Source organism: Phaenicophaeus curvirostris, chromosome 10 (assembly GCF_032191515.1).
Source record: "Phaenicophaeus curvirostris isolate KB17595 chromosome 10, BPBGC_Pcur_1.0, whole genome shotgun sequence".
NCBI lineage: Eukaryota > Metazoa > Chordata > Aves > Cuculiformes > Cuculidae > Phaenicophaeus > Phaenicophaeus curvirostris.
Genome location: NC_091401.1, coordinates 11411097 through 11555275, shown reverse-complemented (window position 1 = coordinate 11555275; position 144179 = coordinate 11411097). Strand labels below are relative to the sequence as shown.

Sequence of the window (144179 nt, the reverse complement as noted above, 5' to 3'; positions counted from 1 at the left end):
CCAGCCTAATCTCTCTTGTACCTGATTTTGTGAATACAGCTAATAATACCAAGAAAAACGAAAGGAGATTAGAGAAGATCCACGATAAAAATTCTTCATGTCAAGATGCTAGATTTTGCGTACAAGACATTATTCAATTTTACATTATCTAGTATGCCTTGCACCCAAGATGCAATACTTTCCAAGTACAGCAGTTTCATTGCTTATCACTTGCTAAGACCTTACCAGATACAGCAATCACTGAAGCAAAATTAGGCTAAGTGTAGCATATAAATGTGTTATTGCCTCAGGAGTTTTCAGGAAGGTTGATTAGATCCTTGGCATCCAGGCTTCATCAACAGCAAAAGAATCTGTTAAGCAAGAAGTACAGAGAGTACAATACAGTTTTTAAAACAGTGGGTCACGTTCACTTTAAAACTTTATTACAGGAAAACCGTCAGCAATTATTAATAAGCCTCAAACTTGGGGCTTTTTGTCGAAAACAGAATTTCTGAAGACAGTCAAACACTGCTTTTATTGGTTAGTCTAATATTCTCTTTCCTGTGAAGGGAAAAGGCTGCTTGACAATTTGTAGTTCTGTTTCAAATGCACCTAAACTACCATGATAAAAGAGAAAAAATACAAAGGGTCCATGTGCTATTCCCATTAATATTGCCTTCTTCAGTAAACAGTGGAGCTGCTATGGTGTTACAATAGACATGTAAAGTATTTTGAAGTATCAAGGCAGAATTGCTTTGAGCAGTTTCCAGTGCTCTGAAAGATCCAAAGACAAAATGGGCTCACTATATTACATTTCTCACAGCCTTCATCTTTTCTTCTTCAGCTTTTCTTTTGTAATGCTATTTCTTCATCTCGCCTCTTTTAATACAATAGCTTGTAAGTATTTTCCAATGATACTTTGGTATTTGAGGACGAATTGCCAGATTCCTTTTCCTCTTCAGTACATCCTAAGCAGTGACTCAGATTTTCAAGGAGGCAAGCTTGTTGGATGGGAAGCCTCCAGCCATCCAAACTGCTGTGTGATGAGCACTGCTGAGATTGTGGCAACGTTTGACATTGAGTAGCATTTGATAAAAGAGTAGCTCTTCAGAAGTCTTACCCTCATAATACTGAAAATTATTTTTAAATCTAAACAACTGTGAACAGACTGAATTATTTGCCCTGGCTAGTTCATTATAAACTGTTGTTGGCTTGCCTTATTTCCCCACAAGGGTATTTAGTTTATCAGTGTAATTTTATGTCAATAGAAGTCTAAAGAAATAGATCTAAAGATATAGATACAGATAAATAATCAGGGATCAGTTTAAAAGATATATCCAGAAGACGAAGCTTCAAAAGATGCTGTTAACTAGATTGCGCTGTGGTAAGGACATTCAGTAAACAGATTATCTCTAATAAGCTTATCCTATATTAAACCACTAATGAGTTGATGCTGTGATAAGTCAGTTCTCAAAGGCAATGAATTATAGACACAATGATAGGAAGGGAGAAGAGCAAGCTTTCCCTTCTCCCACTGTGCTGCTCAGTGGCTCCCCACACACACTCTAACTGCCAGTGAACAAAGATGTGTAGGTTGGCATACCAGATAAGTTATTCTGGTAAAGGCTGATCAAATTAAACATTAGAGAGCTGTTAGGACAAACAAAAGACACGCTGCTCTTAAAACCACCTGTAGAGTTTCCAGCACTTTCAGAGCACGGGAAGAGCAAACCCAGTGAAAACTTTGCCTCAGGACAGGAGTGTTTTCCTGTCAGTATTTCACTGAAACAGTCATGGAACAGTTTCACCAAAAAACTCTCAGGTGTCAATAATTGTATAATGACAACTGTAATAACGGCAAAACTCATCCAAGAATTGCAGTATGTTTTCCATTTCACAAAAATGCTAACATCTAGAGATGATTGATTGACTGATCAGGAGTGAGGGGGCAAAAATGACAGGAACAGATGCTGCCAAAAAGACTGATCCAGTCAAATTTATGGCATTTACAACAATTTCTTTGAACTAAGAGATGCATTAAGGCTTGCATAAGCCATGAAGCAGCTTCTAAGTTTCATAATGGAAGTAGTCGCACTATTTCTGGGGCTTCCAAGCATTCAGTTCACAGAGAAGCCCCATGACATACAGCATCCAATTTCTAAATACAGAAAGCAACATCCAATTTGTTAAAAATGTTTCTACGAGTGCAATAACAAAGTCAGATTTGATACAACATCATTTGCTGCAAGCTATGAGGAAATCATTCCATCATTTCCAGCACACGCCAAGGCATGCTTGATTTATTTAAAGGTCAGGGAACAAAAAAATTCTCAAATCAGTGAAAAATGTGAAATAATCAGGAGGGCGTCTAGCTAATACAAGAAAGATTACAAATGCTGAAAGAGCAGTAGGCAGGCACAATAAAGAAAGGAGGCTGGTGAACAGAAAGATTTGCGAAAGCTGAGGCAATTACCAATTAAGAAGTAAATTCTTGAGTCATGTTACAAATCAGCATGTCCTACCAAATCTAAGTAGGAATGTGCCAATTAGTGGAGCAAACATTCCAGTTCTGAGAATATCTGGCTATATTGGAGTATCTTGGAAGCCTAAACCCAAGGTTCAAGCTGTGGACTCGGATGATGATACCAGGGTTCCAGACAGTTTTCAAGGTACCTTTTCAGAGTCTGATTTGGCACACCACTTTAATGATGGTTGAGAGACTGGCTGTCATACAGAGTGGTGAAAAACAGCTTGGTGTTTCCATGAATTTTCATTATGTACTTTTTCATCTTCCAGAAAAACACAAACTATGTAACCTTGTTGTCGTGGATAATGCATTAATTATACAGTTCTACAATTAGCAGCTTCAAGTTAAAAATAAACAAAAAAGTTCACAGGTTTGCAGGCTGTCACAAGTAAAATCCACAAAGTGTTTCTTTCTGTTTATTTAATCTGCTTGTGAAGTTGCTGTGGAAAGAGAAAAATAATGATGCATAGAAAAAAAATCCTCCTGAGAATCCAGTCATTGATTAAAAAAATGTTAATTAAGAATTCATGCCTTCAGAATGATATCTAATTTGGCATACAGGGAAAAAAGCATCTAAGAGAGAATTAAAGGCAAGTCCCATGATAAAGATGCTTTGGTTTGGATTAAACTGCGAAAAGCCTCAGTCTTTAAACACTGTAAAAAAAAAACCATACCTACACATACCAGAGGGAGCATTAGCATTGTAGGGAAATAATTCTGTACAGTGTGATAGCTTATAATTGCAAAGACAGTGGAAATAAAAAGTTTAATAAATCACTTTTCTTCACACGTTTTTGTCTGTCAGAAGTCTCTCTTTTTAAGCACAGATAAACCTTGTCTGCTGACCATTAACTACTGCAAAAATAACGACTGTTGTATATTGAATACTTCTTTTGAGGCCTCTGGGAAAGCAAACAGAGATGCTAACATTGTTAATAAAGCCTGAGAGCAGCCAAACCCAGACCTTTGAATCCAAATAACCATAAACTTTGACTCAGAAAAAGAATAAAAAAAGTGATTTATTTCCAGAGCTAGAAACTTCCCTTAGAGGGCTGAGCCCAAACCAGATCCAATTGTCTTTCCTTTTACTGACACTGACACCAGATTCTGCTGTAGGAGCAGGGCCCCTCTGCAAGAAGTGATGTTCCAGAACTTGGGCAAGTCACTTGGGCAAGTCTTTGAGGATTTGATTTCTCAAACTCATACAGTGACTCAGCAGTCTGTAGGTAGAGATGTTTCTCATAACGGCATTTAAGGAAATGAGAAGAAAACTGTTATGATAAAGAGCACCTTTAAGTCAGATGCAAAGAAATAAATCATCTTCAGTATAAAAGAATGTAGCAGAAATACTCTTAAATTAACTTCATTAGGGAAAAAAAGTGGAAAACTCCAAAATCCAAATGCCAAATTATAAGCTTTTGGGAGCTGTTTCTTATATGCATCTACATTCTTTCACAGTATTTTGGATATACACAGGACATTTCAGTTTAAGTTCAGCCACTATAAAATCCTTTGGTACTGTCACATTGCTAATGATTTTCCAAGCATCTGAACAGAAAATATTTGACTTACTTCTTTCAGATTAAAATTGACCCTTCTTTCTCACTGAAAATTATGAAACAGAGGCCAAAGTTCCCAGAATCTGCTACTAATGAGCTGTGGACACAAAAAAATCCATTTTGAACATATGAAAACACTAGGGAAGAAGAGGAATCACACTCATAAAAACCCTAAATATGTTAAACTTTCAAAAAATGATGAGAAACAAAAAACATCAGTAAGGAAGTTAGGAAGCTCAAAGTATGAAATTGAGATCCTTCCTCATTTTCTCCTCAGTTAAGGTCTCCAGTTCTCTGAAGAATATTTTATAATGCTATTAGTGCTATATAATTTCTTTTAATGCTCCTCATCGTATGTCTTACCTCATCTATATTGCTATACCAGCAGAGAGACAACTGTAGGTTGCAATATTCCCTGCAGACCTTAGCATTGGATACTTTCAAGCAAGTAATTATTTCTTCATGGTTTAAATATATACAAAGAAAACAATCTTAAACCCCCTTATTAACTCTGCATTAGTTCTTTTTTTTTAATTCATTCAGATATCTAAGAAGAGCATATGGGATAAACAGATTCAAATGTATGCAAATGTACATCTACATATTTACACAAATACAGCTGAGGTTGAGTAGATGTGATCCAGCAGGATGGATAGGAAACAAAATATAGCTGCCAGCTTCCCCTGCAGTAATAGTTCCCAGTGGCACAGGAAAAACAAGAACTAGTGCCACCTTCTCCAAATTGTGAGCAGCATTTCTGGTGAAATGACCCTGAAAACTGGCCTTTTTCAGTGCCAGGACACCCACTGTACTGATATCAATATCAAGCTGCCTTTTTAATGCCTCACTTTTCTGACCCATCTCACCTTATCTAATGGAGATAATAGCTGAAGAGAGGGAGGGCAGCCTATGGGTGCCAGGGCCCAGGAAGGGGCGGCAGCAGCCCCAGGGTGCCGCTGGTCCTCCGTGCTTCCACAGCCCAAAAGGAGGCAGTCCCAAGGTGGTTACACAGAGGCTGCTGACCTGCTTTGAAACGTGTTTTCTCGTCAGAGTCAAAGTCTTCCACAATTATACAAACAAAGAAAGAAAAAGTACATAAGGATTTATTTGCGATGATATGCTATTTAAGGAATTCTTTTCTTTTATAAAAAAAAATAAATTTTAAATTTTTAAGTGGTGTGTTTTTTTCATTGTTACAGTATTTCTCATTAAGCTTATTCTTAGGTTGCCTCCCCATAACCAAGGGGACAAGGGACTACACCAGCAAAGAGCACAATAAGGAATCACAAAGGTTTGATCGTGGCTTTAATGATATCTGCTGGCATAGGAATAATACAGTCCAGAAATTACTCTGATACTTATTGGAAAACACTGCTACTCTTACTCCTCTGTGAAAATCCCACATGGATCAGCCTAAGGTTTATTTGCTGACACCTGTCACATCATCAGTAGCTTTGTTTTGGTTTGGTTTGCATCTCCTTTCTTTACTGCTGCTTTTTAGATGGGTCATCTAGAGGTTCCCTTTTTTACCACTCTTATTATGCTTCTAAAGTCATTCTGAAATCAGTCATTCTAGAGTCAAAATGATTCAGACATGGTATTTTTTGTATTCTATATTGATTAATTAATTGCATTGCCTCTAACTTCTGTTGCTCTATGGAGTGTGCCATACAGCATAGCTCATCTCAGATTTGAATGAGAAAAAATCTTCTCATAGGACTGCTCTGTGACTGTTGAGACTGATGTACCAATAATCAAAACACAGGAAATGCCAACCCAATTGCTGCTTTATACTTTGAAAATGAAACTCCATAATTAAAAGGAGGCTAAATATTTGCATCTCCTGTTTTCATCATTCCCCTGCTTGCCTTCTCTTAAACCTCAGCGAACTGTCACAAGCAGAAACAGCAGTGGCATTAATTCTGTGAACATGAACACACTGAGTCAGCAAAATGTAGTGCAAAACCTCTTTCTTCTCCATCTAGTTTAGAATCAAACAAAAGGGAAGGAGGTACGTGTGCTTTTCAAATGTGCTTGCTTATCTAATGTCATACCAGCAACACATCTGTTAGCAGTAAACAAAACTCTGAAAGAAAGCTACTAAAGAGCAAAGGAAGTAAGTGCTTAGGTAATGCTTAGCCAGATAAGAGGTAGAAGCATGAGGCAGAGAGATGCCATTCCCCTTTTTCCCAGCAACAGATCCTCCTCTTTCTTCTCTTTGCTAGCCAAGATCTCACACTGCTGCTGCTGAGTCTCCCTCCATACACAGGAAGATGGTTCTTTCAGATGAAAGAAGGCCACTGTATGTGGCTTGTCAAAAGTCTTGAGCACCTACAGGGCACTGAAGGACTCTCCCTAAGCAGTCTGTCCACAGTGCCAGGGCTGGCTAACAGGACTCAGCCATGCTTAATGCATTTGAACAACACAACCACTCATTCCAGGCTTGGCACAGCATGACCAACGCAGCCACCTGGTCAAAAGTCCTCAGATTCAGACTCTGGGATCAATAAGGCAATGCTGCTTCTCAAAAGGGCAGCACCAGCAGAAACAGCCCGTTTTCTTTTCTGGGTTAACCATGGCTTTAGACAACATCATTTGGCTTCAAGGATAGTAGACTGTCTAGGTACACGGTGAATTCTGCAATCCATTCTTGCCTTTGGGAAGAGCAGAGTCATCAGTCAGCAGACAAAACCAAAAAGAATGTTTCAGAAAAAGGACACCACAAGACTGTCTGCTGAAACTGGGAAAGCTGTAAGTTAATTTCTTAAAGTGCTTTTTTCCAAAGAACCTGACAGCTTTGCTCTGTCTTCAACACACCTTCTAGCAGGCAAACTCAGTGGCAAAGAGAAGCTGCCATTAATCATATGACCCCTGAGCTTTGCTGCACCATAAGAGGCAACACCAAGTGATTTTCAAACCTCTGAAAGAAAATCTGGTCAGGAGTGTCCTTCCCTCACCAGACCCAACACAAAGTCCTGCAATAAAACATTAAGGAAATGAAATTCAATGGAAAAATGAAATAAAATGCTCCAGTTGCAATGAAAAATTGAAAGCAAACTGTGAAAGTCAGAAAATACAATAGACCAGACTTATTTTTCAAAATCTTCCAAAACTGTTTTGCCAAAAGGTTTGGTAAAAAGTTCTTGATGCCAACAAACCTGTAATTTTTTGCGGGGAGGGAAGGGGGCAAGAGAATGATCAAAAGCATTCCAGGCAGTTTATAATCTGAAAAAACAAAGGTACTTCAAAAAATATTATGCTCAGTAAGAACTTCTCATGACCACCAAAGCACTGGAGAGTCAGTTTTACACCAGAAATGTAGTTTCGGTTCACATGGAAGATTAATATCTATTATTACTCTTAGTTTGATTAAAACATTTTCCCATATTTTCTAATTCTTTTAACAGTCCCATAGCACATGTCCTTGGGCTCATCAGAGCACTAGCATGTGCTGCTATTGCAATGACAGTTTATAGCACTCTGTTTAGGCTGCAAATACAATTTTGTTGCTGTTGCATGATCTGTATTTTAAGACTACAGGTTTCTAGGTAATGGCAGACATTTAGTCACATGTTAAATCAGACAGTAGCACGCTCCCATCTGTACCACAGAAGTCTCTAATCTTTGTTGAGTAAGTAACATTTTTATCTGACAAATATTTTTAGAACACAGCAGCTAAGCTACCATTTATTACCACTCCCAAGAGAGATTTGACCTTAGGACCTCATGAAGTCCTCCAGCAGGTACTCTTTCCACAGATCATGCTTCAGTCATGAACAGTGTTACAGAACTGGCTTTTCTAAAAAAAATTTGCTTTCCATGTTTCCAGAATCATAGGAATGCTGTCAGAAAATACATCTGTTAATTTTAAATCAGGGTATTCAAGATGTTTTTAATTTTTTGTCACTATATATTATACACTATATATATATATGTTTTCATTGAGTTCAAAGCACAAGTGTATGCCATAGATTCCAAGGAATCAAAAAGCAAATATTAAAGTCAAGTGTACTACTGATGGAGCAAGAGGAGTAGGAATCAGGAATACATCAGCCTTGATCTCTAGTGGGGGTTTTACCACTGCAATATCACTGACCTTGATGACAGGAAAGAGCAGCACTGAGGTGTTACTACATGCACAACAGTCTCAGATTAGACTTACTGTGGGACATAAGTTACTTATAAGGAAAATCTGACACTTAACCTCTCTCCCTCAGTTTTCTCAGCTGTAAATCGGCATTAAAAGTATTGAATTTCTTAACTACCTCCTGAGTGTGTTCAGCAACATTAAAAAAATTAAAAGGCCATGAGATCTAGCAAAGAAAGAATACCTAATGCCTCTCTCACTGATAGAAAATCCTACCCAGTTCTGACCTTGATGCTTCTGGCCCCTCAGTTATTCTTTCAGTCCCTCCAGATTCCATTTTAGAACAATTTATACTTCAACTGGACATTACAGACTTATTATTGTCATTCAGTGATAATAATCTCTTGTACTGGTGTTCAACTGTTTGTGTGGCATTTTCTGAAATAATAGATAACTGCTTTTCAGATTTCAGCTGCCTGGGTTGTGCTTTTCTTAAGCCAGAACTTGTAGTTCTTGGGAAGAACTCCCACTGGAAGATTTTGCATTTCCTACGTATGCAAGCTGGCCAATATTAACTCCAGTGCTGGCAGTTAATAGTGCAGACTCTGCTAGGCCTAAACTCTTCTTCATTGAGCAATCTAAGGTTCTACTGGTTACAACAGTGAGTTCAGTTGTGCAATTTCCAGTGCTTCCCAAGTCCATCTGGGCCATAATTATATTGTGAACTGTCTCTTTTCTGGTTTTTTTGCCATATACAGTTAGAGTGTTAGCAAGAACAAGTTGGTGCAGATAATCCATCTTGTGAAAACAGCAATAAAATTATGACTCAAACATTAACCCTCACTTTTCTTTTTGTTCTTGTAAAGAAAAAAAAGCTTCAGACAGAGATGGGCAGTTAGATCATTATTAAACAAAAGCAACTAGTCCATATACTTCTTGTTCATGTACCAATTTTTTCTTGTTTTGGAGGGAGGGAGAAGAGGTCATTATTTTTACATTGCATATAACATTCCCTGAACAAAGGTAGAAGATTGAGAGTCATTTTTCATTCCTGATAAATTGAAAAGGCAGTACAGCAGCTGACTGACTAGCTCAACAAGCCTGTTTTCCAGAGATACAATTAAACGGTGTTGAAAAATCACATCAGCAGGAATTACTAGGTGCTTTGGACTGTCAGGTTCTTGAGTTTGATCCAAAGGCCATGGCAGGTAATGCAAAGACTGTCCTTCGTTTCCATAACGTTTATACTGGACTCCTCCTGAAGAGTATGAACAAGGATTTGAGAACCCAAATTGAAATATCCCCTCCTCTCTAGGTCTTGGACTATATCTTGCCCTTAATTTATTTTTCTTTGCTTACAGAGCTCGTGTGAAAACCTTATGGCATGTCTACACTATACAATGCAGAAATCTCTGCACCAGCTGGTGTGAGTACCCAGCATAGCACCATGCTGAGCCATTAGCTTTGGTCTTGGGAGTAGTATAGATATATTAGCATGGCATTACGCCCGGGCTAATGAGCTCAGGCTAGCTCTGCATTATACTGCTTTGATCCAGAGCTAGCTCCTTTGCAGCTCTATACAGCCCAACACTGCAAAGAGTAAACTTACATCTGCACCACTGAATGTTATCTGTTCCTTATATCACAATCCTATTGCTGCAGATCTGCTGCTGTTTGAATGAAATTTCTTTGTCTGAATTCTAAATACTCCAGTATGCAAAAAATGTCTGTTCCTAAACTGATCTTTATTTATCTATCCACACATTGCAACCGGCAAATAAACAGAGCACCTGCACCTCACTACATTTCCTATTCTATACTGAATACATCATGTTCTTATTTCATGCCTGAAATACAGAGTTCTGAATTAATCCCAGTAATAATCAGTTAGCTCTTGTGCCCTTAGATTTTTGTGGAGAGGAAAAAATTCTGCATTTTAGTTTCATCACACAAGTCAGACATTTGTTTCTCAAAACAAAATTTGTATATTCTCTCTATCTTGGCAGAAGCACATATCTTGAATAGAAGGGAGCTGATCACTGAAACAGAAAACATTTCATTGGTAGGACAGGTTGACTGACACCCACTGCAATTAACTGAAATATTTCAGTTTTATGTATTTCTGTGTCACTGGCAACAGTGATTATTAGGAGGACATGCACATATATGCACATAACTGTTACTTAGCAGTTATGCCAAGTCACCACTTTTAAGAGATTTCTTTCTTCCTACTTACCTCTTCCAAAAGACCAAACATGTGTCTTCAATGCCTGAAAGGATATCTATCTTACCAAGGGTTTAAGCACATGAATAGCTAGGCAAAGCTTCTGACACAGCAGAAAGCATTTGCACACACCTAAGACAAAGTCTAAAATCTGAAATGCAGCGACCACAATAGAAAACACTGAATGAAGCAAACTTGTAATTACCAACAGGAGCAACATCCTTTCCTCATCAATCCTCAGGCATGCTTCTATTAAGCCATAAAGGGTTAGACAATTCTGGAGGGATAGTGTTTCAGGGTTTTTTTGTTTAACGCTTTGGAGCTAAATCATGCTTTCCTCTCCCAGGGGTGCACAAGACAAAGAAGAGGCCAGATGGAGCCCTCTTCCCCTCCCTACCATACCTGGGCAGGAGCCAGCCTCAGTACTGTGCCCAGGGGAGCATGTGGAGTGCTGGCAGAGTGGCCGGCAGCCCTGGGGAGTGCTCTCAGGCAAGGCTGGGGGGCTGTCGTCAGCTCTCTCTTACCCACAGACAGAAACAGCGGCAGAAGCAAACATTCCCTCTATTGTACCACCACATGTTAGGGCACCTCCACCCTTACTGCAACACTTAATACATTCAAGAGCCATAACTCATCCCCTCTGAAGCACTGACACCTTTCCATACTGCACGCAGACATTATCTAGCTAGATATCTGGAGCCAGTCCTGCCTCTAAGCACAAACACCAAGCCATAGCAGTGCCACAGGAGATGTGCCAAAGGAGGACAATATGCCTGAGCTCCCAAAGCCACAACGGCTGCTGCCTGCCCTGCTACCCAGGAATAGGGTTTGCAGGTTCCCAGCAGGACCCTTCAGAAGGTGCAGCCAGCAGCTGGAAGGACTTCAGAGGCATACCCTGTGAGGGTATGGACAGCATTTGCAAGGAAAACACATGAGATAAGCTTCCAGGGTGGCAAAACATCTCCCTGGAGCTGTAATAAACACAGCAAATTAAGCCAAGAGGACTTTATTGTGATCCACGATGCAGCTGCACAAGCAGCAGCACACTGCAGGGCTGACAGGAGAAAGAGGAACACAGTGCAATACTCCACTGGTACAACACCCCACTTCCCCACCACAACTTGACTCCAGTGTCAAAGGTGCACTGTAAACTTTAGTGGCTCCCAGAGTTATCCTGCATCCATAATCGTGATAGAGTCCATGGAAGGGAACATACATGGAAGGGATTAACACAGGTAACGGGGACAATTCAGATTAATGAGGAAACCACCCTGGAGCAGAGCAACAAGAGCCGCCCTTGGCAGGAGAGCACAAGACATCACACTGCCCAGAATGAACAGGAACAGCAGTCATAACATGCCACTTCAAGGAGATACATGTGTTCCCCACACACAGCAAGCCAGCCCCACTGTGTGCAGGAGTGAGATCTGGGAACTCATGGGGCCCTTCCACATCGTTAAAAGCAGTGTGGTCTAGGTACAAATGCGATCAGCACTCATGGGAGAAAGCTTTCTTACAACAATCAGCAGTGACTTGATTGCAGCAAGAAGAAACCAAAATATGGATAAAAATAAAGAAAAAGCTAGAAATGTTTGCAATATCTTATGTCATTGATTAGACTTTCTCATTTTATTTTGGTCTTGTGGCACGTAATGGCAAGACAACTTTAAGCTAAAAAGAGAATCTCAGAGTTAGTGCTGTCTGTAAGAGAAGAAAGGTGCCCTGTCAGTCTGTACTCATTTTAGCATTGATTTCACTAACCATGTTAGTAAAGTACTGAGGCCAAGTTACTTGGTGCCACTAGTCTCTTCTGTTGCAGAAGACGTTCAGCTGCTCTCCAGATTCTCTCTCTTTCTCAGGGGTGTACTCCTTCTTGTGTGAAACAATACTATATGAGCCACTGCATTGTGCACCAGCAAGCACCAGTACCTCATGTCATAGCTGTAAAATTCCCACCCACTCCACCTGAGCTGCAGCACCAGCAGCATGGGGGGCAGCCACGCCAGGGCTTGAATAAAGACCCTGTTCTACTGTGTCTAGCTTCTCATTTCTCTAGAGAGAAGTGATCCACTTTCAAGGACAACTATACCAAATGGACAAAACACATCACAGGAGGACCTGGGAGGGAGCCACAGATCTCCAGCTTGACATGAGCTGGAAAGAATTCTGAGGTCTGGACAGCAAATTGCTCAGTGCACTTCACATGTGCTCAAGTATTTTCTTCACACTGTCACAGCATGAATTCCACCTACATGGAACTCATGACAGGTTTTGCATAGGCATACTAAAGCCCCCCCTTTCCTCTCTATTTCCAAATACTCATTCATCTTTACCAAAAGTTTAACATCTCTGTAGCCTCTATATTCTGCAACAGACATTAAGGACAGGAGCCAAGGACACTGCACAGCATCTCTCTGGTGTGTTATCTATACAACAACACACACTTAACTCCAAGAGTAAGGCTGCAGATCTGCTACAGGTGCGCAGATGCCACTGCTGTCAGGCAGAGCCTCTGGTGCTCTGCACCTTTCTCTGGACCTGTGCTCACTGAAAGTAGTCTGACAGTCAGACAACCCATCAGCATTTTGGAGGGCTGCCCCGTGCCACTGGCTATCCCAGTCTGCAGGAAAGGAGCCTTTGATGTGCAACTGACAGTGGAGAAACCAATCTCAGATAAACAGCACATTGCAGCACAGACCTCTGTCCACTCTACCAAATTAAATGCTATCTTCACATGCACAAAACAAGAACATGTTCAGCTCTTAAGAGGTATCCCACCCAGCATTTGCTGAGAAGGGCTTTGTCCATTGCTGTGATTAATTGTTAAAATTCAAAACAAATCTGTTTTCTTGCTTTTGGCAGCATCATCATCCCTATTTCCTGCCCCGCCTTCCCAAAGACCCTAAGTAGCAAAGGTATTTCACAGGCAAACATTTCTTTTTTGAAAAGAAGAGTTCATCTTACTTTAGAACGCAGCATCTATGCCAAGACTTCACACTGTGCTGAATGCATTACAACATCTACCAAAAGTGCAAAATACATTTTAAAACTGGTCAGGCAATGCACTGCATAGCTGTGGCTTCCGAACACTTGCCAGTGTTAGTTAGAGGCTTTTTTTTCCCTGTGTATCTTATGGTCACATTGAAAAAGATACATGTAAAGTGTTCTTGTGATCTACTATATCAAAGCACGTAGATTTGGAAATGCTTATATTCACTGAAGCACACTACATCCAGAACTAACCTTATATTTCCCTTACCCATAATGTGTTGTTATTCCTTTTCAACATGAAATAACATATAAAGAAATCATCTTTGGCAGTTCCAAACACTAAGGTCTAGAACACAAGAATCTGGTTATATGGAGGAATAGAATGCTGTGATAAGCAGAGCAAAATATATTAACATTTATTTCATTTTAAAACCAGGAGAAGTTTCACAATGAGCAGGATAAGGAATCACAATAAGCGAAGTCTAGCCTCGGACGAGTCAAAATAATGTGAGCAGCTTTGTTGCTAGAATTATCTGTGAGTACTTGTTTGCAGATAGTACTGCGAGCACCAACCAGACAGAGGATTCGGGAATCAGATCCAGATCTCATAAGAAATCACAATCTGAACCTTTCCTGAATCTCAGCATTAATACTGGTTTGAGTTTGAAAACAATTTGGGATTATTTTTTTCCCACTACATTTTAGTTATGGGCACTTGTGGTGAAAAAGAACAGAGGGAAAAGCCAGCAAAACAGCAGGCAGCCTTTGTGAAAGAGACTGAAACAGGATCAGGGTTCTCCCTAAGGAGAGAAAAATAGCTGCAGACAAGTCGAGAAAGAGAGAAATCCAGACGAAAGCAGAAGGCAGCTTAAAAGATTTTTAAAAGCCCAGCAGCAAGTACTACTGGAACACTGATTTCATTAGGCAGATCAAAGACAACAGATCAGAGGGTGTGAAACCAGAGCTGGTTGGTCATTTTCTGACAAAGTTCTTTTTCAAAAGAAAATGTCAATTAGTTGAAACCAAAGCCTTTGGCAGGAATATACAGACTAAGTTAGTCTGGAACATTGTCTTGGGTACAAGATGGATTTTGTGATCAGAGAAATCATGGCCCAAGAGTAGCCAACAAATCTATCAGTAGGCCAGTGCCCTAGAATAGCATTCAAATCCCTACACCAAAGGTGAGGAAATCGTGAAGCTGTGACCCTTGATGGAAAGTCTACCCGATTTCACACAGCAGCCTATAGGTGTACCAGCCCAGGAGAGATTCATTCTGGTGAACCTGCACCCAAATTAAGAAACCCTATTACTCTTCTGATATACCTGGATTATTTTCACACAACAACTCACACCAGCCCTGTCTTGTGTTTCTGCACCTACCTTCCTGCAGGAACTACCTTGAGTGTGTCTGTACCCCACGTTACAGCCAAGCCACTGGCATTCTCACAGGTGAGACTTCTGTCTAGAAAAATACATACATCTTGATATCACTAACTGTTTTGTTCAGATTTTGTCATATCATTTTGAGAATGTTATTAAAATGCAAATTACATTCATACATTCTCTTATCTAAAAAAAAAATACAATTCATATAAACAAAAGTTACAAAACCGAAAAAAATATTTTCTCATGAACAAAACAAGAAAACCAAAGTGAGAGTTTACTTAATTTCCTCATTCAACATTTTGTTCAAAGCTATGTGAGATCCGACACACAAAACCCCTGAGATTGTGCCTGTAACTCTTTTTATTTAACAAATTAAGAAAACCAGCTATGATCACCTTCAACATAGTTTACTTCTGAACTGACACACAGCTTCATATGACGCTGCCAACATTCAAAACAATTCCACAGGTCTTTTTCTGAAGGGCTGTTCAGGATCTCCATCACTTTCGCTTTCACATCTTCCACCAACAAAAAATGGGTTCCTTTGAGCACCAACCTGATCCTTAGGATCTCTTTGCCATCAGCCTCAGTCAATAATTGAAAATTTTCCACCACAGATTTCTTCAGTTTCACAAGAAACTTGATGTTCAATCACTGTTCGGTCTACACACTGATATTTTCCAACTTGGTAAGAAAACATCTTAAGGGTTAGTCTTGTTTTTTTTATGCCAGACCACATATATTCTCTTGAATGCTTTGTAGTTTTACTAACACACTGTTCCCAAACAGAAATATGTTCCACCTGAGCTCTATAAGTTAGAACGCAGCCTGTGGTCATACCACAGATGTGTTTTTATCTTCTCTGCAGAATTTTATTTTCTCTGTTTTCTAGTTTCTATTTATCTTTCCTTCCAGTTGTCCAGAGAACTCTACTAACAAACCTTAAGAAGTTCCCCTAAACAGGAGACAGATGCAATTCATAGCAAAGATGAGATTGCCTGTTAATTCAGTACCAAAAATGGCTCCTGGGTGCATGCAAACACCTCAGGAAAGACTCAGAAAGTGTGTAGAGAAAAAACACCTGCAGGTTTCTTCCATTTGTTACTCAAAACTGCTTGGCTTCCATGATTCTTCAACTGGTAAAACTCCTGAGGAATTACATGACCGGAGCTGATCCCCTTTGGGGATCAAAATCTTGGAACAATGACTGCATTAACCAGTTTCTTCTGTATTGAAACTAGAACAGCTACCGATTTTGATAACAGTCATTACTCAATCCTGCAAGTTAGCATGATAGTTATTTACAGCAGAATTCACAGTTTGACCATTAGTCAGATGTTAAATTATGCCTTATCATAAAATAAGTTTTAGATCTGCTTCTTGAAAAAATATGATCAAACTTACAAAAAGTGAAATTAAGTGGGAAGTTCTATTGCAAAATTACTGCAGAAAAAAAAAAGGAAGAAAAACCCATGGTGTAATTTTGATGAAAATAAAATTCAGATGGAATGAGATAATGTGCAAATCATTTGGTGAAAAATACATCTCCAAATATGATTTAAGAGACATTTCACTGCCATGATTACACATCTAATTTCCAAACCCATGAAATTTTCCATTATTGTAATGGCTTTGATTGGCTGTGATTCTGTCAGCAAAACTACTACTGTATTGTTATAGTGATAAATTTTGCTGCAAGAAAGGGCTATTATATAAGAATGACTCTTTCAGATATTTAGAGAGAGGTTTTATTTATTTATTTTAAGAGGTTATAATGAGAGAAGATGGTTTGAAAACAAAGAAAGAAAGAAAATTGGGGCCAATCAATATAATGCTCTCAATTAGCCTGAGTTTTTCATACTTAAAAATGTTTCAGGGCTTCAGAAAAACACAGAAGGAATCTACAGCTTTTACTGTTTGTTTTTTTTAAATATGTATGGTTTTGTCTCTCTGTTTTGACTATTCACTGATACCTTCCTTCCTTTCTGCCTCCTCTCTTCTGTCCCCTGTTTTTGGTCACCTGCTAGTTTAGAAATGAAACTATATTTTCAGGTTATCTTTCTTTTTCCTTTCTTTCCATTGCTATTCAGATAGGACAACAATTGCCCAGAAACAAACTATAAATATATAAATATTTAGCTAGGTAGCTACTCATCCGTGTATACAGATAAAGATTACACAAATGCATGTATCTGAATCAAAATTAATGACAAAGGCTAGGATATACAAAACAATCCCACCACAATAAGCCTCAGAAAGAACATCCAATAAATGCAATACTACAGATGAAGTGCAATAAAAAATTAATGCAGAGACTCATTTTCATTTAAATTTCACAAGTGTTGTGGGAAATAGCTTTCATCACCACTCCTGAAACCTGAGAGCAAAATCGCTGCTTTGTGCTGGGATGTTCAAGTCTAAATTTGTAAAATAAATCTTCTTTAGTCCTTTGGGGGTAAACTAGATTAGTAGACAAAAGCAGCAGAAGTAAAAATATAGCTATACACACATCCAGGAACAAATAATGGCAACAAACAGGGAGGTGCACAGTTGCAAATAATAGCCTGATAAGACTGTATATTTTTTCTTTTAGGATACGATTTTAAAGGTACAGAATTAGAATCCCTTAGTGAAGAAGTTAATGGATGTGTGACAAACCCAGAGAACAGGCTTCACCATGTTAAGCACTCTATCAATCCACTTCTGTCAGTATTTTCTATTCATCATATTGTGAATACCTTTACCATCGAAAGGGAGACTCTGTAGCTGGCCCAGTGCAGCACTAACGTAGAGGCAGAAGTCAGGCATTAACCCACGACTATCAGTGCTCCTCTCCTTAAAAGGCCGAGAAAAGATAAAGGGAGACCGTCCTTACAGTTTCTACTGTGTTCTCCAGATTTCCAACCATGTTTTAAGGCGTAACTAAGAATAAAAACCATAGTATGTGTGATGAAAGTCACAGACTTGCTCCACAGACCTGTTTCTATACAAGTTTCCTTCTGAAAATTTCCTGTTGTGTGGTGGCAGGTTAAGGTGACAATTGATAAAGGATACTGCCAGAGAGACAGCTCAAGAGGTCCTCACCGCAAGCCAAGACCCTGTGCCTCAGCAATAAACCACCAGAAGCCCACAGTGTATCATAAAATTGTTTGGTTGGAAAAGACTTATAAGATCATTGAGTCCCAGCCATACCTGTCCACTACTAAACCATAACCCTGATCACCTCATGCACCTGCCTTTTAAACACCTCCAGGGATGGAGACTCAACTAGCTCCCTGGGCAGCTGTTCCAGTGCCTGAGAACCCTTTTGGTGAAGAAATTTTTCGTGATGTCTAATCTGAGGCCACTTGAGGCCATTTTCTCTCATCCTACCACTTGTTATGTAGGAGAAGAGACCAGCACCCACCTTGATACAACCTCCTTTCAGGTAGTTGTAGACAGTGATGAGGTCTCCCCTCAGCTTCCTTTTCTCCAGGCTAAACAACCCCAGTTCCCTCAGCTGCTGGTCACGGTTCATGGGTCCACTCACAGCCCCTTGGTGTACAAACACCCAGTAGACCCCAGGACATACAGTCAGGAATTCCTGGGGAACTCCGGCTGTTGCCATTTTTCCTAAGCTGCAAAGCTGTCACATTGTCACCAAATGGTCAGAAGTACTCTGTTTAGCAGCTCTGTCACTTTTCACACGGCTCTGGCTCCCAGAATTTGGCACGCTCATGTTTGTGTAAGGCTAGGTAAACCCACACCTCCAGAACCAAACTTTCTGTATTGAGTCCATCTGTTGTTGTCTCCTTCATTTATTGGCTGTTTGGTGCCCAGACAGACAGCTCGCAGTGCCTCTTAAAAGATGGTGCAGGCAAAACCACTATCTGCAGGGCCAGGACCAGATTTATTAACACTGTTACCATATGTCTCCCATCAGAGCACACAGCATGTATGTCAAGTCCAAGGAAGAGCTCTCATTAGACATTTCCAGGCACATCTTAGGTCATTTGGACACGCTTTTATGACTAACACCAGGTATTATGCACAGCTAGACTCTTGGCAAGAAAGCCCTTGCATTCACAAGTGGAAGAGTGTGGGAATTGTTTCGTTAATGGCCCCACATGGACACTTCTAACTACCTTAATAACAATGTGCTACCATTTTTTCATGTCACAGAGTCTTGAATTAATGAATATGCATCCCACCTGTACATTGCAGTCACTACTTGGCTGGCTGAAGAGCTCCTCACTGAACATCTCATATTACTACTACACAGAGAGCTGACTCAACATCCCTCTCAGTGCTGTGCTCAGCATATCAATATTGTGGGACCTCGAAGGATGATGGCATTCTGCACTGGAAGCTTTGAGAGTAAGTTTGTAAAATGATTCAGAACATGAGTAATTCCAAAAGAGCCTCTAGATTCATTCCCATCTGCCCTACTCCCACATCACACTCAATGTGTTTCTTCCCACTCACTAATAACAGCTCTTGCCTCCTACATGCTATCAACACCTGACTGTCTTTTCTCACTGCGAAACAGTAAGCTCTTATAATGCATTCAAAGCACAATTTTGTCTGACACATTTTTTTTAGCTAATTCTGTCAAGGCGGGTTTTTTTTCCCTCTGTTAGAGCGGTTTCATTTGTAAGAGCAAATAAGCCTGAAAGTCTCCTGCCACATCTGCTGTTACCCATTATTCCATATACAAGGCCAAAGCCTGCTAAAGGTTACACTTCACACAAAGGGATTGCCTTTTTCCATATACACTGAACCTGATGAGGAAACTGTGACCAGATAGGTACCTCTCCATTCAGCCCTTCTGTTCCTATTCGATATGCTGTGGCAAGCAACAAGCTGGGAATGGATTTCTAGCTGGGTGATTCTACCTACTTCTAACCTTGCAAACAAAGTCCACAGCTGTCAGGCAGGGTTTTTTTCCTCCTCTTGAAATGCTTCTATCGCTTCCCCTCATGTTCAAGATTTAGCCACCTTATAGTCCGACAGACCAGGTTTAAATGAAAAACAGAGATTGAGAGAACACAGTTAATGCTCTCCCTGACCATGCTTGATACAGGACATAGCCCTGCTCCCATAGGTAAAGATGTTTCCTTTCTCAAATAACATCTTCATGTTGATTGGGACTCCTGGCAAGCCACAAAGAATCTATCTATCTATCCAGAACACTTTAATGCTGTTTTAGGACCATAATGAATCAGAAAGGGAAGACAGAAAAGCCAGATTTGAAAAAATTCTGCAGATGGAATAAAAAGTTTCAAAAAGCTTCAGGCTGACTAACGCAAGCATGCTAGAAAAACTAAGAGAGAAATACAGGCCAGCACGAACTGTAACCTTAATATTACTGCAACTTTATCTGCATATTTTATCATAGTTTCCTAAAGAAATGAGGCTCACATAGTCACATAAAGTCAGCTTGTCTGTGTCTGAGATTATAAGTTTCCTCTCTCCAGAAACTTCTGAAGCCATTGGCCAATTTTAACCAACTTTGCCAGAAAAGCAAAGGCCCAAGAAATAAAGACCTCCTATTTCTAACGGGCAGATAAGTAACACTTTCAGAAGAGCAAGGCCTTTTCTTGTGCTCCCATTAGGAAGCAGACATGTCTTGAAAGTTTAGGAGGAGCTTTCTGTTACCTGTAGTGAATAGACAATATTGGTAGAATAGCTGCAAGAGGCACTCACATAACACATAGCACCTTAGCTATCTCCTCTCAATTAGAGGGAGACCAAAGTGAGGGACAAGATGAAGAGAGACATCCAGTCTGGTAAGTCCAGCAAAAAACTGCCACTTATGTCAGCTGGTTGGGCACAATGGGACCTCAGTAATAAAGTGAGCAACTCCATTCACTTTCCAAGTCATGTCAGAGCTGCAGGAGAGATGCTCTTGCATTAAGCTTTCCTAAAACTGCCTTCATCTGGCTCCATGCTAACCTACAGCACAAACTCACCAAGTGCACTTTTTGTGCGTGACATCTGTGCATGCAGGAGAGGGATGCTAGCACTCAGATATACACAGGTGTTCATGTTGTAAAGCATGTGTCCGAAAAGCTGAATGTACAAAAAAGAAGTGCCCTTTGTGCACTCTGCTGGGAGCTGGGGGCCACATTAGCAGCTGCACAATGCGGGGAGAGTAAGCAAGGAGATCAGATAGGTTAAACAGATGCAAAAGTATGTGGAATATCTCAGCTCCAAATTTTCTGGAGAACATAGCTTCTGATAAAGCACAGGACTTCAGAATTCTCCCTGTTTGAAATATGCAGGCTTTCCGCAATCAGGATTTTCCAGTTCTCCTATAATCAGTGTGCTGCATGCTCTCTTATGAGCCAGTCTTTTCCTGCTCAGTTAAATAGGCCCATTATTTATTATAAATTCCATGTGTTTGCAACCATGATCAGCTGATCTTATCCTTTGCATATAAATCTCTGCAGAGTTCTATCAGGTGTAAGAATTAATAGGCTCTACACTCATGTACACAAGGGAGAAGGAATACAGAGAAGATAAGCATCTTCCATCACCACGCTCCAGCCACACATACAAATACAGGCTCACACACCACAGTTATTCTATAAACAACAGCTGGGAGCCTTGAACGGGCATGACTGAATATTAGCATAAAGACAGTCATGATGTTTCTTAAGCTGATCCTTCAGGCTCAAGGAAATACAAAGCTCTTGGTGCTAGATATTGTACCAAAAGAGAAAATGAGAATGTCCCTGCTATAGACTCAGGGCTGCCACAACAACAGTGTTGTCCAGGAAGATTCCTTGAAATCTGTTTGATCCCAGAGGTAATTTTGGAAATTTGACTCCTCTGCTCCTTGACTTTTTCAGTGTCACTGCGATAGTAGGTCCTCACGCACTCATGTAGAAGCTGGGTCTGGACAAGACATTCCATTCAAAGTACTTCTGCAAAGGCCATGATTGCTGTCCGAGTTGCATAGCTTAGAAGGCTGATCACAACAGCAGGAAGCTCTATAAAGGCTGCAAAACACCATGCCTGCTAAACAAATGTTACTGGGTTAATCTCCAAACTCTTGTGGAAATATATCTTCCAGTACTTGAGTTATCTAGCATTAGGACGCTCAAATATTTCTATAGCGTGCTGCAGTCACATCTATAATGTCTCCCTCGCTTGTAATAAAAAGTCGCAGAACAGGCCAGTGATCATACCACAGTCAGTTTTTAATTCAAATAAACGAAGCTGAGTGATTGAAAGTATGTGCTACATTTATAATGAATACAAACAGTGAAGTATTCACCTCTTTCTCACTATATTGTGATTTCTTTCTCTGTTCATTTATATACTTCTCCTGAGCCCTCCCACACTGGATGCTTCAAGAATCCCTTTCTTGCTAATCCAGACATTCATTTACCAACACCCATTTCTGCGTCTCCCTGCTCCTCCATCCAGAAGTCTCTCTTCCCTCTGAGACAGAGCACTGCTCCTTTTGTATATTTTTTGATTTCCCTGTCCTACCAACTACACCAGGCACAAGAATGCTCCTTTGAGACTATGTACCTTTTGACTTTTGCTACCACATGAAGGAAAAATTTTCTCAATTCAGAACTTTCCTATCTAAAACAGCCCTGTATTAATCTGAACACAACTTTCTTCACCTGGGACGACAATTGCTAATTGGACTGATGTATCTCAGACAAGCTTTCAGGCTCACTTTCCCTGAAGGCCAGCCAGGCAGGTCAACACAGCTTTAGGACACAAGAGAGAGAGCAATTGCTAGTTGTGGTTCTCCACTAATGGTCCTCCCATCCTCCTAGCCAAGAGGCCTCCTCACTTATAACGGGGATATGACTTCAGTCAAAATTATGCAAGTCACTTGGGTTTTACAAAGAAAGCCAAAAAAATCCCATCTTCAGCACTTCAGCACAGCTTCCAGTGAAAAGGTACAATATCGGTTCAGCATGAGAACAGTGAGAAAAGCTCCTTTTTGGCAGTACAGAGGCGGAGAACAGCAACTCCCCAGGGCAAAGGCCTCCACATCTCTGTCATGTTCCCTCAGAGAAAATGTGCTGTAAACCGTAGCATCAGAACAGACGCAACCCACCCTTCCCGATCCTTCACTGTTTTGCCAGCTACCTCATTTCAGCATCATACTAGCTGTGTGCCAACAAGTGGGGTTGAATGTACACTTTGACCACTGAGAACTGTTATTCCACACAGACTTTACACCAACACAGACCTTGATAGAAGCTGCTACTGCAAACTGAAGATAGCACCTCAAGAGAAAAGATTATGAAAGGCTGAGCAATTTCTGGGTTTGTGAGGAACAAAAACCAAGTCTGATGAGATGGTTTTTGAAAAGATTTGTTATCTTTTCTGCACGCTTCAAGCAAACAGATGCACGGCTGTAGAGAAAACACCGGAAAACTGCTAGCCATGATCTCTTGCCCTTACCAAACAATAGAACAGCACAACACTGCACAATCTCTGTGTTTTCACATATATAATTTGTCAAATTAAGCTCCATTGAGATTTCTTTGTTTTTAAATAACAGAATTTCCTTTGCAAGTAACTCTAGAATAATCAGATTTCCATAGCTTCCAGAAAAATGGCAGTTCTTCTGTCAGTTTTTTTCCCTCTCCAAGAGAGTCTCTCTTCAGATCATCACGAGTGCTCCACGATTTTATCTTTTGGGACACTAATCTGTTCTGCTTCTAGGCAAGGATGAATCTGCTAAGGTGTTAGAAACAACCCAAGCCCCTAAATGCCTTGCAAGGCAGACAGGTATTTTTGAAACTGTTTAGAAAACTCTTCCATCCCGTACAAATTTCCCCAAGCAAATATTTATTTAACTTACTAAAGTATTAGAGATAATCACTATAATTTTCTTTAAAGACATAATTTTAATTTCCATTTAAAACCACTTTATTAGTTCACCATTTAAGACATACTCAACTGAAGCATCACATGAAATTGCTAGTGTAGATGTAAAAGTCTTCTTCTAAAAATTACCAGATAACACCGATTTACAATATCAATACATCAAATAAAGAGTAGAAGCTATTAGTTTTAAAGTCTTTTTGTGCGCTTTCTCAGCAACAAAATTTTTTTTACTCCTAAAATTAAAAAATGTCAAGCATTTACTCCTGGGTATAGAGGGTTTTGTTTTTATTTTTCACATATTTTGCATGTTTGAAAGAGATCTATCACATAGTATTTCAAAACATTAATCATATCTGTTCCACAAATATCAATAGCACTGCACAATAAAATTAACTTTTCCTCTGAATTGTATTCAGAAGTAGTACAAACCTAGTAGGAAATCTACTTCAGTATCTGAACCTGAGTGGCTCTTCCAACATTTCCTAGAACACCAAGAGTACGTACAACAGAAGTAGATGGCTATTATTCTTCAGGAGATATTCAAATATAAAAGACCTGACATGCTGTAACTGCACTAAGTCTGAAGGATTCAAAGAATAGAAAAGCAAGTGAGAACAAGTGAAGGCAACTGATTCCTATCACCAACCCAAGCAAAAGGCCAATTACACATACAGAATTCATTGTCCTATTCATAGACCTGTTCATTAGAGGAAAGAAAACAGAGTCGCAGAAACAAGCATTTTCCAAGGAATTTTTAAGTTATACAAAAGCCAATGATATGTGGTAGCAAGCAAAGGCTCTAAAGCTACAGGAGGAGCTGCTGCTGATTATACTAACAAAGAGTCAATTTAAAACGTGAGAACAGCAGACAAGTTATTTTTCCAAGATCTTTTACCTCAGTAACATAAGTAATATGGACATGAAGCACTCTGTCAGGAGATGTATTAGATCCAGTAAGGAATTTGTTAGTATTTTACATCTAAACCCTCAATTTGGAAGATTGCTCTCTTTGGCATCTACTGAAGTCATGAATACAATAAAGTTCAGAACTTTACTGAAAAATCAATTTACAAAATCACAACAAGAAAACTTATTATGTAGTTTAAAAAGGAGCAAAACATCTCTGCTGCAAGCATGTGATAAGTGGCATGGTATAAAAGTGGTTCTACTGAGATCGCCAAAGTAGCAATAAAACAGTTCAAGTCTCCTTTAACCTTCATCTCTCTCAAAAATAATATGAGCCATTTCTTAACACTTGCACTGAATATAAGTCAGAGCAACAAAACCTGGCCTTGGAGTAAACTGTCTTAGGAAACACTGGCCCCTTTTCCCAGAAAAGCATCATGATAGTTTAGTCTTTGCTCTTCAAATATTCTGTCTTTCAAAGCTAAAACAAGAAAGAGAAGCCTCAAACTGTCCATGAGGACCAGGTGATTTAAAAGACAATAAATATTCTATGACCCAATATTTGGTTGAAAAAAAAAACTTTAATAGAAAATGGTTAATCCCTTCATAATACTATGGAAACACTTAAATTCACTCAGAGCTTACAGCTGTGCAAAACCTGAGGAAAAACTGAACCAACTACACTCAGTGGAAATACCCAGTGAAAGTCCTGCAGTGCCTAGAGATGCTGTATATGCGGTATGAGCTAAAAACGCAGAATAATTCACTTTTTTAATGTTAAGCCTACATATACACCTTTGCCATGTGAGGTGATCAGCTGAACCGGAGCAAACGTGTATACATTCCAGGAAGATGGACTGGATGGTCTCACCTCCAGCATGTCTCAGTTGCAGCTTGGTGACGTGGAAACATTCCTCCCCTGACATTTCAACACAACTGTTGATAACACCACCTACATCCCACATAAGCTCCTTCAGAACTGTTGGAATAGCTGTCCGGAGAACAGGACAAAATCATCCCCAGCAGAAGCAGATGGAACTTTACTGAAATGGTGGCAAGCGCATCTTACACAGCGATCACAAAACTGATTTGCCTGAGGGATCATCCACTTGTTCACACAAAACCTACCATAAACATCTGAATAGATTGTAAAGATACCAAGCAAACTAGATTATTTCATTTTAGACATGCCCATATTCCCCTGCTTAATGTTGGCTCCTTTCTCGCAAATTTTCCAAATTTGGGCATTTTCTAATAACTGTAGAATATAAGCAGACCTTTCGGTAAGAAGTGTGTTCTTGAAATCCCAGCCTTAATATTTGAAATTATACAATGCTAAGGCCTCAGTCCTACAAAGGACTTATGCTGTACCCTCCAGGAATTGTACTGCTTCTTAAGGAGTCCTTACTATGTCTGCATTGTTTAAAATACCTTTCCTCATATTCCAGTTTCTTTACCATGCTACTGCAGTCTCTACATTTCAAGAGAAAACAGTTTTCTATATTCCTTTTCCAGTGGCATGGATCCTATAACAATTAGCAGTTTCTGCTTGTCTGTGCTCTGCCTCAAATTTTTCTCCCCTTTCAGTTGCTACTTATAAAGTTGATACCTGTCAAATACTTTAATCAGTTACTTAAATATATATTAAGTACTGAATTTTATGGACAATTTTTTGAGGAAAAAATTGTTGCATTCTAATACATTTCATTTGATGCAAAGCAAGAGTACTTTAATAAATAATTCATATTAACAGAACACAAAATTTATTGGCCTAATACTTGGAGAAACACGAATACAATAAGCTAGGATGTACATGCACATGTATGTATTCACCTGCATTGTATTTTCAGATTCCCATTATTACAACGTTCCTTATCATCTCTGATCTGTGAAAGTTCCTGCCTGTATCAGGATAGACGAGAAACTTCTTGCTAATGTATGTCTCAGTAAATTAGATAACGAAAAGCGGAAGAGAGCATACCATATACTCCTCACTCTGCAATTTGGTCCATTATGCAAATATAAGTAACAACAAAAAGTAAAGATTTATGAAAAATTATCTTCTGCAGTTCTGTTTCTTTTAACGTACCCTGAAAAAATTGGGATCTGTGGAGGAAGAACTGCAGGAGTGGGTCTACATTTGATATATATGTCCAAGCAAAACCTGCAAGTTTTGTATACGGTTACAGTTCCAAAGCACCGACCAGGAGGGAAGGCTGAAATACAGGCAGCCCACAAACACTGCTAGCACAAGCAAGGATACTTGCAACTCACAAACTACCTAAGTATTATATAGCATTTAAAAATCATAGTGATAAATTCATTATTTGTGGAAGTATAAATCAGTTCCTGGGCACCACTAGAATTCTGATACTGGGCAACAAGATAAGTAGGGTCCACAGACAGAACAAGCGTGCAGGAAACAGCACTGGTGAACACAGGCCTAGAAACAGGCTTTGCAAATGGTGCTTTAAAATCCTCAAGATACTGCTGAGATGTGAAGCACATGCACTCTCCTCCCTACCCCCAAACCATAAAACGCATCACTAGGCTCATTCCTAGTACTCATTTGGCCAGTGACCACAGTGAGAAGAACATTAAGTCCGTGTTGAAAACGCAGATTTGCCACAGAAACTCTATAAAAAGTAAATTAAATTGGAAAAAAAAAAAAAGAAAAATCTGTAAAAAGCAAATGTTTCTTTCATCTGTTCCTGTCTTCCTTATTATCTCAGTGTTGGATGTAGAAGAGTAAATAAATCTCAGTTTATATCTGTGACATAATTCCCAGCTGTGGTTTCCTCAAATCCTTCCAAAGCAGCTTTTTGGCAACTTAAAATGATTTGGCACCATCATAGTCACAGAAAATATATTTTATTCCTGAAAGGATTATTCAAAGTTTAACTGGCTGTAAGAGTGCCACATCCGCTGAGACTCTTCAAAACTGAACCCTGAGAGAACTGGTTCTCTACCGCCTGATGTGCACCCCTCGCACATATTACCAATATTTCCTCCAGCCTTCTCAGTTTGGAAGCTGTCAGATTTTTTTCTTTTCCTCCACCCTACAAAGCAATTCTCTCAGTGAGAGAGAGAATTGGAAACCAATAACTTGTCCAAGTCTCTTGATGAAATGATGGGAAGGTATGGGACTTCTGCAATGGTACAGGCTTTGCACAGACAAAAACCAAAGGTACAGCGATAGGTATTGCAGCAGTTTTCACGGCTCGGAGACTTGTTCATGGGAATCGTGCTGAAACTCCATTTTTAAGTCTCAGTTAGGCTCAACAGCCATAATTCAGCTCTGAGTCTGGGTCTTCCTACACTGAACCCAAACCATTGCTATGGGGTGAAAGCCTTAAGCAGCTTTTCCATTGAGACTGTAACACAAAAGTGTTTCCATTTCAGTATCTCCTGAATAAGGACCATTTATTTCTACAGTGTGCCTCCAGCATTTCCCACATATTTACCAGCTGAAGAGAGAGCAATTCTCAACCCCATCCTGAATTTATCATCACAACACCTGCTCTCTGTCAAAGCTCACTGAGGACCCCAAACAAACCATCCTCAATGGGCCTCCAACCACTTTGCAATTTTGTGTTGCTTTTCAGCATGCCAGGCATATCCCAAACAGTCTAACCCACAACCAGATACACAATACACAGGGGAAGACACCCACAGACTTTAAATACAAACAAACAAACAAACAAACAAACAAATAAATCAGAATTACTAGCATTTGGTGTCTGGTTGTATTGCAGTATTTAGGCCAGGACCTTACAAAAAAGCCTGAGAACGCATTCACAATGTAGGAACCCATTCCCAACCTAGAGTTTATTTCTGCCAACAGGTTGAGTTGAGGGCAGGAGGAGGAATAAATCTAAAAAACACTTCCTCTCCCCCTCCTCCACAAATGCATTATTCATAAAAGCAGGGGATTTTTTTTTATTACCTGGGGATTTCTTTTTTATTATGATGTTCAAAGGATTGTTTCAGTAAGCACTCACTCCTCTGCAGGCAAATATGCAGGGTTTTTTACACTGCAGTATAAATTACAGTGAATATCTAAATAATACCAGCAAAACCTCAACAAAATCAAATAGCCAAAAACATTAGGGACAAATTGCCCTTGCACAATTTATTCCATTGTTTGGTGGAATTCCACAGAGAGTCTGAGGCCCCTGGTATACTGGATATAAATTGATTTATTCTTACTATCACAGAGGAAGTCCATAAACTACTCCTTTGCATAAGTCATACCTACATTAAAAAAAGCCCTAACAGCCTACAAAAAATGGCTCTTTTTCCTTAGCCCCTGAAAGGATCGACTTCAACAAAATGTTGAGGGGCATTAAGATATACATGGCTATTCCCACAAATCTGATTGGTGAAGACAAGGAATAACCATAGTTTAAAACACAGAGAGAGAAGGAAAACAATGCTTTGTTTTACTCTCAATAGAACATATTTCTGATGCTACCTCTGCTTGTTATAATCACATCTCTGGTGTGAATCACAAATACTCCAGTAATCTATCTTGTTCTGAACAGCCAAAATATTTATTTTTATTTGACCTCCTACTAGGTGGATTCATGGGAAAACAAATGGATTCTACTTGGGGCATGTCCATTTGTGCCTGTATCCCAGAAACCTGAAACCAGGCCAGCATTCTTCTGATTGAATAAAGCTGAGTTGTCTGGGTTAAATTTGTTGTCAATATGTGTTGCTTATACAGTGAAATAGTTTCTTGTTAAGCAAGACAGAGATTTACTGTAGGCAAGATACAGACTTCAAATGCATCGGTATGGAAGGAAAGGGTAAAAATATATTAATTGTTCAAGAAACACCAGATAAAAGTACTGTATACCTTAGCAGGGAGCTCTTTTTCTATGAATAATCATGGTCTTGAGTCAACAGACTTTGCCTACTTAAGCTATCTCTCACATCAGAATCCAATTATAGCAAATCCTACAGAAAACAGGTTTGGCACACTTTAATATTTTAGTATTGATCTAATTTAGCTCTGGTTTCAATTACAATGGGGAGCATTTTATCATGTTTGTTGGACTTTAAATTGCTTTTTTCCTTATTGTCTCTGATCTCCCTATCTGGGTATTTTTGCCACGCTTATTGCTGCAGATTTAGAGGTTTCACCCATTTTACTATGGACTTCTTTACAGGAACGAAATCAAATCCAGCTTCTCTAACTAAAAAGGAGTGAACTCAATACATTTAAAAACTGGGCTGGGGTTTCTGTAGCAACCGTTCCAGAGTGATGCAACTGAATTTGACATCAAAGAACAAACGTATCAAGTCATCCTGACAACTGAAATACTTGCTGTAAGAAGAATGCATACATATATCTGGAACAAAGACAGATTATCCTAAGTAAAATGAGCATTTTATTTAGTAATATATGTATACCGTATCATCCTACTTGAGGCATCTTTTCTCACATCAACATGTGTAACTGCCACAACAATTAGCTGAAGTTGTCCACAGAAACTGAGAAGAGAATAGACCTCTTTATTTAGTTTTCACATGTATGGAAGAATTATCTCATTTTCCATTTAATGACATACAGAAGATATATGGAAGTAATTTTCCTTCTTCCTGCTGAATTTGGAAACTCTGCAGCATTGTTTCTTACATTCATTGATGGGAATGTCATCTCCACAACCCAAAATAGTTATATATCTTTATAAACTATATCTAAGAAAGTACGGTTAACAATATGCACCTTTCAGCTACAAAACCTAAAAGCCTAACAGAAAAATTTTGCAGCACTGCGCTCTCCCAAAATACAAATCTCATTTGTTGATAATCTGGAATGTTTGCTGAATTAAAGGGGGATTATGAAATCATAGCAGTGATTAGAATCACACACTGCTGAAGGCAGATAGCTGGAGTGTTGAAATTTCAAAAAAGGAAACTGTCAAATACTAGGAAGCAATTTGCAATGATCCATAGCTTTGTGAATAAAATCACAAAACTTGTGCTCTGTTAAGCTCCAAGAAGTGATAAAATTTGAATTCAGAGCTTATAACTCCAAAACCAAGTCTATTTCATGGGCTGCCACAACTTCTAGGAAAAACTTAGTCTTCACAGAGATAATGGAATATTACAAGCTCACTGTAACCGAAACAGAGTCACTAGCATTACTTCAAATACGATAAGGTGTGACACACGGGGAAGACTGTTTTCTAAAACTCCGTGTTGGTATGCTAGATGTGAGACAGAGCTGTTCTGTCCAGAAGAGAAACATGCATGGCATCACTCTCCAGTCTGAACAGCAACAAAACCAGTGCAATTTTTTTTGCTCGAAGAAGCATTTACCTGCAACTTGCCCCTGATGCAGAAAAAGAAAAATGAACCTGAAAATTGCACCTTGTGCTCTTGGGACTATTTGTTGATGACTTCTCCAGGTAAATTTTCAAGTCCCTCCCCTGCCAATGCAGTCTTAAAACACAAAAGAGTATCATTCAGTTGCTGGTATTTAAAACCAATACTCATTTTGCAGACACTGGAAAGAGCACAAAGGTCTTGCACAAGCTCTTCATGCTAAAAGGATCAGCTGAATTTGGGGTGTACATAAAAAAAAAAAAGAGAAAAAAAGGCATTTAGAACATATTTAGAAAGAAATTCTGCTTAAAAGTTCTTTTCAAATGTCATTAAAATAAAAATAAAAAATAATTTATGTTGCAATATGCCATAGGTCTTGTCAGCTACATCAGCAAAATGGATGCTCTCTTGGACAAGCAGTGTACCTGCCCTTAAGGCCATGAGTCCTTCCAATACAAATTCCTGTAGCAAGATGTCAGGTAAGCATTAGCCCAAACAAAAAATTTTATTCTATTCACAATGGTCATTTTTGCACAATCCAATCCTAATGGGCTTCTGATGAGAAATATCACTTCAGGATTCAAAGTTACAGTTTTAGCATTGCTGCCTCCTGAACAAGGGAACACCTTTATCATTTGATCCCTGAACCAAAGAACTCAAGCTGCAACAACAACAGTAAAAGTGCCAGGACAGCATATGCAAAGCTTCACCCAACAAGCAACTGTTTCCCTAGAGCAAGATAGCAGGCACTAGCTACGGTGGGGAGAACTAGCAAGAGAAAACATGCTGCAGCCAAGGTTTCTGACTCCAGTTTACTATTATATACCAGCCTAGGCAGCTGCTTACTCTGCAGCTGCCTAACTTCTCCAGGCTGTACTGAGTCAAGGTGGGCACCTCTCCCTGTGACATTATCATGGGCTGATAAACCCCTCTGGAACCTGTCCTGGCCCACACGGAATTTCCCTGGCATCAGTAAGACATCGTAGCATGTCTCTGCCTGATTTGGCCTACAGGCTCAGATCTGCAAGGAAGCTCAGGACAGACCTATCTCAGCTCCTCCTAAAGTCCAGGATAAAAGTCTCAGTGAGTTCCCAGCATTCTCCTCATCAAACTCACATGCATTAAAATACTACTCATCTTGCCTATCTGAAGCTCTGAATTGCATGAACTCTGCCATCTGATGTATTGAGTCTTTTTGTGAAATATATTTGTTTTGAAAGGCAAGGGTCTAGACCAGGCCCAAATGACCCGGAAAAAAAGCCATAAATGTAAGGTGACTGTAATGAAAAATGCTCCGTAGAGTTGGGACACTAAAAGTTTAATTGAACTGGCTTCATCCAGGTGATCACAAAGCCCTCTAGTTCTCTGCCCTACATAGTTCCCTCCTACCACTGATTATCCCCTTCTGCCTTAACTTAACTAGCTACAACTTTTACTGCTAGTGCCTTAGCTGACTGCGATGCAGATAATCCTCCTCTCTCCTCCTGTCATCTAAAAGGTTGTATGTCCAGCTCGTGCAGGAAGAATTCCTGTGTCCAGATAGAAGAGTCAGCAGGCAAGAACACCAGACATTTGGGCTTCACAACAGTAAATTAAAGCCTTCATGCTCCCAGCTTGCTTGTCTTTAAAAAGAGGTAGAACATGACACTTCCTGAGTCCCCTGAAGTGTTCATATGAAGTGGCCAGAATTCTCAAGAGCCAGAAAAAAACCCTACACTGTGTCCTGGTTCGATTCCTGGACCAGTAGTTGGGCATTCCGGATGTGAAACATCAGATTCTTATATCCTGTCATCCATCCAGGATTTGCTGATCTCACTTTCCTCTAACTGTGTCAGGACAAGGCCACCGGGTGCTTTCTGTATGTTGAGAGTTGTCCTGTCACAGCCACACCAGGGACTACCCTCCAGCAGTGAACCAGGGCTATTAACGAGTGCAAACATGGCCTTGATAAGGTTGACTGATTTACATAAGGATGTCACGCTGATTTCTCTACCTTAATGGTGCTTTAACACTTCAGCAAGTGCTAGATACTGAAAGCCAGCATCCTTCAAGGTCTTGTGCAGCCTCAGAGCTGTGAAGGGGCATTCCCAGCACCTGGCTGGCTCCATTACAATTGGTGTGGCTGAACATGTACCAGGAAGGAGAGACTTGCCAAGCTTCACTTGTATTCACATTTATTGCTGCCGTGCCTCAGGTAATGCAAACAGCATGTAATTTGAGCATTTCTGTCCTTATTAGTTTATGTTCCATATGATTTCCTTCGCATTGCTGACATCTTGGGTAGCCTGAGGCCAGCTTCATGCACAGACTTTATACACATATAACTAACAGTGTGAGGTGAGTGGCTTTTTTATTTTAAAGCAATCCATTCAATACTGGCTCTCAGACAGACCCAGCTATGTGGGTGCCTTGTAGCACTGCAATGTATTCCTCTTCCCACGGAGGAAAACCACATCATCATCTTCACCGAGGTGCAGTTGCATGTGCTGGGGATGCACGGCTCCTGCGATATGGGCACTCTAAAAAACACACAGCTCTTGCATCGACAAATCCTTTTAAACCAAACTCCAGTAACCCCCATACCAAAATACGGCTGCGACACTTCCTTCTGTTTGCCGGGAGAAATCCTGTTGTGCCTTGAGGGGTGCAGGAAACAGCTTTCCCAAGTGGCTCTCTTGGAGCAACCCCAGGTCCCACCACCGCCCCCAGGCAGGCAGGGCACCCGCCACCTGGGCTCTCCTTGCTGGAGGCACACACGCCACCGGAACGGGAAGGCCCTCATCGCACTCAATTGTTTTCCTGTATGCTTTTATGAACAACAGCGAAAGGAAATATTACAGCCTGGCCAGTGGCCAGGGGCCTGCTCGGTGCTGCAGCGCAAGGCTCGGAGCAGCCAAGGCAAACACGCTCCCAGTGCAGCCACGATTTTCGCCTGTGTTTCAAATTAACCACTGCCTTTCACAGAGGGCTCTCCGGCCCCTGCTTCCAGACCAGGGGGACACAGCCCTTCTGTTTCCGACATGGCTGGTTACCTACAGCACCGCTGCTGGCACACCTCGGTCACCCAGGCACACACCACCCAGTTGCTCCGTGCCGCACTCCAGGGGGGGCACGCAGAGCCACAGCGACCAGCTGGGGCAGGGGCAGCCAGGAGAAACAATCTGCCCCTCAGAGATGACACAGGGCTCTCTGCCTGGACATGCATTGTTTCACTTTAAACAAATGCCCCTCTGTGGCCTGGGAGGTAGAAAAATCAGAGTGGTTTCCTCTCCCATCAGTGCTGTGGGGCTGTGGGAAGGAGCACACCCAGCCATGCCTGGGGAGCCACCATGAGCCCTGTTGCCCAGGTCTGGCAGGATCAGGTCCTGGGAAAGCCTGGCAGCAAGTTTGGCCTCCCACAGTCACCATTGGCTCTTGGCATCACGGGGAGAGGAGGATGAGGGCAAGCCAGAGGTCCCAGGGAGCCATAAAGAGTAAGGTTCCAGGCTGTCCCATCCAATTCACATCCTGGCCACCGGCTGCCTGCCCATGGACAAAGCTGGGCTAGGATTTCACCTTTTGAGATGGGCACGGAGGGAGCACATGTGAAAGTATTTAACTGTGTAGCTATTTGGTCACAGGAATTTACATGCTCAGCTGCTGAAGCAGGAGGTTGTATGGTTTACTGGAGATGTTTAATAGATTTGTAGCAATGGGTGGTGGGGCTTTTAAGGGCAGCAATCTGTTCAGCTGCAGACTGAGAAACACAGCGAGTTCGTATCTCTAAACCCATTAACTTCAGAGCAAGGGCAATGGGGTGAAATCCAGCACAAGGCACAGGCAGGATCAGCTGTGCTTTACTCTCAAATTCAGTCAGTGGTGGAATCAGAGTGGCATACAGGATCACAGCTGACATGCTGCTGGATTGGTTTTTCCCACCACCACTTTCCCAGCTCCACAGGAAAAGTTCGGCCACCACCATTTTACAAGCATCAATAACTTGCAAGAAATTTCCCAGGCTCTACTCGCAACATGTTTTGAGTTCGCAGGAGGCTCCATTACCTCCATTACACATTACTTTAAAAAGTAAAAATTAGGGGGATCAAGAAAAGAAAATAAATACTGCTGACCCAGCATTCCTGTCCTGGGGTGAAACACAGGCAAATCGGGCATTTCACAGAATCACAGAATCACAGAATCACCAGGTTGGAAGAGACCCACCGGATCATCGAGTCCAACCGTTCCCATCAAACACATTTCCTACAGTTCTTTGCAAACATTGCTTCTTTGGAGGCAGGATGGATGGATGGAGCAGTTGACTGGGGCTCAAGACACCTGGACTTCATTCCCAGCTATGCCACTTATCTGCTGAGTAATCTTGGGATATCACTGTAAAATGAATCTGAATTTCTGCAAATCTATGAATGAGAAGTGCTGCGGAGGAACTAGGTTTCTTTGCCATCTCCCTACAGCACTGACATGCAATCCTATGTCACAGCTGGCATTTCTGTCACAGCTTGCTTACAGTCCTAATCCTACAAAGAGTTCTCTGTGGAAGGGAGTTCTAATAGAGCAGTTCTGTTTGCAAGAAGTAAGTCCAAAAGAGATGTGTGAAGCCAGAAGCATACTTCTACCTGGATTTTTTATATAGATCCATGTTACAAACTAAAATCCAGAGGACCAAGATAGCATTCCAGTTTCAGACATGTATTCTGTGGCACTGACACTATCACCTGTATTTCCAAAGTCCCATTCACAACTGCAGCAATGGGGGAAAAAAAACAACAACAGTAGGTGATTACTAGATCTATTCAGTCAGAGAAAAGTACCAGTCAGATTCAATTTCTGTAGACCACCAGGATTTTATGTCATTGAGAACAGTATCCCTATGGCTCTAACACTGGTTTTCTCAATGTTCAGGTAAAAGGTTCACATGACCCAAAATAAGGAAGAAACTGTTCAGTCCTGCCATGTGTTATGTGCTACAGGACACCTGTTTTCAAGTAAATCTTTAGCTGAAGCCAGTGAATCTGTGTGCTTTATACTGTAGGGCTAAGGCCTACCTTTTAAAATCTTCAAGGGATACTTAACTGAGCTTTGTCATCAGGAGAGGATCAGTTTAATATCTGACTCTCCTAGGAGCCATGTACATGATTTATCTGTCTCAAGGCTTGAAATCCCATCCAGTCTAGGAAAAGGAGCCTTGGACAGCTCACAGGACATACATCTTGCCTTAAGCATTATAAAGTGCCCATTGAAGAGCTCCCTAAGTATTGAGCTTCAAAAACATCACTTAGAAAAACCCAAAATCACACTTATCTAACCCAGCAATATCAAATCTTTCACAATGTCTACCAGAGTGGAACAATCCCATGCTTTCATGACAAAACCTTTCTTGGCTCCTCTGAAACTATCTGAAGTTTTTCACAGGTTTAAAGCGTGCTTCTGGACAAGGTAGAAAAGTGATCAAAATAGCACTGAGGGGCTATGTATACAAATATATTGCATTGTAGATAATTTATCTACTTGCACAAAGCTATTCTTTACCTGAATATCACTGGATCTAACTAAATAATTTGCTGATTTTTTCCTGTGTCTGCAAATTGTCCACACATTGCAAAATTCTCAGATGTATCATGAAAGACTATATAGGTGTACGCCTCAAACAGCTAAAAGTCAAAATGAATGTCAGATATCTGTCTTCAGCTGCAACTCCTTCACTGCAAGAGAGGACAGGTGTACCACTCACATTTTGTTGGTAAGTTAAATGAGCCTTTAATTCAAGAGCAACATTTAAAGACGAATATTTCTCACAGAACACAAATTCTGAAATATATATATTCACTGGTAAAATTATGAATCACAATTACTTTTTTTATAAATGTCTGTCCTGATGGAATTTGAAGAAGCAAATCCAAAGAAGGTTCAACACTGTGGGAACAGAAACATGTTCCGTTCCTAATTTTGGCACTGTACAGGGCTTCACAAAGAATATATTCATGCATGCGAGGACGGGTACCTGGAACCTCTGAGATCTACAACTCTTAAAAGCTAAAACCAGCACCAAACACAAGGAACCCACCTTCAATATCCCCTAGAAGGGCTGCTCCTCTGCTGAGTTGTCAAAGTTTTCTGATGCAGAGCAGGCAACTATTGGCTACCCTGAAATCTGAAGCTCCAAGAGGCACTGAGATCATGTTCCCAAGACAGCCATACACCAGATGCAAAAAAACAAAGCTGCAGCAATTCAGAAAAAATGTATGTAATTCCAAACATTTCAGCCTTAACAGATCTGTGCTTGTAGACCTTGGCATCATTGGAACATTTCCACACAGTTCCACTCCCATTGGCTCCGTTCATCCCAAATCTCTGGACGGTACTACAACTCTGACACGCAGGTACACACAAGATAAAGAGCACATTGGAATGAGGCAGATGATCAGATCAGATCTGGATCTAGTTGTCATGTTCAATAGGTCTTGGCTGACATGTTGTACTGAGAAGTGGTTATAGGCACAGGCAGATGGAAAAGAGGAAGGGAGGATAAGGGAACTAACGGACTCCCTAGTAAATTCATCCACAGTGAGGTCATGAATAAATCACCAAGGCCATCCCTGATCATGGCATATCTAGAGACATCTAAAATAAGATGATATATATGGTGAGATATATATAGAAGTATGTAAAAGGCTAAGATAGAAGGAATTTATGTTTTATTTGGAGAGTAGTTCCTTCTAAAAACAAAATCAACAGGCAAAGGGCCCTGTGGGTCTGTTGATAAGCTATGCCTATAAAAATAAAAAGAAGCTGTGGAGGTTTCCAGCCCAGATTAAAAACATACATACCTAGAAGCATCAGTGTGCAGCCCCAACAGGGCATTTCAAGACTTCTCTTGACTCCCAGTAAGAAAATGAAGAACTGTTGATGAGAACTGATGATTTTTTTGTTGCACGTATCAATAATGGAGCAAACTATGTAATCTTTACTCAGGTGGGAGCACAGGCTTTAATTCTACATATCACAGTAGAATGTGGTGCAGTAAAACAAAATGCTCCTACTTTATTCTGAAATGAAAATCTGGACCTTATTTGAGAAAAGAGTAAAATATGATTAAAGAAATACATTTTAAAAGAGCATGTAGTAACCCTACCTCTTGCCTGCTGGATGAAAAAAAAATTTAAAATGGTGCATGTTACAATGAAGACAGTATTTTATCTAATAAGGAGCTTTGCTGTTAGCCCACAAATACACAGGATGTGAGGGAGAAACAAATTGTTTGGCTTTCCAAAACTGGTAGCAAGGAATAGAAGGAAGGACAATGGGTTGTTAAACAGTTCATTTGCTTCTGTCTTTGCAGGAAGGGAAGAATTGCCCACGTCAGGGATATTTCCTGGTATGGCACAGGGACTTCGATAGTCAGATGGTAACACATTTACCAGCTATCTAGTTTTCCCAGAAGTGTCTTGACCTGAGCTGACTCATCTGTGTCCCAGGAGGATGACTAATCATTCTGATTTATTATGCTGTGGCCTGCTAGCCATTTCTACTCTGTTTACATTGGTACCAGTACAATATTTCACACAGAGCAACATAGGTTCTGTACAGACATAGCTATTTAAACTAGATTCAAAACCAAGAAGAATTCATCACCAAGCATCTGCAAAGTTGCAACTACAAATAGACACTTTGGGCAACATTTGGATAAAAGCTGAAACTTTAAAGAGCAGGCAGAGTTACGGACATACTAATAAGATACTTAAGGCTGAAGTTAGTTGATAATTGCAGGCATCTTCCAATGAAATTACAAAATCCTGAGGACTGCACGTAACCTATAAAAAACCCACATAACTATTTTTTACAAGGAAGCAGTGGAGTGCCGTTATGGGAAACAATCTCAATCCTATTAAATTAATAGCTCTCGATGTTGAATATACTAGAAACCATGCTGTGGAATCCAAAAAAAAAAGCCTCTTGAAAAAGCCAGCTAATATTTTGGAGAGTGTGGGGCCACACATTTTCATCTGGGCCAAAATTTTCTTTTAAATGAAGCTCTACTTGAAAAACAACATACTTGGGGTGGGCATCACTCTCTGTTCGTTGTTTTCATGTGATACTGTTATCATCTGCAGACAACAGTCAAGGAAACTTCCATTCATGACAGTAAAGTAGACTAAGCAGAGGACTCAGCAAAGCATGAAAAAACAAGTATAGCATAGCTGATGAAGCAATCCAAAATCCACATGCTCAGATATACAGCAGTACCTCACTAACTACAACAATGTGGCTTTCCCACTGCTATTACACTTGGTATTCCATACTGATTGTATCTTACTGATTTCCCCTTAAATTGTGCTCATTTTGTTTTATTTTGCTTGTTTTGGAAGCTCAACTTGGGATCTGAGCATCACTCTAGCAAATGTCTTTCTCCATCTCAACCCATAATTATAATTTGTGGGACAAATAAAGGCACTGATTATTATATTTCTGCACCAGACTACCCTACTGCCAGGCTTTCTGCTCCAGAGTTTTGTCTAGAAATGGAATGGAGGAGATTATTTTTTTGCCCAGAAGTTCTCTCCTGTCCAGTCTCAATATGTGCACCAATTGTTCTTCTGAACTGACTCCAAGTCAAAGGTGTAAGAGTACAAGGCGTAGGACTGTATTCCACTTGCTCCTCGACCCACTAGGATTATGAAAAGTTGTGGGAAGTTGAACAGTGGGAAAGAGGCAAAGAAGCACAACTTAACCCAGTAGCAAAAATTCCTTCAAAGTAGTGGAAGATGCAACAAGTACCACAAACAGAGGGGCACAGCACAGGCAGATACTGACTCCTCTGGGTGGCTATCCGTGTCAAATAGAAGGGTCTGTGGAGCTAACTCGTCTGCTCCCTTTGAATGTATCAGTCAGAAGTTCTCTCAAAATCACCTGAGTAGGAGTTCTTAAAGTCTACTCTCTGAGTTTGTCCTAGGGAAAGAGAAAGTACTACTGGGGATAAAAAATCTTCCTCAGGAATCAGAAGAATAAAGAGTAATAGCACCAAATGCTTAAGATAATCTTAATCCAAGGATTTTTACTTTATTTTGTATTTGTTTGTTTCATGTCTGCAAGGAATTTCTTACCTTTTTTTTTTCTCCATTCATTTTTGTGTGCCTCTGCAGTTTCTGATTCTGCCAGCATAAGTCTAGGAAGGCTTATTTCCTCATCCTAACTCTTCCTTCTGGCAAAAACACAGGCAAGAATTTTCAAACACAACAAACTCAGAACAAGAGTGGGTTTTTTTCTTATATTGATCAACACTTTATGTTGTTCACACAATCATATTGTGTTTTACACAATATTTATTGATACTTGCATAGTCAAAATCCTCAGAAAAACACATAATATTTTCTTAGCACATCTCTTGTTTATAAATTAATATTTAAAGAGAATAATAAATTGCTCATTTAAAGAATGTACCCAAAATTTGTAACCCTACACTCATTTCTGAGATAACTGGATTGCTCATAATGGCTTTCATGTGAAAAAAAATATTGATGCAAACAAACATCTGCCAGCTGTGTATGAGAAACATTCCTTTTATTACACTGAACTTTGTATTATTAGTGATGTTTCTAATAGGTGTCTTCAGACGCTGATAAAAAGTATTTTGTATTTTCTCAACTCACTCTCATGAAATGGTCTTTTCAAGTGGATCTGTCATTGTGGTTTCCTGGATTTCTTCAGACTTGTTGGAAAGCTTGTAAATTCCCATGGCTGATAGTAAGCTAAGGAAGGAAATAAAAAAGAGTAAATACCACTCAATTGGTATAAGCCCTTTTCTGCTCTTTTTTGGCTGAAAGTGCATTTTAGGAGATTATCATCGGCTTTTACACAATGCGAACTTCAAAACAGTTCCAGCTGGGAATCCATCCGTATATCCATTTTGCACCCTCCATTAAACTCTCTTCCACCACATTGGTCTTCACTAAAGGTACATACTGGTAGACTAATGTTTGGCTGAATTAAGTGGGTCTGGGCTGCTGGTTTGTTTCACAGGAGTACTTCACAATATCAACACAATAAATGGATGAAGCAACAGGAATAATATTTTCACTACACAGAGGAATGACTACAGATTGGAAGTAACAGAGCACTGAACACTTGTTCAAGTTATATCTTTTCTTGTAAGCAGATCATGTACTAAAATTGCTTGTGCTGCTTACTATTTGTATTGCTGCAGATGAGATCAGAATGTAATCCAGCACAATTGCAGAGAGCATGAAATACACAACAAGAACTGTTATTTACTGAGTCCTGCTTTACTTTTCAAAAAACTGGAGGGTGTGTATAACAGTGGAAGGATCACATCCTCTGAAGAGGAGATCCCAGATTTTGCTGCGGTTGTTCCAAAAGAAGATGCAGGAAGAAATTCTGACTGGCATAATGCAGTTAGAGGAATATTGACACTGAGTTGACCCGGTAGCAGCACTCAGAGCTGATGAAGAGATTTAAATGGTGCTTTCTGGTGAGGAGTGCAAAAGTCAGAAGTCATAACCCAAAATAATTGTGTATACCGGAAATTCAAACTATTTCACTCAGGGTCAGAATAATGAACTCATGGAATTAGTTGCCAAGTAAGAACATGGAAAGAAGCACAGCAGTCTAAGTGGCTTGGAGACGTCTTGGCACTTTTATGAAGAGAGAAGGGATTAAAGACACAGTGAGAAAACAGAAAATGGGGGGTTAAGAGAAACTCAAGGGGGAACAAGCCTGGGATGTCAAGTGGCATTTTCCTCTCCAGACATTTCCTTTATGTCATCCTTCGCAAAGTCATCATGTCAGATTGAACAAACAACCACTAATGCTTAGATGAGGAATGGACTTCTGCAGGACTGAAACAGGGATGAAGCAGCACCGTCTTCTCCTCTGCTCCATAAGAAAACTAACTGCTAACAAACAAGAGTAGACTTCTTTATCTATATACAATGTCATGCATTTGACCCGCTCAATCTAATGTAGCACATAAGGTTTTCTCATATCAGCCTCTTACTGCAACCTTATCTTTCCCACTCAAATCACAATACCACAACTGACCAGATAAAATAATTAAACTGAAATAGCTTAAAGTCAGAACACAACACAGCTGTCTAATGTACACTTCAGTGGTGACACACTTCCTAAAGACCAGTACTATTTCTATACTACCTAGGACATTTGTAGGCCTGTGCAACGGCAGGAAGCAGCAGAGCTGCCACATCACTGTTTTAACTGATGAAGAATAAAGGCACTATTTCAGATTTTTTTTACTCTGCTCTCTTTTTAGAACAAAACTTGTTCTCATTGAAGAGTTAGCTTCAGATATAAAACCATTGCAACCGGAGCCTACATAACTATATAAAAAAGATGTGTAAACAAGATGCACTTTTAACATCAGGTTTTAAAGCAAGACTGCAGTAAAAGTTCTTACTACTTGACTCTTCCAGAAATTGTTCCTACAAGTGAATTAATTCTCTTACATTTTAGCTGCTTTCCTTTGCCTCTTGTATGAGTTGACACAAACTGCAATAAATAAGGCACATGAAGACTTCTCTAATCAGCTTTGTACTCATCTGTCCCCAGAATGCATAGGACACTCAACTGCTCTATAGCATTAGCTCACTCCATTGTGCTGTGTGCCAGCTTGTTGAGTTGGGCTCAAATTCCTTAGTCTCCAATGTACCTGCAAAAACAAGATCCAAAAAGGAGAGGACTTAGATTATGTCAGGGGTGACACATCATAGAATTATGAGTACACTGATAAAACTATCTTGGCACCTGACTATTCTCAACAGCATAAACCAAATTACATTTTCCATAGACAAGTCTACCTGCATACATATCATCATATAATCACCCAGTCAAGGTGGGGGGGGATCCTTTCGCTGATATTCTGTGAAATACACAGTTGTGTCTCAGCAGACTCAATGCTTAACTGGATTGTCTCCAAATCTTGCCAGCTGACAGGCTTTCTCACAGGCAGAGGCACTGAGTAGTTCTTGTACCTTTCTAATGCTGAGGAAAATCCCTGAGTGTGCCTGGTCCATGGCAACAGCGTGCCAGGCCAGATGGACAGAGATTCTTCAAGCAAGGCAGGAGCTCAAGTGGGGGCTGATTCAGATTAGGAATGAGTCAAAGCAAAAAAGCATGGGACAGGCTTTCATTCAGGCTACGGAATTTGTCCTGAGCTAAGAAAGAAAAACGCCAATAGTTTTCTGAATCACAGGCGGTCTAACCGCAGCAAATCGTTGAAATTTTGGAGCATCACAACCATTTTACCAGGGACCAGACGCTTTTTGACAAAAGGCATAAGAAAGATTGTGTCTTATGATTTTTGCATAGAAATCAGCTTTGTGAGCTCAGATCCTGGGATGCAGCATTAAAGAACAAACCTCTGCCTTTATCCACAGAGACAGCAATTTCCCCAGCTCTTCAGCTTTTGGTTACCACTTGATGTTAAAATCTTTGCAGACTGTCTTATTAAAACAGACAAAAGTTTGTTTGGTTTTCCTCTCTCATCTCCTTAAAAACAGTATAGAATCACACTTTCCTCAAAATGTCTCTGAGCTGCCCTAGAATTTCAGGTAACCTACACGTGTTTCTACTCATTGTCAGGCTGACACCCCTACCTATCTCCCCTGAGACCCATAGTACTATTTTAATGCCTTCTAAACCTATCTATGTTTCATATAAGAGGGAAACGCAATATCTTGGGACTGATAAAAAGATAATTCAAATTATGATTGTAACCATTTACCCCAAGTAAATCATAAAACCATTTCCTCCAATTTGAATTTTGTTTTGTTAAGCCTAATTTGGTTTCTAATATAATCTACAATTCATTACTTTCAATATTCTGAAATGTTAGAGCATTGAAGCTCCCCCTTAATTGAAAAGAACAATTAATTATAGCTTAGTATTGAATAAGAAGCTCTGAATTAGTAATATTTTGTATTCTGAGAGATAATGGTTATAGAGATACAAAAACATTCATAGAAGTAGATGCAGAGAATTCATCTATCTAGAATTGTACAATCCTGATTCTAAAAGAAATTTATACATACAAACCCAGGCAGGGATTCCAGAAGTTGAAGAAGGCAAAGTAAGATTTTTGTCTCCTTCCCCACATCCCGCCATTGGTGTGATTAGGTGCAGCACATTGATCACAGACCCCACATATCCCACAGATAGCTGACAGCTATAAGGCTATAAGTACAACATGTGGGATGCAGAGTATTGCTCTATCCTCACCTTCCATGCACACAGTCTGCCCAGCACCCAGGGCACACGCTTGTGCTTGGGCAGCCACATGGGTAGTGTCTGCATAGGGCTCACCGCAGCACAAGCAGACAGAAATAGAGGATTTTAAGCACTTGCTCTAATTTGTGACTTACTGTTGCACAGGCTCGCTCCGACCCATTCCATTTTGTCATTTTGGTCCAAAATTTTGCCTGATCTGTAGAGGTTTGTCTTTAATGGAAGAATCTCCACGAGCCTTTGTCAACCAACAAGATCAGTGCCCAAACAAAACAAGTTACTACCCTCTCTGAACCCTCCCATACGATTGCTATGTTAAAGCAATTTGTAACAAAGGATTTGAAACTCATTATTCAATAATGGGTGTCATTCAGATTTCAAATTCTATCTGGTTCTGTTAATTACATGTCAACGATTTTTTTTTCTCCTTTTCCAATGGAAAAATAAGGTGCTGCCACTGGCAGCCTGTCTAAAAGGTTCAAATGTCAGGGCAGTAATTATAAATGGAATGGATTTGACTGAACCGATGAGAGAATAAAAATAGCTATTTGAGACTCCCTGACAAGTTGCTGTGACAGGAAAAAGCTTAGAACTGCTTTCACCTACCTGCCTGTGGGTGACTTTGGCTCAGTGCTGAATGGTACAGCACAGTATGTGACACCAGAAGAATAAAATATGTGGCCTAAAACCTCAGTGGCTCTTCCTACAGCCAGGACTAATGCGTCTTGCTTTACTTCTTAGGTGAGAGACTGACAAGGGAGTATCATGGTCTCACCTTGGCCAAGCACTGAACACAGTGCACAAAGGGGCTGAACGCGGTGGGCCACGATACTCCCATAGTAGGAAGGAAGCTCAGAAATGGCAGTTCTGCAATTGCAAGGTAAGAACTGTAGTTTAGATATAGTCACTGCAATAAAGCATGGAGGACAGGACAGGGCTCAGGTCAAGCATTGAGAAAGTTGTCCACACAACAGCAACTCAGGCTTCTGACAACTGAGTCATTTGTCTGACTTCAATACCTCACTGATGCTTTAATACACATCCTATATTTATTTTCTACATGGCTTTTAACAGCTCTTTCTTGTCTGGGTTATATAAATATAAATTTCAAACACAGGAATGATTCTGTACTGGATAGTTAACGCTCCTTCTAACTATCAATAAAAGTCAGAAGGTGACACTGCTTATCCCTCCTGAAGGCTCAGGGACACATCAGGAAAGCAAGTAACATAGCAAAAAACTAAAAGATAACACACAAAAAAATGAGACGAAAGAAACTTTAAATGCTGGAAATATGAAGAGACCAAAGAGAAGGCTTTAATTTGCTGGATGTTATTCAGCCCAAGCAAATCTGAAAATTTATGAGGACAACATGACACCTGACTTGCCTCCAAAGAGAACACAGTTTGCAATGTCAGGTGGCTACTTCTGTTGAGCAGGGGGAAGACTTGAGGAAGCTCTCTCCTCGGCTCCTCTGGTACAGTGTCGCAAACAACCTCTGAAGACTTCCTAGCAGAAACCTCAATTCAGGTACAGCAGAGGGACCAGAATGAATAGGATCACATGGTCAAAGGCTATTTTGCATCTTTGAATTTAACTTTGCCTACTGTAGAACAAGAAGAGCCATTCTGACATTCACTGTAAAGCACTTAAAGAGCTAGAAAGTAGAAATGGCAAATACGAATTTGCCATCATTATTCAATGAGGATTCAAGGAAACAGTGATATCAGGATTGTAGAGATAAATGAGATAACTAAAATTCTCCTATGCCAGGAGAGGGATATCTGAAATAAGGGGTTCTCTATTCTCTCCTTCCTCCCTCAGGGACAATGGCATCAGGAGGTAGGAAAGTTGCTGATTCCTCCTTGGACCTGCATATCTTCACCACAGCAACTGGTAACTAAATATTCTTGAATTAAAAACATACTAGAGCAGGTATGTCTCAATAAACACAATATATTCATGCTGTTTGGCCATTTTGTTAGCCACTTCATATTTCCTTAACACCACCACTCACAGGCTGTCCGAGACCTTTAAATAAGCAGCAGTGAAAAGCACCAAAAATATAAAAATAGGACATTTAAAATAGTTTAACAGTTTCCTGGGAAAAGTACCTATCTGACCAGCTCATGTATCCACAACTGTCGCATCCATAAAGAAGGTCCTTTAAAGATTGAAAAGACCGTGTCCTGTCTTCCTCCATTATGCATTTTACAGACCTCTTATGGCTGTCTTCCTCTTTTTATATATATCTGCTTTCTGTCTACTATTCTCAAAAATTCTTCTCCCATCAATGTTTTCAGTTCTCCTGCTACCTTTCAAGACTTTTGCTCTAGCCAAGTTGTCATGTAACCTGGCTTCTCTGAAGGCATTGCCTGCAGCTAATTCTGTGCGGAAAAGACACCAGCCTGGGAAAGCAGCAGGGAAGGTTCAATTAAAGGCAGTACAGAAGACGTGCTTCATGTGCAACCTCTCTCCTGCTCTCCAATGACATATCAGCCTCCTTGATCATTCCTACAGATAGCAGCAAAACCAAAAAATGACACAAGAGAAAATGGCTTGTCAAAATAGATGATGACCTGTGCCACCAATTTTCTTCTTAAAGGGATGTTTTTGTTTCTTAGTGGCACTATTTTCCCACTAGGGATGTATCAAGGCTCAAAATTCTCAATCTGTTTCTGTCATCACACAAGAGAAGGCTCTTTCAACTTATATTTCTGTGGTGGGATGCAAGATTAAGCACAAAATTAATGACCAAAATTTTTTTGCCCCCTGAAAGGACAAAATCTGCTGTTGAATATTTCCAAGATCTTTGATTCACACCTCTTCCTCTCAAAATGTGTTTTCACCCATCTCATCTGAGCATCTTCAGGATTTTCCAGGTTCTTGCTCTCTCTGCTCTTCTTTTTTTCCAAGACATGATCATAGTACACAAGGAGAACAGCATAAAACTGTAGCATAAAGAAGAAAGCCCTGGAAAACTGGTATGTTTAACACCTTTCAACCAATCTGAAGAGCTTGAGAAGATGAGAGAAAATTCTCTGTCATTGCATATTGTTGCAGTAAAAGGAAAATCACCTAATAACAGCTGACCTTTAGGCTTACTTGCTTTTGTAACAGGCTTATGCCACTACTAACTCAACGTGGTCTGAATTAAATTCTAGGTAAAATGGTCAGAATCCTTCTGCATCCTTACATGGTCTTACTCTCCCAAAGGGGACAGCCTCTGCACAGATTCTCTGTACTTGGCTCTGCACACAGCGTCCTAAGAAAGTCATTTTAGAAGCAGTGTTCTAGATTTCTTAAACAAGCAGTATACACTGGAATAGTCACTGCCAAGGATTAAAATAACGCCTAAGTGATTTTTTCCAGGCACTCAACAATACAGTATACTTTTCATCCAACAGCCTTTTATGTGACACTTTTATATAAAAATGTTTACAGGAAATAGCAAACTTTCCTTTTGTTCTTCAGGCTGCATGGACCCCCACAAAATGCAAATCCTGAGTGAAGTCATCAAACTACCTGACACTTAAAAATGAGCACATTTAAGTATCCTGCTCAAGATCAAATAGCGGCTCCCACCAGCTAAACGGATATTTCAAACACTGGATAACTGATTTTCTTCCTGGCCTCCAACTCCCACTTTTAATGGGGAGTTACATTGTGAATTTTTATTAGCTAAGACTGTGGGCATTACAGGGTCAAACAAAGTTGGTTTCCATTTGCACTTGCACAGTGTGATGTCTAGGTCTTCACTTTTCTGCAGAGTTTTAAAACTTGAAATGAGGACTGGGGACTGTCAAGGAGACAAAACATGTCAAGACACAGCACCACAGCACAGCAGAGTCTATCCGCTTTCTACCAGACTTGTGAGGAAGGCTGGTGACAGCCACTGGAAAGCACCAGCCAAAACACCAGAATCCACTTCTTCAAGGGCTTTTCCAAAGAAATGATAATGCTTCAAATCACTAGAGAACTCTGAGGATTCTTTCCTCCAAAGAGTTTAATAATGATGTAAAAACATCTATTGAATTTAGTTTCCCCTTTCTCCCATCATCCCTCCAAAGTTCTAGGTGGGGTATTTTTCCACAAAATTGAAACCCCAAAAGCTGGAAAGTCTCAAAATCAATTTGCAAGTGACTTCTTCACCTGCAGCACATAGAGAAAGAGGCACACTGAGGTTCCCAGTGCTGAGTCTAGTTGATATTGGCTGTCCTACAGATGCTTAGACCCTCCTGTGCTGGGCAAACGACAACATAAGGCCTCCAGCTGAGTAGCAGTGACCCATAAGAAAGCAGTAAAGCTTTCCTAAAAAGCAGCCTTCCTAAGAAGAACCTGTCATTTTTCTCTTTCATTCTTGGTAGAAAGCTGTCAGGTCTGTACTTCCCCTTCCTCTGTCCTTCCTTACACAGGAGGACTTTTAATCAAGTGATTCTATCATAGTCAAGGCTCCTCTCATGAAAGAAAAACGTGCACCCTTTCAGCTCACTAATTGCAAGAACAAAGAACGAGAGCAATATGGGATATGCTATGGTACTTGGCCAATGGATGGGAAGACTGTGCGCCCTCAGGCTACGCTGGCTGCACAAGTTGTGCTGTGAGGGTGCATTTTCCCTCATGGCTCCACTGCCAGCAGCCACAACGCTGCTTGTGGGGTGGTGTGTGTACTGGCTGTGTGACATGATGCCAGCTAAAAAATTTCAGGATGGGAACAATCTGTTGGGACAGGAATTTCTTACACATCCTTTGCTAGTGGAGAAAATCCATCAACAAGCTACACGTTGAGCACAAAGAAGCTGCAGGTTCTCTTCACGTCTGCTCTCTCACTGCCAACTGTGGGAAGCCGCTACTAAAGAAAAGGGGCTTAATATTTTGCCATGTTCTTTGTTCTTTCTCACCCTAAGGCCTTATCCCAGCTAACAGGGAAGTAAATTGGCAGTTAAGGAATGCTGGCAGTTAGCAGTCCTGTTGCTGTAGGGTTGCTTTGTTTCTCCTTGTAAATAGTCAGTATATTTTACATCTTCCATCAAGCTGCAGACAGGTGTGAAAGCTACACTTCCAGCCTTGCTGCTGCAAGGGGAGATGCCAGGTGCCTGTGTAGAGGTGACTTTCCAGAAGGGATGCTGAGGTGCCTGCTCTTGTGCCTCCCTGAGCACATTCAGGGAAAATACAAAGTTTCCAGGCAGATGGGACAGAGTCTGGCTCTTTACACAACAAATCCAATTGACCAGCCATATGAAGTATTGGACATTTTAAATTTTCAGAATTTATCCAAAGATACCGTTAATTTGAAATATCTTGTTCCAAACGTTCCTCAGGTCAGAAGCTAGTTGAGCCAAGATCCAGCCCAGATTCTCACTTCAAGGCTGATGATCCTAAAAACTGAAGTCCAAAAAAAATTAAAAAATAACAGCAATAAAATTTTCTACAAACCAGACATTCTGTTTTCCACCCTCCTTGGAATGTGTTTCATCGAATGCAACAATGACAATCTTGGCAAAGATACCAGAATTTTATCACTTACTTTTTCCTGAGGAGTCCTGCAATATTTATTACCTGCATAGGATGAGCATAATGGAATTCATTCTAATGTTTCATCCAGAAGAGAGTTCATGAGAAAGTAATACCATGGGTTTTTTTACAAGTAGAACCAAGAGAAATATGATTGAGACTTGGCCAATTCACCTTTTTAAAAAGCTTATCCATTTGTAGACATTGTAAACTTCAGTTCCTCATACTCAGGACGTGCACCTGACCACACAACCATACAGTACTTTGAAGTAAGGGTGAGCCTGCAGTCAGACAGACAAATTGCTTCAGCTCACATCTCTCTCTGACATTTTTGTCTTTCTTCAAGAACCAAGTTGGATAAAAGCAAATCTCTTGAGGGGAAAAATATGTTTCCACTTAGTGAGGAACCATCACTTTATCCACCCTCAGACTGAGAAACAAGCAGCATTTAGCTTTAGGATAAGGAAAGGAACGCACAAAAGTTGAACTAGCTGATGAGCAGCAGTGCTACGAGAAGGCAGGAAGTGTACCAAAGTGTAAAAAAATTACCTCTGCAGCCCCCATGAGGTGTAGTGCATGGGGTTTTCAAAGAAAGCACATCTTGGGGGTGCAACAGGAAAATCATAATTCCTTTTGAAATAATTCCCAGGAAAACTGACAGCACTTTTAGAGCCAAAAGTCCCACTGGGGGAAGAAGCAGCACCGTAAGTTACAGGAGAGAAGCCAGGTAATAGAGGAAGAGACCCAGTAGAGCTGTCGGGATTCAAGAATGCACTATCATATATAGTCACATATAGTCAGTCACCTGCCCTTTCAAAATCATTCCCCATTACGAGCTATAAATAGACTTCTGCAATGTAGGAGGGGAAGGGGCAGTCAGAAAAGGAGGAATTACCGTCCCCCTAGCCTGTGCTAGCTGTGTCTGCAGGCACAAGCAGGCCACAATGTCTGTGAAGCAATAAGATACATGACAAGCTGATGAAACGGCAGAGCTTAAAAATAACATTGCTGACTGGAAAATGTCAGTGTCCACTATGCAGGACACACTCTTGGGGCTAACTGCAAAAGGTTTCTGAAGTTCTCTGTGGAGGGTGTTTAGATATTGAAAGATGGATAGAAACAACACATCACGTAGGGAAAAGAAAAGACAATTCTCAGATTTCTTTAGTCCTCTTGAGGGTACTCTGAAACTGCCTGCAACACCAGAGCTGCAAAGGCAGGAAATGTGGAGGTCTCCAACATGTGCATTTCTACAGATAATTAAAGTGTTTTAACTATACAACAAAGTAGCTCAGGAGAGCCAAAATGTTCAGGATTAAAATTGTTCCAGAAATTGGGCATGGAAATGGCTGAAGAAAAAGCCACATCTACGCAATCCAAAATAAGTTGTAATAAAATAGTTTAGGACATATCTTGTTACTTTGTATGCATTGAATAATGGGTAATTTCACAACTTGCAATGCCTGTACTTAAGCAAAGCTTTTACAAACCAAATTCATTAAGTTCTGCTCAAGGGACTCTCTTGCAACACTGTGGAACATGCAATATCCACAGGTATTGCAACATCTAATTGCAAAATAAAGGCTGATTTCCTACAAACCTCCTCATGCCCTCCTTTCAGCCAACAATGACAGTGTTACACGGGGATACTTTTCTTTTGGGTTAGTAACTTGAATCAGCCCAATCACCATCCGACATGGACCAAACATCCAACTCAAGGGAAATAGCAGAATTGCAGGGTCAGGAGCTACAGGCGAGAGGAGGAGGTAAGACTTCTCCTGCCAGTAATACTGAGCACTGCAATGCTGCTCACAAATTGCTCAGCTGTCCTTTTAGTTAAAGGAGAGAGTTCTGCAAGTCAGTACTGTGCCCCAGGAAGGCAGTGCTGCACTCACCGCACAGGTTGTGGCCACAATTGGAAAGATCAGGGAAAGACAAACTTCTCGTGAACATACATTGGCCCAGAAAAAAACAGTTATCTGTGAGTGACAAGCTAACAAAGGGAGCTTGTAAATACACAAGCTTGGAAATCGAGTGCAGTTATTCATGGCCACTGACTAAAGAACAGAAGGTATCTTGAAACAACTTACATAATGCCAGGTTTGCTGGTACCTCTCCTCTTTCCTCCTTGTTCTTAGCTGCTCCCTATGCTCTGATTGTCTTTTCAATGCACAGTTCCTATTTTTTCATTATATACTCGAGCCAACTTCTACCTCTTCCTCCAGCTTCCACATCAGAATGATTGGGAATGAAGCATCACTATGCCTTGTTCTAGAGAGACAATGCAGTCTGAATTTATGTACAAAGTGAACTTAGCCTCTCGTGATCACAGGATGAAAGCGGTATCTTCCAGAAGAGTTGAGAGTGGGACCCAGCTGAAAGTCAAAGGGCTCTGGAGGACCCTCCAAGTCTATGGGTCAGTGATACAGCCAGGCTGACCTGCTGGTTGGCAGCTGCAGATGGAGGACTCCAGCTGCCCTATGTTGTTATTCTCCTCTCCCCTGTGCCTCCAGCTCCAGGCGCGACCTGTGCAGGCCAGCCCCTTCTGTGGCAGGAGCCCTAGTGATTATCTAGTTCAGTTCACTGGCATGGCAGACAACTTAACTTCAGTTATTAGCTCTTACAAACTAACTTAGGTGAGCAAGCCATGGTAGTGTACCAGAGCTCATGCAGGGAAAGCAGCAGGAGAATGCAGCAGGGGACAGAAAGCTGGAAGGAGCAGGATTGTTCCCTCTCACTTGGTAAACTGAGCAACATCATCAAACTGTACATGACTTGTGCTGGTAGAGCACATACTGAGTGTCTCTTTATAGCTCTGCCGAATTCAGTCATTGAGCACTCAGGCACTCTCAAATAAGAGTGAGAGGAAAAGGTTACCTGATCAATCGAGTATTTCCTTCAGCTGCAGTTCTTTTTCCTACAGGAAGCCTTGGTTTGTATAAGCCACTCAAGAAGCAAACATCAAAGGACTCCTCTATCACTTAGTCAGGGTAATAGACTGTACTTGAACTCTACTCAGTGAAGTGAAACTTCTTAAGCTGAGAGCTGAAGTTAAATTTGTTATTCCTGGCAAAGTGCCCAAGAGGAAATGGATCTAGAGCAGGAGTTTGTTTGTTAGATAGCAGAGAGGGATTGACACTTCAATAATAAACCACAAAAGCAGGGAGTCTAGAAAGAGCTGCTGAAACTGCCGATTGTTCTAAAATCTACTCTTAATGCTGTATTGGTTACAAGACCTCCTTTTAGTAACTGGCAAATAATGGAAAGCAGAAAGCGTGAAACATCAGTAAGGAGTTTGGGCAAAGGCTCTGCACATGAAGCTGATTGAAAAGAATAGGACGAAAAAGTACATTATCAGCCACATTAGGTCTTTTTCATACAGTAGTTGTTACTTAACAAGCAGGGATAAAAGATGCTCCTTCACTGGAGTCACAAGGTACTGACTGCCAGTTCTATCCACACTGAGCATTTCTGTGCCCATATCCTGCCCACCATTATAAAAAAAACACGGTGCCAGGAGCTCTCAGTTGTTTGATAACATAAACTGCAACATACAGCTGGGATCCCACTCCAGTGTGCTGTCCTGTAGATCTGCTTGCCTGTGTGCCTAGAGGTACGTAAGCTCATGGACCACCTGCCATACTACAGCAGACCGCCTCAGTCAAGCCAAGCTCTAGAAAGCTAACACAAAATGTGGACTTTGGTGAACAGACAGAAAAATTGTTTCACTGCACTGAAATTCTTTGCTGTTTCTGAAAACAATCAACTGCACCTGACAGCCACACCTTGTGCAAAAACACCACAGGAACTTCACCCAGTCATCTCCTCCATGGAGCTCAATTAAGATACCATCTTCTAAAAAAGAAATCTGAAGTTGCATTTTGGCTTCTGGATTAATGAGGGTTACCTCTTTATTATACACTAACAGTAAAAATAATGCATGTTAACATGGTATTTTGGGATCTCCTTTTCTGGCAATAACTTAGAAGCTGCATTAAGAGACAACTCAAAGAAATGAAACCCCTCAACAAGAGCAAAAGCAGTTCATTCACCAAAAACACCAAGATACTTGATCTCTGCAGGAATTTAAATTTCTTTCCACTTCACCATGCCTGGAGTATAGTTTAAAGAGCCGATTAAGTATATAGATTTAAGAACAACTTCAAATATGAAGAAGTGCCAATGTGCATGTTTGGTAATGACTCATCCAAAGTTTATTAAACAGATTTTGCGACATAGAGGAATTCTAAATATTGTTATATCACATTCCTTGGTATTCTGCTCCTTTACTAAACATTTTATTTGGAAAGGCTTTGTCTAAAGGTCCCCATGTAATCTATGAATGGAACAGAAAAGCATGCTTAGATGTGAGGTACCAACTGCCAATGTCTCATACCTGCCACTACTCCCAGGCAGCATGGACACTGGCAGCTCCCAGAGTACATTTGTCCTTCCATGCGGACAGACTGGGATCCATCCATCAAACCCTCCATAGGCACAGAAAAGAATCTGCAGCTGATTATAAACATTACTCACCTCCCTGTCCCCACTTCCCCCTGTTCCCCCCCAAAAAAACCAGTAAAAATTAAAGCACATGAAAGCATCCTATGGATCAATCTGAGACCATGAGCTGCCACACTGACCTACACTGTCTCTGCCACATACCACCATAAAAGATGCAGTTTGAACAGTGTCCAAATATGTTTCCTGTAGTTTCTGCCTAGGCTTTGGAGAGATTGTCTATTGGGAAGAAAAGAGGAATTAGAAAGAATTTATCCATAATTAAGTAAACACGCTATTGGACAAGTTTAACAAAATAGCAAATAGCTCCTGAAAGCTTTTTATACCAGAAGAAGACAAAACAAAATTTAAAAAAAAATAAAAAGAAAGAGGAGAAAAAAAAAGAAAAAGAGATAGAAACCACCCTAAAGAGGAACAGGAGAGCATGAAATCGTATTTTGTCTTTCTGTACAAGAACTACAGTATGCTGTTGATACTTTGCTTTCAGATTCTCACCCAGTAGCTATTATGATCAAATCTACAGCAACTCTGTATGTAAACACAGAGGAAGAGGGCTGGTGGAAACTGTCTTATTCTTCAAAGCCATGAAAGCTGTAAACAGGTAACATCTCTATCTTTAAAATAACAGTTTTAGCTAATTGGGTTGTCATTTTTCCAGCTGAAAATCACCAAAGCATTTGCCTCCTGAGCTCAGGGATAAAGCCTCCAGAGACCATGAGTCAGTGAATGAAAACGGTTTTGGGTCCCATGGCAAAGAAAGTACTTTGCAGTCAAAAATAGATACATTTCTTGTGGGAAAAAACAGCCCAACTCCTTCCTCTCCCATAGATAATAAAGCAAAATGTCAGACACCTCCCAGTCTCCATTCCCAGGAGATCAATAGCACCGCAATGATTACTTTGGTGATTTTTTTTTCCCTTAAAGGTTAGCTTCTGTCTAAATGCAAATCACAACCTAACAGCCACCACACACAGCTTATGGGAGGATGGGTGTGGGATGTAAAGTTGCTGCTAGCATCCAACTACTGTGGCTACAAAAAGCAGCAGGATTTGGACAGTTGTAAGACACAAAGCTCGGGCAGGAAGGCAAGGCCAGGAGACGGGGAAAGGTTGGGTGCAGGGGAGTGGACAGTGCCTGCATTCAGTGCACGACAGCGGGGAGCTCCAAAGCAATGCGAGGAGCTCGCATGCAGGGAAAACCTACCTGTAGGCTTGGTTTTGCACTTACGCTGCAGAAAGCCCATGGCATTCATTTACTGTGTGGACAGTCTGCAGTAGAGGCTGGGGCTGAGAGTGAAAGCGGATTAGTGCGCTGCTGAATCTGGTTGGCTGAATTTGGGCTGAAGCAGTACAGCAACACAGAGTGAAACCACTTAACTCAAAGATAATATTCAAGGGTAAAAAGTATGCCATGGATACCTCTTTAATTCAAAGGCTTTCAAGCAGCAGGTTCCATGACTCCAGTACAGGAGCACCTGTGACCCTTGCATCATAACAGCTCTGACAGGAGTGCAGAGCCACTGGACCTGCAGCGTTGCTGGCCTTCCTATCTGCTGCAGCAGAAAATTTGCAGCCCCAGCACAAGCAAGCAGAGGGTCTGAAATCATCACACAGCATCGTTGCAACACCCCCATACTGTGCCACAGCACTGCAGCATCATGTAAGGCCACAACTTATCAGGAGTTGCTACCCATCCTCAACCCTTCTGGACCCTTCGGCACTGCACATCACACCTGTACCTTGTGCTGAGTTTGCAGACATTCATCTCTGGGCCAGGGACAGAAGCATGGACAGACACGAGGACACTCCCCAGAAGTTATTCTGGTCCACTGCTCTCATTTCACTCAGTTATTTCTACATCAAATTCTGGGGGAAGAAAAAGAAAACAAGAAAAAAAATCCCAGACAGGCATTTAAACTGCTCTCCAGGACGTGTGCTACCACAGCAGGCTCTGCAAAGCTCTTGCAGTACCAGGGGAGTTAGGAAAAGGGGGTGGAATATCACAAGAGATGGCTTTGCTTACTCACATCATCGGTGCAGGCACATTTGTTTACATTGGATTGGCTTCGTCTAAACTTTGCTGGAGGTTGACCATAATATTTACAAGCTAAAAGAACAATTATGTAGCTGAGAGCAGCTAAATGGAACAAAACAAAACCAGAGAGGCAGAAATCATGTCATCTGCAAAAGTCAAAAAACCAAGCAGCCATCAGACCACACATCCTCCCCACGCTAGATAAATTTACACCGCGGCACTATTTGTGCCGCTTTACGGCAGTATGGATGTTCTTTGAGTTTATAAACACTAATGGCGCTTATGTGCTCCATGTACTGATTTGTACCATAAAAATTTATATGAAAGGCTATTTCCTATGCCTCATCTGTTTGTTTATGGAGTCCACCTTTAAAAGACCAGTATTCTTTCCTCTGGGGCCTGTTTACTGTCTGCACCTGTGATGGTTTCTTCAGTCTGAATCTCATGGGCTGTATTTATTACATAATTGTTTTCCCTCTTTTAGACACCATTAATCATCCCTCTGCCAAGATCTTCTTCCCACACCAGGCTTTACTGTACATTCCTCACGTTTCTGTACCATGATATCAGTCCAGAAGTGGAACAAAGATAAGAATGGCTCAAGATTTTCTTTCAAATGATCCCTTTTCTCTAAAGCTATATATAAAATAAAAACCTAATATTCACAGTGGCATTCAGAAAGGACCAGGTTGGGGGATTTGGGGCCCTCTCATATTCCATATCCTTATTTCCTGAAAACTAAAAGAACAGATGCAAAATGATTTGGGGAAAATGACTGCAGAAACACAGAGACCAAAGCAAGTACCACACAGCTTTCTAATCAATGGTAAATCAACCAGGCAAGTATGTAAATTACATCTGCAAATGTTTTGAAAATACTTCATCAACTATGCTTCAAAAATGATGAAATTTTTTCACACTTTTCAGTGTTTGGGAAAGTGAGATAGTTGCATATATTTAACACTTTTTTTGCCACTGTAGCTGATTTTTTACATTTTAGAACAGCAAGAAGAAATGAATGCTGAGACACAATTTCCATTCATTTGCATTTTTCAGAGATAGGATGGACTCCAAATTTCTAATTATGATTTTCAGTTTATAAAAGAAAGAAAACTGTAATAATCTGGCAAATCACTATTCTCGGGGAAACATTCATCCTGCGGTGGTTTTATTTGACTTAAGTTCTCAATGTAGGGAATTTCCAACTAAGTAAAGATCTCTGTCTTATTTTGTTATAACACTAACATTGTGAAAAGTAAAGACTCACATAACGTCATAGCAACGTATCAGAAGAACAGTGCTGTAACATGTCTGGCTGTCAAGTATCAGCCTATAAAAATACCTACGCAGCTCTGTTCTTGTCTTGGAGTAAAGAAGAGAGCTGTTCAGGCAGAACAATATTTGTTTTATTGACAGATTTTACTGTTATCTGTTACCCACCAGCGGCCTCCATTTGCAGTTTTCATCATAGAGTAATTGCTTATTAGACGCATTAGTCGGTTGTTTATTTGAAAACTATTATGCTAATAAGGAGTGATCATCTTAGCAAGGTGCGCTCTTTACAACTTTATTTGTTTATCCTCAGGGACTAAACTTCTGAAACCCCAAACCTTTTGTTGCATACTGAAAGATTTGAAAGTAAAATGTCTAAAGTTTTTTTTTTTTCCACGTCTGAGAAATTTGTCCAATAATAATCAGTAGTTTTATTGCTAGTCATAAATAACGGGAGCTGTCTCTGACAGAAAGATATCCATAGGATTGGAGGCCATCACGTACACAACCATTTACTTGCTAAGCATCCTAGAAAAATTATGTTGCTGCTGTATTTGCATATTTTCTTATTATAAATGTTACCATAGCTAAAATATACCAGCCTTAGTGTATTATTAAGCCCAAAGGATAGGAAGAAACAAATCGTAGCATAACTTCTGTGGCTCCGGGAAAGCACCTGTTTTTCTTACCCTGGAGCCCTAGGGGCTTTCTGACCTCGGACTCACCAATAAACTCCCTTTATGGTAACCTAGATAGAATTAGTTCTATTTACACATCACAAGATGTGTGCTGGGGGATATTTGTACTGCACATAGCACGACTTTCAGGCACAAATTAAGAAAACAGTCCTGGGTAGTGCCTACAAGAGTAGTAGAGTGGCAGTGACTCCAACCTGACAGCATGCCAAAGCAGCAATGCTGAGTTATATGGCAGTAGCACACAGTCCCAAATTTGGGATCAGAGTCCAATACTAGTGGGTGCAATGTAAATACATATGTGAAGAATCTCCTGACCCAAGAAGCTCATAATCTAAACTGATGAACAAAAAAACCCCACCAAACCTTAGCAGAAAAAAAAGAAAGCCAAAAAGAAAGAAGAGCGAGTAAGCAGCAGAGCAGGGGAAGAAAAGAAGGAAAGAACAACTTGCATGGGGACTAACCAAACACACCTCAGCTCACCTCCTGCCTGCTGGCTCGTCTCAGCAGTCATTGAGCACAGGATGAGGCTTTGGATTAAGTAATCAGACAAGTCTGTATAAAAATGCAAACAGAATAGGCTGCATTTTGTTATACAAAGATACAGATATTAAGCACTGTAAGTATCATATTGTATTTCCTTTCTCCCTGTTTGTATGTACATACAGACCGGCATGTTTGCTCATGTATGACTCACATAGTTAAGCTTAATTCAACCCTACTGCAGTATAAGCACTGAAAAAGGAGGTAACAAAGTAGAAAATCAGACATCTAGTATCAGAATTGCCTGCATCTGTAGGCTGGAGTCCAAAGCCAGCAATCCTGGTCTGCTTTGGAAACTCTTGGTCCTGGAGCTGGGTAAGCACACCTGGCAGACTACCTGAACTTTTACTTCGTTGACTTCAGATGAAGAACAAGAGACAGAAGTATATGACTTCTTACAGCAAAACTAAAACTCTCCTTGCAGTAGTGTTTATAACAGTAACAGCACAGGGAAGAGGAATACATAAAAGGCATAATGCTTTGTTCTGAAGCCTCAGCCACTCTTTGGGAGAGAGACCTATGACTGTACATAATACTTTACAAATCAATGTTTGCTTCAAAACTTGTGCATTAACAGTAAAAAACTTGCAGATCTGGCAGTCTCCCAGTCCTAGTGCTACTTTTATGATAGAGAAGTCTCTCTGAGTAAAGGGTGCTTTACTTCATAGCAAGTCCTAAGAGTTCCATGGGCTGAAAGCTCAGCTAAATGTCTGTGCGTTGGGTGTCCTTCCAGCCCCTGCTCTGCCAGGTACCCAGCCCCTCTCGGCTATGCCAAGGGATCGCCTTCTGTGCCAAAAGGCTATCCTGTATCTGCAGTATCAGGACGAAAGCCAGTTTTAGGCAGCCAAGAGCACACAAGAGCATGCGATGTAGTCCCATATTTGAAAAGATGATTTCAGCATCCTCTTAAAACAGGTCTGTGCCAATTAGGGTTCACCCTTTGTCTTTACTGTAAATTGGGTGCCTGTGTACATATTTTTTGCATGTATTCAGTAGGATGCGTGGCTCACAACACATGACCATGCAGGACAGTGCCCTCTGCTTACCCTCCCATCCTGGATTTTGCAGGTGTTGCTCTTCACAACACACAAGGTTGGCAGCCTGGGAGCAACAGCTTTCCGAAGTCTTTCTCAGATACTTACATCAGCCAGATATTTACAAGTGGTGTTTACTTTTCTGGAATAGCATATGCAGTCAGCTGCACATTCTTTTCATCAAAAAGTCTCTGAATATCCTTAAGCCAGTCTCCTGTGCCTCTTGTCCCTCTTGATCTGCCTGTAAAAAACAAACACTGCCACTTTATGGTGTGCTCTTACAAGCACAGTCTTGTTTGTTAGCACATAGTGGGAGTACAGGATGGCTTCGTGAAGAGCTATCTGTTCCAGCAGGTTTATATTTGAAGGTGACAATAATGAATGGGATCAGCCTGTTCCATGCCAGCAAGACCAAGTCTCGGGCTGAGACAGGCAGTATGGTGAGGCAGATTTGAGGCCACTTGTGCTCCAAAACCACAGCTATAAAGCCCTTCTCCTGGGCTCATCCTCACTCCAGGCTGTTTCTAAGGGAACTACCATGTGTGTTTTGGGGTTTTTTGTTTGTTTTTTCCATCCAACCTACTGACTGTAACTCTGGTCATAACCTAACTTAGGAGAGCTGTACTGGCTTCCTGCACAAGTGGAAAAAATACCAGCAATGCCACAGTACATAGGAACAGATGAGGTGAGACTTCATACCGTGCTCAGAAACACCTATCAGAAAAGCAAAACCAAGCTCAGGAAGCTCCAGAGACCCACACTTCGCGTGGCTGCCACCACCTTTTGCAGGTGTGATGCCCAAGCCTGCTGCTCTTGCACAGGTTGTGATGAAGCAGAAACACCTTCCCACCTTGCACAACAGAGCTGGGCATGCTCTGCATGCTCCACAGCCATCCACAACAGCAACTGCTCACTCCTCTGCCTTGTCTCTGTGCAGCTGTTGGATGCAAATGCAATGTTCCTCAAGAGATGTTGTTTGTCTGCTAGGAATTCTAATGTGTGGAGTACAATGTAGCTGAACAACTGCATGGAACCATCCTGGCAGATCTCAGAAGTACAAAATCACTGTGTTAATTTTTGCTCAGTAAGGCAAGTCTTTCACAGACTACATTCCTGAAACGAACTCTTCTTCTTTTTCCTCCACACTTCCCTTTTACTCTTTTTTCCCCCCAGTTTTGGTTGTGGGGTTTTTTTTTTTGTTTTACAAAGTCAGTTCTAGTCTTCAGCAAGAAAGCTGCATAGAAGGTAGAGTTTTTTTCTAGCTGTTAGACTGGACCAGGTTCTGTAGGGCAGCCTCCAACCTCTCAACTCTGGCTTTGCATTACTGCCCTGCCTTCCTCTTGGGGATCAACGCAGCAGCAGTGTTTGGGTTATGCACTGGATGTTGAATTAGCTCTTCTCCACTCTTCTGTTTCTGCAACTCCATTAAATTTCCACTGGGTATTTGAAAATAACATTATATATGTTATATATACATACGCACATAAAACAAAGTTCCTAAGAGTTCACGTCCTGGGAGGAAGCCAGCATTGATTTCTTTAAACTCAGAGTGACTCCTGACTTATGAAGGAGGTCATGTGCCTGAGAAGGAGCAGTGGAAATCTGTCTTTCAGTGTTTCCACTTATCACTCATCAAGGTTCTGAAGTACATTCACATCTCTGTAAGGGCCCTGAAGAAGCTTCAATGAAAAGCCTCGTTCCGTTTAGCAAATCTGTGAAATTGTCTGAGACACTGACATATGGGAACAGAGTTAGGTGCATCACATTCGTTGATCCTTGCTACCCAGCTTCCTAGCTGCAGCGTTTAGCTCCCATACAGCATCACTATGTGTCAAAGCCTTGGTATTTTATCCACTGTTTCACTTGTCACAATGCAGAATGGATCCGCGAAGTACGAAAATTTTTAAGCAAACACATGAGCTCCCAGGACTAAAGAGAAACCTGGCAAAGATGAGACATGACAGTATAGGTGATGGCCCGATCTGCCAAAGTGGTGAGGAGATGAGGTAGCACACACAATGTGAACCCACAAAATGCACTGCTAATGTCCAAGAAAAAAAAAAAAGTCTGTGGCCATAAATCACCTTGTCCATGAAAATATTCTGTAATAACATTTCAGAATATTTGCGAGGGTGGTGAAGCAGTGGAACAGGTTGCCCAGAGAGGTGTTCAAGGCCAGACAGGATGGGGCCTTGAGCAGCCTGGTGCAGCGGGAGGTGTCCCTGCCCATGGCAGGGGGTTGGAACTGGATGGGCTTTGAGGTCCCTTCTGACCCAAACCATTCTATCGCTCTATGACATAATCATTCTCTACATTAGGGAGATAAACTACCCGGTTTCTTCAGCTTCCCTCAAACTTGTATCACAGACACGAAGAAAAAAGGAAACGTGACAAAAACAAATCTATATGAGAAGTCACTTGTTTCATCTGCTTGGACCTCCAAGACAAAATTAATGCAATTTCTCCTTAGGACCTCATTCCCTTTCTTGGAGACATCATACTTAGGCAGTAAAGTATCTAATTTTAGTGAATGTCACAAAATCGGCAACTCCTAAATTTCTGAAAGAATTAAATACGGCATTGGGGCTAAGCCACAAACTGGCACCCAGGGCAAACTTTATTTTCAAGTTAGAGTTGCTCAAAGGTGGCCTCTAATTAGGACTACTGGGCAGGAGAGTGGTTTCTGATGTCGAACACTGAATGCTCGGTGGGGCAGCCTCTGTTTACCACTGCTGCTGGCACCTGCCAGAAAAGTACTGGCCCCTGCAGAAACTTCTGCAAACAAAACCTCTCGAACAGCAACAGCCACAAGTGAGCATATTATAAGCAGTAAAGAAACACTGAGAGGTCCTTTTCTAGCCAGTTAAAAGGCTGTTGTCAAGAGATTTAATTTCTCTGCTAAATTCTATAGTAAAAAATAAATTGCATGTAAAGACCACACGACTGGAAATGAAAAGAAGCCTCTCGTTGAAAGCTTTCATTTGCCCTTTATCACACTGGTTTGCTTCATATCCTATAAATAGCTCGGGTGCACTGTTTTTCCTTTTGGCCTCATAATTATGAACTGGTTCCTCACTGGCTTTGCTGAGTCTGAAGACAATCTCCAGAGAATGCTGCAAGAGTATTTGATTGAAGCTCACAAGTGGATTAATTACAAAACAGGGCTCAGTTGGCACATTTTAAAATACATAATAATAGATCTGTTTGTAATAGATTCATCTTGTTCTGCAGTAGAAATCAGGAATCAGAGTAGCTTGGTTTCTACTATCTGACTTTAGTTACGGTTAGGCTGCAATTTATTTTTAGCAACAAACTGTTACCCCGAGACAGATTCAGCTGCTTATTAGCTTCGGGAGTCTTCTCTACAAAAAATACATTGCAAAACTTTCCTTAAGCTCTGACTAGACCTATTCATTAAAACACAACCTCCGTTCGGCAAAGAGAGAGAAGATACTACTATCTGCCTTGTCATTGATGGAATTTGTGATTCACCAAAACAGAGTCTGGGGGAATCCTCTGCAGTGACTCCTCTGGGTGGCTTAATAGACAATTTGGGATCCAAATCATTCACCAGCTGATCTTTCCAAAGAGAGTTTAATCTGCTTTGTTTCCCATTTCCTCACTAGTACCAGCCCCCACTGCTGCAGTAGCAGTCTATTTTTACATATTAATCAGTATTTTCCGGGCCTTTTTTTTTGCAATACCCATCCAGGTAAGCCTCATGCACCCAGACTTCTAACATTCTGATTGCTAGCATCATAAGTGCCAGTTTGGGTCAGGCCCAGATCCCCTCCAGCTTCTCTCCAGCAGGAGGACAGCTTGTGATCAACTGAGGCCATGGTGTTTAGCAGCTACGAATGCCTATTCTCCAGGTGTCCTTAGTTGTGCATATTAGGTCTTAAAAGCTACCCACAGCAAGCTGAAGAGATTTGCTTCAGATCACCCCAATGGGCGACGAAAAATACCTTCCCTGCAGCGCACTGACAAACATCAGCAGTTGGTGATCCTGACACAGAGCGACCTCTTGGGTCCTGGTCCTGCAAAACCCAGCTCCTTATTGTGCTCCAAATTCTGGGGCAAAAGATAAACTCCCTTGTGTAAAATATTTACTGTACTGAAGATGAACTCTACCAGCTGCTCAAAGGAGCTAATTCCAAAACTGCCGAGTGTCAGAGTTCAGATGTGTCATTAGGTAGATTTGGTGCTCTGTGGGTTTGGGGGTTTTTTGACTCCTTTAAATACTTTAGCTACTACCAATGAAGCGTCATATTAGAAATTTTGCTCATTTAAATTATTTTCAAGGTCATCAATCTATTGGAATGGATTCAAATCTATGCCTGTCTAAAGCTTCGAGCACTCAAATGTCCTGACAGTTCACGTGTTACACAGAAGTTGTAAAATTTAAAGAAAGTTGTTCTTAACTTCGTTCACTTCCCAAGAGAATTAACACATTTCCATACAATTTGCCAGAAAGATAAACTTTTCCCCGAAGAACAGTGTTTATTCTGGTTACGTTCAACCACTGTTTTCATGCCTAACAACAATAAACTCAAAGTATGAATGCAATCTTAGCTGTTAATTGTCATGGTGCTACTAAAGAGGGTATGAAAATTGCTTGGAGCAATTGGCAGAGCCTTTTCACAAGCCACTGCAACAACTCCTCCCATTCATACATATTTACACACAGACCTTCCACATACAAGGCTATGTTTGATTTGGGGAATTATGTCAACTGGAAAAACATCATTTCCTGATGTAAGGGATGAAGCCTTCATAGATTTTTCACTGAAATCACACTAGCTGATTCAAGAAGTCTTAACCCCCTTCTTGTAACTAACCTTGACTCTTTGACCCTGGAAGGTTTCAAAGCTAATTGCCTGAGCCAATGCACTGGTTTGAGGGCGAGGTCTGCAAATGATGAACTGCAAAAAAAAAAAACAAACCAAAAAACAAAAACAACAAAAAAAACCCCAAAACAACAGAGATCATTTTATATCAAACATGAGTGTGCTTGTAGGCAATGGCATCCTGCTTTAGATTTGCCTTATTTTGGTTGCCTTCATTTTAACTGCAATGTTATTTCAACAGGAATTTGGGTGCTTAGCTTTTCGGTGATGGTATCTGCAGTAGCACCACAAACGGCTCTGCATTCTTCGCATATTTGCTGGCATGCATCAGCCCAGTTTGGAACAAAAGCTCGTTTTGCACATACTGCTGCAGACTGTTTGCCTGAAACAAACTATGTGCTTCCCTTTGAGCTTCTAAACAGAAATGATGGATCATTTTGTAGTTTTTAACAGATATAGCCTCAGAAAACTTATCTGACATCACCTAAATATGAACTGCATTTTGCAACCAGGTTTGGGGTTTTTTTTTAATTTATATCACATTCTCCAACAGTTCAGTATCCAAAATACAATGAAAATTTAGACAAAAGCTCTAGGTATGGAAGGATTTTACCTGCATCAGAATCCAAATATGTGCAGTTAATGTAAGTCTACGTGTTATTTGAAGAACCATTGCAAATGCTGTGGTTAGAAGGCCACATACACAACTGCACAAAACATTTTCATTTGCTATGTCAAGACATTCAGGATGGCCTACCTGTTCACCGCTCACAGTATGTTACACAAGTAAACAGGATCTCTTTCTTCCCATACAAAAGCTGCAATGCTAGCTCTGCAATGGAATAGAGGACAGGTTATCTTCCACATAACCCCCATCACAGGCTAAAAGGGAACAGGAAGGTGAAAACCTTAAAACCTTAGATGCAGTCCAGGCTACTTTCTCTACTTGCTAGGCAGACAATTTTGGCAGGAACAGACAGTAACAGTTCTATTTTGAAACCCCAATGAACAAATTCAACCCCCAAGTACCTCAAGTACGAAGGCGAAGCATTCCTCCCCAGGAGAAAAAAGATCTTTGAAAAAGAAATCAGATAGGGACATTGAAAGGACCCAGGTCCCAAAGCAGGAACAACTATCTCCATGTTCTTTCTGAGAGGTATTTTCCTAACCTGCTCTTCAAGTTCATCACAGATTTCATAATCACCCAAGCAATCTTTTCCAGTGCATTGCTACCCCTGCTTTAGATAGTGTGGGGAGGGGGCGTGGTGTGTCCTCTTTTTTCATATTTTTTAATGCCATCTATGAATCTTTTTCATTGCAACTTAGTTCTATTAATTCTTGTTCCATCTATACAGAGCTTTTATTCTCTGCAAACAACATACTGCTCCTCTTTATAGCAGTTTTTCCTGTACTTGAAGACTCTTGTAATGTTTCCTCTGGTCTTTTATTCTCTACACAATGCAAATTGCTTCAGTCTGCCTTCTAGGTTTGTTTCCTAGTCGTTTGATCATTCACACTTTGGAGCCTCTCCAGTAAGTCCACATCAGTCTTGAATCCAGCACTCATCTCAGGATGTCCTCCTGGGACATTATTACCACATATGAAACCAGACTTTTCCAGCCAGGTTTTAAATTGACATCTTTTAAGCTGAGGGTTGTGTCTTCAGCTTACAGTTAACTTGAGTTATTTGCACTTGAGTTAATATCTCCCCAGTTAGCCTTGTCTCACAGAGTCACAGGAACAGAGGAGTGGAAGGGATAGCAGGAAATTATCTAGTCCATATCCCACCTCTGAGGCACAATGAAGTGCCATATATCTACACTGTTTTTAAAAGACTCCAGCAGCAAAGTCATCATGACCTCCCTTGGCAGTTTGCAGATTAGAAATTCTAAATCCTCATTTGTCTGTTCATCCCAGGATGTCTCAGTCAGTTGTGTGCCCACCGTACCACATTTTCACAATAGGTAAAACCAGCCCAGTTTTCTTACAAGAATGCCATGTGGGACTGTATCCTAGCTTGTCTTTGAAAAGTGTTCCACTAAATCTACTCAACCAGTAGTACCAGTATGTAGGGGCACCACTATTTATCATACATGTAAGGACAAGAAAGATTTGTAAAACATCATCTAATGTTCATTTGCAATACTGAGTAAGCATTAGCTTTCTCTAAATTCTCCATAGCTTCCTTCCCCTCAGATATAGGATATCATGTCAAGTCCTGGAAGACTTGCATTACCTCTCTTATCCATCAAGTACACCTGACCTGTTCCTTTTCAGTCATACTTTTATTAAAATTAACTGTTTTAAGCATCTAGTCATGATTCCCTTGCTCTGTGGTGGTTGAAAGGAGAAACATCAAATAGATCACCTCTGTTTCATAGAATCATAGAATGGTTTTGAGTTGGAAGGGGCCTTAAAGATCATCCAGTTCCAATGCCCCTGCCACAGGCACATTAAGTAACACTAAGTAATAAACTTCTACTTTCATCTACTGTGACTACTCAAGTATTTCCTTGTTATTCTTCCTTCTTTGCCAATTGCAGCTCAGTTTTAGCCTGAGCTTTGTGACTTTTTCCTACATGTCCATGAAATATGTCATATCAGTCCTCAGCAAGTAGAAACACACCTTTTCCATTCCCCTCTCCATACAGTAAGCCATGCTCATCCCTCACTGCACGCCTTCTCTTTGGCATCATTAGTCTGAAAGCAGCCACAGTGCAAAATAACCCTTGCATTGCACAGAGGGATTGAATTACTGCACAGAATAACTGCGTTAGCAGCTGACAAACTGTGTTAACTTGAGCTGTAGCCTATGTAACCAGACAAGCCAGTCAGTTCAAACAAAACCACCACCATTGTCATCTTAAAGGTTTCTGCATTTGGACAAGACTTCAGCTGGAGTGAATCTGAAGTTCTGACTCAAATGTACTCCACAGTCAAGACAAGCCCAGAAAGAAGAGATGAAGAAGAGATATCAGTGGACAATTTCCTTCAACTCTGTTAAAATATAACAAAAGCAACAGGCTGCATAGTAGAAACAGAGGCCTCACTGCCCACTCACATTTGCACTCTAATGACAATAAAAAGGATAAGAAAGTTTGACTCTTTCAAGAGTTGGTTGGTTCCAGGGATGCTTCTTCCTCTGTCACAGAGCACTGGAATGCTCTGAGCCCACAGAAAATCTTCAGTCCACCTGTTAATGAGACAAAAGGTTGCAGGCAAACCCAGGTGAAACACAACAAAGCATGGTGATACAGACAGAGGGATCCTATTCATCAGTTTTACCAAAGGAAAATATTGAGAAACTAATGTAAGTAGGAACAAGCTGCAAGAAATGTTCTGCAACCTTAAATTAATGATCTAAGAGCATGGCAGGCGTCTTGCTGGTAGTCCTGCACTTCACTGAGCTTCTACAGTCGTGCAATCCTAAGAGCTGCAGTGGAAAGAAAATAAAATCCTCTAGTCCTTAGGGAAAAGTCACAGTTTATCTCTAGAAAGCACGAAGCCACAAATCTGAAAAGATGCCAAAGTTGACAGTTAACTGCCACATACTACTAAAGCCTTTCCCCCTCCCTTTTTCCTTGAACTCTTTCTTCCCATTCCCAGGCCAGTTTGGAAGTCAGTGAATGAATTCCACAAGTACTACAGTTTGTACTTTCACAAACAGCTTAAAAGCGGAGGTATCAGATTTCACAGCTCTGTGAGGAGGCTGGCACAACTTCAAAGCACTTCTGAAATATCTATTACTTTATGCCAAAGAGACAATGGCCTCTCCATAGTGAAGGCTGAAACAGTCCTTCCCCTCCAAAGCTGATTTTGACACACACAGTCAGCTTCAGCAAAGTAACACCAACAAGGCTGAAATTTCCAGACCTTAAGCCAAGGCAGAACTTACCTGTAAAGTCTGAAATCAGAAAGTGTTTGAGATCTCAAAATTTTCCAAGAGACCTTGAGGGATGAAAAATGGGTTGGATGCAAATCCCGTATTTGCTTCCATGTGCTAGTTCTGGAGGAAAGCAGGTGCTTATGACAAGCTTTTTTAGTTACTAAAAATAGGTCTATTATAGAAACTACATAATCTTTAATTCTTCTCTTGACTGTAGTTTAACATTAAAAAGGCAAATACATCAATCCCAGAATCTATAACAACAGGTCTCACAAAATTTTCCTATCCTGAATTATTTCAGATACAGTCATTCTTAAGGCACCATTTTCTCCTTTGATATTAAGAAGTCAACTTTCATAGCTTGCTGCACAGATAAAATGCACAGTATTTTGTATACATTGCCCATGAGTTTACAACCAAAACCTTTCACCCAGTCCTAAGAATGGTTGCAAACATCATCTTCCATAAAGACAAAGGCATGCCAGAAAATGGAATTTTATAGGAATAGCAAAATGAAACAAGAAATAGGAATATAAAGAAAACCAAACCCAGATATAAATATATCAAGAGCAGCAAAACTGACTAAGCAAATACTGTATGGAGAATACCCTTCCAGGCTCCAGGTCAGTGGAAAAATTTAATTTACAGCTGTATCATGTGCAGTAGAGCTTCTACAATTCCAAACATGACAACTGGGTGATATATGTAATTTCCCATGTTCTTCTATGTCCTAGTATTTCAGTTATTAAATGACAAGCTGAGAAACTGTAACACAGAGACAACAAAGCGGGTAAAAGGATAGTCAAAATTTGTCAAAGTGTGATGGAAACTATGGGAAGAACAAAACCTGAGCTGCACGGATGCTTGGAAAAAAAAGAAACAAACCCCAAACCGCAAACCACTTGAGAATTTGAACCAAGGACAAAATGAAACACTAGACACATTCATGAGGAGAGATGGCATATATTTGGATGATCCTTGATAGAAAAGCTTAAGCTAAAGGGAAAGGCAAGGCCAGCTGAAAGCACAGCAGCCTAATGCTTCATCATCCCCTCTTGCCTCTTCAGCACATACTGGAATGGACTCCATATAGGGGAGAAACAATCTCAGCATTGCTGTTTAACCATAGCTCTCCTTGCTAAAGAACAGGGGGAAACAACAGCAAAGTTTCCACAGAGTTTGTCAGGAAAAAGAACGTACCCTGATTGCTTAATCCCCTCTTATCCTGTTGATCTGGTGCTTTGCATCTGCACTGCTGCAGTCCAGCCCCTGGGTGACAAACTCTTCACGCGGCTTTACTGTTGCCACCGACCTCCTCATAGCACCTGTCTCACCTGAGTGTTTTACTCACAAAAATGAAGGGAAAAGACTTTTCAACTAAATTAGCATCTGGTTTTATCAGCTTGTATTGTTTTTTCTCTGTTGGGGGTGGGCAAATTTTGGATGCGGAGGAATGAGCTGATGCTACTAAATTAGGGAATCTGGCTCCAGTACTGAATCCAAATCTGATAAGCTTGACATCCATTCCATCTCTTCCCCCTTCCTCTCCAATAATCTCATCATGTAATTGTTAGTTTTTCCTAACTTCAAATGCTGCAATGATACTTCAAGCTAAATTCCCCACACACCGTAAGGTCAAGAATCAGCTGTATGTTCTGTGAGGCATCTACAGTCACAAAATTCAAAGGCAAACTGGAAGAAGAATCTTTAATGGAAATACAGTTTGCTTTCTCTAATGAGTCCTCAAAAACAGCAAGGGGGGAAACAAGTTTCAAAAGAGAAAAAAAAAAAGAAAAAAGAAAAGAAAGGGAATTCTCTTTTGACAACATTCATAAAATTAAGAAAAAGTAGAATCTGAAAAGGCAGCACATAATAAGGATCAGCCCCAAACCACAGTACTGTCTCCACTTTAAACTTATTTAAATGAGGTACACTGTCTTTTCCCAAGTGTCGGGCCTATGAGCCCATATATTGCTGAGCAAACCTTTTCCCATGAAGCCATTCCCACTCCAGTTCAGAGACAGGCATTATGGTCAAGCCCTGTTTCTAACAACAATGTTTGGTTTGGCAAGTCTCAGTGTGGTTATCTTGGCAAATAAATACTTCAGCCTATGCCATTTATTTGGTCCCAGTACATTCCAAATTATTTTGATGAAACTTCAAGTGTGATGCGAAGGGAAAGTCATAGCTATTAAATCACCTTGAAAGTCCCGTAAATGATCGGTCTTGATGGCTTCACCCTGCCAAAGAAACAACACTGGCTTGCTGATCTGTTACAAACTGGACATGCTTACAATAAAAGCAGGGGTTCTTTTTATTGCATGACAGCAAGGAAATGCACACAGCATAAAGAATAGTAATACGACTCTTAAAGCAATGCTCACCATAGAGCAGAAGGATTATAATTCTTAAGAGCAGTCAGCATTTAAGTTCATAAAGTTATTGAGGCGGTTCTCACAGCATCCCTTCTCTCTCTTCTTAAAAACTGTTATTTATGTGCACACACGTATGAGCACAGATGCAGACTTTTAAATATGTGGATTGTTAACTCAAAGGCAAGCATTCATACCAAGCAGGAGGGGGACAGAGCTATTTCTTTATCAGCACTATCTCTTTTCAATAGAACAAAACAGCAAACACACTGTAAATTGTAATAAAATAAAAAGAAAGCATATTTAAATCCCAAAACTACATACGATAGTTCAAGCAAACATGATTTTGATTATTTTATTTTTTTTAGGTTTGTAGGAATTGCAATATTTTACCTGAAAATACAAAGATTTTGGATACAATTCAGAATATCTGGGAATGAGATAAATCACTTTTTACAGTCCAGAATACCTTGAGAAGTTATTTTCAGAAGTGTATATGCAGCAGCAAATGGCTTGGTTCTCAGAAATGCACCATGGCCTCAGAGCGCAACATAAGAGACAGCATCTGTCCTTGCCTTGCACTTGTGGAAATTAGGCCAATGCTAAAACTGGAAATGAAAAATAAAGATACTTTCTATGTCTGTCGCATTAAAGTACTCCCTAATTGTAAAATTCTCACCTGTTTTAACTCCTAGTGCTCAGTTCCCATTTGCATTCATACAGTTTTCCCAAAAAATGCTCAGATGCACTTTTCCAGCTTTTAAACTGTCCTCACTAAGAAACACAAACGTGAAATATCTACTTTTTATCTTCCTCCAACCCAAACGCTGACTGCTCCAGAGTTAAGAATAACAGCAGCAAGCCGACAGAAAACTAGGGAAAGGAGAGCATTTGAAAATTAATGCTCAGATTCAGAATATTTTCAGAACAGGCCAACTGACAGCTGTGATAATCTTGAATAGATCCATAGGAAATGTCATTATTTCATTTCTTTCATTGTATACAGCATTATAAATAGGAACAGGAATTAATACACAATGACTACAGTTAAATGTAAATATTTGGTCTCCTAATTTCATACACATTCTTCAGATATCATCTAAATGGGTATGTAAATTTATCTGTGTTTGTCTTTTCCAGAACAGATATCCCTCAAATCAATCAGCAATAGAAGAGCATTATCTAATTTACTAAGCAGCCTGCTATAAAACTAAGAATCACATCCTGACCTCTTTTACACTCATGGAGATCCAGGATGGTTATTGCCTGCAGGAAAATAACTCCAAGCTTACCTTGGTTCAACAGAAACTGCTGAACTCAACTCTACTCCACCTCACAGAACCAGGTCTATGACTGAAATTGAGTCATGGGTGAATATTTAACATACTCTAAGATACAAATAATCTAACACTTCCTCCAAGAGATAACTCATCTTTAAATACATCCCATAGAACATGTGCACCTCTATTATATCATAAAGCAAACCATAAATTGAACCCCATACAAAAAACATCACTGCAAGTAATTCATAGAGAAACACCACTGCTGTGGATGCTGCCTTTTCCTTCCAGCAAGTCAGTTTCTTTAAACAAGCCATGCTCAAACAAGAAAAACTGAGAAACTGCATCTTAAAAACAAATTAATTAGCTTCCTACAAATTAAATTTTTCCTTTCAGTACTCTGAAAGCTTTTATCCATATTTCCTTCTTTTCCTGTAATGATAAAATTGATTAAAGTCAAATTACATTTCTGTAGGCATTGATTCGCTAAAGCTTTTGATACAGCCCATTCTGGTTCCATGAGCTGATAGGATAGATCCTGTCTGGGAAGCCACCATGGTGTTTGAAGTAGTGTTACGCAACGGATGCCACAATGCTCAGGTAGTCAAATAATCCAGCCTTAACAGCTGAGCTTTTTGGCAGATGGATAATTCACACAGATCTGTGCTGGTGTCTGCATATAGAAACTGCCTAAGTCTTTGGACAAGGCCCTGTTGAATGTGCGCTCAGAAGTCAGGATACACCAACCACAGAAGTGGTCATTGGGAGCAGTTCAAAACATTCTACAAGAATGCTTTGATGCTATCCAGAGCAGTACTACTGGCCAGTAGCTAAACTATAATTATGCTAGCTGGATCTGAAATCAGGGTTGAGTTGCAAGAATTCCCTTCTCGGCTCACCCGTTCCAGACCTTGATCAAGGCCAACGTACTTTTGGGAAAGTTTAGTTCCAGCGAAAATGTAAGCCTACAGCTGAAAATCTCTTGGGTTGTTTTTTGTTTTAAAATCTAGGTCACATCACTCTAGGAGCAGCGGCAGACTTTCCACACAGGTGCAGAGGACGTGGGGATACTCTATAAACAAGAAGCTACGAACAAAGAAATGTTTACAAAAAGCTAACTGTACATACTAAAAAATATATCAACATCAATTCATTATAAGCTCTGCCTCTGGTCTGGCTACCATCTGTGAGGGGGATTTTGCTATGCTGTGAAACAAGAGCAAGATAGAGTTTTAAACACTGCTCAGAGCACACAAGCCCTGTGTTTATTCCCAGCAACATACTCATAAATTATAAAACCAAAAAAAAGAACCACTTTGACTGTGTGGGCTGTAGGAATTTACTTAGTCATGACATGTTCTGCCTGCTACTGCGACCGAGGTAGGCACTGAGAAGTTTTCAGCCGAAGTAGAATTTGTATTAATCAGGTACCTTACCACTGCACACCTGAACGGTGGCCCCTAACTCCATGCATCAGCAATGAGGGATCACAGCACTCAGATGGTTTCCCACGACAGAAGGGTTGGGCGCAGCCACTACCTGGGCAGTAGACCCGTCACATCACCCTTGCAAGCACGCGTGCTCCATGGGAACGGCCAATGGCACCATCACAGACAGCAGCGACCAGCGGCTGAGCCCTCTGGTGACACGGTGCCCCTTCTTGCTCCTGAGGGGACATCACATAAGGCCAGTCAGGACACAACCATCTCTCTGGTGTGAGCAGAGTTAAGTTCAGCATCCAAGCTCAACTTTGATCATGCCATTTTCACAGACAATGATCACAACTGTGGATTTTGTTAGGCTTTTTCCAATCTCTGTTGGCCTTGATTTTTAACCCACTGCTTCCCTGCATAATATACTACTTCAGCTTTGAGCCTGATGCATAGCTTTCTCCTTCAAATTTTGCTTGTGAGAAGAAGGTTTGCCTCTACTCTCTACTCTCCTTACTGCCTCTAAAACAGGGGATTGACTAAACAATAATTATAACCTGGGAAGTCTCTATTTGCTGCGTGCATTGTGATGTTGGTTTAAGGAAGCCCATGCACAGGATACTCTCACACCAACCCAGGTACGGTTCCCATTATCATATAAAAAGAACTGGCAGGGAAACATGATTTTTCCCCTCACCCCCAAATAAAAAAATCCTGTGACACTGAACTCCCTCTTCCCTTCCTAAGTCTCATTTTAATCCTCACTATTTAGGCAAAACACAACACACTAGTATCTCATGGGCTACCTCATATGGTAGAGAACTATCTTGTGTTGATTCAGCCCCCTCTCAGAAATGTACATGTTGTTTTCCTGTCTTAGGAAGTCAGGATACATCTTGTGTTGATGTATTTCAGTTCACTTTGCCGTACATTACCCTGATTAATTTTGGCAGTGACAAAGTTGGAGAAGTAATTTAAAATTATGATCACATGGAAGCACTGTATTTTACTGCAGCAAAATCAGCATTCCCATTTTAACTCTCCTGACCTTTCATTTCCTGTGAAGGAGCACAGTAGGTAAAACATGTTTGTGAAGGCATGGCCCTAAGAGTTCTTACAATTTAATTTTTGAATCATTTTCCTTCATAATAAATGAAAATGCATAGTTTTACATTTGGCGAGACAGTCTTGCAGTACCCCAATAGCATCAAATAAGTATAACAAAGGTGGAATTAGAACACTAAGGCTGTTAAAACAAAGAAAGTCAATCTAAATTTATCTCTGTCAACCTTAGAAAACAACACAGAAGAAACCAAGGAATGCAAATGATAGGCATGAGAAATGTGGCTCTTGCTTGCTGGGTAAAGTTTGCTTTGAAAAAGAATATGCAGAAATACTGAAAACAAATTGTGCAAAGAAGACAAAGGGAGAATTCAAGCATGTTGGACTTGTATTTTGTTTCCTTTGAGTTTCATCTCTAGTTTCCTTCTCATTATAGCTATTGAAATATTTTTGAGGGAAGTATTATAATATAATGACAGTTATCTATGTGAATTGCAAGTCATTCATGGCTGAATTCCTCTTTTTAAGGATTTTCAGACTAAGCATGTCCCCTAATGTCCCAGAATAATTTCTGGCGATCACTGGAGCTAGAAGAGTTGCTGATTGCTGGAAAGTGACACAAAGTGTCTATACAAAGATCAAATATTAATTTATTAGACAGTACCTATATGAATGTATATTGTGATGAGATCAATCATTGATTCTTCACTGTCAAGTTTCTGGAAGTGGTTTCTACTCTGCATGCACGCAAACAAAACAAGCAGCAAAAAAACCCCAAGCAAACAAGCAATACCCCAAAAAGTCATTAAACTCTTAATGTTGATCACAGCTCTCCTTAAAAGACCTAATCTAGTCGTCATCAATATATATTACTGTTAGATACCACAAGCATCCTGCTTAACTAACAGCGCTGTTAAGGAAACAGACTGACAAACCCACACCACACAGCAAGTTATTTGCATATCAAGGATATGCAATTTTTTCACATTGATGGAAGTTTCATCAAGAAACAATTTCACTGCACAGCCAGCAAGCAAGGTGTTTAACAAATATATTGAGCAAAAGAGACTCTGAAACGAATATCAAGTTCATTTTGGATTCCACCAAAAAGAGTAGCATGTTCTCTGAGCTGTTAGTCTTCTTGTTTCTTGCTCCTCTTCTTCTAAATACAGAATAAGTTTAGTAGACTGCTATGTTTCATGCTGGAAGGATCCACCTTTTAAGTAGTGTTGTTACCTGTGTAATCATGTTCTAAATTGTATTTATTAAGTGATTTTTGTTATTGTTTTTAAAGTGAGCTCACTTTTTATTTTGGAGATCTTTCTTCAAGCGCAATCATTCCACATCATCTAGCCAGGAACATAATAATTCAATCAGGTAAAACCACGCAGTATACCATCAGGCCATCGCTTCAGGTTGGAGATATCAGAGCGCACAGAGCCTTTTAAAATCAAAAATCATCCTATAATGTGGAAAACCAGTCTTATTTTCCCCAAAAATTTAATGCTATGAGACCATCTACTAACAGTAAAGTTGGAAAGTCTGCAGTTTCAGGATCCACTGCCTTCAGTGACAATTTCAAGTTAAGGATTTCACACTTTGCCCTGTTATTAGGTCATTTAAGTCCAAGTCAACTCAGTGATACTGCTCACAGTTCATCACCAGCGAGTTTTGCTGGCTGTTGCGGTACCGTAGTAGCAGCAGCTGTGAGGAGGGCACGGTTTCACTAAGGCAGCATTGTTCTCAAAGTCAGCATACAGAAGCCAAAGAACATTCAGGTGCTAAAAGTGCTTCAAAGAAAAGAGGAAATCAAAGCAAAGTAGTTTCAGGAAGGCATGAGGAGCTCATCAGTAAGGTGAGCTCAACAATAAGAAGCTCCCTCTTTGAAGCATCCATGGGAAGAGGCATTAAGAGGAGGAAGAAGACCAGCTCACTGTGACTAAAAGAGGCTTCTGTTTTGACAGGGCACAAAGTCAAAATATTATTGGAGAAGAGCATCATATCTTCAAGGATGCTTTGAAGATCTTCATATCAGAGCTCCTATCTCTCACAACGAAACTCCCAGAAAAACAAAGACAACCCAAAGCACTTATACATGTGCATAGAGTCATTCTTAAGTATATACTCACTTTAAGCTTCTGTATTTAGTTTAAAGGGTTTATTTAGTAAAGATCACTTTAATAACTCTTCAGCAGGTATTTCACAGATCTTCCCAAATAGCAGTGGTCTCCTGAGCCAAGGTCAAGTGCAACTCCCATTAATAGATTACAAAGAAGGTTTTTTGAGAACTGCAGACCTGAGTTAAAACTCTTCTCTTCTGGTGAGAATACCATGACTATGTAACAGGAGTAACAAAACTCAATAGTGGAGGGTACTGCTGGGCTTACAGCACAGAACAAAATCTTGTAGCAACCTATTTTTCTGCCTGAGCAAGATGGTGTTAAGAGCAGAGGAAGCATTGAAGCGGAGGCTGAAATCTGGAGAGACAAGAAGGGGTGGAGAGTACTATTGTTCTGCAACAACAAAGTTTACCTATTTTCTCTACAAGCATTTCTATGTTGCCCAACACTGCAGAAGTCAAGTAACTTATTATTCTTTACTTAATCCTCCTAAGAAGTGAAGAAGGTAAAAATAATTTTGATTTTGCATACACAAAACTAAGGCAGTTATCCACATTCACACCATATTTTGGAAGAATAAGAACAAACAGCTCACTCATGTCTCGTTGTTAGCTCTAATTTTAAAAATAACCCAGCAGGCAGAAGTCTCTTGATCTTTCACATACATGTGTCATGTTCAGAGCCTCCTCCTTATCTTTCATCTCAGAAGACAACCCTCAGGATTAGCCACGTGACTGGGAGACAAGTGGTGTGCCAACAGATTACCAGGCCAATTCACAGAGAGAAAGCCTGACAAGGATTAAGACCAGGCAAGTTGTTTCCTGCCAGATTTAGGAAACAGGATTTCTGCTTACCTTTTCCTCTGGTGGTACCGACAGTGCGGATGAAGAAGCCGCTTAAGGGAAGCTGGCAAGAATCCTCCCAGCAGGCTGCATCCCGGCAGTCACAGACATACTCTGAAGGAGCTGAACTTCATGCAAAGCAAGCTACTGATAAAGGTACAAGTACAGTACGAACCTGACTGTTCTACTACGTAGCTGAGGAAAGCCAGACGCTGTGGTAAAATGGCAGAATGAGCAGGACACCAGTGACTCCCTCCTGAGGCGGCAAAAGCATGCAGGTGCACTGCACAGAACCTTCAGGCTGCTCTGGAGGAAAGATAATCAAATTCTAGTTATTGAAACCACAGGAGTATCTAAAGGTTGTTAGAGGACATCCTTCTTTCCTCTGCAGTTACTCGTTTCTGTAGTTATGGGACAAATAACCACTTTTTGACCCTTCATGGTTTTCAATCCATGTTTTGGATTGACATTGTGACTGCGACCACAGGAACTGGACTCTCACCCTAATTCTGTCAGCCTTTTAAAAACAAAAGCCAACAGCCTGTTCATTTCAGAAGATACAGCCTCAGGAAAAAAGCAATGTGAAGTTTGCTTTGCACCCACCTGATCTGACTGTGGGGAGATTCGGGACGTGTGAGAAGTCTTGCAGGTGTTCTCCAGCTCCTGCCTTCCTCAAGTTGCCAAACAATAGTTTAAAGAAAAACGAAATTCTGTTCAAAAATTCACTAGCTGAAGATGAAACAGTAAACTGAAAAACTGTTATAATTATCAATTCTTCTTTCAGTTAATGTTCAAAAAAGAAGAAAAACACAGCCCTGCCACTGGCAGCGAAGAAACCTAATGGGGCAGCACCACTGCTCACAACAGACTGAGGAGAAAACCTCCAATACTTCAACTTTATTGTGTTTTATTGACAATAAATAATTCACGGTGTAACTGACATGTTCTTCAGTCTTATTAATACTTAATTATTAAAGCAGAAACCACCAAATTAACAAGATGATGAGAGATAGGATCTGCAACTCCGCAGTCGAAGAGGAGGGCCCCTCAGCCCTGCTGCCACACCAGAAAGGGTCCTTCAGGACATAAGCCACATCGTGCCAGACCGATTTTTTAAATTAAAAAATAGAGGCATAAAAGAAAGGCAGAGATTGTGACTGTTGCATACAAGAACATCCTGTAGCGCCACAGGCCTTTGGACAGGCAGACAGGAACAGAGCTCACAGGAAGAACTTTTCCTTTTCAAAAATTACTGGCAAAGTTTCAAAGACATTATCTGGTATTTCTAATTTTCTATCAATTCTGAAGCCGTACTGCTGATTTACTGTTTTTTTTTCCACCTGCAACACCCTACCCTCTACAAACACGGTAGCTGAGCTCTCCAGTCAGGTCTCTCTACGCTGCAAAATCAGTGCTTCAATTTCTATAGACAGAAGCAGAGCCTAGGAGTAGTTGCAGAAGTAGAACCATTTTTTCAAGCTGTGACAGAGTAACTCCTCTTCCTGCTGTTCTCATGCAATACAGTTTATCTGCCTTACAGATAACTTGATTTCTCAGAGATGTATTCACTTGGTTTAATTTACAGAAGTCATATAGGTTTTATTTTACTCCTACTGTCTACCTCCAATAAAATGATCAAGTAACCTAATACAGCAGAAATGGGATTTTGGGGGTTCCTTGCAGCCAGAGGGATACCCTCCAAACCCTTTCCACAGCTTGTGCGGTGTTAGGGAGGCTTCACAGCAGTCATTTTTCTATGGCCCTCGCATGATGCCAGGTACCAATTTTCCAACCTTCCACCAATTCAGATCAAGAGTTTAGAATAGTATCAGAACCTTTGACAGAAAACATCTTCCCAGTGAGCTTCATGAGGCACATGGGGTCTGAGATCCCCCCTCCCTCCCTCCATGAGGCCTTGCACCCAGCTTTACTGTCTTATAGTACAGACACCGAATTCTTGCTTTGTTTTCTGTAACATTTGACCATGCCCATTGCAGGCATACACTGATATTTGATTATCCCATTAATGCTAGGGCAGATGTAGAATACAAAATTTCCAATTTGAATGTATTTAAATAAAGAATCTAGAATAAACCTACTTTCTCAAGTCATCATTGATTCGCCCACACCTTGTCCTCTTATACCGAAACATTCTTTCAGAACACACATTTTGGGAAGAAGCGAATATGACAGATCATGGTCTTCCCCATCTCAGATTCCTCATTTCATCTGTTTTCAACAATAGTATCACTTTAAGGGTACAAAGATAAAAAGAGCTTTTCTACAAACTTAAAAGTCCTTAATTTATTCCACTTCTGCTCTTTTCTATTCTATAGCCTGAAGGAGTTTATTCAGCCATCCAATAAGTTCACCAACAGCTTATTTATGGTATCTTCAAAGTCACAGCTCAATGAAATTACTAATAAGCAGCTAAACACAAGGTGAACAGGACAAGGGTGAATATTGTGGCTTCACACCATTGAAGGAGCCTTAAGACTTGCAGGGTGAAAACAAACAAACAAAACAAAACGCCATTGACTGCATCCAAAGATGGGTTGGAGGTCACATAAGAGATGGGCAAAAGATTCTACCTAACTTCATCATTTTCAGTATTGCTTCTTTAAACTAAGCTAGCTTAGGTGAATTATGTTGCAGAACAAAGCATTTAACATCTATCCAGCTTGATTCAATTAACAGTTGACATGCTGTACTTAAGCTGCTACCAAGCACTAGCTTCACAGCTAATCATTTCAAAAGCAGTTGTGAAGGCTGTTCATATTGCTGCATTAATCTGTTGCTGCTGAGCAGAGTTATGTCACTGAAATATGGCACATGCTAAGCTGATAGGACCCATTTAAGCTCATACTACTCATTACCCAGTCCTTGAGTGTAATAGAGGGCATGAATAATAGCTTCAGCTAAAAGTCATCTGGTAGTAAGATGGACACAGATGCTTAGTTCTTAAATATGCAGAAAGTACACTTACAGCACTAGCGTACGCTTATAGCCATGTCCCGAGTTTCCTTCTTCCTTACTGAATTTGTACTTTTGCTGGAAAAAAAAATTAATGCTATAGGAGACATGCAACATTTTAAATACTGATTCTAGAGGTTAATATCAAAAACTGGAGAGATGAAAATTTATTTAGAGTTCCACAATATACACGCCAACTCAGCACCAACCTGAGCTTGAACACAGCAATCCTTGCAAAACTCCAAGTATCTAAGTGTTGCTTGTGCTTCTGGAGACTGCTTCAAATTGTTTTCCCAACCCCATTTATTTTCAACTAATGGCACTAATAAACGCATTCAGTAAAGAGTTTTTGAAAACTGAAGCTGTCCCAGTAATGGAGCCAGGAAGGAATTCAAATAATAACCAGAAACTTCCACTTGAAAAACTTGAAAACAAAATAAACTCTCGAGCATCTGAGCTTTCGTAGTTGCTCATTTTAAAACCTAAAAATAAATGATAATATTGTCTGTGGCAGACAGAACAAAAGAATACATAGAAGGGTAAGATAGTATAGTATCATATTTTTAAGGCATTTACACTTTACATAAAAAGGGTTCAGTTCATAATGGTCTATTTATTACAATTTGAAATTTATAAAAATAAAAATCTATGCAAGAAAAGAATCAAGAACATCAGGTTTGGTTATGAATGTACTTTGCTTCAAAAGCCCTTTCAAACCATTTGCTAAACAGGCATGTTTAATTTTACTAGGAAAAAACAACAATTAACATAAAACCAATGCACATTAACATCATTAGGGGGTAGTTTTTATGTTTTACTTCAGAACATAAGCAAGTTTTCATTGCAATTAAACCCCACTAAAAAAAAAAAAAAAGAATGATCTTAAAATGAAAATTGGTAATTTACAAATTTAAATACTGGTCTGATGCCCGTGGCTTTCTTTCTGAAGCAAGTGCAGTCTTCTTACATATTAATGCTTCTTTCTTTGAAAAAATACACATCATTCATCACTCATCAAGAGAAACAGGCAAGCTACTATGGATCAATTAGACCCTTTCCACAACAACAGAAAAACAAAGCCTCATGCATTTTACTAATTGGCATCAGCCTCTTTGAGAGGAGACTTATGTCAGCATAGCCCAAGATTTCCAAAGGCAGCACCCCAGGGTCACAGGTCCTCCTCAAGCTGCAGCCTCACCATGCAGCAACATCCTCAAGTCTGCCAGCATCACAACTCACGCAATTGTTCCCAGCGATGTGGAATCATTTCAGGATTCTTAAGCTGCAAGTCCTTTCTGAAGTGAATATTTTGACTTGACAGGATCAACATGGATATATATGTGTGGTAATACCAGCAGATCTAAGGGAATGATAAGCCCCCAGCAAAACAAGTGAAAAATAGCTCCTTCACCTACACTGTAGTCAGAAGAGGACACTGCATTAACCACAGCCTAACCCCAGACATCATAAACATCTTGGGGGAAAGAATCCCCTTCTTTGAGAGTGACAGCCTTCTTGGAGGTAGATCCGGTGCTCTGAGTACCTGCCTTTTCCTGATAACAAGGATCTTGTTGAATGCGCACTAGTCACTGGAGTTGCTTTGCAGAAGCAGGAGGAAGGACCAACAGGGACCTGACACGGCTTCAAGTTCAATTATCATTTCAACAACATTTTACTTGGAAATCCATGATCTCAATAATTTTCCAGTCTCAAAACAGAATTAAGGCTCTGCAAATGCTACACACAAAATAATTTCTATCTATATAGAGACAGACTGGAGCACAGGAGAGTCACAGAAGAATCCTTCCTCATCCTTCCTCTCACACTGATTTCCAGGCAATCATCTGGGCCGTTCTTTTTATATTTTATCCTGAAGTCTTGCAATGGCTTCCAGTAATTTCAGTTGCTGTGAACTCCTCCACCCACGTAAGTGGAAGAAAAGCTGTATCTTAAAGGTTCTCCAAAAAACTGAAACAAGAGCTTTGGTGAAATAATTCAAGGAAGCATACTCCCTACTATGCCTAATTACACTTGACTTTATTCTTAGGCTATGGTGTTCCACAGCCATTCTCAATTACACACAATGGAAACATCAAAGAAACCTCGTGAGACAATATGAGATATTCAAGACAGCTAACCAAGAAAGCAAAAAACCCCAAAAAACACTACAGCAGATAAAACAGTATCTAGTTTATTACATATAGAAAGAGATTTTCCAGAATTTACAAACACCCACATTTTCATTCCAGGGAAAAAGTCAATTTGAAAAGTTCACCCTTTTCTCTTTTCATTTTGTTTTGTGGTTTTCTGTTGGTTGGGATTTTTTTTTTTTACTTTACAATATATACAATGGAAGACTTTGATTTCTTTTTTCTGATATTTTATGTCAGTTCCTGTGCAACTGATGAATTCAAGTTGACACTTGCAAATATCATGTACAGTAATGTTTGTCTTCATTGTAGTTAATACAGACTATTATTTTACAAGGAGTACAAAATTATTTTTCTTTTGGAAAGAATTCAACTCATCATCAGGGTTATCTTACAACTGATAGGATCAGTAAATATGACTGTACAATCAAGGCCCAGAGACCAATGACTCATTATATTATTTTCTGAATTACAATCTTAAAACAAGAATAGTACCCTACTCTATTCTTAGAAGTCTTGTTTTAAGCAGGTTTCCCACTCTGTTTACAACAGAATATAGTATACCTCAGTTCCACATCAAAAAAGATGTGCTGTAGGAAAAGTTACATTTTAATTAAAAAAGTACATGTATAAATCAAAACCTATGTTAAATATTTAATACTCTTCAACCAACATTAAGTTTTGTATGTAATAATTTACAATGATGATTTGTCATACAGGTTTTCAGCAGCAAATGAAGTTGTGTAAATGTGCTAGTAAAATACCCATTCTCACCATGACATAGTGGTGGGCACATCAGTTCATTGTGGCCAGCTAAGTACTTATGGTAGAGGATGAAGTAAGAGAGACTCATTGTCCAGGTGTCACAGTGCTTCTGCTTGGCACAACACAGGATGTGCAGCTCAGTCAACTAACTCCTGAGGTTTGTGTAAAGTAAACAAACTGAACTGGATGCGTCGTACCCATTTACAGAGGAAGAGGAGGAGGAGGAGGTGAGGTCCTAGTTGTGATAGCATGAAACATTTACAGTCTTGATACCCATGAGTTAAAAGAAGGATTTGCTGAGGTTGTATAGGTCATCATTCTGAAATTAAAAGAGAAAGAAAATTAGCATCATGGGCACTTTGAAAGCTTTTCTGTAATTATTTCCCTCCCCCTCTACTTTTCTCCTAAGAGAGTTATCATCCAAACTCAAAATGTTAGCACCTTGAAAAATTATGGCACACTCAGTTGAACTGTACTCAAGCATCTGAATCCCAAAAGCATTTAGAACAGATGTTGGCAATAAAATTCAAAGCAGTCAGAAATGCGTTTAAAACTTGCAAGAGATTCACCTAAGCAGAAACAATTTAAGTGTCCACATTGATTAACTCTGACAACCTCCTGTGACAAAAGAAAGCAAAGCTCAAACTATGCCTGCTGTTGGTGTTCTTAGTCACTGCAAAAACAATTCATTAAATATCGTGCTTCCTTGTAGGGCTTCCCGGCCACCTGCAAATGCCATGGCTTGCATTAGAAGGATGACCAAGGAATGATGCACTAGGGGTGCATCATTACCATTCCCTAATGACATATTTAATGCCCATAAATTTATCTACGTTCTGCTGGGTGAATAACCAAGTCCTGCAACCCTAATAATGCACAGCACAGGTTTATTGGGGAATGAATGTCAGGCGCTGCTTTTGACCTTGTCACACCAGTCCTCCTCAGGTTATGACTCCAGACTCCCTGACCTAGCACACTGTGCCACTGTCTCTGTCAACAAACCCTCTCACTTCTGCTTTCCAGTTCATTTTACACAGTCAGGTCATCAGCACACGGGTTCTGATGGTGAATGACACAGGACACAGCAGGGTGCTCTTGGTGCCAATCGTGTCCTGCTGGCAGCCCCATGGCAGATGCTTTGGCCCACAGTCTGGAGCCACATCCCTGGTGGAGGATGCAGGCGTGAGGTCACTCACTGGGGCGCGTTGGCTGCCTCTCTGCTGCAATGACTGGCCAGCTGCATGCACCCCCCATGCGCACCTCCAGCCACCAGCACCGCAGACCACAGCCCCGTCCTCCTCTCTTTGCGCTACAGCCATACCCGCCGAGGCCTGAACAACACACCACTGAAATGAATACTATTTTTGTGTTAGCTGGGGTGAGAGGACTGCCATCATTTACATTTCAGGAGTTTCACCTAAAATCTGATGAAGCAAGACTTAGATTTTACATATAAGTGTGCCTATTTCTATATTCGATTTGAACTGTGCTCCTGTAAAGATAGGTAAACAGTGCATTTTCCTCAGTACAAATAAAGGCTTCCCATACACATTGAAATAAAAAAACCTGAAAAAAACTCCTGTCCCATATTCTTTAATTGCCCGAGAAACAGAATTTACTTTGTGTGGTCCTTCAAGTGAAAGGAAAGCCTATCCCTGCAAATGATGTGTGGTATGCTGCGAAAACTCCTTGGAGAATTACCTCACAGATCTCTTATTTACTTTCAGCTTTCTTCTGGACTCACATTGCGATCAACTGGAATGTTCCTACCGAAATATCTATATACAGCTTCACATAGCTCTGCAGCTTACAACTACATTGGACTAAAATTAGCCAGTAATACCATACTTTATTAATAAAGATAAGCGACAAAGGAGAAATGGCTTTATTTAAATGGTGGAGCAAAGTGTACGCGATCTGCATGCTCCATATCTGAGGCAGGTGTTTCACACCCAGCTCTGCTCCAGCAGGGCCAGAGCAATGGCTGGGTGTCCACCAGGAGGGCACCACAGCCCAGCCTGCTCTACACATACAGGGCGAGCAGAGAGAAAGCAAGTAACAGCTTTTCTACATCACCAGACATTATTTGGCTAAGAGAATTTAAGTAGATAAATAATAATTTGCAGTATGAGGGCCAAGTGCTAGGGCTCTTCACTGGTGTTCCTGTCATCTAAACTCAAATACATCATCTGTTGAACAAACTGGCCTCTCCAATCCAGTCCCTCACCAATTCAACCAATATGGCCAAGAACTCATCGCAACCACTACTAGTGGGCATTCATTCCTGGATTCAGAAGAGCAAAAGAAAAGAGTATCAAGTCTACTTGAAAAACAAAACACTTCCTAGAGGAATTCGCTTCTAGACACTGAACACTTCCTAGAGGAATTCAATACTTGCGAGGAAACCTACAGTTACAGAAACCCAGATGCTCACATATTAAAGTCCTGTGCTAGAAGTGTGAAAAAAACCACAGCAGGCTGAAATAGCCAAAAGTTTAAGACCTGAGATGAAGAGCCAGAATCATGTAGAATATGAGAGGTATGGGCTGAATGTCATACAAGCTTCAGCTGCAGGCATGACAGGATGGCTGGGGACCAGTTTTAAGCTTGTAATTATACCTTCAGGATCTTCAGCAGTACAGCATGGAAATATGTCACCCTGCGATAAAAATATATTGGTAGCTTTTGTTTTCTTCTAATTTTGTGAAGGGAAAAAAATTAGACTATTTGAAATGGATTGTGTGAAATTATTGACTTCAATTATTCATTGTCACATCCGAAATTCCTCTCACAAATCTCTTTCCAGGAAACTAAAATCGTGTAACTGAGAATGACAACCCATGCTACTACAGGCCAGCAGTGTTTGTCCTGTCTGAATGCACACAGATGCCTAGAAAACTGCCATTCTGACAGCAAAGCTGCTTCTCCAAGGTCACTGAAAATTTGGCCAACCTATAAGGGTCTTTGTTCCAGGGAATTCTTGTTTGTGCATAACTTATAGCCAAGAGCCCCATCCTTGATTTCCATGTACAAATGCTCTTTGCCTGACTTAGAAAACTATTTCTTATATTTTTGACAAAACAATCTGAACCTCCCCTCTCCTCAGTGAACTATTACATTATGTTTCCAGGCAGAAGTACCTTATTTGGAATTTTAGTCACTGGTGGACACCTCATTGTTTCTTATCAACGGCCATCAGCATTTCCTTAACAACATACAAAAACAGTGCAGAAGACAAGTGTTTTAATAGAGAGCGCTAGGACTGCTGCAAGCTGAGGTAAGGATCATTAAAACTACTGACATCATTGTTGGCAACCAGAGAAAAGGGAAAACCTGTGTTTAATCTATTTCCTATTCACCACAAGTTTCAGCTGGAGTCCCCAGTAATGCAGTTTAGGGATGGCTTTATGGAAAAAATTACTGACGCAAGAAAAACGTATGGAAACAAACAAGCATCATTAAAAGCTACTACAAGGCACCTTTGACAAGTAGTCTCTGCTCAACATCTGTTACAACACACATGTAGATAACACTCATGCATGTTCCAGCTGGCAAAGCTTGCTTCTCAAATCTATTCGTCCCGGCTGGATACGACACAGCTAACACTAGTTCCTATTACAGCCAAACTCCCATTCTTAAATCCAGCAACTAAAAATAAGTTCATACTTCATTTTATTTCCATTATTGGGGAGCTGCAGAATGAGAGGAGTACTAAAAATCTGAACTCTAAGAGCAGATTGTCTAGACAATTTAATAACATCTTTCCTAAAGTTAACAGAATTCTCATACATAAAATAGATGCGTTGTTAAAATACACTTAACGTGTAATCCTTACTCCTTCCTTACAATCCATCCTCTTTGAGAAGTAACCAAGGACGAACAAATATATCAAAAGAAACTAAGGTGAAAACACTGGAAGCAAAAGACTTTCCAGTCACTTAAACTTCTGTTTGCTATTAAGGGGCAATAACATCTTGTCTCTAAAACACCAATAGAAATGCCCTTCCAAAGGGTAATTTCATCTCAAAACAAGTAAAATAGTGCAGCTGCCGTTGAAGGTCCATAACCATGGCAGCAAATAAATGCAACTACTTTGTCACTGATTAAAAAAGCCAGGACAAAATGTGGCTCCAAAAGAACAGACGTGTCTAGTACACTGTGACATCCCAGTGTCAGACGGACAGCTATTTGTTTAGGAAACAACTCTACAGGTAACACAGGCAGGCTAATGACAAGGTGACTCCTGACTGAAAAAAACGCAGATTTTTCCAGATCTCTGAAGGAAGATAATTTCCCAACTCTGCCCTCAACCTTGCTAAACCAAACATAATCACCAAACCTGTACCTATCCCACCAACATCTCAACCGAAACAAGGAACAACAAGGACTGGTTGAAGACTCCCTGTCAAAGTTACTGGTTACAAATAGAAGGTCTTTAAAGGAAATGCATTTGTCATTTACTTTAGTATCACACAGAGCACACTATTCTGTGTAGGGACTTACTGCACAATGAACATGCCTACCTAGTAAAAAATAAAAAGCTCAGAACAAAAGCTCAAAATAAAAATATAGCTGTTGTGCAAATGGACCACTGGACTCGTGCAGGATTTCACAGGTCGAGGTCTGCATGCACCCTGGGCTCCCTTTGTCTGGGCAGGTATAGCCAAAGGTCTCTAGAAATCTGACACAGAGTAAACAAATTCAGTAGTCCTGAAAAACTCACTTACAGCTCTTAACTCATGCAAATGTCACCAAGACAACACCTAATTATAATGAAATGGTGCACATCTACTTAAAAGCTGAACTTACCCACATGGCTTTGTGCTCACCACACTGATGCGCACAAGCAGTGTCTGTTTACAGATTTCTTAGCATTACTAATGCGCACACAGATATGGGAAGTACTTCATTCGGATTAATTAAAAGCACCAACCAAAATTAAAACTACCTTAAATAACTTCTTTTCAAAGAGATGCAAATCCATTGCACAGTTTCCCCAATCTCACACGGACTGTTGAAAGAGTAAAGGAATGCAAGAAGAAACAATGGTTGCTCTAGTGTGTTAATTACAGCCTGAGTACTAACAATAGAACTAAACAAGGTAATTACAACATTGCTATTTAACTTGACAGGCTATAATCTACATTTAATAAGCCTAGATAAGCTTTTCTTCATTGTACCCCAAAATGCCTATTTAGGCTTTCCTGTGAATGTTGTAAACCAGGAATTACTGAGGATCCTTTTCCATCAGGCCAAGTAACTGGTTTTGGTGTTTACATCCCCTTTTTTAAATTCCAATAGGTAATCATTCTCTGATGGAAAATTAAGGAACCTAAGGTACAGCCTTTCTGCTATGAGTCCAGACAACATTCAGTCCCTTCATGTATAGCACTGAAGAAAGTCATCCCCACCACAGAGGAAGATTTTCCCCTTTTCCACAGAAAGAGATTGGGGGGGGGAAACCCCACAAAACTAAAAGATTTTAAAAATAAGATTATAAGCAGAATCAAGTTCTTACATTCAAAAATCCATTTCCTGGGGTGTAACTAGAGTAGGAAAAACACAAATTAAACCACACACATTCTTCAGATGAGCTTCTGCCCAGCAAAGAATTCATCTGTTTGATTCAACTTCACAGCATGTCAACCTGATTTAAACTCACACAATACAAAACTAAACCCACCACGGAGGTCGGGAGGAAAGGCTGCTGCCAAAGCAAGGAAGCCAAGGACTGCCTGCCCGAAGCACCCAGCACAGCAGTGACACTGCTGGAGATCAGATTTGTCTGCTTCCACCTGTAAACAGGAGGAAACCAGCCAGCTCTCCGCACTGCTATGTGAAGATACTGGAAAAAGGAATTCCCCAAGTTTGTGTATATAAAAATCTATTTAAGGCATCTCCTGCTCTCTTACACAAAATCAGCAGCAGTTAGGGCTTTGCACAAAACTGACTCGATCCAAATATTGAATTTCTGATTAAATATTTCATTTCTGATTAAATATTTCATCTTTTTTTAATTTTGGAAAAAAAAAGTTATTGTGGTTTTGTTCTTCTTGAAGATGAAAAGAAACAAGCTGTGACTAAGTTTAGAGAGAAAGAGCTTAAATTCAATGGCCTGTTTTATAAAGAAATTCCACAACCTTTCTTGGGGTGATGTAACAAAGTGACAGAGCACAGCAAACCTCCAACAGCTGCAATTTACAAAAACCAAGAAGCAGCCCACAGATTTTTGTTTTGTTTGCTTTTTATGACATGGAAAATGTAAGTAGATTATCTGTCATTAAGAAGAGCTACATTATAAGTGTGATTCTAAGGGGCTGGTGTTAAGAGGAACAGCAACAGAACAGAAGGGCAATGGGCACAGGAAATTCCATCTGAACAAGAGGAAAAACTTGTTCATCGTGAGGGTGACAGAGCACTGGAACAGGTTGCCAAGAGAGACTGTGGAGTCTCCTTCTCTGGAGACACTGAAAACACACCTGGAAATTGCCCCTGTGCAATTGAATCTAGGTGACCCTGCTTTAGCATGGGAGTTGGGCTGGAGCATCTCCAGAGGCCCCATCCAACCCCCACCATTGTGTGATTCTGCTTGTTTCTTCCCCTTCTGTAAGGGCTGAAGCTCTGGATCTTGCCCCTTCCTTCACCAATAATCCAGCTGAGTAACCAGCTAAAGGTTGAATCCAGTTTAAATGAAGAGAAGTTCCCTTTGTTTTGAGACTGAACATAATACCACTAATATGAAACCATGGAATGCACACTCTCACAAGTTCAATACTGGAAGTTCAGCCCAAATCTTCTCACAATGATTCTCCAATACTCTTGGCCACATTGTTCGTGTTGAGGTCCCTCAGATAAATCCACTGCTGGCCAAGGATCATCAAGTTAATAGCTTCAGCCTTCACAGGAGAACATTGCTTCTGTTCTCAAGATGCAAAGGAACTTGCAAATTCAACAACAGGGATCATTCATTTTGGAATTTGTACTGTTCAGTTCATTGAGTTTTCAGTCTCCAACCCTGAAGAATTCAGGGCCATTCATGCTTCCCCTGATGACCCAAGAACCCACTCCAAGTTCAGAAAGCAATGGTGAAGTTCATTTTGTATGCTGTATCCTTAAAAGAGGCAAACACTGTTCAGTAGTTATCTTTATCAAACATATAACCATATATCAACCATATCAACAAGAGGAATACAGAAACACAACTTCACTCTGCAACTTGTTTCTCAAAGGAGTTTTCTTCGCACGCTTTTTTTTTTTAATTAGTAGTTCGGAATTCAGCAAAACTCTCTGATGCTGGGAATCATCACAACTGCTTTCGCTATGGGGAACCAGACGATCTGTGTGCCTTTAGACACACTCATACACCTCAGCTTGTTAGCAATTTAAACATACACAATTAAATATGACCAAACTTGAGTGCACTGAAGCTGTGTTCATATTATATCAACTAAATTACACCAGCAGTGGAGCTCAGCAACACATTACACCCAATGTAGCTACCATATAATCAGAACAGATTTCAGCTGCTGAATTTTCATTATCCTTCTGTGAACTTGTACTTCACGTGCCTTTCCAGCATTGTGGTTTGCTTCCCCATTCTTGCAGCCAGACATTGCCACTTTCTCCTGTGCTTTACTGACCTGACTTTATAATGCTCATTTTCTGCCAGATTTACTTTTCTCTGACATGTTAAAACCCCCTACATAATTAGTCTGAACTACCTTGAAACTATTCTCATGGTATGCACTAAATTGTCAGAGTTCCACCTTAAAGCAAGGACTGACACCATTCGGCTAAGCTGGAGCCATTTTCCTCCCAATGGACAAGTAAGGGGAAAAAGCAGAACAGTCAGAAGCAAAATGGCATTTAAAAAGAAGACATCGAGATGCCCCGCGGGGGGATAACCTGGCCAGCTGACCTTCCCTTTGAAATTTTGCCAGTGCAAATTAAGTAGCTGGTCTGCAGCACTTCTGGCAGCAGCGTGGGAAGGAAGTTCTGCAGTCATTTTGTATGAAACACTTCCTCAATTCCCAACAACAGCGCATTAAATATCAAAAAAGGATAATAAGGAGGCGCTGGAAAACACATTCTGGAAAATACGCCAAGAAAACAGAGGAGAGGATAGGAACAAACGAAATGTCATAAAGTTGACAAAACTGTAACAAGAAAGCCAAGGTAGATACAAAGCATCCATTATTTTGACGCTGTTTGCTAGGCTTTAATATAAAAAGCATACCATGCAGCAAAAATAACAGCTGAAAACAAATCAGAGGCAGTGCTTTAATGAAATAAAATGAGATGGACTTCAGTAAAAGGCCAAAAGCAACATTAAAGTTTGTGACAACTTGAAGCTGGACTAGAAAGCATTTATTTAACAACAGATTTAACTTTTCACCAAGGCACCACCATCAGTCTGACATCAAACAAATTATAGGAACTGCTTTGACCCATTGTTTTCTCCTTTGTAGACCAGGAAGACAGCACATCATACAAATCTACAACATCTGACACAATTTTGCTTCGATAAGGATCTATTTTCATGTACATCCACCAAGTATGTCTAGTTTCCAGCTAATTTGCGCTCATTGGGCCTGACCTTTTTCACCTTCTCTCTCTCTCTCTCTCTGCCATAAACTGCAAAACTTCTCCAAGTGATTATATAGAATTTTCCTCTTCCCAGCACTTCAAACCTGATGCTCAGAGTCCTTTGACATGCAAGCTTACAATAAAACGTGAAGCATCAGCCATAACTAAAATCTCTTCTGCAACACAGTGCTGTGGTTGGGGTATGCAGTTTTGGGGCAGGTGGATAAGCAGAGAAATGGATGCAGAAAGACCTGAAACCCAAATCTGCTTCTTGGTTTGACTTGCTACATAACTCTACTCACGTTACTTTGTCTTTGCCTCACGTAAAACAGGTAAGATACCTACACCCCAGCTATTTTGTACATGAAATTTTCTTGTGATGAGGAGGAAGTCATGATGTCTCAAACACACAGACACCAGTTCTGGGCCCCCCTCACCACAAGAAGGATGTTGAGGCTCTGGAGCGAGTTCAGAGAAGAGCAACAAAGCTGGTGAAGGGGCTGGAGAACAGGCCTTATGAGGAGCGGCTGAGAGAGCTGGGGTTGTTTAGCCTGGAGAAGTGGAGGCTGAGGGGAGACCTCATTGCTCTCTACAACTACCTGAAAGGAGGTTGTGGAGAGGAGGGTGCTGGCCTCTTCTCCCAAGTGACAGGGGACAGGACAAGAGGGAATGGCCTCAAGCTCCGCCAGGGGAGGTTTAGGCTGGACATTAGGAAAAAATTTTTCACAGAAAGGGTCACTGGGCACTGGAACAGGCGACCCAGGGAGGTGGTTGATTCACCTTCCCTGGAGGTGTTTAAGGAATGGGTGGACGAGGTGCTGACGGGCATGGTTTAGTGTTTGATAGGAATGGTTGGACTCAGTGATCCGGTGGGTCTCTTCCAACCTGGTTATTCTATGATTCTCTATAACATATAGGGAATTAGGTTTGTCCTTAACCTTCCCATATCTCACAGTGTCTTGACTGCGCGATGAGAACTGCTACCTGACAGAAGAGTTCAGACAGTGCCAGGGGCCAGACAGCAGGGTGGCAAGTGTCTCAACAGCGCCCACACGATGACAGATGCAGGGCAGCATCTGGACAAGGTACTATAAATAAAACATCAGGCCAGCCATACACAGATGAGAATAAGAAGAACCAGAAAACTCCTTCATTCCTAGAACACTGAACAAGAAAGAATGTTATTTGTGGGAAATATTAGTTTCTCACTACATGGTCTTAAACTACGAGAGTGCATATGTATTAGTGTGGGGGCAAAACTATCAGTGCTTAAGAAAATAAACAAGGTATGAGAATTTTCTGACTGTACGCATTGCCATGCATTATTCCACATTAAAACAGATGTATGAACCTAAGTAAAAACTACACGCAAATACATTTCTTTATCTGGGAAACAAAATTCCAACATAAGAAAATAAGCCATTACTGGCAGTGCAAGAGCTGTACCCATCTACTGCCACTGATTTAGCAATCAAGACATTTTGGTCTGTGATGGGATTAACCTCAAAAACAATGCTGAGCACTTCAATGAGCTCTGAGGTAGTTCATGGCCAAACTATTCACTGTACATTTTAAATATTTAAATACTTGTTTGTATATAGATTAGTTTTTCAAAGCAATTGTCATCCAATTTATTTCCAGAAACCATAGTAACAAGAAAATATAGGGTGATGAAAGAGCACAAAGGATGTGTAATTCTGATTCAAAACAATGAAGCTATTTCAAGTTTGAAGTATATGAACAGAGGAAGCAGCACCTGGCAGGCTCTGGATGAGGGGAGAGTCCTATTTGGATACAGCTGTGAATTAAATCCACATTATAAAGACCAATCAGACAAACTAGGCTGTTCCTTTAGAGTTCCATTCAGTGAAAACATAAGAGCCTGAATGACTGCCAATATTATATTTTAAAGTTACTAACAGCTTAAATGGACTAATCTTCATTTGTTCAGCTGCCATGATTTCAAACAGGAAACTAATCAACAGCCACATTAATTAACTGATATAATTTTAATAGCAATCTAGCATTACGAGACTGTATAATTACACATGCAAAAGTCAGAGCAGGTAGAAGTTTTTCTCATCTCAGAACTTGCAGTCAGACATTTTAATTCAATAATTCTTACATAAAGTCTATTAAAAAAAACCCCCACCAACGTGTCAAGTGGAAATTTTTCCCTGATAATGCAAGTTGTTCACAACAGTATCAGTAAGAATCTCACTAGATGATAGATACTGTATTATTATGACACACAAGTATTCCATCAGTTGTCACATGTATTAAGGATAACCCTTTAGAAGCTATTAGTACAAGACAATTGAAAATTAAAAGCATATAGGAATACAGATTAAAGGCTTCACATGCACACAAAAGGATCCATACATGCCATCACATCTCATTAAGATGTCATGGTTAATCAGCGACTGAAAGCATCCACTAAACATTAACCTTGACTACCTACATAAAAATCCAGCCTTATTACATTGTATAACCACACTACATAACCTCCTGAAATGGGAAGTTCTTCACATTCTCATAACCTATAACAAGAAGTTGTACCACCGGTCACCCTATCTCCTTAACCGAGAGAGTATTTTTTAACTATCTTGAACTGCTGTCAGTCTCAGCGATTACAAAAGTAATCAATGCTGCATCCAAAACTCTCCTCAAAATAAGTGTCATTAAATATTCTTTAGCATCAATTCAATTCAAAAAGTTACTCAAAATCTACATTACACAGAACAAGGTCTCTTCCCGAAACATGAAGTTGTTTAATATTATACTGGTTAAGCACCAACAACAAGTTTAGAAAACAGCTTCACAAAATAGCATCTGACAAGTAGTTACTGAAACTGCTTGTTGACTTGCTGACTACTGTACTGTTTAAATTAGCGTCGATGATGGAGCATGGATGTCCAAAACTAGGTAGACTTTTGGCATTTAGCAATTCAAAAACTAAAATGCTAGAACTTGTGCTCCATTTCACCTTTGAGTCTTCTAACAACTGTGTATCCCACTACTGAATTCTATGTTATAGTTCAGCCATACCACAGAAAAGCCATTGATTAAACCACTCTGAAAATAACTACTCAAGGCACAAAAATATTTTCTTTTCCTTCAGAGTGACTGTTCAGCGGGCTGCCCAAATAGCAGTTAAACATACGCCAGTCAAGGCGCAAAGACATCCATCTGCTGCAGAGAAGAAAGAGAGTCAGCACAAAACCTAAAGACAGTGAAGTGGAAGAGGAAAAGAGGGTATGGACAGCACAAGTAGCATGGTCACCAAGAAGACAAGATGCATCATGCCATGCTCCAGAAACCTCAGCTTGCGCTGCTTTTTGTAGTCCGGTTTCTTGAAGAAATTGACCTTCTGGAATTGGCAGAACAGAGAGCAGACCTGCTAAACAGGATGTGAAATTGAGTTTAACTTTGGCAGAGCCAAAGTTCCAGATCCACTAAGCTGCCGTATATTTAGTAAAAATCCATGTCTGAGTAAAAAGATTCCTTTTCTGAGACACAGTTTTAACCCACGTGTTCCATGAGAAGGAGAGAGCAAGTGGGTCAGCACCTACCATCAGCCCCCACAGCCACCTCCTCACCAGCCCCAGCACCTCCTGGCAAATACCACGGAAGAAAAGCGGCAGAGGGTACGCTGGGGGCACGAAAGGGCCAGTTAATAAATGGAAGACAAATCTATAGGAAACAGGGTTTTATTAGTTCCACTGCTCACAGATCATGTTTGTACAAGCAGTTTTGCTTGAAGCAGTGTTTTGTCAGTGCTATTACTCTTATGTTATGCAAAGAATGTATTAAATTCTTAAATATTACATGAGATCTAATGGATTGTGCATCACATGTGGGAGGTCAAACAAGGAGGGTAATGTTCCATTCAGCCTTACAGATATAATTTTAAAAAGGGAAGCCTGCATTATAGTTGAAGAAGCAAGTGCAGCTCCAGCATCTGCCTGCGATGGGAGAAAAGAGCTTAGAAAGCAGAAGGAAGAAGTAATATAAAATAAAATAAAAATTAACAACTTGCTTGTAACAAGCAACAAACAGTGCAAGAAAGTTGCCTCTTCTGTTATAAAGGTAACCCAAACCACAGTTACACTACAAAGCAAGCAGTTATGCCGTCCATGATACCTAGTAGTAAGTTAGTTCCAAACTCAGTGCTCCACAGAAAGGAAGTTTTTACAGCATGGTCCCTTTTAAAATGTTTTTTGCTGTCAGGAGTCACCTATATGAAATTCTCCCACTATTCCTTCCCTTACCCAACAGAATATTGTATTTGTTTTTTGTTTTTTAAGTTCTTGTATATGGTTGGAAAATCTCAGCAGCTGCAGTGGTGGCGACTCTGAATGTCCTTGACACTGTAAGGAAAAGGTACGAAGAACAGCAGAAAGTATCTTGACTTCTACTTTCTATTTGTATTTGCATGCCAGAGCAAAAAATACCCTACGTCTAATTAAGGTCTAGTTCTCTTAATCTAAGGCTTTAATTAATCAAGATCAAGCTAGTATTTTTGTTCCAAAACTTCCATTTTAATAGCCGGGGGCGGGGGGCAACCCCATACACAGCATGGAAACCTATCCACATTATTTTGTCCATCTGTTTTTCAACAGCAGCAGTTTTTTCCTATTATTAAACAGCTTTTTCACAGGTGCATTTCATCATTTTAAATCACAGAAGGAACAAAAGAAAACAACTTTGCAACTATGTTGTCATATTGAAAATATATCCATCTTGCAGATTAGAATTCTCTCAGAAGGGATATTGCTTATCACACTCTTCTGCAACACAAGTTTTCTACTTACAGTATTGACATAACAAAGCACGGCTTTTAAGCAAATACAGCACCTGAAATGTAGCAATTACTCTTCCAAACTTCAAGATCACTTCAAAATCAGCAAAAGATCACAGCTCTCCTAAGTACTGGTTGGAAAGGATGAAAAAGGAATAGTGTTTCCAACTCAGAATCACAGAATCACAGAATAACCAGGTTGGAAGAGACCCACCGGATCATCGAGTCCAACCGTTCCTATCAAACACTAAACCATATCCCTCAGCACCTTGTCCACCAGTGCCTTAAACACCTCCAGGGAAGGTGACTCAACCACCTCCCTGGGCAGCCTCTGCCAGTGCCCAATGACCCTTTCTGTAAAGAATTTTTTCCCAACGTCCAGCCTAAACCTCCCCTGGCGGAGCTTGAGGCCATTCCCTCTTGTCCTGTCCCCTGTCACTTGGGAGAAGAGGCCAGCACTCTCCTCTCCACAACCTCCTTTCAGGTAGCTGTAGAGAGCAATGAGGTCACCCCTCAGCCTCCTCTTCTCCAGGCTAAACAACCCCAGCTCTCTCAGCCGTTCCTCATAAGGCCTCTTCTCCAGCCCCCTCACCAGCTTTGTTGCTCTTCTCTGGACTCGCTCCAGAGCCTCAACATCCTTCTTGTGGTGAGGGGCCCAGAACTGAACACAGTATTCGAGGAGCGGTCTCACCAGTGCCGAGTACAGAGGGAGGATAATCTCCCTGGACCTGCTGGTCACGCCGTTTCTGATACAAGCCAAGATGCCATTGGCCTTCTTGGCCACCTGGGCACACTGCTGGCTCATGTTCAGTTGGCTGTCAACCAACACCCCCAGGTCCCTCTCCTCCAGGCAGCTTTCTAGACAGACTTCTCCTAATCTGTAGCACTGCATAGGGTTGTTGTGCCCCAAGTGCAGGACCCGGCACTTGGCCTTGTTAAACCTCATGCCATTGGACTCAGCCCAGCAGTCCAGCCTGTTCAGATCCCTTTGCAGAGCCTCCCTACCCTCCAGCAGATCAACACTTCCACCCAGCTTAGTGTCGTCTGCAAACTTGCTAAGGGTGCACTCGATGCCTTCATCCAGGTCATTGATAAAGACATTGAACAGGGCTGGACCCAGCACCGAGCCCTGGGGAACCCCACTTGTCACTGGCCTCCAGCTGGATTTCACACCATTTCCCACCACTCTCTGGGCCCGGCCATCCAACCAGTTTTCCACCCAGGAGAGTGTGCGCCTGTCCAGGCCAGAGGCTGACAGTTTCCGAAGCAGAATGCAGTGAGAAACTGTGTCAAAGGCTTTACTGAAGTCCACGAAGACACATCCACAGCCTTTCCCTCATCCAGCAGCCGAGTCACTTTGTCATAGAAGGCAATCAGGTTAGTCTGGCAAGACCTGCCTTTTGTGAACCCGTGTTGACTGGGCCTGATCACCCGGTTCTCTTGCATGTGCTTCATGATAGCACTCAAGATCACCTGCTCCATGACCTTCCCTGGCACTGAGGTCAGACTGACAGGCCTGGAGTTTCCTGGATCCTCCCTGCGACCCTTTTTGTAGATGGGCACAACATCAGCCAGCCTCCAGTCCAGTGGAACTTCCCCAGTCTTCCAGGACTGTTGGAAGATGATGGAAAGGGGTTTGGCCAGCACATCTGCCAGCTCCTTCAGTACCCTTGGGTGAATCCCGTCCAGCCCCATAGACTTGTGGCTATCTAGTTGGGCTAGCAAGGCCCAACTCATTGAGAAGGGTTAAGTTCTTATGCCTAAATCTTTCCAACGAATTTCAACTGGAGGCAACTTGTAGCAAGCATGGGAAATCTCACCCTTAAGCACTGAAAGTTGCCAAAAATAAGAGCAAATGAGACTTTCTGCTATTTTACCATCCAAAACATAGACAAAACGACTTTTCAAGTGAAAACGTTTTTTCCAAACAATAAGCAATTTAGCTAAAATAACCTAAACTTCCATACAGGGCACAACATAATGATTATTTTAAAGCTATCTCACTGCAGGCAATCAGATCTTCACTGGCACAATCCTTGCATGACTGTAAACATGGCTTTTTAATAAAAAAAAAACAAACACAAAACCTCCTCTTTTGCTACTATTTTTGACAAGTATCTTCCAGATGGGCTTAAGAATACATCCACACATGCTTCCATACTCTTATTTCCCTATCTGTGCTCAGATGCCTCCTTCCTGCTGCTGTATTGTTTCACAGAATCATAGAATGTCCTGAGTTCATTGAGTTGGTCAAGGATCATCGAGTTCAGCTCCTGTCCATGCAGCTTAAACCAGCAAGGGAGAGGTAAACAACCAAATTTTTCTGCATTGATCTTTCAGCCAGAGCAATCTTATGACAACAAAAAGCAATAATACATTCAGACGTGTGTAAGATTTCAAAGCTCTGTTTTAAACGTTGAGCAGCCACTTCCGTTATGTGATGAATTTGAAATACATAAAATACTAACTCCACTGAACAAAGCTCTGTTTCACTGAAAGCAAGATCACAAAATTAAAGCAAATATAAGAAAGGTGAACAGGGTTTTTGGAAACATCTCACAGTTGCAATTTAGATGCAGTGATTAAACCAGAGAAGAACACTGGTGTCTACCAACACTTTGACGCAAAAGGTTGAAAGACGGCTTTCCCCTTCACTTAATAGTTTACAAAACAGATTCAGTTACAGGAAGAGTCTTGCAATCTTCATCTACTACAACCCCTAAATTTAGTAAGCACAGTCATTAGCAGCAACAAACAGCTCTGAACACAGCGGTACCTGAGCCTGAATACCTTGTGCCTGGATGAAGGGCAAAACAACAACAGCAGTTTTAAAGCGTTGCATTTCCTGCGATATTATGCACATTCAGCCACAGTCTGAGCCGACAGGGTACTTCAAAGGATACATCAACTAGAAATGTGACTGCTTTCAGATTGCCCATATCACCACGCCAGTAACCTTGATGTTGCAATCATTCCTATATCTGTGGTTTCATGTGAGCTGGCGCACTTTTTGCCTCCCTTTGCCACAAAACCAGTTTTTAATCTCTCTCCCCCTCTCTCTATACACACAGGTACACTCTATACACACAGACTGACACGTATATACCTACAGACAGACAACTCTATATATCCAAGCACTATTACTTTGTTGATATAGGTTAGCATAAAACGAGATTTATCTCAGCATTTCCTTCAAATGCCTACAACACGTGCCATATTCCATGGCAGTGCCAACTACAGGTAAAAAAATATGTGCACAAATTGATCAATCACTAGAAAACAATGCACTCAAAGCATCTGACCCAAAAGCTCTTAAAGCTCTCATCACTCTTGTCCTGAAGCAGCTTACAGGACAACCTTTTGACAGACAAAACAGAAATACTAAAACCACTTTACAGGTGAGGGACAATCTTTGCGTGACCAACACTGCTCTAAAATATATTCAGGACTTCGTGTCAGCTTCACCTGCCACAAAACAGTGTTCCAATACAAGTCTGTGACCTGCACACAGCAGCATCCAGAAGAAGCTAGGTTTCCCCAAATGGGGAAAACAGACGTGGTTAAAAACGCACAGATATAATCTTCTGTCTGTCTGTTGACTCTCATAAATAAATCCACACAGAATCTGCAGCTGGCATTTCAGACATCTCATAAATAATACCAATTCACTGCTTGCAAACCTACCTGAAGGCAACACAAATCAATGATTTTCTTTCCCATGTATCCCAAAATTACTTGTAGTTGCCAAGCTACCACCTTACAAAATAAGCCACTGCTTGTAACTATCTGAGATGGCAAACAATATTTCTAGTAGTTTTGTTGATTTTAATTAATCTGTGTAGTTTTTATTTTAAGTTAATAAAAAGATAGCTTCTACAGAGGTTCAGGACTTTTGTGAGAAAATAGCTTGACTACTTTCCATGATTTTAACCTTTATCAGAAAAAAAAGACCTCAAGAGAGGCTCTGCTATGCACCATAATAAAATCAAACTATGTTGACAAGCAATACTTGGCCTTCCTATAGTTTTAAAATCATTCCCTGCAGTTGGCAGTGATTGCTTCTGTGAAGATCAAATAAAGTGTTAGCACCCACATACACCAACATAAAACAAAAGACAAAAAATTAATCTAGTCTCTACACATATGAAAAAAAACAACTTCAAGTCCTTCCATCTTACAGGCTGTAAAGACAAAATTAAAGCAACCATTTATAAATTGGTATAACACTGGTATACCAGGAGGGAACTCATTGCTTGCTTTGCCTTTGAAAAGAATTTATCTGTTCTTCGGATTAAGTTCCAGCAGAGAGGCCCCGCCAGCCCCTCTTCACCTTCCGCAGATTTGGCCCCTCTCCAGCTCTGGGAACTAACTGCACTCCCTGCTCTACAACACGAAGCTCCTTGTGCAGCAGCTACTTTATTTTTAAACTTACCAGTTGGGCAATGGGAAGTCACAAATATTGGAATGGAAGACGTAATGTTTACCTATACTATCATTCGTGAAAAACATTAATTTTGAAATGCCATTACTAAACGTGTTCTCTCCCAGTGCAGAACTACTTCACATTTACCTTCCATCATTTCACGTCCACCTTTCTTTTAGAAAAGGTAGATACTCGGGTTCAAACCGCAGGATGAGCACTAAGCCCTGGGCTCCAATCCCCGGTGACACCAGGCTGCGTGTGGACATGTGCCTGTGCACACACTTGGGCAGCTGGTGAACATCCCTACACACCAACCGCTGCACAGCAGCTGCAGCAAAACACATCCAGAAACCTTGCTGCACCTCCTGTACGTTCTGGTATGCACTAATAATTATTTCTACACTACAATCGACCAAAGATCATATGAACAACTGTAACAAAGCCAAACAGCTCTGCCAAAGGAAGAATTACATTAATATTAGAAGCCCATAACACTGAGTTTCCTAACACAGTGCATGATCATCAAATAAGAGAGACTGGTTTTTAAAAAGTGAAAAGATGGTGTGACTTCTGTTTCACATACAGCAAAATAGTTATAATAGCCAGATAAAATAAAGAACAAGCAAGCGTGTCATGCATGTCACTAATATGATCACTACGCTGCAAGCTTGGGGGTTTGCAATATGCTGTTGAAGGGGCTAGAGTACAAGTCTTATGAGAAGCTGCTGAGGGAACTGGGGTTGTTTAGTCTGGAAGAGGAGGCTGAGGGGGCACCTCATCGCTCTCTACAACTCCCTGAAAGGAGACTGTAGTGAGGCGGGTGCTGGTCTCTTCTCCCAAGTAACAAGCAACAAGACGAGAGGAAACAGCCCCAAGTCGTGCCAGGGGAGGTTTAGACTGGATATTAGGAAAAATTTCTTTACTGAAAGAGTGATGAAGCATTGGACCAGGCTGCCCAGAGAAGTGGAGGGGTTCAAATAAAAATGTGTAGACATAGCACTTTGGGACATGGTTTAGTAGGCACAATGGCTTTAAGCTGACAGTTGGACTAGATGGTTGGAGAGGTCTTTTCCAACCTTAATGATTCTGTGGATTTTTCCAGTCACCACAAACACGCAAACATTTGCAGGCTTTAAGATAAGAGCTCTAAGTCATACTAAGAAGAAACAACATGAGTCCAGGTCACTACAAACAAAGCACCAAATACAATTCACACCAGACGAGTACCTGACACCCACGTATCTTAACTTTCCTGTGCAGTGCTTCTTCCCAGCATTCTCCCCCATCCTTTAACTGCTCATTAACAGTTCCATGATATGCCCACACACGTGCCAATATCCTTCCACAAGTGTGCTCACAAACTGAATGCAACACTTCAGAGCGACAGCTATAATTACTTCAGCTTTCAAAGCATATCCAGCAGCCTGCTGGCTCTTCTGCATGTCTCTGCACATCAGCTGGGAACCATCATTCTAGATGTATCTATTTTTATAATTTTGGAAAGACTACAACCAACCTTGAGAGAGTGCAACTGAACCATAATTTAATAAAAAAAAATTATTGAGAGAAAAAAAACCCGGGAACTTCTGACTTTCACCTCTCACTGTATTTTGTTTTCACACCATTCACAGAACATTGTGAAGGAATTCATCAACTTAATAGGACAGACTGAGAGTTGGGGTTATTCAGCCTGGAGAAGAGAAGGCTCCGAGAAGGCCTTATAGCAGCCTTCCAGTAGCTGAAGGGGCTACATGAAAGCTGGGGAGGGACTGTTCTCAAAGGCTTGTAGTGATAGGACGAGCGGCAATAGGTATAAACTGGAGAGGGGCAGATTTAGACTAGATGTAAGGACAGATTTCTTCACAATGTGGGTGGTGAGGCACTGGCACAGGTTGCTCAGGGAAGTTGTGGCTGCCCCATCCCTGGAGGTGTTCAAGGCCAGGTTGGAAGGGACCTTGGGCAGCCTGATCTGGTGAGATGTCCCTGCCCATGGCAGAGGGGCTGGAACTAGATGATCTTTAAGGTCCCTTCCAACCCAAACTATTCTATGATTCTATAATTCTTCTTTGCATATCACCCAAAGGCCTAGAAAGGCACTTAGAACTGTCAAGACAAATCGTCACAGCCATACAGATATTTTTGTTTTTCTTAAAAAGTCAAAGTGAAGCAATGTTGCTTTCTTCTACAATTAGAAGACAGGATATGTTGGGGAAAAGACTACATCAAGCCAATGTGCTGCCACAGCACAGTATCAGGGCGTGCTCTGCAGCTCAGCCATGTACGCCTCAAGCTTCAACGTGTGCTTGAGTTTTTCCTATCTGCCTCCGTGAAAACCAATACCTCCAGATTTCACTGCAGGCTGTTTATGTGCAACTAAAGTTAGAAGCCAAGCTGTGCACCATCAGAGGGTGGGGTGTCAAGACAAGTGTGTAGCCAAGTAAGAAGAAGCAGGGGGAGCCTAATCTCATTCGTACACAAGTAAGGAAATAAAAGAAGTAAATAAAAGAGTTATGACCATAAATCTTACGCTGCAAAGCAGATTTTGAGATGACAAAAAGACAGATGCATGTTTTTAAGTCACATCAAAAAGAAGGGCATTTCATGGAGAGCCAGCAACCCTTCTATAACCAGCCTAAATGCCAGTTATAGCAGACAATTCAAGCTAAATACAAAAAGCCACAAATCTCGCAGTTTGAGATAACTTCCATGGAGGTGTTAAAATTAACTTTGAAACTACGCAACAAGACTTCAGCCTTCTCATAATAAATACATTATTGCAGAACACCCAGGAAAGGACGACCATGCCCATCAAAGCACACCCTGATTTGTAGAAACAGAGGCTGAAGAGATTACGTGGCTACTTGACCTATTTCTCCAAGAGTTACAGAAGGAATTTTTCTGCTTACACAACTTCAGGGATGAGAACTTGACTGTGCAAAGTATCAATGGCAAGATTTTAGCTCGTAGCTTCAGTAATCTCTGCACGTGGCCAGGCTACGGTCACTCACAACTGCAGCAGCCAGATTACCGAGGCTGCCACGGGAATACCAGCACATTTGATGTTCTGCAGCACCAGTAACCTGCAACACAAAGAAGACAGGGATCTAGCCGGCAGACAGAGGCTTGTAACCTTCAGCACTTAATCTTTATATTTTAATAATTCCTTCATTCTAACCGCAAATGCAACAGATAGGCTGCCATCCCTGCCCCAGCTGGAACTTGGAATACAGCTTATTTGACATCTTATCAGGTGGGTTTCCTCCTTTCTAACAGGCTCCTTCTACATTCAACACAACCAAGTTGCATCTTTTCAGTTCATGGTAATTCTGCAGGGTATCTGCAGCCTGCAGCAGCAGCTGGGCATGGTAGATCTGTCTGTCCCCTCTTTCTGGCTGGTTTGGAGCTGCATGTTTTCCACTGCTTCTCCTACGCCTCTAGCTGCCTGTAGGATGCAGCTGCCCAAGAAGCCTCCCTGACATGCTACGTTACGGTCATTTACCATGTTATTAGAGTATTTCGGAGAGCTTTTGCCAACCTCTCAAACCTAAATTACCAAGCAAAGCTTCAAATCCAGTTGCCAATAGGAATACATATATATTTTAGGAAGTTGGATTGGATTTCAGTTTCTTCTCTACAAATATAGTTGGGGAAAAAAAAAAACAGCTTCCATAGAAACAACGAAACTGAACCAATTTGCTACAGTTTTCTAGGTTGTGAGCACTAGCTCTCTTTCTTCAGTAGCGGCCAGGCTGTAACATATCTGTAAGCATCCATCTGCAGAAGAGTAATACATGTGCTTTAAGTAGCAAGGCCACTTAAATGGATATTGAGAGCATGTTGGTATGCAGCTTCCAGCTTTACTTAGCAACAGAGAGAATCTCAGCATCTTGCGCCTCCTCTTGTGCTGCTTGTGTTAAATGCTTTCTCAGCATACTCAGACACGTACTTTCAGCTCCCCTTGATCAAAGTATGTTGACACTTATCCCCAAATACTTGTATGCAATAGACAGGATCAGGTGGGCCTCTGCACACTTCCCCGTGCTATGGAGGTGGGTTCCACGTTACCCTCAGAGGTTGACTAGCCATCACCAGGACCCTGTCTCTGTGTACCCAAAGCTGTAGCAATACAAGGAGTGGTAGGGCCCCCAACGGACCAGCAGAACAAACTATGGAGCATTATGCTGTGGCCTTACTTTAAAAAAAAAACCCAAACAAAACAGGTTTGAGAACGATTTCATCCCCCTCCACTTCCTTCACTCTTTACAGCTGATAACTTCTAGGGAGAAAAAGAAAGTCTCAAAACATCTGATCTAGTGGGATGTCCCTGCCCATGGCAGGGGGGTTGGAACTAGATGATCTTTACGGTCCCTTCCAACCCAAACCACTCTATGATTCTATGATCTGCATCACCATCCTTCTCCTTCCCTGGTACTAGCACAATAATATGGTAAGGGAGTGAGGAAAGTCAGTTTCTCCAGAGGTAAAAGTTGCTCAGGCAGGAGCATTCGAGAAAGGGACAAAGACCAGAAGAAGTTTACTCAAAACAATTGTTTTTCCCTGTTGCATTCCACGAATGGAACCATACCAACCAAAACCCTAAAGCTTCCAAGCTCAGAATCCAGTGTCAGTGCTCATCATGTTACCAACCACTCTGTTTGTATTCATCTAGTGCTTTTTTTCCACCCACTCACAATGGCTTTTAGATCACCTAATCAAACTCACTTAAAGCAAATTAAAATATTGGTTTGATTGCTTTTTGACGCAGCATTGACATGTACGAGTATTTTCATTGCATTGGGTGGAAACACTTGACACTGCAAACTGAACAAAAAATGGCACAGAGCTGGCTCAAATAGTAAATATTAAAGACTATTCACAGAATATTAAATATTGACATTTTTGATGAAAGTATTTCAGTATTTAATAAGAAAGTACTCTCTTGGCCAAAGAAGAAAAGCTGGGGCTTCTGAAGTTATAGAATAAGCTTTATTCATACACTTCTGTACAAAAAAAAAAAAAGTAATCAACCCAATCCCCCTCCTTCCCTAAACAGAGGCTCTTCTTCTGCATTCTAAGAACCAGAAGTATATTGCTGAGATTTATGGTCTCTTTCAAGGGAAGACTTTCATATAACTTAGGATTAATTCACACTTTCAGCTACCAAATTTTACTTTAGAGTTATGGAAAGAGAAAGAGAGGACAGGGAAGCAGGAGGGAGGCAGGATAAGCTCTCACAGGGCTCACACTCAGTGTTCTTCCAAGACAACTATGCCCCAGCTAGAAAAATCCAGATGGATGCATCTCCATGAATATTAAATATTGCTAGCATAGATAAGACTAAGATGAAGCTCGACTGTGTCGAGATTCAGATGAAACCTCACTCTCCACATTAATGAAGCTTTCCTTCACAAACTGTGGAACATTACTTTAAAAATGGGACATTTGTATCTCTGTTGTAAGCTACTGAAGTTAAAAATAAAACAAACCTCCCACCATTTTGAAAGGAATGCCCTCACTATTTTTTCTATTTTTCTTATTATGCCATTTTTAGTATTTGTTGAAACTGCTATTTTTCAGCTTTGCAGTCTCTCCAGTCTTAAAATCATGCAAAAACTCCAAGTTCGCTTTATTAATCTGCCTTTTAGATCATTTCCACCCAAATTTATTCTAAAAATACAACAAAGAAAACCACTAACAGCACTAGGCTCACTGTCTTCCAGTTACCAGTGGTTACCACCCTACAAGCCACTGCTCTACTGAAGTGAACTTTGTGAGGGTTTTAAAAGAGCACATTTACTTGAAAATAGTGCAATATACCATCCCGGACTCAAACAAAAGAACTACTTGCATTCCTCAGAGTATAATTCAACGCCTTTTAGCTGTGGGCTTTACTCTCACTCACTTGTTTGCACTACCACGCAGCCTTGGTAGCTTTGAGATGAGGCAGGGGATGAAGAACCCGTATTCTCAAAGCACACTGGGACATAATCAAATACCAAGGGATATGTCACATTGATGAAGTGATAAAAGGTGTTTGGAGTCTTGTTGCATAAACATCAGCCTACCTGCTTACCACCACAAATTGAGGGCAACTCAAACTAAATAAAATCATATCACCAGTAGCTGAGCACTATCCCAAAGCTCTCCTTGTAATCTGAAAGGAAAATTATGACTGTAACCCAGATGAATCACATTCCCAGATGAACTTCCCAGTATTTTTTTCCTGGCTAGAAAGAAGGAAATTTTTTCCAGTTTACTATGAAGCAATAGTCATCTCAGCTTGCAGTACCGATGAATTCAAGCAAGTAGATCAAGAGTCTCCCTTGGAGGTACATGAAGAAAAGAGAGAAGCTTCATGCCTCCCATCTAACCCTGCCGTGAATGAGAATACCATTTTGAGTGAATGGCAAAATAAACCCACTACGCATGAGAGTGCAGGAACATAATCAATGTCCAGCTGGGTCAGACCAATGGTAAGTCCAAAATGTCTCCCCAACAGACTAGGAAAAGCGCTATTTAGAGAGAACCCATGACCATGTGTTGTGGTCCACTCCTCTGACACTCCACCTGCTGACCATGAACTCTCCTAACCCTGTTTTGAACCTGCCTACATAGCCTGTTTTCAAAACATCTTCTGGCTGCAAGTTGCATAAATTCACCACCTGCTATATAAACAAATACTTTCTTTCATCTGCCTTAAACCGATTCCCAACCAGTTTCATCGAGTGTCCTGTAATTCTGGTACTGCAGGTTTTCTGTCAACAAGAGTTCTGAGCTCATCTTGCCCACCAACTGCATGATTCTGTAAGCCTTGATCACATCACACCTCTCAGCCTCTCATCTTCTAAATCAAGCCTTCTAAATGACCCAACTCCACACAAGGCAGCGACACCATCCTCTTGGACTAAAGGTGACCCTGCCCTGCACCTTCCCTAAACTAAGGGTGCAAACTGTATCTTATTAAGATGCAGACACAAAAACTGCACCCTCTGCTCATGATGTGGTGGGCAGACCAGTGTTTTAAACATTAACAAAATGACACCTTTTTGTTGTCCTCAGTACCTTTTTCTGATGATGTCAAAAGGCACTACCCATGGTTTTCTGGCTTTTTGTTTTGGCTGCCGATGCTTCACACTGCAGACAATGATTCTGGAGAACTGCCAACGACAACCGCAAGGCCTCCTTTCCAAGTTCCAACCCTCAGTTCCGAGTTCAGCATCACACAAGCATGGTTTAGTATAATTTTTTCCTTATTGGAAAAAAACTTAATGTTTAAAACCCTGTGTTTACCTATGCTGACATTCGTCTACTGTGGTTTTGCTCACTTAGTTATGTGATGGCCTCCTGGAATTCCTCATCACTGACACAAGATCCAGCTACCCAAAAGTAACAGTAATATCATTTTTCATCAGAACTGAAATTATTCTGAGGCTGATGCAAGTTAACAAATAGACCTGTTGGCTTGAGTGATGTCTAAAAGTCACAGAGAAAGCAATTGAGATCAATCAAGACCACTAGAGCAAGTTTTATCATTGTGAGAAAATTACCAGAGACAAGAGATTTATTAAGCAGGACAGAAATCGTGTGCAAAATTTAACCAAAACAAAGGAAAAAAAAAGCCCTTACACATCCCACCTCCACAACTGATGGAGAACGGTATAAAACCTGCAATGGACTGATCACACAATTGTAAACTGTTCACAGATACTGCTACTTGACCACTATTATGGAGGAAATTACATCTCTCGTAACGCCAACTCTGGTGATACTCTTAACATGACAGCCAGATAGCAGGGTTCCTAACATCATTTTGTATCTGTCAGCCATCAGTCCTCACTTGCACTGTGCAATGAAAAAGGATTGTCAAAGAGATCTTCAAATCTATCTTTTAAGCAGTTAATGTTAAAATACAAGTAACACTGGAGGAAAAAAAATATTCTAATTAAAAATCACTGAAGATTGAAACAGGATTGTTCTGCTAAAATATTCCCTATTTGGGCAAAGCTGAATCGCCACAATAGCAACAGAAATCAAACAAACTCAAATTAGAGGGCTATAACAGTTTATCACACAAGAAAATTCACCAGCAACTGTAAACAAAAGCCTTAAAAAATTCTGTAATTAATTAAAGATCTTAAGAAAATAAGTATTTTGGCTCAACTGCATGCTAATGTTACACCACCATAGGAATCATAGAACGGTTTGGGTTGGAAGGGACCTCGAAGCCCCTCCAGTTCCACCTCCCCTGCCATGGGCAGGGACACCTCCCACTGGATCAGGCTGCTCAAAGCCCCATCCAACCTGACCTTGAACACCTCCAGGGAGGCTCCAGGGGCAGCTGCAACTTCCCTGGGCAACCTGTGCCAATGCATCACCACCCTCAGTGTGCAGAATTACTTTCTAATGTCTAATTTAGATCTTCCCCCTTCCAACTTACAGCCATTCCCCCTCGTCTTGTCACTCCATGCCCTTGTAAAATGTCCCTCCTCAGTTTTCTTGTAGCCCCCTTCAGGTACGTCTATCATGTGCAGCGTCATCAAGAGCTGCCCCCTAAAACCTAACAGAGAAACCTCATGGGGCGAAGTAGCATATCAAAAGCTAAAAATAAAATACTGGTAATTTCCATGCATGGCTGCAGTTTGCTCAATGAAAGAACACAAGAAAAAAAAAATCAAAACACCTTTATTCGGATCCAAAAATTGATTTAAATTTGCTATCAAAACTGCATTCCCTCTTTTCTCAAAGATATCAAAGACAATTTTATGGCTGTTTACTCTAGCAACAAGTAATTTCACACCAAAAAAGTTAGTTTAATCAGATTATGTTGACTAGACAGTGATTTTTACAAGAGAAAGCCTTTTTTTTTAAACAATACCTAGCAGATCCAGAAGTCTGTTTCAGGTTTGGTGGCACAGCCTGCTTCCTAACAAATACAAACATCGCATTCATTTTGGTTTTTCCATCTTCAAAGATGCTTGTACATTGCACACGAGTACCATACACTGTATTTACTAAAAAACCACCCTAACACTTCCTTCAACAAAAGAACCCCTCTAACTTCAAGATTTCAGACTGCAAATGAATTTCTGATTCCAACAGATTTAGGTTTGAAATCTTCTTTCTCTGTCTTCCCCCTGCATGTGTTGGGATTTTCTGAATGTTCTGCTTGGCAGATCCATTTACAGAAACCTCTGTTCTCTAAGATAATTTTCCATTTGGGATCAGGTGATATATAGGCACTGCCTTCTTTTCTTGACATTCCGAAGGCTGAGAAACCTTGTAGCAGCCCAGAACAAGTCCTTCTGGAGTACCTGGTACCAATGGGGTGTCACCTTCTGCCTCTGAAAGCAACTGCACTTTCCCCAAGGGTGCCAAAACCTGGGCTGCCATTTGTTCTCCAGAACAGTTTCCATCATCCTCAATCTAGTTCCCCAGTATGAAGGTAAAATAGGACATAATAAATAGTAAAAGGAAAAAAACCTATAAAAGAAGAAAACCTACATTTGGTTCTCAAATGAAAAACCTTGTAAACTTCTGTGCACTGTTTCTTAAATAGAAGGGGTTTTATTTGTTTTCCTACAAGTCAGCCAGCCAGAGCTAACAAAACATGCCCAGAAATGAGCATGGCAACGTCATGTTAAATACACAGAAGCTTTTGAATCTGATTAGCAATGACCACAGCGAGCCCTTCTCCAATATCAAGACTGTCCCACGCAGAGTACGCAAGTTGTGAGCATGCAGACAGCTACACAAAGCCACGTCACCCTTCTCCTCTGCTCTTCTCAGCAAGGCACCTGCTGCTCTGCTGAATAAACTGCTGGCACATTCTCCACACATCTGTCAAATAGCTGGATGTTAAAAAACACTCCAGAAGAAAGAAACAAAACCAAAACACACTCCCACTCTTAAATGGAAAGAAAAGTATGGAGGGACTTTGCTATTGGTAACCTAATTCCACAGAACAAGAAACAAATCTCTTCGCAATGCTTTCCTGCCTGAAAGCTGAAGTAGGAGTTACAGTCCAGCTTCTCTCCTCTTCCTCCACCAGCATTTGCGGCCAGAGGGTTTTTCCAAAAGAAGCAAAGTTGACTTTCAGTTTCCTAAGCAGATGAGAAAGGCAAACCAACCTGTGGAAGGAGCAGGAGAGTTCAGTAGGAGCAAATTAAGGGCTCTCAAACATGCAAAGCACCAGTAAGTCAAGGGAAGGAGGAAAAAAAAAAAAAGAAAGAAAAAAAGGAAGTATTTGTGTAATAAGGAATGTTACAGAGTCAATTTTACTGCTGTTGCAGTGCCTGCTTGAAGGGAGAATAACTTGAAGAATTACGCTGCATGGTGCTATGTGTTGTAGTTGTAGCTTCCCAATCTTGACCACAGAATCAGCAGCTCCAAATTCCTCTGGTGAGTATCGGGAAAGAGCAATTCAGCTGCACCACTGTTTCTGCACACGATGTGTTTTTATTTTCCAGTTCAGACAGGGAAGAGTGTTGCCTCAACATTTAAGTAAAAACCATTTTTAACATTACTAAAGGATACAGTTCTCTTGGGAATAGAAGCATTCCTACCTATATAAATGCCCATCTTCCACTTCCTGTACAATTTAAATTGGTTTTGCATCAGACTAAGTCTGTTTCCATTTTTAAACAAAAGATGCAAATAGTTCATTAAAATGAAGCCATTCTTAAACCCTGTTCCTTTCATCCTACAAATTCTTTCCTGCCTTGTCCAACTCTAATGTTCCATGCACTTCGACCACACAGAACATCAGAAAACCTTGGTTACTATTTCACAAACTGAAGAAAACACAATTCCACTGCTGACTTCACATTATGTTTGTTGCCTTTCCCCTATGAGCAGTTTAAGCCTTAAGAGACAAGTCTCTTACTTTGAAACCTTAACGCAGCTTCTATTTCAGTTCTTCTAGTTCTATCTTCCTTGCAACTTTTGTACAGACGATTTACTTGCAAAACATTTTGAAATCTGTATGTGCAACAAAAACTTGTTATCGAGAAAGTTGCCAGTATACACATATTTGCAATACCAGAACACATTAACTCAGGTTTTTGGTTCTTTACCCTGCACCTCCTGAGTTTGTGTAACTTAGTAAAGCAGAAAGAGGCTACTACTATCACATCTACCTTGGCATGGATATCTAGTCTCCCTCCCCAAAACCAACACACTCCACCTAGGTCAGAGACAGTAAATAACACTTATATTCTTTTTAAGACAGGCAAAGATTGTGTCAAAAGTTACACATCTTTCCAATTCTCTACTCTATTGACTAGATCAAATCTTTTGGTTTCTCTAATGTGCATTCTCCACTAAATAACAGTAGATTTAAACTCCCTTTAAACCATGCAGTATTTAATAAGAGAAAACCAAGGAGCTGACAAATTACATTAAAATCACAGAATCATTAAGGATGGAAAAGAACTTATTATAATAAGATCATAAAGTCCAACCATCTGCTGAACACCACCGTCCCTACTAAACCACATCCCAAAGCACGGCATCTACAAGTTTTTTGAACCCACTCAGGGATGGAGACACTGCCACTGCCCTGGGCAGCCTGGTCCAATGCTTCACCACTCTGTTAGTCAAGTAAATTTTTCCTAATATCCAATCTAAACCTCCCCTGGTGCAACGTGAAGCCATTTCCTCATGGCTTACCAGTTGTTAATTAAGATGCTGCCTTAAAGCTGCAGTTTTAACTTTGATACTTGCTTTATACCTCTATCCACAACGGCAAAGAAACATTCACAGTCATTTTAAAGACTCTGAAAGGCTGTCCTGGGAATATCCGAGCCGAACGCAGTCCATCCCTCCCACCTTCAGAAGTCACTTTTACGTTGCACGTCTAATCTTAAATCACAGACTGAACATCAGAATGGAAGTTGTATTGACCCTCGTCTGACTAGTAGTGTTTATGTGTTTTCACTTATATCTATTCTATTCCATTTGAGCCAATTATTAACTTGAGGATCCCTGGAGTGGGACTTTCATCTATTAAGGTATTAAGTTATTAAGGGAGATGAGGCACAGGATGATGACAGGTTTGTGCATCTAAGATGATTATCTGTTATCCTATGTCTTTTACGAACTGGTCATGCTTGACTGCAAGGTAATGGACACAGTCAGGAGGAGTAGAAGTATTTAACAGGATCAGCAAGATCAAACTACACCATTCTGTCACTCCTTCAACAAGTCACTCCTCCTTACTCTCAGGTAAATCTATCCCTGTAATCACAGTGGTGTTGGACTGACAGTTGGACTGGATGAGCTTAGAGGTCTTTTCCAACCTTAATGATTCTATGACTATGATTCTACACGATAACGGGTTTTGCCAGTAGATCAGTACATTCTGGTTATCAAGCCTCACAAAACCTCAAAAACATTTAGGGAGACTGCACCATAACAAATGTGCCAATACATGCTGCTGAAAAGACTCTACTGTAACTGAAACAATAGAAACCTTTATCATCGCAGGCATAACTTGGACTACACATGCAGGTGGCACAAATCCTGTCATGAATTACGCTCATAGAGGTGGAGCAGTTAAATTTCCTACTAGAGATAACCCTGCTACTTGCTCTAGTGAAATACAAGCCACGTGATTTGCACAAAACAGATACAAGTTTTGATGGGCTAAGGAAGCTGCATTTTGAAGCGTGGGATAGAAAATCTAGTGCTAATTAAAAAGTCTGAAGAAGAAAGAATTACATATAAAACAAATTGCCAAGCTGCAATAGGAACTGTACATATATTGCCAGTGGTAATTAAAGAAAATATTGCACGTGCACTTTCAAAAAGGAAAGTTAATGTAATGCTTATGAGCACTGTGCTCACTCAAGTCTGTGCTGACTCAGGAGAACGCAATCCCCCCATTTATCCACAGAACAGGTTTTATTCCAACAGCTGATTCCTCCTGCTTGCTCGAAACTCTTCCTGGCCTCTCCAGCAGCAGCAAAACCAAAGCTGTTGGTTGGCCTGGCAGCCAGCTTTAGCATGCAATAATGTTTTTAAAATAACAACAACTCGGGATATTAACAGCATACACCTTCATAAACAGGCTGAGGAGCAGGGATCGTGATCCAGCTCTGCTGCAGCGGCAGCTGGATCGCATTTGGCGGAGAAGGCGGCGCAGCGAGCACCAGCACGGGGCTGAACTTTGCCCCATTTACTGCGCTCGCGTTCCGCAGCTGCGGGCGAGGGACTGGAACAGAACCGCCCCACTGCTTGCAGGCAACACGGCGTTTGCTTCATATCCAGTGCTTGTGAGGGACACGTTTCTAGCTTAGGATCCAAACCAGGGGAGTAGGTAGCAGCAAAAGGAGAATTTTTTGTTCTGCTTCCCAGAGAGCCACCTCAGCCCTTTCACTAAACACATCCACAAAGGAAAAGCAAAGTTTGACAGCAAATAAACTTCACTTAACAGCTTTCCTGTGCTTCCCACAGCATCTGTGACATTAAAGCTCTTGACTTGAGGCATTTAAAAGTGTCCAACACCACAACAACAACAACAAAAATCTAAATGTAAATATTTGATTATTTCTAAACCACACACACAAAAAGTTAAATGATTGATCTGGAAGTATTTTTTCAACTTAGAAAGGCAAGAAATGGAACCATAGCTGAAGAGAAAGAAAAAGGAAAGCTGCACAGAAAACTACGTCTCCATTAATTCCCAGCCTTAAATTTCCCTCCACAAGCATAACGCTTAAATTCCCTATAAGTTCCTCTAAAATGGTTTATTGCACTGATACAGGCAAGGGAAGCTGATGTGTGCCCTCCAGCCCTCAGGTCGGCTACTCACAGGATTTGAAATACTCTTCCACTGCTTCTCAACACATTCTGAAATATGTTTCCATCATTTACGTGACCTCATCTTTAAGGACACTTTTGAAAACAACGTTCGATGCCTTCTGACTCACAGCCAGTGGTTTCACTGGCAGCCAAACATGTGCACTCCAAAACACTCTCTACAATCTAAATTGCAAATACAGTACGAGTATATCAAGTTTCCTTTACAGTTTATGGCTTCACATGTGAGGGGAAAAAACACTCAAAACCAAACAGAGTCAAAGCTATACCCTACCTTATGGAAAGGACTACAGTTATAGAAGGACTGTGAATGTTCTGTCCAAAAAGATAGCCCAACTGTCTCTTTCTGCTTCAATACAGCTAAGCAAACAGCTTTCAGCAAGAAACAGAGGGGATCTTTTACTGGCAGTAGGTAAAAAAAAAGCTAGTAAAAATTCAGAGTAAAAGGAATACAGAGGGGAGGAAAAAAAACCCAAAATCTCTTTACCCTCTGAACTACAAGATGGAATAATACTAAAAAAAAACCCCCACCTGTTTCAGAATGATGGGTTTGGCATCAAAGTCCATAATTACAGTCCTATCTCCTCTCTCCCTCTCACATTTCTGAAATTCTAAGCTAATTTCAGAGCTCTCTGAACCTCTGCCCCAAGGCAAAGGCACAAAGCAAACCTACACTGGAAAACTATCCCATCTCTTCTGCGTGGCAGAGCCCAGCTGTGGAAGGGAAAGGTGTGCTCTCTTTGAAGTCTCATTATTAGCACTTGTATCTGTTAAAACACAGCTCTCCCTCCTGCCCAGCTCAAGTGATCACGCTGCATGTTTCCATGCCTCTTGCTTGTCTGCACCAGTTGTCTGGCTGTGCTCCCTTTCAGGTGCCCCCAAAACCTTGGCTTGGAACCTCCCAAGCCACCCAGTTTCATCACCCCTGAAATCACTGCAAATTTAGATGACTGCAGTAAAAAAAATAAAGAATCTGAAACTCTCCCCCTCTTCAAAATGTTACAGTTCCAGGTTGTTTTATGGGGAGTAACCACGCCTGTCTCAGCTCTGTTGCAGTGAAAAGTGGCTGCACGTGCAGCTCCCACAAGGTGCACCAAGCACACCTTATAGCCATCGAGGGGAGGGAAAAAGACAGAGCATCTGTCATTCTCTTTTCAATAAAATATCACTTGACATTAAGGGATCTAACTATTACTTAATAATAAAAGACATGCCTTTTAAAAAGATTGCTGTTACTCTTAAATACCAATCGGCAAACAGATACAGCAAGACAGACTGGAGGGCAATGAAAGCAATCACGCATGTGATTCAAAGTTAAACACAGAGGAAAGGAATACACCTGGTATTCCTGGATACAATCTTTACCATGCAGACTTGAAAAAAATTCTACTGTCATCACTTCAGTCACAGAATCATAGAATGGTTTGGACTGGTAGGGACCTTAAAGCTCATCTAGTTTCAACCCTCCTGCTATGGGCAGGGACACCTCCCATTGGATCAGGTTGCTCAAAGCCCCATCCAATCTGGCCTTGAACACCTCCAGGGATGGGGCAGCCACAGCTTCCCTGGACATCCTGCGCCAGCACCTCATCACCCTCACAGGAAAGGATTCCTTCTTAACATCTAATCTAAATCTCCCCTCTTTCAGCATAAAATAGTTCCCCCTCATCCTATCCTGGCACTCCCTGATGAAGAGCCTCTCCCCAGCTTTCCTGTAGCCCCCTTTTAGCACTGGGAGCCTACTGCAAGGATTCCCTGGAGCCTTCTCTTTTCTAGGCTGAGCAACTCCAGCTCTTCTATTAATTCCTTCATGGCCAGAGGCCATGATGTGGTTATTGCTTCCAAGCTCAGCTCACTGAAAAGGCCATCCATCAGGTATCCCGTACCTGAATTTCTAAGTTCCTCCTAAAAATTTCATTGACTCATTTTGGTCTTTGCAATCTGCTCTTTACATGGCATTTCCTGAAAATGTTCAGAAGGTTTTTCTTGAGGTTCATTGTTTTATCCCATCTCTATGTTTCTAGTCCTAAAACATGAGGAAAACAACTTTATTTCTCCTCCTTTGGAAGAATGCCTTGAGTTTTTATCATTTAAACCTTATTACAAAAACAAGTAGGTGCACATCTGTTCCTAACTCTGAAATAAGTAGCAAGATGTTTAAAAGTCCAACTCAAAATACTTGCTTGTAGATCTGAGAAACAAAACCTAAAATTTGCCTTGTGGCACAAACAAGTGCATCCCCTTCTAGTGCTCAACAGCAAACTAAATTACTGGTCTATTCCCTGCATGTCAAAGTCATATGTTGGGCAAGGTAAACTGCCAGTTCATTTGTTGTTGATAATGACAGGCTTACAGAATGAGCCTCACATATTGTATTTGTTCTACCAGCTAACTGTCACAGAGAGTTTAGTGTGACACATTTCCCAAGAAGCAAGAGATTGGATGCTTCTGCAAGCACAGAGAGAAAAGAGACAGATGTCCTTTCAGGATAGCTATTCAAGAGAAAACAAACTAAAACAACAACAAACACCTCATCTCACCATGTAAGTCAGCACAATCATTCCCATTTCTATTAATAACTGGAATTCTTCATTAAAAAAAACCACAAAACTCTCCATAGCTAAAAGACAGAAAAATCACTAGAGTAATTAACACTCCTAAGCAGAAATTATGGTTTCTAAGCAGAGGTGCCCAGTGCCATTTCAGTATCCATGACCTATCAGGTAGGAGACAGGACCATGTAAAGAGATGCATACCCTTCTGGAGCAGGGACCGAAAGCTAAACAGGAAGCCTGGAAGCTTCTAAAAATGCACTAGACTAACGATAAAGGATGAGATTTGGCTGCTTAACATCAAATGGGTTTACACAAAAACAAAACAAAGGAACCTTTGTCCATAAGGCTCATTTCCAGCCACTAGAAAGTTTCTGCAACCTTAATGCAGGGAAAGAGCAAGCCCCTTCTGTCTCAGATGATCAGTATAATGCCTCAAGGCACAGCACGATGAATTGGATCTGAACTAACAATTGATTTCTCTCCTCCCCAAGCCAGGTTACTTTTGGCCTGGATTAGGTAGGTCACTGATGCAGCTGTCTGCCCAGCTACAGGAATGCTCGTACTCGGACAATGGACATGGCAGCATGGGAGCAGGCGTAAGAATACTTCTTCAAATTGACAGTCTGAAAAGTAGCAGTGAAATGGATGGTGTACAAACATGCCCAAAGCCTCACGCAGGTACTCATGTGCAAGTCCCATCCATACTCTGAACTGACAGGGCACAAATGCTCTGTGGTCCAGAGGCTGTTCAGAGACTCCTCTGCAACCACACCTTCCTTCCTGGGAAAGAGGAGGTCCAAGTCAGACAGCACGTTCAGCTTAGCAGCCTGGTCCAATACATGAATATAAAGTCATACACTGTGATCAAAACCATAAAAAGCTTATGGGGAGTGGGTGAAATCTGGTTTAGTCAGATGGAACTTGAGCTGATGATCAAACCTTGAATAGCTGTTTGGACCTGCAACCCACGTAAGTAAACAAAGTCACTGAACTTACTCTGGTTAAAATTATACTCAATTGTAAAAAAAAAAAAAACAAAAAAAACCAACAAAACAATAACACCTTGATTTGCTATGAAATGTCTCTGTGTCTTCCCCGAAGATCTCAATGAATCTTTCACTTTATTCCATTGTTTTCTTTTGCCCAGAGGAGTCACTATTATGCATGGTATTAAAACACTCGTATTAAAATGCTAACTTTCTTAATTGACACTTTTTGTTTCTCTGTGCAAGTTTGTACAGAGGCCAGCCTTTAATACTGTAGCATTTCTTTCTTGCTTAATCAAAGCCTTGTGTGTGAGGACACTGATGCACAATAACTTGCTATTATTCACCCAAATCAGAATACCCTACATTCAACAAACAGAAGTACAAATCAGATTTTACAAACCTATGACATACATGTCAGAAATATTTCACAAGTGATTTTCATTTCAGATCCTTGGTTACCCTTTTTCTCTGGAAAACAATGTTCTTGTGTAGATTCGCTTGAACAGCAGAAAGCACACAGCTCACTAATGCACACATACACTTCCGCAGGAAAGAAAGAACTAGAGAAAATGAGAGTTCAATAGCATTTGCTATCAGCTTTTAAATGCTGATAAAGAACCATTTCTGAACATAGAGCAGCACTACAGCACTGCAAGCCCTACCTACTTTATTCTGTCTATACTACTAAAGGAAACTCTGCTCCATTAAAATCAAGATATAATTTTTTACCAATTCTGAAATGATAAAATGCCTCCAACTGCATGCAAACACAGCTGCAAAGCCACCCCTTCAGGGATGGCTTAAAAATTTAACTGCAGTACAGAGAAATCAAAACTAAGCCTATTTTTCTAAGGCACTGCAATATAAATTGCACACAGATCCAAAGGTGTATGTGGACACAAGGAAGAAACCCTGAGGAGATGTGTCTCCAGCAGAAGATAAAGCTGCTTCAAATGGCTGGGCTGGATAGTCCTCAGAAAGGAGATGCCACCACACGGAACAGGTGAACTGAGCTCACACTGAAGACATGTTGAATGTTTTGGTCCAGCCTTTCTTATTTCTGATTTCCTACCATTGCTAACAATAAACTGCCAGATGGCAACTGAAAAGAATGTAGTGCGTGACCTTCAGCTGCTGAAGCAGGATGAACTTGGGGGAATCCTGTCATTGACAAACACATCCACTAGAAGATGCCAAATATTTGCACTGCCAGAACTACTTAAGGTGGAAGAAAACTACTAAAATATTTGGATTGGGTGGCTTTCTGTGAGTCTATGAACAGGAGGAATGTATCCTGAACACTGTAAATCGAGCTCATGCAACACGCAACACAAAATTTAAGGCTCTTCTTCCAAAGAATTACAAAACCTGTGTCTGTGTTCTCTTCTGTATTTTTTTAAAAAACACACAAAACGCACCCTTATATTAAAAAAAAAAGAGGAAAAGAACTAAAGTTCCCTCACTTCCTTGCTCAGAAAATAATCATTGTTTGGACCAGCCACTAAATTAACTTCAGCTGTAGAGAAAATGACTCATTAAATAGAACAATCAAAAATTTCACTGGAGAGAGGGGGAGGAGGTAAGAAGGAACTTTAACCTTCCCTGTCTCCTGCCAAATAAATGACACAGTAGTTTGAAAAAAACAAACAGAACACAGTAGCACTTCTTAATAAGTAAGGCTTAAAACAGAAAGCAACAGAAAACTGAGACAGAGAAAAAGAAACCCACCAAGCTACAGATGACTGTAATAGCGCTTGGAGCATTTTAATCCTCCAACTGTACTCAAATCCATCCGGAAACATTGCACAAAACAGAGGAAAAGAAGAGCTGTCTTTAAGAGGTTATTTCCTAATGTAGATCATAATGTTAGAAGTTCAACAAACAGTTAAAAGCAAGGGGGTTTTTTTACAATCATGCATCTGCTGGACAACACGCATTCGGTTCTGTATCACACCACAGGGGACAACACACAAAAGATTTTTTTAATAAAAGAACAAAAATGTTCTTGCCCAAACTCACCTGAGCTGCTACGAGATCAGCCTGAAATGTTTCAGGGAGACTGATGTTTCCTTCTATTACAGTCAGTTAGTTATTGAATCCTCCTATCACCACTACACTTGAACTGGGGGCAGAAAGGTGGGAACCCTGCTTGTTTCTCATATGACACCTGGAGCAGCTCTACCAGAGCTCTGAAATGCTGCTGCCTGAAGCCACTACAGAGAATTCTCATTTTCACCTGAAAATGTCTTCCCCAGACATATGACCTTGTCTAAGCTAGAAAGGTTAATTTGACAGTTCGGATTTTGGTTTTGGTGGTGAAGGTTTGTTTGAGAAGATGACTTAACTAAACCTAAACTAACAACTACAGCTAAACTAATATGAATACTAAAGCAGCAGATGCAGGTTTGCCAGGAAAAGATGCCTTTTTCTCACATATAGCTTACTATTTTTTTTCACTTGAAGTAAACCAAGCCAGAATGGAGAAGGGCATCTTTCAATGGCATAAATACACCTATACTGCATTCACACTTAAAAGTAATAACCTCAGTACAGGAAAGACATTGAGCTGCTGAAGCTTGTCCAGAGGAGAGCAACAAGGCTGGGGAAGGGTCTGGAGAAAAAGTCTTATGAGGAGTGGCTGAGGGAACTGGGATTGTTTAGTCTGGAGAAAAGGAGGCTAAGGGGAGCCCCTAACACTCTCTACAACTACCTGGTAGGAGGTTGTAGTGAGGTGGTCTCTTCTCCCAAGTAACAAATGATAGGACCTCATTGCTCTCTACAACTACCTGAAAGGAGGTTGTAGAGAGGAGGGTGCTGGCCTCTTCTCCCAAGTGACAGGGGACAGGACAAGAGGGAATGGCCTCAAGCTCTGCCAGGGGAGGTTTAGGCTGGACATTAGGAAAAAATATTTCACAGAAAGGGTCATTGGGAACTGGAACAGGCTGCCCAGGGAGGTGGTTGAGAAGGTTAAACACCTTCCCTGGAGGTGTTTAAGGAATGGGTGGATGAGGTGCTAAGAAGAATGGTTTAGTGTTTGATAGGAATGGTTGGACTCGATGATCCGGTGGGTCTCTTCCAACCTGGTTATTCTATGATTCTATGATTCAAGTTGTGCCAGGGGAGGTTTAGATTGGATATTAGGAAAAATTTCTTTACTGAAAGAGTGGTAAAGCATTGAAAGAGTCTGCCCAGAGCAGTGGTGGAGTCTCCATCCCTAGAGGGGTTCAAAAAACAGGACATAGTTTAGTTGGCATGTTGGTATTGGGCTGATAATTGGACTGGATGACCTCAGAGGTCTTTTCGAACCTTAATGATTCTATGAAACCAATTTTGACAAACCCTCTCTGTTCTAACTCAGCACAAGCTGCAAAGGCCTCTGGGTGGTACAACTGGTGGTGCAAGTGGTCCCAGCAAACTCATGCTGGTCAGGATCAGACCTCACTAACAGCACGGTTCCACAGCAACTGAGTAGGCAGACAACTTCATACACAATCTTTGCTGATGGCAAAAGGAGAACCCAGACCAGAAGCAGCAGCAGTGTAAGCCAAGACAACTGTGAGGACAGTGCAAGGCACCAATCACAGAAGGTGTTCTACTTGAAGTTTTAAATAACCCAAGTACAGATTGGGGAAAAAAGAAGTTTAACTGCTGCCTGAAAGAATACTGCAGATGAAGTTTCACAGTTGGGTTGAAACAAACTAAGAGCAAGCTGCTGCCTAGAGAAATGGTCTCACATTCCCTCCTAATTACATTTCCAAGTGCCCCCATGCATCATCAACTGCAAGCAACCATAGGTGATGCCAACACCAACTCTCCAGAAAAACAGGTGTCAAGCAGACAGCAACAGCAGAGGGGCCTTTAAGCTGATGGCAAAGCTGCGCCTTGCATTCTGCTTCCAAAGTGGGACAGCTCCTTCTGGCCTTAAACCTGTCATACATACCTGCATGAATCAAGCCTAAAGACTCAGAACAGAGGAGGCCCAGCAATGGCAGAAGTTTTAAGTATGACTATAAGATACACAGATCAAGCCGGAGACATGAAAACAGATTCCAGACAGTGATTTGTATAACTCCTGAGTTCACGAAAAGAAAAGAAAAACCTTCAACAAGCTACAGAGAAGATCATCAAAAAAGCTGCTGTAGGAGTGTATTGGTTAAAAACACAAACACGTTGCAAAGCTATTGAAACAAGAGGAGTCCTGTACCGTAAAGGTTATCAATAAGTAACCTGTTTATTCTAAGCGTATAGCAGTCTTGCTAAAAATCTTTTGATTTTACCTGTTCCTTCAACCTAAATGCAAATGCTGAAATGTGACCCAAATCCATAAAGCACAAAGAAGTTATTTGACAAAGGAATAAAAGCTGATGAGCTACTCTAACAAACAGAAGTAAACAAGCATGAATCAAGACGGATCAAACGTCTCGCAAGACTACAAGAGAAGAATCTTCAGAAAAGATGAAATACCCAAGGTAAGAGAAAAATTAAACATTGAATTACAGATCATTTTGTAGCACTTTAGAACTAACTCGTTACTATAGCCAGTCAAAATTAATGGGGACTTGCTATTAATTCAAGCAGAACACTGTAGTAACAGCTTACAGGAGAAAAACAGAAAGTAAAAACAAGTTAAAGGGACACACTCTAAAAGGAGGCATGTTGCCTTGGTCCCACTGACCTCAGGCAATTTACTTCAAGTGAAGTGTCCTCCCCTTCCTCACCAAGATGAGAAACAGTCATCACACACTCATGCAGAACAATCATCACTCAAACCTTCCTCCAAAATATGTTCTCACAAATGTGACTAACATCTTACAGGTTTTTTCCCTCTGACAATTCTTGGCACATGGATGCTTTTCCACTACTACAATCCCACAATGTTATCAGCTTAACCAACTTCATTCATACCTACGCTTAAAATTCTCTAACAGCCTACAGAGCTCAGAGATAATGAATCATTCAAGCCATTAAAGCCCAATTACAACAACTGAAATCTGAGCTTCCCAGCATTATCCCAGTTTCTCCCGCTCACTCAGCTCACTCAGCCCCTGCATCCCTTCTTATATCCCTTCCTACGCAACTTGGCCTTCTCTAACTTTGTGAAACTTCTCTTGCAGAAGACCCAGTAACTAGACAGCCAATTTACACAGCCTGCCTGTCACTCTTGCCCTTCAATGTATTTAATCACCATTCCTCTGTACTTGTGGGTTTGTCCTCTTCTCTCCTCCTTCCAACCTCCTACCACTTCATGTTTTGTCTGCTCCTCCTCTGGATCAAAGGAGGTCCTGTAACCAGGTTTTTTCTGTGCATATACTATTTCTGCACAATCATGTCTGTTCAAATATATTTAATTATCATGTATATACTGACATTTGGCTTCATGGCAGATTAATCCAAATTAAAGTGATTAAAATAATCAAATTTAGATTAGCAAATGAGGAAACGTATATTTTTATGTTCTTAATGGTCATTCTCAAAGAGCAATAACCACTAAATCATGCTGATCTGCAAGATAACCTTTTAATGCAGCATTTGGTGTAGTCCCTAGTCAGACAACACTATTACCATATATTTATGCCAATTTGTGACATCAAATTAATGACCGATACAGGTCACTATTTACTAGCTATAGTCACATTTTACGACTTTTCAGGCTGTGCTTGAATGAAAATCAGGATGAAACTGTAAAATAGTATGCTCTGTATTTAGTTACCAGTTAACTAAAAAATAACAAAACGTCCTGAACACATAAGGAAGTTACTTAACAAGAGAAAACTTGCATTTAAAGACTTCCCTTTTCTCTTAAAGCCTCCTCTTTAATAAGTCAGTGAAATTGCGTGGCTTTGGCTACTACAGACTTCAGAGTTTCAGATATAGTAGAGTTCATGGGGGTTTTTTTAATTAAAAAAAAATCAGAAATTAAATCCAGTTTCCTGTTTTCTCAGTTCCAGTGTCTCTCACTCACCTCTGCACAAACTACTCATGCCATTAGGCTGGTCATGTATTAAAATGAAAACAAATGTCTCTGGCTATCTGCTGAAGCAGCTGCTGTTCTCAAAAGTGAGTTTTTAGCACTTCACATCCTGATTCTGGATACTCTGCCATCAGAAGTTCACTAGAGTAATGGTTTTATTTCCTCTGAACACTTGATAGTTACATCGATTGAAAGGTCTGTCTTAATTTAGATAAGATTAGTGTATTACAGCACACTCAGTCCTGGACACAGGTTTATTCTTGAAAAAGCATTACAAAAATTCCTTCAACTTGAACCATCCCAATTTCTCAACCCCACCTCGCTTTCTCCACGGATGTGCTACCACCACCTCAGGGTCAAAAAAGAAATTGAATGAAATATAAATATTTGCTGTCTTCCTGGGAAAGCCCTACATGGAGAAGAGAGGGAAAGAGGGGATGTGCATGTGGGGAATTGCATCAGTATAATTAGAGAGGTTTATCAAACTGGTAAATGTCTATGCTAGTAATTCTTCAGCTTTAAAGGGTATTTCCTAATTGAAAATATGCATCCCGTTTTCCAGAGCCTTCTTAGTGAAGAAACACCTCACCACCACCCCCACCACTCCCAATTAGATCAAACTGGGTGGCTCGCTGTTTTTGTTGTGTGCATGATAATGCAAAGACTCTCAAAGTTCCTGCTCAACAAAGACTTGTGTGAAACAGGCTTTGAAGACACAATAACATTCCTCTCCCGATTTTCAAGCCCCAAGGCTAAAAGCACCAAGTAACTATTCACTCTTCCATCTTGAGACACATTCCTAACCTAGTTCAAAGGCCTGAAAAAACATGCCCTAGCTGCATGCCTGCACACCTTCAGAAGGGCTTTTCCCTTGTATCACAGCTTGCTAAGGAAAGAGTTTCATACAGCAAAGAATTAAATGCATTTGAGAGTTTTGTTTCACTTTTAAGAACCCTTAGATTGTTTAAAATATTCAAGACTGTCTTGCATGTAAACTGATTAGCTACGTTAACCCAAGTGAGAAGCAAGTTTCACCATTTCCATGTTTAAACTAGCATTCCAGGACAGAGCACGGATGCTAGCAGGTATTAGTTCTTTAACGTCTGCTCTCAAGAAGCAGCCGTGGCAGGGAGGAGTGCACACAGCAGTTGTGAAAGGATGAGGGATGATTTCCAGCTGTTTGGTTTCCATCACTGTGCTTCTCTTTAGCTTCATCTGCCTCTGTTTTCATCTCAAACTGGCATAATAGATGTAAATCACACATAGCTATCTATCTATATCAAGATACTCAAGGAATGCAAAAACATTCTGCATCACTTTCACCAGATGATGATGAAGTCAACGAAATACATTAGTATTTTCAAAATACTGAACTAGAACAAATATTAACTTTCCACGAGAAAAATATTTACAGTTTTCAACCTACTGCTTCCCAAACAAAGTTCCTCTTCATACATACCATTTTACTGTTTCTCAGAAATCTGAATACCATCATGTGCAAAGTGAGGGAATATAAACAGTTACTAAATAATACTTCAGCCTAACTAAAATTGCCATTTACATGTACGGAACCAACACAAAGAAGCAGGGAAAGCACTCAGATGAGAGTAAAGGCAGCTGAGGGGAGACCACCCTTTGCAGTAAAACAAGCTGTTTAAATCTGCCCCAACATCTGGCAGGAGCACACCCTGGATGTGCCAACCAGCCTACTTTTTTGAGACAACAGGGAATAGCTTTAAACTAGAAAGGGGAAGATTTAGATCAGACATTAGGAAGAAATTCTTCACGACGAGGATGGTGAGGCTCTGGCACAGGTTGCTCAGGGAAGTTGTGGCTGCCCCGTCCCTGGAGGTGTTCACGGCCAGGTTGGATGGGTCTTTGAGCAGCCTGATCCAGTGGGAGGTGTTCCTGCCCAAGGCAGGAGGGTTGGAACTAGATGGGCTCTAAGGTCCCTTCCAGCGCAAACTGGACTTCAGCAAAGCCTTTGACACAGTTTCTCACAGCATTCTGTTTCGGAAACTGTCAGCCTCTGGCCTGGACAGACGCACACTCTCCTGGGTGGAAAACTGGTTGGATGGCCGGGCCCAGAGAGTGGTGGGAAATGGTGTGAAATCCAGCTGGAGGCCAGTGACAAGCGGAGTTCCCCAGGGCTCAGTGCTGGGTCCAGCCTTGTTCAATGTCTTTATCAATGACCTGGATGAAGGCATCGAGTGCACCCTTAGCAAGTTTGCAGACAACACTAAGCTGGGTGGAAGTGTGGATCTGCTGGAGGGTAGGGAGGCTCCAAAGGGATCTGAACAGGCTGGACTGCTGGGCTGAGTCCAATGGCATGAGGCTTAACAAGGCCAAGTGCCGGGTCCTGCACTTGGGGCACAACAACCCTATGCAGTGCTACAGACTAGGAGAAGTCTGTCTAGAAAGCTACCTGGAGGAGAAGGACCCAGGGGTGTTGGTTGACAGCCAACTGAACATGAGCCAGCAGTGGCCCAAGTGGCCAAGAAGGCCAATGACATCTTGACTTGTATCAGAAACGGCGTGACCAGCAGGTCCAGGGAGGTTTTTCTCCCTCTGTACTCGGCACTGGGGAGACCGCTCCTCGAATACTGTGTTCAGTTCGGGGCCCCTCACCACAAGAAGGATGTTGAGGCTCTGGAGCGAGTCCAGAGAAGAGCAACAAAGCTGGTGAGGGGGCTGGAGAAGAGGCCTTATGAGGAACGGCTGAGAGAGCTGGGGTTGTTTAGCCTGGAGAAGAGGAGACTGAGGGGAGACCTCATTGCTCTCTACAGCTACCTGAAAGGAGGTTGTGGAGAGGAGGGTGCTGGCCTCTTCTCCCAAGTGACAGGGGACAGGACAAGAGGGAATGGCCTCAAGCTCTGCCAGGGGAGATTTAGGCTGGACATTAGGAAAAAATTTTTCACGGAAAGGGTCATTGGACACTGGAACAGGCTGCCCAGGGAGGTGGTTGAGTCCCCTTCCCTGGAGGTGTTTAAGGCACGGGTGGACGAGGTGCTAAGGGGCATGGTTTAGTGTTTTATAGGAATGGTTGGACTCGATGATCCGGTGGGTCTCTTCCAACCTGGTTATTCTATGATTCTATGATTCCTGAACAACAAAACAGCACACAGCAAGTTCCCTTTGTTTGTAATGGGTTTCAGTACACCTAAGCTTTGGAAATGTTAGGGTTTCCCTACCTGTATTTCTGCTTAGATATGTGATCAAGCAATTAACTGTTTAGTACTCATGCACTTCCCTTTGTTTTTCAAAGGGCAACAAACTGCTATTCTGCAGTTAAAAAAAAAAATCAACTTTGTCTGCAATACCCACAGTCAAAAGTGGATCAACTGCTAAAAATACCATAACCCAGCAAAGCACAACAGGGTGGTAATGCTGTGCTGGTGCTTTGCAAGCAAAGGAGTGAAAAAGAGAAATAGGGGAAATGCAGCAGGTTAAAGAGAGGCATTTTTTTCGCTGTTATCAAATACATTTTCATCTTCCCAAGGATTTCAATTAGTCGCTTTCATTTTCACCAGATTAAAATGGTTCCTTTTGAATTTACCATCACTGCAAAAAGGTGTGTATCGCTCACTTCTCCCTCCACATAGCCATTGTACAGATCTTTGTTCCCACCAAAACAAGCAATACAATGTATTTCAGCAAAGTGACTAAATGCTAGTTGCACCTGGGCACCAGCGGTCCCACAATGCACACTACATAGAAAGGGATTCCAAGCTCCCACTTCGTCTCTTGGGGTTAAAAATTCCTTTTCTAATTTAGTAATCTCCTCTTCAAATGAAGGAAGGCAGCTATGATGAAAATTCATTACTATTCAGTGTTTTAATCTAAAAGATTCCCTCACTGGTACACATCAACACATCAGCTGTCACTCTAGATGTCTTTTTGCATGTCTCATACACAGCACAGGGCACAGGAAGCTCACGTCAGAAGTGAAGCAAGCAAGTCACAGCTTCAACCATGGCATTTCAAGTTGCCACCTTCCCTCAGTCACTTAAAAACTGACAAACAGTGCGACCCCAGCAGAGATGCTCCCTAAGGGAAGCAATGAACTCAGTCTTCTGCCTCCATCTATGCTTCATGGTTCTTTCAACCAAGACATGTGCCTTCTCTACAACTCTGGGCACAGTATTCAAACGTGAATGTTACTGGTGAGGTACTGACATCCCAGAACTTTTGAGAAGAATGAAGGGCAGCTTCGGGACGGGTTTGTATTTGGATTTTAAGTCTACAATTCAGTGAATTAAGGGCAGAAGGAAACCATACAACCACTGGCTTAGTCTCTTCGTGTTTGAGCATTTTACTCCTTTGGGGAACCGTTCCATTGAAGTAAAGCTCCCATGCACAGACCAGTTAAGCATTTGATTGACTGGCAAAGCCAGCTTATGGAGTTCCTGCCCCATAGGTATGTCTTAACAAATATTTGTGCACCACACTGAAAGCCAGACCACTGAAACTCGGCAGGAATCCAGGCTGATAGATAATGCACATTTTTTTCTATTCACACAGATTCCGTATTTCAAAGGAAGCTTGTGCAATGCTTAATTGCCCCAGTGGATTACAAATACAACTTACAGAGAGGGGGGGATTAAAAAAAGAAGAAACACAATAAATAGAAGATGTAGATGTTCCCAGGCTACTACCTTCCTGCACTTTATAACACGTACCATCGGACAGCTCAAATGTACAAGCACACTTCAGCAGCCCTACAAGCTGTAAAGTGCACAGCAGAATTCCATTCTTCCTGAAGCGAATCTTATTTGAAATTTTAACAGGTCACTTCTTCCACATCCCCAGCTTCCAAAAAAAAGGTATTTTACAACAGTTGACAAAATGTATGCAGGCAAATCTTCTGTGAGCCGCCACAGGAAGGGTATGTTTCACCTTATGGCTCAGGTGGCTGACACTGGATCTTTAAACTAGACTCCCAAATTATTACAAGCAGTTGAACACACACAAACTTTCACTGTCTCACCTGCCTGATCAAAAACTACTCTGAAGGAAATACACTTTGCAATTACCCAAGGTTAAATCTCTAATAATAGTCTTCAAAGAACATGACCTAGATATGTCAAACATGATCAGAGAGAGAGATATCAAGACATCTTCTAGTTAGTTAAGAGTGCCAAGCTTATTTAAATCTCCTTTATCTGTTCACACCTTGGCTTTTGTTATATTTCTCATCATTTCTGTAAGCAGAGTGTAAAGCTGTTAAAAAAAATAAAAGATTCTCAAGTTTAAGTTACCGAGGCCTCTCTTCTACTCTCTCTGTCTTGTGTATTCAAAATAATAACCATCACGAGTACCATTTATCACAAAACCCAGAATGATGTAAAAACAGAATAATGCTACTGACTTTTATGAATGGGTATTCTAGCACATCCGCTCACATACAGGCAAACAAAAGCCAGCTTTTAGCATTCTGACAAACTGGGAATCCAGATGTATTTGTTACTGTAAATCTATTTGTGTTGTAGCTCTTACCACAAAATGAAAAGCACAAGATCTTCCGTAACAAGTGACAATAATTTTGCCATTTGAAATTTTCTTTTAGAAGTTATTCTTTAAACTAAATGATTTTACAGGAATCTATGCTTATTAATCCATAAGACAAATTCTGAAACTAATGAACCTCATTTTTAATCAAATTTATAACTGTCCAAATACTAGACTGTAAAGAACTCTAGTGATAAAAACCAAAAATAGTGTAGTTAAAAAAACCAAACCTGTGTGACTATAGTTATCTTTTCATTACACGTACTTTATAAAACCAAGGGGGTTTAATGCTAAAATTCACAGATTCTTAATTCCAACTCCTACCTGTGGTTTACTGCTGTGGCTGTGACAGGGATGCTGCTACAAGACAAAGAATTCAGGAAAGAAAGCTGGAGGCAAAGCTTGCTTACCTTACTATGCACATCATCCTGTTAAGGTCAGCAGAATATCCAAATAATATAAGAAAAATCCAATCTAATCACAAGTAAGGAACATAAGCCGTTTCTAAACAGTGTCTATCCCAGCAATAAAGTTCAAAAGAAAAGTACAGAAGTAAAAACACCTTCAGAAAACTGCAGTACCATGCAAAATGAGCTCCTCTAGAACAAACTCTCTGTACATATCCAGGCTCTCTGCATTTCCCTGTAGTCATCCTCAAACTTTCATGTATCACCATCTCAGCTCCTTTCAGATCCTGAACACCTAGCCATTCTCTCCATCTTTGTCATCAGACCACAGTTTGCGTCCCCTAAGTGATTTCTCTCATTTCTATCTTCCTCCTGCACCAGTTTCTACAACTACTGTCTAGCCTTTACCTGCAATTCCTCATTATCTTATGACAGCATCCCATAGTCTCTCTTCCAACCACAGCCTGAGCCCCACGAACAGCATTGCCCCCCTTTTCCCTCCTATCTCTAAGAGCACTGTACTTCATAACTGCCAAACGCAATAAGTAGTTTTCAATTAATCTTGGCACAGAGGTAAAATCTAGCATCAAATTAGTTTTGAAAAATAACATCTCTTTTTTTTCCATATCACTGGACATCAAAATATTTGTTTTTTAAAGTTGAAGATCACTAATGACTTTATTTGCACAATAATCAGCACTGAACTAATCCAGAGCTTCAAAAAACTGGAAAAAAACACTCCACCATCTTCTCAACCAAGCTATTACACAGCTACTGCAACTCGTTCAAAAGAATATTCAAGTATTTTTTACTTTCTGTACTTGCATTCACATATTCATCAAGCCATGAAAATTGTGCAGTCCTAATGGACATCAAAAATTCCAGTATTATAAAGCATTCCTGAAACAATGCAACATACTGGCACAGGCTGCCCAGAGAAGTTGTGGCTTCCCCATCCCTGGAGGTGTTCAAGGCCAGGTTAGGTGGCACTTTGAGCAGCCTGATCCAGCAGGACGTGGAACTGGATAAGCTTTAAGGTCCCTTCCAACCCAACCCATTCTATGATTCTACACTAAGATATTGGTCAAGTAACATTCCTACTCCTGCATTTTATTTAAGGCTTGTAATCCTCTATTTACAAGTGTTACCTAAGGAAACCTGTGATCTCTCTACCATGCCAGTTAGAAATGAGCACCATCCTTGTCCTGCAACGTCCTGTGTCATTTGAAAATTTAAACCACATCCAAAAAATAGTTTAAACATTGACTAAATATGAAACCTCTGTGCTGAAGAAGTTCAGTTAGTACTTCATAACCAACCAAAATGGTTTATAAATCACACAGCTCAAATTTTTAAGCCAGAAAAAAAATCAGAAAGAAAAGTCACAAACAACTTTTCATTAAAATCAAAGTGGGGGAGGGATAATCAATAGTACAATTTAATGTAGCTAGATTAAAGGAACTGATCTACTGTGTAAATTACAAACAAAACTCAAAACATACAAACAACCCTCAAACACCCCTCCCCACAAAACATTAACTATAAACTGTGTTGAAGAGGAGAACTGCAAATATGCAAGTATCCAGAGACACATGCTCAATTTTGGCCAGTAATTAGGTACAGGGAAAACCTGGCATGCACACACAGGAAGAAATGCACTGTTTTGCCTACAGTCATATTCAGAGAGCATGGAGAACTTAAAACAACCTACTGGTATTTACCTCGGTGCTGACCCAAAACTACAAAACCTCCTGTTCTTTCAATTTCTGGAAACACGTTCCCCCCAAAAAATCATTTAAATCATACACAACAAATCATAGAATGGTTTGGATTGGAAGCGACCGTAAAGAATCATCTAGTTCCGCTCCCCTGCCATGGGCCAGGGCACTTTCCATCTTGTTTTCACATTTGTTTCAGTCATTTCACCTTAAGTTTTTAACTTGAGGAAACAAAAACAACTATTGAAAACTATTCAAGAAATAAAATTAAAAAGCAATGTCCCAATTAAAAAAAGTCCAGATACACTATACAAGAATTACATGAGTAATTTTCTGTTTGCCATCATCTGTATTTTCATGAGACACAAACAAATGTTTTGCTCTTCCCCTTGGTAGTGCTTTGCTTTAACTGGAAGCAGACAAAAGGCGTAACAACCACTGTACTGTATTCCCATTGCACTGTATTCCACCTTCTTACATCACCAAAAAACCCACACCACCCATGCACTGGGTAAAACCAGTGTCATTAAAGGTGCGAGCAAGCCAAGTTACCACTTGCTCACACTGCACACATTCTATTCCATGCTATTAGCACTCACTTTCACGAGTTCTCAGACTCATCAACGAAATGGAAATGAGGCAGGGGAATAATAGCTTTGCTTTGAAGCTCCGGAGATCAAAGCCACATACCTGGACTCACGCTACTCTCCTACTACAGCCTTTCCTGTTTCTCCAGAGCCAACATCTAAGGATTTCCTTATTGGGATGATTTTTTACTGTATATTCAGAACACAGGCTATCAGCCATTCATCTCCAAAACCCCTGCTCAATCACAGAATCACAGATTGCCCTGAGTTGGAAAGGACCCACAAGGACTGTTGAATCCAACTCCTCTCCCTGCACAGGACAACCCCAACATTCACACCATGTGCCTGGGTACATTGTCCAAAGGCTTCTGGAATATTGTCAGGCTTGCTGCCGTGACTGCTTCCCTGGGGAGCTGTTCCAGAGCTCCACCACCCTCTGAATGAAGAACTTTCTCCTAACATCCAACCCAACCTCCCACGGTACATCTTCCTGCCATTCCCTGGGGTTCTATCATTGGTCTCCTGAGAGGAGGTCAGCGCCTGTTCCTCCTCCTTCCCTTATGAGGAGGCAGTAAACTGCGACGATTAAGGAGCCTTCTCTTCTCACAGCTATTCCAAAAGCAGGATCCACAGCATATTCACAACATCCTCTCACGTGTGCATACAGAACTCGAAGCAGGAGGAAAACGCCTCACAGCAACACTGCTCTCCCTAGCTCTTGCCTTCCTTTCTCCATGTCACAGGCTGGTGTTTCCCAGCATGATTTTAGTAACTGTAGCATAAAAGTCCACTCATCAGAGGACCCAAGCACCAAAGAGTCACCGGCGAGGCTAGGCACAGAGTGCAGCACCAGTTATCCAAAGCGGAGGGAACTGTTTGGGCAGGGGAGAATGCAGGGCTGCACTGAAACTGGTACACTTGGGACAGGAATGGAGAAGAGAGTGAGGAAGGCTAGGGCAGGGATAAGGGAACAGCCAAGGATATAGGACAAGGAAAGCAATGGGACTGGAGCGTGCATAGGAAAGCTGGTGGAGCAAGAGAAGTGTATTTTTAATTAAATCTGGAAAACAACGTGACTATTTCAGACAGTATCTTTAATGTTAGGAGAAATGAGTACACTTGAAAGGAGTTAAAAATAGTTCAGAATGTGATGCCAGCACAACTTGGAGGCAGCTGGGTGTGGAGCAGGAAAGAGGAGTTAGCTAGCCTGCAGCAAAGCAGCAACAACCATTTTACCCACTAAGTGGTGAATGACCAGCATTTGGGGTCCTTGTCTTGTAGCGTGGAACAAAAGAAAATTCCAGAATAGATAAACCAGGTAGTTTTGGTCTTCGGGGTGAGGTGGAAGGCTGCTCTATGGAGAGGAGGGGGGGGAAAAAAGCAAAGCATGTGCAGCTCCTTTGCCACTTCTGAGATTAAAAGTGTAAATAACAATCCACAAAAGAGATGTAGAGCAAAGAAAGGGCACCAAATGCAGCCTTCCCTATTCCTTGCTCTGACACCTGCAGCTTCACATTTCCCTTCCCAAGTCAGGATATTCTCTCTGCCGTACCTACAAACACACCAAGTAGCTTTCCCTTCCTCTTTCATTGCTCAGACACCAAGAGGAGAAACAACCACCACAGCCTCCCTGCTCTCAGCAGAGCCTGAGCAACCTCGTCTGCCAAGCGCAGCACAGGGGAAAGCTGGAAGCTGGTTGAGGCAGCACAACCCACTCAGCTGCTTGTTGAAAAGGGCATCCAGAGCTCTGGAGAACCGGAGCACCCTCACTGCATATGGAGTTAACAGGCGAAAGGGAACGGTTTAGCTGAAGGTGCTTCCCAATTCTTCCAGGCATGTGCAAACAGACTGTTTGCAGGTCTGTAAATCACTCGCCTCCAGGCAGGTTTTCTCAAGAATGGCATATGGTACACCCTACCTGGGCCCATTCCCCTGCCAAACCTAAGTCCCACCTCCAAAGCAAAAAAAAGGCAGAAGGACATGTGAAAAAAACAGCTGTAAAAAATGGTTTAACACAGACAAAACACTTTTTTTTTTCCTTACACACTTAACAACAGATGAGCTGGTTGGGCTGAACTTTGCAAAGGAAAGTTTCAGCTGATGACAACAAGTCTAGCCCGGGAAAATGAAGAGTTCAAAGGGTTAATGTCTGAGAAAGCTGCAAGGAACTAACATAAATTTATAGTGGGAAGGGAAAGGGAACCGCCATGGCTACAAACTCCCCATATAATTATAGCCTCACTCGTCCCCTGCCTCCCAGAAGAAGCTGTGCTTCCTCAGTCCAACCCCAATTTGGGGAAATAAGAACAGACTTCAAACAGCAATTACTCTATTAGACATTACCTTTCACAGTGCTGCTCTGGAAAACATCTACATAGTATTTTTCAGCATGTTCTTCTATTAGGTCTTCCACATCCTGATCTTCCTCTCAACAGCATAATCACAGCAGGTATCTACCTACCGCCGTGACGGAGAACATTGCCACAGCTTTTATTTTAAAGATGACACATACGATCAATTAAATAAGTTGTCTACATCAAAAGCAAGCAGTGCATTTAGGAAGAAATCTGTGTAAGTAAACAGTAATGACACTGCTGCCACCCAGACCTGCATTCTCATGCACGTTTATTAGTTATCCACATGCTGACAGAGGATTCTCTCTTGCACTTGCTCCCCCAATCTCAGCACACAACAAAGAGAAAATAAAGTGATGCTCCTAGCAATGTGACTTAAGTACAGCACATGTTGCATCCTCTGGCAAAAAAAAAAACCAAACTTCTGAAGACTTCACAACACCAACGCTGCCCTAGCCAGGCATTCCTAAAGACAGTCTACACAGGGTCTTGCCAGCACATCCCAGAACAGAGAGAGTAGCAGTGTAAGTCTGGTCACAGACAATGCATTGAGACAGCCAGCATGCTCCTGTCAGATACACACAAAAATAACCATTTCCTTCCAGTTACCGTTTGAACCAGACCAGCAATATCTGCGCTAATCTTAAACCTTATCTCAAACTTTGAAACAGGTATTCATAGGTCACCTAAGACTAACAACTAACATTGCATTGCTCTAGCAGGCAATTGTATCAAGTGCTAATTAGCAAATGCAAAGAGATGGTTTTGCTTTTGTTCAGATTGTAAGGATGCACAACATATAAATGGTGAGGGCAGGATCCCAGGCATTGCAGTAAAACCAGCCCTCAGCATTTCCTGGAGCAGAGCAAACAAGCAATACAGATTACAGTTTATTACAGTTTAGATGCAAACAGTGGTATGAGATTCTTACCCTTTTATTACACATATTCATAATAACTACTTCAACTACTGTGACTGCTGCTGCTCAAGTATGTAGAAAACTGCTAAAATCACACGTCGCAACACTGTGAACTGGGTAGCTACCTACTAGCACCTGCCCTGCACCAAAACCATCCCCACCTTTCATGAAAGGCCTCACTTGGTGAGCTCTAAACAAGACACACATGTGCTGCATGAAGTTCCCTCCTACCAGAAGCATCACATTGCTTGCAACAATGCACCCACTCATCTTACACACCCGTAACCACTGTGCAACAGCCTGGAAGAAGTGTTTCCCAAATGAAAAATGAAAAGCTTCAAGGAAACATGGACCCCATCGGTCACTGCCAAAGCCCCAGCCCATATAGCTCCTTTCCTGCTGCAGTTTGTAATTGCTGTGAGCACAGCACAGCCAGGCTCAGCATCAGCTGGAACACAAGCGACAGGATGCCCTGAAAGCCTGGAGAGCTGTTTTCCAACTTCAACGCACCTTCCAAACCACAGTGAACCAATGTTCATGGCAGCCCTGTCAGGGAGCTGCTGTTAGCTGTGTTCTGCACATGGGGAAGCAAAATCTGGCACAGCCAGCTGCTTCACCCTCAGCCAGGCACTATTACTGACCGAACTAGGACTACCATGGCAGTTTACCATTTCTACACCATAGCTAACTCACTGTTCTTTCTCCTTACACATACTTTTGAAGCACACCTACTTCTGAAAAGTAAATAAACACAGCAACCTAGTAAGCACAGCATCGTATCCCTGTCTGAAGAGGGTCATCCAAGCGTGCTTTGGCAGGCATCCCTGTGCAGGTGAGGGCCAGCAGCTAGGATGCCTCGTGGAAGCTCTGGCCACCAAACCACACTGCAGATACAAAAGCCCAAATACACAATGACACCACTCTGAGGGGGCTGCAAGACCGGGGTGCAGCACCTCCCCAGGGCAGGACGCTGCCCCAGGCTTTGAGAGCCTGCACGGGAGCCCCCTCCCCTGACAGAGACTGCGACACCGAAGCCTCCAGGGCAGGATGCTCTGCAAGCCCCACGGGAGACCCTTGTACGTCCTGCCGCCCCCACCCCACGCAGGGACTGAGACACCAGGATGCTCTGCGAGCCCCACGGGAGACCCTCAGCACCCACCACCACCCTTTCCCCTTGCAGAGACATCGACAACAGGGTGCAGGGACTGTGATACCGGAGCCCTCCTGGGGCAGGAGCACCCCAGCACCCCCCGGCACACACTGCCACCCTCTCCCCTTGCAGAGACTGTGACACCAGAGCCTCCAGGGCAGGATGCTCTGCCAGCCCCACGGGAGCCCCTTCTTTTTGCAGGGACGGTGACACCGAAGCCTCCCCGGGGCAGGATGCTCTGCGAGCCCCTCGGCACCCACCGCCCCCCGCAGAGCCCGGGACGCCGGAGCCCCCCCCGGGGCAGGACGCTACCGCAGGCTCCCCTCCCGCTGCCCCGGCCGAGCCGCCGCGCTCACCGTCCTTCCCGGCGGGGGTCCCGGCTCCTACGCCTCGTCCCGCTTCTGGAAGCTGATGCTGGCGTAGGCGCTGGGGTCGTCGCCGGCCCGGGGCTGCCCCGGGGGCTGGGCCTGCTGCCGGCCCCGCGCCGGGGCGCTGCCCTCGGGGCCGCGGGGGTGGTGGCGGGGGCGCCGCGGGGCGCAGCCCCTGCCCAGGTCCAGGTCGATGTAGTTGAGCCCGTTCTCGGGCGGCTCCCGGCGCTCCGCGGGGCGCAGCCACACGTTCTCGAAGGAAGCCGAGCTGTGCCGCTTCGCCTCCTCCCCGCATCCCGCGATGCCCCCGGCGCCGGGAAAAGGAGCCCCGAGCCCCGCGGAGGAGAAGGTCTCGGAGCTGTGGCGCCGGCGCCCGCCCTGCGGGTCGGCTCGGATCACCTTGGCGCTGCGGCTGCGCCCGGGGCTCAGGCTGACCCGGGTGAAGGCGCTGCCCGCGCCGGGGCCGCCGAGCAGCGACGAGGAGGAGGAGCGCGGGGCGGCCGCCGGCGCCGTCGTCGCGGGCTTCTCGGCGGCGTAGCCGAGCGGGAGAGCGGGCGAGCGGTGGGACGAGCCCTCGGCGGGCCGGGGCCGCATCCCTACGGCGTCCCGGGGCGCCGCGTCGGCGGGGCGGCTGCCACCGCCGCCCCGCAGCTGCATCCCCAGAGCGTCCCGGGACGCGGCATCCGCGCCGGGGCGGGGCGCCCGCAGCTCCATGTTCACGTATTCCTCGGCTCCGCCGCCGCCGCCCGGCGCGGGCGAGGGGAAAGGGGGCTTCCCGACGGCGGCGCCGAACTCGATGTTGACGTACTCGCCGGGGCTCTTGGGCTCGGGGGGCAGGAGGAGCGGCGGCTGCTCCCGCGCCCGGGGCAGCGTGCTGGCCTTGGGGCCGCGCAGCGAGAGCCGCGTGGGGCGCGCGGGGCGGCCCCGCGTCTGCACCGCCGTGTCCGCCGTGCGCGGGGGCTGCGCCCGCGGGGCGCCCTCCGCGCCGCTAACGCCGCCGCCGCCGCCCAAGCTGTCGCTGCTGGTGGAGGAGGACGAGTCCTCGGCGGCGTAGAGGAGGCGCCCGCACCCCAGGGCGACGCGGGGCTGCGGGCTGCCCTCCTCGGCGCCGCAGCCCCGGCGGTGCACGTGCTTGAATGAGCGCGGCAGCGAGAAGTAGGAGCAGACGGGTTTGGCGGGGCCCGTCGCCTCCTCGACGCCCCGCTGCACCGCAGCCCCGAAGTAGCAGTCGGGAGGGGTGCTGGTGGTGGAGCCGCTGGCCGGGGACATGTTGATGTAGTCGCTGCCGCCGCAGGGCAACTTCCCTTCGTTGCTCTCCACCGAGAGTTTGGGGTGGTGGCCGCCGCCGTTGGTCCAGATCTTGCCGTAGCCCGCGGAGCCGCTGTCCGGGGAGTAGCTGCCGCTGGGGGACATCATCATGTAGCCGTTGGAGTCCACCGTGGCCGGAGTGTGGCGGCCTCCCCTGCCGGGGTTGATGATCTGCTGGGGGGCCGACACGCTCTTTGGGCTCATGGGCATGTAGTCACCACCCTTGGGGGCCGCCCCGCTGCTGGGCACAGGGGCTACGCCGGGGGACATGGGCATGTAGCCGTCATCCGTGTGCGGGGCGGAGTTGGTCCGATGATGGCCGCTGTCCAGGGGGTGCATTTCCAGACACTCCTCTGGGTACGAGTGTGTAGGCACAAAGGCCGAGTGCCTGTAAGAGGGCAGCCGGCTACCACCGCAGGGGTAAGAAGGCAGCATCTCAGTGTACTCCTCAATGGAGGCCACCGAAGACTGCGAGGGTGTCTTCTGGTGGGAGATGGTGGGTGAAGTGCCTGCAGAGTGAGTCCGCTTCCTGAAGGCTTTCTCCAAGTCGGCAATCTCCTCGCTACCGCCTCGAGGACAGCACGGCGTGCTAGGGTAGCGGGCCTGCTGCTGTGGGTGGCAGGTGCGTGGGATGAAGTGGCCATTGGGGGCTGCCAGGCTGCAGCAAGAGGAGGTGGCCTTCCCCCCCATGCAGATGTAGTTGAGCTCTTCGTCGCCTCGAGCTGGTGGCGTGTGACCCAATGAATCTGGGGTCACACTGCGAAAAGAGCTGCGGAAGTCACACGGGCTGGAACCATACTCATCAGAGGAAATGAATCCACCATCGCTCGGGGAACCAGAAACTGAAGCACTAGACCTTCGTGGAAACAGGCAGTCCGAGGTGGAACCATGGCCACTAGTGCTGCTGGATGACAGGCTGACTGGACTGGTGGCTGAAGGAGAGCAGCGCGAGGAAGGCATTGGGATGGATCGGCTGTGGTTGAGCGGAGGATGGAGCCTGGAGTTGCCACGGTGTCTATGTGAATGGGTTCTGTTGGCACTGGGACTAACTGGGCTACCATCCACAGACGCGGGCCTCGACATCGTGCCTTCCCCATCACTCGACGCTCGCACACGAAAAGAGCTGGGTTTGCCACCTGTACCCCCACCCCCAGCAGGAGAGGTGGCTGTGACGCTCTCAGTCCTGGACCGGCGACTGAGCCCCACTTGGCTGGGCGGAGGGTTGTTGGCATGATGCCTGCTGCGAAGGGGCACAGAGATGGGGTTGGAACAATTTGAGGAAGACTGGCTCTTGCTGCGGGGTCGGAATTCCTCGCTCATTGCTCGCATGGCCTCCAGGATGGTTTCATGCATGTTCTGCGCCACCACCGAGTCATCCACCTGCATCCAGAACTCACCGGGCCCAGTGACAGCAGAGCGCCCCACCTCAATGAAGAAGAAGTTCTCAGAGTGACCACAGCGGCGGATATTGAGAAGCTGCAGCACCACAGCAGCCGCATCTGAGTTCAGTTTCACAAAGCTGATGGTCTTGTTAGTCAGGCACAGGCGGTAGATGCCAATCAGGTTCTTTGTCTGGCCTAGGCCCTTAGGCTTCAGAATTACTTGCCAAACTTCCTTAAAAGCTGGGCCAGGGGCCACCTCACCATAGCTGTCCTCGCCCGCATCCCCGAGTCCCGCGCTGCTGCCGAAGGTGACGTCGCTGTGGTGGTGGTGGTGGTGGTGGTGATGGAGGTGGTGGTGGCCCTTGGTCCTGTTGTGCAACTGCAGCAGCGCTTGGTACCAGCTCTCCTGTTCGGGCTCACTGTCGGCTGCAATGGCAAAGTGCTCGTCCTTGGTGTAGAGGGCCACCAGGTGCTTGTTCTTGGAGTCAGCCCGCTTGTTGATGTTGAAGCAGCTTTCTAGTGGGATAGAGCGCTTGGGGGCCCCCGACTTATGTCTCCATTTCTTCTCATTCTCATAATACTCCAGCCGGGCGGGTCCGGACTCGCTTGCTGCCCTCAGCACGAAAAAGCGTTTATGCATGCTCTTGGGTTTGCGCAAGTAACCCACCTTCCTGACATCCGAGAAGAAGCCCTCGTTATTCTCCGTGGGGCTGGCCATGGCGAGAGGCGGCGGAGCCGTTCCTGCGGCTTAGCAGTCCGCAAGACCCCAAACCCCTAAAATATAATTCATGCAACAACAATTAAGAAACAAAACAAACAACAACAAAAAAGAAAAATACCCCAGGCAAATAGCTCGGGATCCTCTTTGGAGGGACGGGAGCAGCGTGCGAGCAGCTGCTGAGAGGCAGCCCCCGGCACCGAATCGGAGTTCCCGTCGCGGCCGATGCCCAAATCGCTCTTAGATGAGAAAAAGTCCCGTCCCGATCGGTCCAGACCCAAGTCTCGTCCCGGGAGCGGACGCCGGGAGGGAGAAACGCATCTTCCCCCGGCGGGGTCCCCTCCCCGGCTCCGGGCGCAGCGATGCCTCCTGCAGATTAAATATCCTCCTGGGGGCGGAGATTGCTTTGCAAAGTCCGGGGTTTGCACCCAAAACCACGCGCCGCTTTAGGAAGAAGGGGAGAAATAAAAAAAAATTTAAAAAATTTAAAAAAAAAAAAAGACAACCCTAAGAAGCCGGAGGCTGGCGGGGCTCAGCCGGCGCGGCGGCTGCCGACCCCATTCAGTCCCATCGCGTTAGGCAGGGAAAGCGCCGTTCCCACGCGCGGCGGGCGGGGAGGCGGCCCGAGCTCCGGCATCCTCGCTTCCTCCTCCTCTTCATGCCAGGCGGCAGCGCCCGGGCACGGCGCCGCGGTCCCCTCCGCTGCTCCGCCGAGTTTCGCCCCTCCGCAGCCGCTCGCTGCGAGCGGAACGACACGTGACGGCGCCGGAGCGCGGACCATCCCCGGAGCCGCCGCCGCCAGCCGCCCGGCCAGCCCCTCGGCGCGCCCGCGGGGGCGACACCGCCCGCCCCGCTCCCATTGGCGCGGCCGCGGGGGCCACGCCCCGCCCGCCGCGCTCCCATTGGCTGCGCCGCGGGGAAGCCCCGCCCCTCCCGCCCAGCGCCGCGTTCTCGTTGGTGCTGCCGCGGGTGCGCCACCGCAGGCCCCGCCCCGCTAGCGCCACCGCCCGGCCGCCGCGCTCCCATTGGTGCGGTCCGGGGAGGCCACGCCCACCGCGCGCCCACTGGCCGGACCGCGCCGCCGGCTCCGCCCCACCCGCCGGGCTCCGCGCTCCCATTGGAGCGGCCGCGTGCCGGTCACGCGCTGCTCGGGCAGGGAGGGCGCGGCGGCGCGGAGTGAGGAGGAGGAGGCGGCGCCATTCACGCCGGGTTATTTACAGCCGCCGCCACCGCCTCTGCAGTGGGCGGGGAGCCTGGGGGCTCGGCGGGCGTGCCTTGCTCTCCCTGTCACCTCTCAGCGCCCCTCTTGCCCCCCCCCTTCCTTCTTTCCTCCTCCCTACTCGCCTCACCTTTCCTTCTCCTCGTCTCACCCTTCCTTCTCTCCTCCATCCTCTCCCTTCCTCCTCCATCCTCTCCCTTCCTCCTCCATCCTCTCCCTTCCTCCTCCATCCTCTCCCTTCCTCCTCCATCCTCTCCCTTCCTCCTCCATCCTCTCCCTTCCTCCTCCTCCTTTCCTCACCCTTCACCTTTCCTCCTCTTCTCCTTCTCCCTCTGCCCCTTACTTCTCCCCTCCGTCTCCCTGGCTCCGCTCAGGGCCCGGGCGGCTGTCGGGGTCCCCAGGAGGAAGGTTCTTTCCCCCGTGCGGAGCCGAGCCCTTCGCTGTGGTTTCCCCGCATCGTTCTGTGCTGAACTAAACCCCGTTTTCGGCTCGCGGGGCTGGGAGGCGCCGCGCGGCTCCTGCCGCCTCGGTGGGAAACGCGCTCTGCCCGCGCGGCCTCAATAAATTGCTCAATGCTGCCATCCCCAGGGCAGCTCCGAGCAGCCCCGCTCCACCTCCTGCCTAGAGAGAAGATCTGCCTGCAGGTTTTCTCTCCTGCTGCGTCTTTCCCAGCGCCCTGTCCCCAGCTGGGTGTCCCTGGGCACCCCGTGCAGAGGGCTCAAAGTCTAGCTGGAGCGGCTGCTCCCTGCTGGATGGAGGAGAAAGCAGGATAGAGCGCTCACACCTCCTCTCGAGGGTGCAACGCAACATGGATTGATGCCGCATCAAAAGAAGCGTGGCCAAGAGGGTGAGGGAGGCGATTCTCTCCGCTCCCATGAGACCCTACCTGGACTCCCGTGCCAAGTTGTGGAATTTCCAACATAAGAAGGATATGGAACTATTGGAACAAGTTCAGAGGAGGCCACAAAGATAATGGAAGGCTGGAGCACCTCTGCTGTGAGAGCACTGGGGCTGTTCAGCCTGGAGAAGAGAAGGCTCTGGGGAAACCTTAGAACAGCTTCCAGTACTGAAAGAGGCTCCAGGCAAGCTGGGGAGGTGCTTTTTAAAAGGTTATGGCGTGATAGGATGAGGAAGAATGGCTATAAGTTGGAAAGGGGAAGATTTAGATTAGACATTAGGAAGAAATTCTTCACAATGAGAGTGGGGAGGCTCTGGCACAATTTTCCCAGAGAAGCTGGGGCTGCCCCATCCCTGGAGGTGTTCAGGGCCAGGTAGGATGTGGCTATGAGCAGCCTGGTCCAGTGGGAGGTGGCTCTGCCCACGGCCAGGGGGTTGAAACTAGATGGGCTTTTATGTCCCTTCCAACCCAAACTATTCTATGATTTACATAGGTCCAAATGTGGAATAAACAAGTGAGAGATTTTTCTAATGCATCTGCATTACCAAGTTTGTCACCAGGGAGATCGTGGTTGTGCGATTATTTGACAAGAGAAGCTGGCTGGTCGGAACATGGAAAGCTCCCCTGAAGCAGTTGCAGAACCCATAGAATCATTGGATGTCAATAGTTGGTAGGGACCCACAAGGATCATCAAGTCTAGCTGCTGTCCCAGACAGGACAACCTCACCCTTCACACCATATGCCTGAGAGCATTGTTCAAATGCTTCTAGAATACTGGCAGGCTTGGCACCATGACTGCTAAGCACAGCAGGTTGGTCAGGTCCTTGTCCAGTTGGGTTCTTAATATGTCCACAGATGGAGATCCCACAGCCTCTCCAGGCAACCTGCTCCAGCATTTGACCACCCCCACAGCAAGAAAGATTTTTCTTGCATTTAAACAGAATTCTTTGTATTTCAGTTGGTGCCCGTTTCCTTTTGTCCTGAGGCTGGGCACCACAGAGAAGGGCCTGGCTCTCCATCCCTCTTATCACATCAACACAGCTATATTCTGGCCCTTGCTCCAAGGTTGG

General features: G+C 42.1%; 1 protein-coding gene and 1 long non-coding RNA gene across 3 annotated transcripts; both read right to left on the bottom strand.

The window, feature by feature from the left end:
- Positions 1 to 39922: 39922 nt before the first annotated feature.
- Positions 39923 to 52545, bottom strand: LOC138724509 (uncharacterized). 2 transcript variants are annotated; one of them, XR_011338066.1, is made up of 3 exons: positions 52482 to 52545; positions 40484 to 40582; positions 39923 to 40035 (listed from the first exon to the last, which is right to left on the bottom strand). It is a non-coding gene; the product is annotated as an uncharacterized lncRNA (long non-coding RNA). The 2 variants fall into 2 exon arrangements; XR_011338065.1 differs by lacking the exon at positions 52482 to 52545 and adding an exon at positions 42314 to 42390.
- A 30145-nt stretch (positions 52546 to 82690) lies between these two features.
- Positions 82691 to 141785, bottom strand: IRS1 (insulin receptor substrate 1). Its single transcript, XM_069865403.1, has 2 exons — positions 137573 to 141785; positions 82691 to 83749 (listed from the first exon to the last, which is right to left on the bottom strand). Exon 1 carries the CDS (start codon positions 140990 to 140992, stop codon positions 137600 to 137602), a length of 3393 nt encoding a protein of 1130 aa, XP_069721504.1. The 5' UTR covers positions 140993 to 141785; the 3' UTR covers positions 82691 to 83749; positions 137573 to 137599.
- Positions 141786 to 144179: the final 2394 nt, after the last annotated feature.

Excerpts from the sequence above, each read along its gene's own strand:
- IRS1 (XM_069865403.1), bottom strand. The coding sequence starts at position 140,992 with ATGGCCAGCCCCACGGAGAATAACGAGGGCTTCTTCTCGGATGTCAGG.